Source organism: Anopheles ziemanni, chromosome 2 (genome assembly GCF_943734765.1).
Source record: "Anopheles ziemanni chromosome 2, idAnoZiCoDA_A2_x.2, whole genome shotgun sequence".
In the NCBI taxonomy this organism is placed as follows: Eukaryota; Metazoa; Arthropoda; class Insecta; order Diptera; family Culicidae; genus Anopheles; species Anopheles ziemanni.
Genome location: NC_080705.1, coordinates 47580397 through 47724575, shown reverse-complemented (window position 1 = coordinate 47724575; position 144179 = coordinate 47580397). Strand labels below are relative to the sequence as shown.

The window sequence follows — 144179 nt, the reverse complement described above, 5'->3', positions numbered from 1 at the left end:
TAAGTTTATTAGGTTATCCTATTTGCTTTGAAGCGTATATCTTGCTATAGACTAAATGTTACTGACTGACTGTAACTCTCCGACGTAGAGTTTTACTGAGACATTTTGCAGTCGCTTGACTTATTCAAGGCAGACCCGTTAACATCATGATAACTGTAGGTTGTTTTTTTTCGGAATGCAGAACGCTGGCTTGTTGGTGTTCACCATCGTCCACGGGTTTCGGGCATTTCCGGCGTCTAACGGCCTTTCGTCGAACTAAACGGTCTCCTTGTGGTACATCTGATCGCTTCTCAGTCTCTGGTGTTTTAATTTCCCGTTCGTTGTAGCATACTGTTTCGGTGGGCAGCATGTTCAAAATGTCATGCCATCGGATTTCCCGTTCCGGGTTATCACTTCCAGCACAGCCGGTCGGGACCAGATCGTTAGCAGGATCATCGGCGGGTCGGTAGCTGGGTGAGGCAAGTTCTGTTGGTTCACGAATGTGCAGACTGGACACTCGCCGTCTCGAGCGTTGAGGCTTCGCTCTGTGGTAGGTCGAGGAGAATTGTTGTGACGAACAGTGGCCACAAGAAGGCAACGGGGACGCGGTGTACAGAGGCGACGTTCTGGGTTCCCTCTGGCATCTCTGCCGTTTCAAAGGCGAAGAGTGATCGTTCACCAGAAAGTACCGAAAGGAAGGAAGCGTGCTATCGGTACCGATGCTCGGAGTCAAGGGTTCCATGTCTCTCATGTCGGATTTGCGTTTACCGCCCATTTGCGCCGGAGGTGAGCTGGTAGTTTTATCATATTCGTTGGAGGTCGGAGTTTTTGGATGAACGATATAGCCATTTTGTCTATTGCATGGTTGGTACGGACGGAGATTTTCTTTGTCAAAATCCCATAACCTGTCGGTCGGCGTTGGTGTATTGTGGCAAGCCTCGCGAGAGGCTCGGGTGACAACCCACTTCAACATTTTACTGGAAAACAAACCTAAAATATAAAGAAAAAACATCAGTTTTCATTATACAGCATTTTTTATTCACTATCCAAGTGGTTATATATCTTTCGTAGATTTTAAATCTTTTGTAAAAGGTTCAGACTTGGTTTGTTAAACAGACATAGTATGCAATTATTTTTGAAACATGCCGTAGCCTTTGCGTGGCTGCGACATGAAGATTAATTGTTCCCCTTAAATATTCATTCTACGATTAATAGCTGGGATAACAGAATATCCGCTTACATTTAATTGCATTTCGTTGAATTGAAGTGACTTACCATACGCCTGGCTGCGTATGTATGTTCAAAGGTTTTCGTTGCCGTCCGGAAGGTTCAATTATTTCCACGTACCGGCAGTCGGCGCAAGATGAAAATTCGTGCCCTTCCTCATGTGAAGGATGCGAAAAGTACGATTCTGCCGCAAAATTGATCCAATTTTTAGCCTCTTTGATTCGCTTCACATAGCAGGCCATAAAGAGGCTGCCTCGCGGGAAATTAGGGGTAACTGCCAACAAATCGATGCTCTTTCTTCCTTTCATTTCGAAAGATGATGCGCTCAAAAGAGAGACAGAAAGCAAGATAGGATGTGCGCTACCTGGGTGCAATGTAATGCAACTTTTAAAGATCTTTCCTTCGGCATGTTCTTTGATTGCTTTTGCCTCTTTACCCCTTTCAGCTACAACCGATGATCTATGACATATGCATGCATAATTGGATCTGGGAGAAGATCGTTCCGGATTAAAGTGCAAGATGATGTACCTTTACACACAGCCGACGAAACAGATCGTCGGATAATGAATTGGAAAATATAGGTTTCCAGTGTAAAATTGGTTGCTTCAGAAAGTGGGACATACAAAAAGAGGTATCGTCAACCCGAGTCTCAGATGCGGCTGGTAGGACCTTAAGCAAACCGTCAGCGTACAAAAATCATCATCGGTTACCCTTTGAACGCGAAATGGAAACGAATGAATGGTGAGTCGTTTTAAAACATTTCTTTTACATATTTTCTCGTAAATGCACTTTTGGTAAAATTTGGTAAAGTTTACAATATTAAGCGCTGTCGTAAGATATACAAGATAAATTGATAGGAAATTAGGTTCAGTTTCTCAGCGGTAAACAGTGACACGAGTCCTGAAGTAAAACCATTTAGTTCAAGCAATCCACAAAACGTAGCATAAGTGTGGCGCAGGGCGAAATTAGCGGAGGGATTGTTGTTAAACAGTGTACGACGTATTGCTGACACGTTGCTGCCCATTGCTATCTTTGTGATCTTTTCGCCACCCGGGTCCTTGCTGGTCCGGCTCGGGAGCTCGTTGCATCGCAGGGGTGGCGACCATAACCATGAGGGGAGTGCAATTTTGACTGTTGCAGTTAATTTGCATACAGGTGCCAAATGACATATTACGGACGTTCGGGTGCTCTAGGGCCCAAGCCTCTGTTGCTCCGGGAGCAGACCAGAACCGTATGGCACCGAAACATGCCAAAAGGACTAACGAAGGGGTGCCCCGTACCATATGGTGCACGAGATTTATCATCTGACCGGGCTGGAGCGCAACTCAGAAGTTGATGCAAACGGTTATTTCCTTCCATTTGTGCAAAAGTTTTTATTTCTCGCAATTCGCCTACGAGGACTGAAGGGTTGTAACGGTTAAATGATAATTTGCACTTTTTTCAAATGTATTAGCCATTTTTTTTCTTGTAGTGTTTACATTTGCGGAAATAGTCAGCCATCGGCTTTTCAGGAAAAACATTAAAATTCTAAAGTAGACATCAGAAAGTGCCTAATGTGTCTATAATCATTTTACAGAGAAGAAACAGATAAAAATAAGTAGATACCGTTCAAAGGTCACATAAACTTCCCCGGGAGAGAAAAGATTCGAAAAGATTAATGGAAAATACCTCATACTGTATTTTCTGCTGCAATTTAATAATTATTTGATCAGAACTTATCGTTATTGATAAGCGTTATCGTAGTGAGATATTCTTTTGCGTATCTGAAATGCCATCACAGAGTACAATAAATTTAGTTAAATTTGCCTTTAACTCCAAATAAATGTTTGTTTTGTTACAATGAATTTTACATCGTATATTTCAAAACATAAAATTGATAATTTGTGAGTTACGCATCCAGAATACGTACAACCACGGGTTAATTTATAATTACACACTAAATAAATATGAAAAACTTGCGCGTTTTGCCTAACATTTACAGTAGTTCATTCTGCTCCACATCATCCGGTGCATATTGCCCTGTGTGATGATGTTTTAATATTTGTCTCTATAACTACACTGCGAGGATTATTAATCCGATTATGTTCAGTGTTCGCTAAGTAACATATTTAGGTATTTACAGGTGTATGGCCAATGAACATTACATCCCATTCCATCGCCAAATATTCACCAAAAGCTTACGAATAATAACAAATTACTTGACCAGCTCAACTGAACTAAAGATGAATTTTCTTCTTTATTTTAGAACTATACAATAACAGCAGCTGGCTGGGACAGAATTCCAAGAACGGATGTCTCAGAATCCATCTAGTCCAACAATTTACGATGCAAAACGAAACTAAAAAGTTGCACACCTTTTCCTGGTTTCAAATTTGGTTTCTCCGGTGTTGCTTAATCTTTGCTGCCATTGTTTTCACCTTACGTTAGGTTAGGGTCTTGGATTCCTTTCCGAGGCGCTTGCCTGACCAAGACAAATTTAAAGCCAAAGGAAAAGAAGAAAGGAACAAAGATGGGGAGAAAGCCCATAAATTTTCGCCCATTTCTAACACATTTTGATCATGCTGCGATTTTACGATTTGTTGACTGGTGTGCCTGGGGCGCCACCTCTGGGCCACCGGGCCATCCGCAAGCATAAGAACCTGGCAAGGAACAATGCAATGCAGCACCAACAGGGTTCATGAGGACATAGATTGCGTGGCCGATTTTCGCAACATGGCTTGCTTCCCGCGGAAGGGACCTCCACTTTTCGTTTCTCCGTTTCCACTTTCTCCGGTTCGGTGGGTTGAGGAAACGAGCTTGTGAGAGATTAGATCGGCCATCCGTTCCGGGTTCTTCCGGGTTTCTTTCTCTACCAAGGGCGCGATCGTCCAATGTTTCTTGCTTGACGTTTTGTTCCTATCATCTTTCACTGCCCTCCTTTCGCAGCAGTAGTGGGACTAGTTGCAGAATTTTCAAAAAAATCTACCCCAAAAATTTCATTATTTGTATTTGTTGTCGTTTGGCCAATATTCTGGCCGCACCTCGAACGTTTCAGGCAACCGAAACCGTCGTACATGAGAAGGATATGTAGCAGGGAGATAGATTAACGGCAGAGAGGAGGTTTTCATTTTTGGAATCATTTTACCGTCAAAATTAATTTTCCATTGCAATACAATCGCATGTGTATCATGTAAAGAAAAACGCATACTGAAAACATTGAACTTAAAAACCTTACGAACCTTAGAAGGTGAACTGAAATTGATGGTGGTTACTTTTTTGGATTTATGAACCCTATTTTATATACGTTTTTCTAAAGCTTATACTCATTTCTAAGAAAAAAGAATTAGATACAGCTACTATAGACATTTTAGCTGTATATTTTTATTTTGCCCAAAAGTTTTATTTTTGATAGAGTATTTTTTTGCGAAAAATACCTTACCGCTTAATATTGATTCTTTCTCTGTCAATATTTGCCATGACTGCTGTCACTTATTTTTGCTTAGAGTCATGGAGGACTTCATGAACTTTTACAAACGATTTCTTCCCTGGGAAATGAAATCGAAGCTGCCATCCAATTACTCTATTTCAACTAAATATGAATAATCTAGCAAATTGCTGCAATGTTACTATATGGGTATAGTATCATTTGTACTATGTATTTATCTCAATTTTTTGTCAGCTCTTCATTATGTTTATGCATTATCATGGTCGATCGTTAAACTAGTTTGATCTATCTACCCGATATGAGTTGCTGGTTGAGTTTAATTGAAAGGGGAAAGGAAATATCAAGAGTGAAATTAAACACGCACCGTTAACAGAAAACAAGTTGAGGGTGGATGTTGGCAAAGTAGGAATAATTATTTTTATTGTATTTTTGTTGTCGGTGTGTATTGTTTGTTTCTACATGTTGGTCTCCACGTACACTACCCGCAACGGTCTTGATTTATAAACGAAGACACAATTAAGGAAAAAGCCGCACAGAAGGGTCTTGTTGTTTCGTGTCGTTTTAATTACAAACGGTTGATAAGATCATTGGTATCCCAATAAAAATGGTAGGTACAATCGTTTTGCTCCTTTAACCAGGCTGTGGAAGCATCTGTTTAACCTGACTGTTGGAAGTATCGTCGTACTAACGCTTAGGTTTTCAACAAAGGAAATTCTAGAAAAAATCCTTCATTCGTGAATCAAAAGGGTGGAAAGAATTGAATTGAACAATATTGTACTTTCAGTCCGCCTTTTATAGTTGACTGAACACACTGTTTGTTGTAGTTTTTTATTACGATTTTTATCAAAATTATCAATTTATAAACGGTTAAGAATATTCTTATATATTCTATTAAACATTGTAGATTAGACTTAGTTTTGTAAAACTAAAATGGTTATCTCTTTTTTCTTCTTATTAGCATAAAAGGATTTAAGTTAAATTAAATTCGATACTGTTGTATATAACGGTTAGCTACTAACGTAACCTGATTGTAGAACTGAAGAAAAAGTAACAAAATATTTCCTGCTAAATCACTGAATTGAACCTCAGAATGAGGTTCAAATTATGTCACGATGATTATTTCTATGCATGTTTGCTCCGATGTTCATGAAAACATCTGTAATAAAGGACATGTAAATCAATGACACGTACTAGAAATTTAATGTTGATGCCATCCATGATACTCTGTAATATTCTACTTTTAAATATTAGCTATTTCCGTTAGCTTTGCTCATTTGTAAGTATTTTTCCGGCTATCAATCCTCTTAATATAAGCCGTATCAGAACTAATGCGTCGGATTAGAAACATGTTGTTAAGGAGTCTTAAGTATGTTTGAATAACTCTGATCGGTGTCTGGCAGAAAATTTGCAGATGACGATCTTTAAAGTAAAATCCTTGCTATTATTTTATCTTTCTTGATAATCTCGCTTCTAAGCCTTCAACTTGCATCCTATTATTTCTGTACCAGCCATTTCCCCGGGAGGATAAAAAGCATAAGAGCTCCATAGTCGAATTTATGAAAAACGGGTGTTTGAGGTGGAACCGAGGGGATGCTGCTTACCGCTGAATGGGATAAGGATTAGTTGTCGATCTTGCAACTTATCGCGTTGAAGTTTTCCGGCAAATCGGACCAAGAACATGGCCTATGCAACAAACAAGTGGCCATAAAAGTTCCATTTCAAAAAAAGCTTTTCCTCTCCATTACCGATGGTATGGAATACACAGTCCTGGAACAAAAAAAAAGATTATCCTTTCTTATCAGTCTTTCGTCCATGCCTCGACGGTTAGCCTCATGATGGCCCTCATAATGAGTAGTTTATGTGGGTCGAGGGTGCGTGGTCAGCTTCGGGGCGTATCTTTTGGCAAAGGGATAAATGTTTAACCACAAAAAGACCGACCACACGTGCCGTACAACCACGTGGGGTTAACCCCGCAAGCAGAGCCGTCCATTGCAACTTGACCATTAGTTTCAGCTGGTGCCGTACAATTGTCGAGAGAGATTACGATCTTCAATGGACCGGGTCCAGTTTGACAAGTTTTTGAATCAATCGTTGGTTTTTTCTACGAGGCTTAAACACAACTTCCAGCTGGTTCCAGCTTGTTTTCATTAATTTTTTTAACTAAAGCGTTTGTTAATTGTAAACCCAAAGGGTTCGAGGGCTTATCTATAAAACCTTCTCCAAAACATATCTTTTAAATTACGGGAATTTTTATGGCTCATAAGGCAAAGGGTGCTTCGCTGTTGGTGTACATAAACGGTATACCATGGTAAAATGGTAATGTATACCAGATTCGTAGGAATGGATATTATGAAAAAGTATAAACAGAATCATTTAGAATGAATAACGTTGATAGGGAATGTTAAACAGTGAACCATTTGATTTAAATGGTTTAAAAATGTCATCTACAAATTTCCCCCGAGACTGTTTTGCCTAGTATGGTCGAGGTGAGTTTTGTTATGAACAGTTTGCTAATCCATAACTCGCATTAAATAGAACATATTACAACGTATTACTGCTACCATATCGCAACCTCCAATGTTTTTGACCTAATTGAGATTCTTCTTTAGTCAGGAAACTGGATTTCAGGGTTTCTTAAGAAGCGAGCAGTCACCGTAATACGTCGTATCAGGCATCTCCATTCTCCAAGTGTTCTTATACATTCTCGTACCTAGCGAAGAGCACGTGTAACTTATTCCACTACGTTCGGCACTTACCTTAGCGTCACACACTTTAGCTGTTGAACCGATCGCTCCCTTCGAGTTGCGCTGAAGTGCTCTCCAAAATCACCGAAAAGGACCGCTGAGAAGTTGCCGCCAAATTCGCATATGTACCGTTCAAGGCCACCGGGGAATATGAGCTGCAATCCACACGTCGCCGAATATCTACGCTACACGGCACACACATCGACGTACAGAAGGATCGGTCAAATGGGGAAATCCGGTAGATTTGCCCATGAACGAAGGCACGAGGAAGAGCACACGCACGGAAGGAGTCCTAGCGTACTGACATCCGATCATAAACTAAATCACGGCAGGCCCAATTCCCACAAGGAAGTGTTCAAGACGTTCAGCCCAAAACGCTCGTCTATCTTTGTCTTCCCCGGTTGCCGGTTTACTCGCTCCGTCTGAGCCGGGCGGTGAGCTTCTTTACAGATGAATGTGTTTTTCTTTGCGCGTTTCTTGGCACACCTTTTCCTCCGAACGGCGCAAAGGATAGAGGTCCGGTCCGATGATTTTTACCTGAATCGCTACCACCACTTACGCACGGCTGGAAAGGTTCAGTCAGACGGCTTTGGCGCACAGCGTACGTGTGCCATGGTCCGCCACCGGATTACTTCCCGAATGTGAGAAATGCGGCTCCAGGAAAGAACCGAGGCGAACCCCGGTGCCCAATCCGCCTTTACAAACATTCCCTCCAGCCGTTCTGGCGCGGGACGCTGTTCAAGCATCAGATGGTGTAGAGTGTGACATGGTAGCCGGAGAAGATTATGTACATGAAGGTGATGGAGCCACGACTAAGGGAGCAGGTCGTGTGTCGGATCGTCCGGGAAGGAAGCGACATTCAGCTGGCAAACAAGCACAGTTATTCACCCCGAAGTGTGTAGGCGAGACAGCGAGACCTATTTCTATGTTGGAATTTAAAGCCTCCGAAGCAATTGTAGGTCAAAGTACAATTTATTCTGTGTGCTTTTGATTACTAACACACATGGTTCGCCAAGATTTTCAATCAAATCCGCCTTTCCCAAAACCCTTTCTTGCATTTAGCGAAAACCACTTCTATTACGTAACGTGAATCGGCTTCAAGCAAACTCCTTATGTTTGATTACTTTCGATTTTGTATCCAACATGAGTCTGCTGTATTTCAATTTTCTTTTGGAATAATTTGAAACGAAGTAAATAAAGAACCCTCAACATTTGGTCAGCTAGTATTTACTCGATGCAGCTAGACCTGTTGGTGCTAGAAGAATTTGTTTCTACGGGCTATAAAATTCCGATCTACTGCATTTATTGTTATCAATAGACAAGGTTCGAATTACACGACCCTGATAAACTTTGTCCAACATACATGGCTACATATGTAGCACGACAGGTGAAGACGGAAGTAACCGACAGCACTTGCGGTGAAAACTGTTATGTGCCTCAGCTACTTCCAAGGGACTGCGCAAAGTGGATGGGTTGGCTCTCTAATGAATTTCTGCAGCTAGCCAAATGAGAGTCATGAGATGGAAACTACGAAGAACATCATCTGTAAGAAAATTCAGACCCTAGCATACGTATATAATATTGTAATGACTGTAAAAACGTTCTGAGCGACAGAAAAAGGTTCTGGTCTCGTAGGAAAAGTTTAAAGGAGAAGGTATTTTCGCGTGTACAACACCAGCCTAATATTTTTAGACGTTTTTTCACGACGTTTTTTTGTAAGTCTTGTTTTTAAAATATTCAGTACGTCATACATAGATTAATTGTTTTTGTTGCTTTAATAAAAATTAACATCATTCTCATTCCTTTAGAAATACTAACTGCACAATAAAAGCTCTTGCTCTCATAAACAAGTTAATTATTAATATTTAACGTTTCTTTGCAATTAATTTAGAATATGCATTAAAAACTTTAGCTTTTGATTCCACAATTTAGAATGTTTTCGACCTTTCTTTTGAATAGTTCGCAACTCTTTTGTGACTTAGGGCGCTGAAGAAAAGCTAATTTAATTGCTTTCTTCAAGTGTTATAATGCTGCTGTTAACGGGTAAGAACAAGAAACTGCAACACTTTGCCAAAGAATACAATAATTTTACATCTTTCGTTCATCGATACAGTTTTTTCCGTTTATATAGGCTATGCGTTTGTTATGACATGTTTCGGAGGAACAAAACTTGTAACAAGGGTAACATTTCTTCGTCTCACGGATTCGTACTCACAACGAAAAAAAAATCCTTGGCTACAACGTCGTCTACGGACAGGATGGAGTAAAACAGCAAAAAATCCTTGATTTGTAGCGTTGAATTGAAATGAAAAAAGTGACTGACGAATCTGACACTTTTTTATTGATGGGCTGGCAATCCATGGTGATCCCTTACGGTTATAGTCACACACTGTCAGAGAAAGCAGGGATGCGTTTTACGCATTTATACCGTAACTAAAAAACTAGTGCACAAATATGAAACGGGGTGTGAGTTTTTTGAAGCATGCTATAGTTTCACAAGATAGATGTAATTAGGCACGAACAGTTAACTTCAATCCTAAGGAAGAAGATGATCTAACACCATGAAGCACAGTTCTGAATATAGGAATACTTTCGTTTTCATTTACTTATCACTTGTTTACTTCTATGGAATTGAGGTCTTAAGTTACACAATTGTCAAATTTTTAACAAAAGGTTTGTTATCTTTACTTTGGACATGACTCGCCTATGCATATGGATTAAGCTAGGTGGTCCTATCTGGAACTTAACTGCTTTATTAGAAAGTAATTTCCTCAAATCTTACTAATCAATTTCGTTATATTTGTAATTATTATGGGGCTTTCAACCATTACTAACATTTCCTCAATTGCATATATTTAATTCTTAATGGATTCTTAAACGCTCGCTTCGTCCAGTATGCAATGTAACAGTTCGAGCTGGAACAACAGATCCAGTTGGATTTAACACGTAAATATGTCGTTCATGGAAGATTTTGGTTCGCACTAAGGACATTTCCTGCCTGAAATCCACTAAGAAAAATGTTCATAAGAAATGGAATTAGTTATTTTGTGTTTCATATGGAAAGATATCTTTGATAGAAATCTGCAGACATTTGTAAACTTTTTTACTTATTCTCAAGTTATACTAGTCGTGCTTTGAAGTTTGAAGCATTTGATGCATTTCAACATGACACGAAACATTACGTTTAAAATAGGTACATTACCAGCAGGAAGAACAGATTCAACAAGTCGAAAATCTTTGTAAGAAACAAACGCCTATTGAATGGGAATACTCTGCAATGCAGAGCCACATGGCGATAGTGAGTTGTTGCTTCTTATTTAAATGCGTGCGTTGATCCAGCATGACTTTTATTTTCCAGTCCAAGAGCAGACCTCTTTTCTAGCTGGATTTATTTCTACCGTTGCTCCGGATTAGATATACAGGAATTTTTTAGATCGTTCATGCGGTCGAGAGTCTCTGCAGGGGTTTGGTGGGGTTTATTTTTCTATAGTTGGTCGGTTTAATTTTTTCGATACCGCCAAGTCTAAACGAATCGTCCGGAGAGGCTAGCATCTCACATTGGACTGTTTCCATAGACAGAGCTAACACCGAAGTAAACCTAAGAGAAAATGGCAAACACGAGCTAGGAAACCCTCCAGATTCCCGCTAGGTCGAGTGTCGATGGATGATGAATGGGTGAAATGTATGTCCTTTTTTGTGTGACCACCCGGAGATTCTTCCCCGGAACCCAAAACTGGTTCCGAGTGGAAAGCGCATGTTGGTCGCACTTTCACCGTAAGACTCGTGCCGTTTAAGCTCGCGGTACGATAGTGGTATGCTGGCGGGCATCGGTACAGCATCGGTCGCCTATTGTTATGGGTTTAAGTGATGCGCGCTAGCGTCACCAGCTTGCAAACGGGGAGAGCTGAGATTCTGGTGTGACGCCGGTGAATGCCACCATGCTGCAGGTGAAGGATTGTACGGTTCACTTTCCCTTGTAAGCGCCTAACGCTGAACACGTGCCAGTTTCATGCGCTGCGCCCTACATTAGGAGTAGGAGATGCGGGTTCGCACATCCTCGGCAGTTGAGATGGGATATTTGCGGAAGCAAACACAACCACGAATTGTCCAAGAAAACTCGTTTCATCTGTTTGCATATGAGGAGTAGCTTCAAGCGCGATAAATTCATGCCAAATTCGAGGTACGGTTTTTTTAAATGTAAGCCCGAAGTGCCACTTTATCGCGTGTTGGAATTAATTTGCATAATTTAATTGATCGACCCTAGAATCTAATCTCCCGTATCAGCTTTTGCTGAGTTAAACTGTTTTTCAAAGGAATAGTATAGGTGGTACTCCAGCCTATGTTTTCTGCATTTATTAATCGTCTGCTCAATAAAGCAATTTGTTATGGTTGATCTATTCATTGTCAACACTTTACCCCCATTGTTTATTTCAATGTGGTGAAAAAACTGGCACGATGATATGATATGGAATATTGAAATTGATCTTTTTGGTCGATGGTATTTTCTTCTACTTCATTATGCCACTCTGTACTATAGCAAAGTTCGGGTGAGTCTGTTTTTGAATGTTTTCTCATTATTGCAAATAATGATTTTATGTATCAACAACGATTTTTAATAATGATTTTATTTATTTGAATACACAATACAAAACTTTACAACTACGAATAGTCGTATTTTTAATGTTTCTTTTGGCGGAAAAACACCCATTTCGAAAACACAATTGAATTTGATTGATAGGAAAAAAAAAATAGTTTGAATCAACCATTTTAGAACTTTAAGCAGCATTGCACAGGGATTTTAATGCTACATTTTATTGTAGAAAAAGGAAGCAAATCGGATTAAGTCTTGCTTTGATTCGTCCATTAGGCCCGAAAAAGGCTCCCTTCCAGTCCCTTGCATCCAGTAATGGCCAATCGGTGACCCGTGGAAGCGGTGAAGCAGAGCGCATCCTAATGCTTGGCTTAAATTTGAGCAAATTAATCAGAACATGATTTCCCTTCTTTTATGTTTGTCCTATACCTGTAAAAGTGCATGGGACCACGAAGTATTACCGGGCCTGTGGGTTGCCCAATGGTCGATGAATCCTTACAACACCGCAACAAAACGCGTCGGGCAGAAAACACGTCCGTTAAAAACCATACTTATCGAAAGCCAAGGTGTCCGATAGATAGATGATTGTAATAATTTCCAAAGAAAGGAGCAAACCGCAACCGCATAATGCGTGTCCTTTCAAGTCTTAAAGACTTTCTTCGGTATTGCATGCGATGCATGACGAAATTCTGGCAAGGGGTCATTCTCGCGAGCAGAGGAACAGTGGTGGTCGATTACTGACGACGGCGAGCAGTTTCAGTAATTGGCATATTTTTAAACTACTTCCTTCACGAGCGCGGTACCCATCCTTAAAGGAAATGGTCGCTTTACGGTTCTTTTGCAGCAAATTAGTGCGACGTGTCATTAAGAAATTATCTCAAGGTGTCGATTTCAACTTCCACGCCACGGTTTATGGTTGAATGAATGTGGTGTCTCGTTACCCGACCTCGCGCTGGAATAATTTTGCATCTTGCAATCGATTGTAATGGTCATTTTCGAAAGGAAGCTAGCCTTGACCGAAATGAAAAACGGAAAAAGTATTGTAGCGAAGAGTTGTCGTGCAAGTACGACCTGGTGAATGGCAACCAATGGCAGATGGAAGCGTTTAAACACACCGGATCGCATTCAAGAACGCTTGGCTCGTGTTTGTTTGTTTGCAGATGGACGAGGGTGACAAAAAAATTCCAACAGCTAAAACAACGAACCTTCAGTATGAATGCATGATGAAACAAAACGCTGAAACCGAGAATATGTACATTTATTATGAATTAGTTACAACTCAGTGGTTAAAGTGTGTCATATGTCACTCCACCGCGGCCACTTGGTGATGGTAGGCTGCTGAAAAAGCAGCAAAAGCCATCAATTTAACATGAGCAGCCTAATAACGATCGTTCGATGAACATCAACAGGATCGTGGATCGCGCTTGCTTCTGTTCCGGTCGTGCGAGGTCCTTTGGGCGTCACCAGCGTCAGCAGGCGGGGACGGCGGTTCGAATGGGGTGAAACACGAAACAAATAAAATAACCATCGCATTAACATAGTCCTCCGATCTTGCGCTTCGAACTGTATGGCGTTGGCGATGCACGTTTCGCCGTTGACATTCAACGAGATGCGCAGGATCGACATCCTGCCGATGTGGTCTAAACCAGCCAAAAGAAGAGAGAGAGAATAGTGAAAAAAGGCAGCGACATGTTATGATAATTGCAGAGCACGTGCTTCCATAAAATACCCCTTCTGTTTATTCGTGACGATATCGAGCAGTATTGGCTACAATTAATTTAACAACAACAGAAACACCCGCTGGCTGCTGGCGGGAAGGACGAATAAGTAAAGCGTAAGTTAATACATACAGAGGGACTGAGCATTAGAAAAAGGACTCAGCTAAAAGTTTTTTTTCAATACAGGCATAGTTGTTTTTCCGGCAAACCCATACCCATAGGTACGATTGTATAGGATGTCACTATAATGAATTTAGATGGAATTTCATTCGGCTCTCTGATGAAATGCAATCGACATATGACAAATATGCAACAGGACAGTGAGTTTAAAAATTAGTCAAACATTTAAAAAAATAATACTAGCCAACACTTTTCTGTTATGCACCAATTACCTCTATCTATAGCAACAGGAGGGCTCTATCTTTAGACTTGCACGGCTTAAACTTAAATCACTATTTACAAACAGATACCTGTCAGAAGTAGAATCTATTCTATAAAGAAAGGAATTCAAAACTTTCTTTGACAATCTAAATTTAGTAATGTGTCAGTGTATGCATAATTATAATTAATAAGAACCAAACAAGTATACTTTCCAAGAATAGTCCAACAACGCACGTCAACAAAAACTATTCATAATTTTCTATAGAATGCAATAGGTCTAGCTTCCATTACAAATAAGAATCGTTGATTAAAGGGGAAAAGGATTGAGGGATTTGACGAAACATAAATGAAAGGTAAAATTCGGAATAAATAGGAATTCTTCATCTACTGTGCTATAAAGTGCAAACACAATTGTGAACAATTAGAAGATACTCAAGAGTTGAAGTAAAACACAATCGTAGACACACATACAAAAACTTCGGCGCAATGTAAGCAAAAAATAGAAGTTTTACAAATAAGAACGCCTGAAGCTAGGATGAATTCTGGTAAAACCAGAGTTAAACAATATGAACAAAGCACAATAAGATTTCAATGTTAACACTGTTCGCCAACTATATGACGGTAATATACAATAAGGTTGTTAATCGAAATACGGCTGAAATCGAAATTCTTCAAACGCTTTAGCAAAATTTAGACTTAAGTATTCGTATAAAACTCGTGATAGTTTGTTATTATTTAAAAAACACGAAATACGCTCGCTGATATGTAGTTGAGATATGATAATGATGACTGTACTTTTTTGAGGGTTTTTTATGGATGTGTGTAGTTTTTACCATTCGACGTCAAAATACTGGTTAACAGAGAAATAAATGACTTATTTGCGTACCCTCGCAAACGCGTACGATCTCACCGTGTGGTCTACCGGTATCGTGAGGGATGTTAGCCGGCATCCGGTCAGTGCAGTTGCAGTTGGGCATGCGGCGCACGCCGAATAACAGTTGCGCGTCAATCGGCGGGTCGCAGCATGATTTGGACAAACAAACGGTAATTATCAAAATGCAAACATTAGTAACGTGTGTTGGGTTGCGGGACGTGAAGGTTTAATGTTACTGTTCTGCCGCCCGGTTTGTACATGAATTACTTGTTTGTTCTCCAAGCAACATTTCGAGGCGTCGGCCATTGTTCGTTTGCAGCTCGTGGAACAGACTGGACTAACGCAGCCACAGACATTCCAAATAATCCATTCACGCACCTTACCCCTTTGCCCGGTGATGGTGCAGTTTCCAGAGACCAAACACTGCAACGATATTCACAAGGTATGTGGAAGGGTTAGAATGCGAGCAAGGACGCGTGTGCGATGCATTCACATTGTAACCGAAAATAAGGATAAAAGGATTAGTGAAAGCCAGTTCAGTAAGGTAGGCTTAGGCGTTATGATACCTGTGGACATGTAACAACGAAAGACTCGCCTAATGAATACGATAGCGAAAGCGGACTGTTTAGAACAATGAAGTTCAAGCCCGTCAAAGGGTGGATCCTTGCATGATGGCGTTCCATTGGTGGTTCCGTTGTTTGGATGAACCTCTTCCGGTCGAATATATTGTCAGCAGACATGACTTGCAGTAACACGAATGGATTAATGCCGTAATGATGATGTTGCGACCGTTGTGTTTGCGCCCGGAAAAAGAATCCTGGACCTAAGTACCGCAAGTGTGACATGTTTATTGCACCTTTTGTTTACTTTTTCCTGCACATCATGCTGGATAAACTGTTGCACTGCTTTGTATTCCTATACCCTTATAGACTAGCCTCTGCTGGCAGATATCCTTAAAGTACGATTAAAACAACTTTACGGTAACGATTTCATTATAATAAAAATACCTTATACTTGATTTTCTTAAATAAATTCATGTTTCTATACATTACTAGTTTCTTGTGGCTTGATACATTTCCATTGTTTTCTTGGCCTTGTCATTAAAAATGTATCAATTTTTAATAGGCCAAGATGTTTTCTTGATAGACCAAGATGCTTAAGTAAACGGGATGAACATAATTTACAATATGTTACTTAATTATGGCCACCCTAATCTTGTTCGATAATGAAAAACTAATCTAACAAAGATTGAATATTTCATCTTCTCGCCTAACTGTGAATGTTGTTCGATAAAGGATATTTATGGTTTGAAAAAAATAAATTTCAAACGATTGATGGTCATTCCAGGCAACAGCAAAGTATGCTTCTATATTTTATTACCATCACGCATGATGATCATAAACCGATTCGAAAGAAACCCGCCTTGATGTGTGTCGCAACACAACCAGGGGTTAGAACATTTGCCTGATTTAATAATGGAGGCTGCTAACAAGCGCGTCAAAAATTGACACAAATTTGCATATGAATAAGCGTTTCCGTGATGACAAGCCCAATTGCATTGATTGCGCAATGGGCTTTTGGTACATTTTCGGAAAGAAGCTCAACTCTCAAGCTACGTAGGATACGAGCAAAATTACGACGCAGTGTATCTAATTTTTATTTGCTTTGAATAATCGAACATACGAAAAATCGGGAAATATCGATCGCTTGTTACGCATGTCAGATTTTCAGTTGAGCGGCATTTATATCGAACAGCGAATCTCGTAAACCGTTAGACAAGCTTGACTAATCCCCAGAGTCCTATCGAACCGTCGGAATGGACCAATTATACGGTCAGTTCAAAGTGACCGCTGAGATATCCCTACTCGATGCGTCTGCGAACGGTTACCTGTGAAGAATTCGCACACTCAAGGCTGATCTTAATCAAACGCTGTGGAGTACAGCTGCGTAATTTGGTCGAAAATGAGAGCAGTCGCCGAGAAAAGGTGGCATAAGGAAGAAAACATATCGAGGATGCAGATTTTTATCAGTCAAACTGCTTGAAATTTCTTTCATTGGCTTTGAGGTCAGGGCTAAAATCTATTTTCTGTTGAGTTTTCGAAACAAAATATGGTTCATAAATTAATGAGGTCAATTTAGTAAGCTAAATAAAAATTCGTTCCGTGAAGGAAACATTATGCAAATTTATTGCTTTCCGTTCATTTTTTATTTTCCTTCGGGTTTGACTGCTGGCCACCATAAAGAACCATAATGATATTAGATTAAACCATTTCGGGCAAATAGTTTGGTTTTGGTGACCATTAATAAAAGACCCACGTTGGGAGGGTTATTATCAGGAAAACAGGAGTAAAAAAAGTGAAACTCCCTGTGTAACCAATGACTGGTTAAAATATGGGCATATTTTTTAACAGTCATACTCAATACTTCACATTGAACCCAAAATGAAGTATATGCTGTCTAGAGTGCACCCTACGCATATTGGGAATATTTGAATTAGAAAGGGAGGAAAAACCATTCATTTGACAATAAATAGCCTAAATCTCTGGGAGGTCCCAATGGAATCAAATTGAATTAACAAAGGTGAGGTAGTAAAACGTGGATGTTTATGCTGTGAATCTTATACCATTTGATTTTAATTTATCAATTGTAGAAATGCTACAACTATAGCGAAAACTTTCATAAAACTTTAGATAAATAGCAACTCTTTCAAGTTGGTATGCAATCGTAAAAATTTAATCTTTTAAGGAATGTCGATACACACAAATCGCACAGTAAATAAAAAAAAGAACTAGGAAAACATCTTTTTTAGAGTAAACTAACAGTCGAAATTTATTAGGAAAATTTCACTTTTACTATTAAGCCTTTAAAGTAGTTCTTTTTTTAGCCACTGAGACCTTCATAGGAGACCCTTAAGATGAAAGTTAGGTTCTTCAAGCTTTCATCTCAAGGGTCTCCTATGAAGGTCTCAGTGGCTAAAAAGGGACTACAGAAATGAACTACTGGTGTTTGTCAGGTTAATGAAAATACAATATAGCGAAGGGATGAGGAAAAGGCAAAAAAGCACAAATCCAAAACGATGACGTTTGATGGAAGAACTGGAAAAAATATAACAGCTGCCCGGTTGCGATGGGTGCATCTTCCAAGAGCATCCGCTATCATTTGTTTGGTGATTGATCCATCCGTGCGGTGCGTCCTTTCGTTCGTTCCCCTGTCATGTCGTTTATCGATAGAATGTTGTCCGCCTTTGTCCGTAAGGCTTTTTCCGGACCCTTCTCAATGGATTTTAGTGATTCGGAGCTTGAATGTTGAACAGAATATGCTGATGCAACATAAATATGAAAGTACCAGCGAAGCGAATATGAAAGTAAAAGTCACACTACGGGTGAGATAAACAAGCGTTAAACAGTAATCCTCATGAGGATCAGTTTAAAGAATCTTGAACCAGCACATTTGGGTGTTTGTCATTTGCTTCCTATAACTTGCTTTGGTGGAACAGGATAAAGATGTTAGACACAAAATCATAACGCTCTCTACGAACAGTAGATTGAATTGTTATACCCGGTAAGTAGAAAGATTATCCTTTTTTTAAATGTTAAAACTAACCGAATCGAACGAAAATCTACGTTTCGTTTATCATTTTGTAACTAATTTTGAAAAAGGGCAAAATTACTTATTAAGCATTAAAAATTACATTATTTTAACAGACATGAATACTATTACGTTACAATTTTTTTTTTGTGACTCCGAGCAAAATCCTAATAAAAATCCGACTTAATGAAAACCCTCTGAATGACCAGTAGTGATTGATATTTATGACAGCAGCGTCAACGATTGTTAGTCAAAATGCAACACAACCGTTACATTTCAGCTGGATAGTGTTCCCAATTGGATCAATGCAAGGGTCCGAACAGTAATCCTAAAACGAGAGGTCAAGGAGATGGTCAAACGGAACCCCTGAAATGAGAATTTTGCATACCCAAAATTGATGAAGCCGCCGTGGGTTCGGGTTCAAAGTCAGCATGTTGCTCGATGGTTGGCTAATCTCCAAGCCTAACATATCCGTACGGAGGGATGTAATGGAAAGAAAGTTGTTAATGTACCAGTCTGACGATTGTACATAATTAAAATTAACTATTTTCGGGAAATGTAAGGCGTAGAGTACTTATTTCAAGCGTCACCAAACGCACATTATTATTGATTTGTGCGACGAAGTAGCGCAAAAATATCCGAAAACATTCAGTTCCATAGTTTATGGTACGATTTAATGACAAACTCAATACTCAGTGCGATTTATAAAAACAGTTCAATAAGCAAATGTTAATAATATGTTTTACTGCAGTTTTAGTATGGAGTGCCGTTCATGGTTATCAGGACTAAATACAGCAGAGGGAGCTATTTGCTATGTAATTTGATGGTGAATTAGGAAGAACAGTTGTGTATAGACCATTCCAAGCAGAAAACGACAGACAGGTTTTTTTCTCATGCAGATTGGTTATATGTTAAAGTAAATAACTTTATTTTGAAACATGCTCATAAATAAATAGATCAGAACGTGATCGGTCAAACGATCATTATATTTTATCGAAAATGTCTGTAAGAGATTTCAGTTGTTTCAACAAATAGATAAAGTAGTTACTACATTAGTAAGAGGATATTTAGCAAAAAGTTGTAGGGTATATATTTGTGAGGAAACAATTAGTCTTTCAAATTTACTTTAGAAACAGTGACTTTTCATGTACATTTGATGCCGCTCAGATTTTAGTTTTGAACGACGATAGAGGAAGATGATTCGACACGACCGGCAACGGCCCCGTTGCGAAATGATATTTTACTAGACAGAATCCGCCTAATGATTATGGCTTATTTATGTCCACTAGGTCTCCGGTCAAGCGAAGCAAGGCGATTACGTTAAATGTGCCGATTACGTACGGTGACAGAAGTAAGCTAAGACAAACATTTTCACAGTTTCAGTGTCCGACTCCAATTCATCCCGGGGACAAATTCAAAGATTTGAAAGCGCAAACCAGCTTGCGCGATTCGTTACGCGATTGATTGCACGTTGAAAAAGATGAAGAAATCGGGACGATGTGAGGCGTAACAGGCAGCACATCTTTTCGAAAGACCAGCATGCTATTCTCGACCAGCAGATGTGGGACTACGAGGTCCCTTTAGCTGGCGATTTTTCTATTATTTTGACACCTTACTCGCCGTTTATAACTTTCCAACGCGTGAGCTTTGCTCGTGTTTCAGAAAAATTGGGCGCGAAAGTGGCCCAATTTAAAAGATCGAAGATATCGATGACGATTACGTCGTTCGAGCGTTGTAAAATCTAGTTTTTTTTTCAAATACCCAAACGCAGTCGACAACAGATGCGGTTGCCTTTGCATTGTTATGCCATGCGCTGGATAGCTTTTTTTTCATGGCGTTTATTAATCCAAATATGACGAAGGTTTGTACAAAAAATGGGAAAGCAACCAAAAGGCGACATTTTTTATTTGTTTTCCTGATTGAATCGTTCGAGTTGATAACAATGAAAGGAGCTGCGCCGAAAATTTGTACGATCTGAAGAACGGTGATTACGTGCATCATGTGCCCACCGAAGGAGGCAGGTCACTTAAAAGCGACCAACGGGCTCTTGACCTTCATTTCATGCGAAGAGTCTCTTAAAACCCGCGTAGAATCGTGAAGAATCATCAAACACGAAAGAATAAGCGAAGGAGGATTTAAAATTTCCTACACGGAACGGAACGGTCGACGAAGGAGAAGGAGTGGACAGGATAATTCCACAGAAGTCTCTTTTGGCGCTACGATCAGATCAAAGAATCAAGTTCGTAAGAAATACCGAAGAAATGACTGTAAAAAGTGAAGATCAAAGAGAACAAAACAGAAAACCTGAACGTAGGTGGTTCGAAGGACGATTGCAGCCATGTGGGTGATAACTCTTAAGCAGCTGGTTTGGCTCGTGTCATTTTCGATGGATCCAGAAGCTGCAAAAGCTGAAGGTATAATATATATCATGTATATATTCTATCTATATATTATATATATATATATATATATTATATATTATCTATATATTATATATATATATATAATAATATATTATATATATATAATTTATTAATACATGTATAAGTTAAAAAACTATATACACCGTTTTCGAGCCCAGGTAAGCATCGTTCAACTGCTTCTGTATCACTGTTCAACCGTAAGTAAACATTTGACGTCCAAGTAAAATATTGTTGCCTATCTGTGCATGATCCAAACGTAAATGAATAAAGTTCAAACGCAACGAAACATTTGATGTATTCAAGCTGATACGTTTACATGATAAAGGTTTAACTTCGTTTTGCTGATTTCATTTGCAAAGACCACTAGATTAAGAATAAATATAATTCGGGCACATTAAAATTTTATAATAACATTATAATCTGCATTCGGCGAAAAAAATTTTTGATCTTCCCAAGAAGTCGTTTTACAGTTGTTGTAAGTTTTCGTGGAGTTCGGGATGGCATTTCATCAATATTTTCGTCTGCCATTTTCGTCAATAACTCACTTGAACGATTAAAAAAGCTCTTTGTGCTCCGCAGCTAATTATTTACCATAAGATTTCCCACTTAATGATTGTTTTCCAACGATTGTAAAAAGCGATAATAGGACAAAAAACGAATTCGGGCAATATAAACCTGCATTGACATCGGAGGCATCAAATGTTTCGTTGCGATTGAATTTTATTCATTACATATATTCTTATATACATATATATATACATCGATGTACCGAAACAAATTACATTTTCATTAAATTTAAATTAAAAACTATGTGTAGCATTTCCTCCTAGCCAACCGTAGCTGTAACCTTAATCTGGGTTAACAAGGCTGAATTTTTTTTTAACTTATTCGCTAAGAATTTCTAGAGTATAATAATTATTATTTTATTCAAATGTAAATGCATTGCCCGGAAATCCTTACTGTTTTCTTTTTTAAAAAATAGGTTGTTTCGATTATTGAAATTTGAAAATGTCTTCCATAATAGCAAAATCATACAATTAGTAAAAAATGCTATTACATGCTTTTTGCGCCAAATGGCCAATGAAAAGAACAGTCATGAAGGCATGCAATATAGAATTCTAAATTGATATATATTACTGTACCGTAGTTATTCACATGGTGTGCTCATTATTTATTTTTATATTTTCATGGTCATTTTATCGTGTTTCAAGACTTATAATGTTCAAAACAGAAATCCTCGAAACCGCATCCGTTAAGCCAAAACATTATATAGAAACTAACGAATCATGTTATACATATTTTTCTAGCATAACCTGTTACCCTCTAGTCCTTGATGACGCTCGATAAGATGACAATAAATTAATTCTGACTCCACTTAATTAATACCACTTTGAAAATGTTTCTATATCCCAATGTCCATGTGGTTCACCTATTACCATATGGTGAGGAATTGTTCTCTTATGTTCGCACGTAGAAAGAGAATGAGATAACCTTGGTACATGAGAATTGATGTTACTGATGAAAGTCTGATTGGACATTTAAGAGCTTTTACACATGCTTTTTCATTAGTACATTAGCGTTATTGAATAGTGTTTTGCTAGAGGCGGTCATTTTTGCTAGCTAGGTAAACAACAAATTAATACATATGTATAATTACGTTGTATAGTAAATACGGCCCAAAATACTTATGTTTGTTTTGTCGGTTGCTTGTTCGTTTGGATTGTTATTTGTCAAGCTGGGATTGTTTGAAGAGTTCGAATAGTGTTTGATCAAATGCCATTGCTAGAACAATTGGAATAGAAGCCGATAACCCTTCCTTAAATCCAGAAAAATATGTTGTCTCTCAACGCAGCTTGCAGGGCTCTTTCAAGGATTGTGTCACATTTCCGGACTCAAGGTGCAGCTTGCAACCGTTTGACAATTGACCGGGTGTGTACTCAACACCCGCTTTCAAATGAGGCAACGGTAAGCAGCACGTGCGCCCCGGTACCAATTTTATGCCGATTAACTCTGTTTGTACATTGCTTTTCCTCAACAGCGTCTATGGACGTCTCCGCTTTCACCTACGAACACCGGTTTACAAGGTATGGTGACAATATCCTTGGCACTCATCATCAATAGCCCATTCTTTTCCGGCTAGGCAGAATGCATGGAAACTCAGTAGGGGTTTTTTTTATTCATTGTGCAGCTACCGAAATAGGACGGAACTACACTAGCGAAGGCGAAAAAAACCGTATCGGTTTTGTTGCGATCGAGGGCTTCCTACACTATCGCAATGTGTGCTTAGCATATCTTCAATACCTGTGAGAACAATATATAAACAATTATTTTTTATGTTTTGAATTTTGTACATTTCAAAAAGATTTCATCTATAGATGGATATTTAACACGTCACAGCTATGCTTCACATAGCTAAAACTCCTTCAAAAAGTCCTGCCATAATATAACCTGAATATCTACCAAACTTCATCCGTTTTTAAACTAGGTTGGGGATTCAATATATCATCAATGTCTTTCAATTTGGATGGCGATCCTATTAGATTTTCTTACACGATAGTAAGTACAGCAATACAAAACCATTCAAATTAAAAGGTCTGTTGTAAATACAGGCAAACATTTCTGAAATCATAACGTTCGATATAGAGGTTCGAGTTTATCTGCGTTGCCTCTAGTCTCTTATACTTCTTTTATGTATCTTATAGAACCTAATGGAAGAAAATACGGTTGCAAAACCATTTCATGGACTTCCAAAAATCGTTCAACTAGCGGACACTGTGGGTTATACGGGATAAGTTATAGCATGTAGGTCACCGTTCGAAATTGAGGGTGATTATGGCAGCTGGCTCAGCCCCTAGTCACCCGCAGGCCACCAACGTCGTGGGAACAACTTTTCTTCCCACTCGTAGGATAAAAGGTTTTATTTCCTTATTGATGCGTTACATTGTGTACTTTATTTAGCAATGGATGGATGAATCAAACCACATTGAAAGACTGATCTGGTGGACTTTACAATACTGCAGAATTGTTACCATTAAGTATCTTTGTACAATAATTGGGGGTATTGAAGCTTTTGGTGGACGCGTTATAACGACGGAAAAAATCTTTATGCAGATCAATAAAGTTATACATTCACCTATAAGATTGATTTCCCATATAAAAAATATTATTTTGGTAATTATTCACTCTTAAGGGCACGGTAAACGAAGCGTCATCGCTATTGTAATCGTGAATTACGTGAGTCTCTTGTGTTTCATTGATTATTTGGACCAAGCGTTATCTGTGCTTCGTTTAGGTTGGCATCATTTGTGGTCGAAGCAAAATCTGGTAATAGTTACAGCATTTTTTCTAAGCTACGGCCATAATTCTGTTGTTCATTGTTAAAAATACAAAAACTACGCCCACAAATAACCACATAAGTTCACTAAATATTCAAGTAAAGCGCGATCGAATGATCTACTGGTTCGTTTATTTACGTTTTGAACAGATTACACATGCGATTATAGGGTATGAAAGTTAAAATTCTTTTTAACAGATTGAGCATCGCAATTACACCTTTTATTGTCAATGTGTTCATTGCAGGCAAATTAATTTTAAAACAAAATCATCATTTAAAAATGGTCGGAATCAAATCTTCAAGTTAGAGCAAATCAAGAAACAAATCAAGGAAATAAATAAATTACTGAACTTAAAAAAGAAAGCAAAATCGTTATTTGACTCCATTTTGAAACATTCAATGTGTACGAACCAATTTATCAATAGTCTTGTGCTTACATATGTAAAACATGTTTTTTTTTAATAATACTGCATTTAGTAAGCATGTTAAAACTTGAAACTCCGAAGGTATTTGCTTGTATGTGTATAAGTTGTTTTGAGCTTGATCGGTATAGAATTATTGCATGACCTCTCGCCATGCAAGCACAAACGCTTTACTTTCCTTTTTTAATTCCAGTATTAGTAATGGGTCCATTAACACCGCTGTAATGTGCGAAGTCGACCAGCTCATAGGATGCTGATTACGATCAACGTTTATAAACATGTGGTACTGTTTGTACACAGATAATCAGTTCACCGCCCCTTCTAACGCAATGCTGCACGTAATGATTGTGTCTAAGTTGGTCTGTATCTCTATCCTAATCTATTCAGTTTCACTTTGGCACTCTAGTGAAGAAGTTTTGTCTGCTCTTTTAAGAAACGATGAATATTTTGTTTCAACTGGTGCTATTAAGTTGCTTTGCATTATTATGCACTGCCGATTCCAAAAAATCTTTTAACATCACTCAACTAAGCTCGCGCGATCCCTCTCGGTATCATGCTTTGCGGCTTTTCAACAACGATCATCCGAATCGGCTGCGACCAGCTCTGAAGAGTTTGTTTTGTGAACACAAACCCCTCGCTTGCTCTAAATTAATGTTTTCTTTTTATTTCTACTTTTCATTAGAATGCCCATCATCCAACACGCTGTTTCCGGTAAGCTATTATCGAAGTATTTTGTTGAAATTGTTTAAACATTTGCCCGATGAACGTTTCCGTAGGTCAAAATTTTCTCCTCAGAAGAGCCTCTTTTCTGTTCAGCAGTTTTCATAAGTGCCGACGCGCTGTTGTCTACGGCACTCTGTCTGAAGCTCATGCAACCTACCGAGGATCATCCCTCCAGCCACATGTTTGCCATGGTGGAGGCGGAGCATGTCTTCTACTATGAAGGCGGCCGACGCTACGTCAGCAAGATTTTCTACCATCCTAAGCTGGAGGATGAACCGGCATACCACAATGTGGCCATCGTGAAGTTACGTAGCCCAATGTACGAGGACATGCCTTGGGTGTGAGGACTTTTGTTGGCGTTCGCAGTAATAACATATTTTTTCATTTTCTCAGCCGCGAAACAGTGTCTGCGGCCGGACCGAGCATTGTGGCCTGTCTTTGGTCGGAGCCGAAGCTGCGGAGCGAACGAGTTTTTCTTGGCGAGTGGTTCAAATACCAACCAGGTAAGTGTTAGATGCCCCGTGTGTTGAAACGTGTTGTTAAAACCTGGACTATCGTGACTTTTAGAGCAAAATGCGGCGTTTCGTTGGATCGATTTGCCAACCATTACCAGAAAAGAGTGCCGTGAGGAGCTGTCGAAAAGCAAGGCGCTTGTACCGGAGCTCGATCGGGGCGTTGTGGAATCGCAGCTGTGTGTGAAAGACAACAAGAATCGTACCATGATCGATTTCTGTGAAGCCCGCTCATCCGGTCCCTTGTTCATGACACTTGGCACTACGGTCTATGTGGTCGGCATGCCAACGGTCCACGTCGATGATTGCAATGTGCAGGTCGAGGTGTTCAATCGAGTGTCCTACTTTTTGGACTGGATCGAGGCTATCGTGTGGCCACGCTTGGATACGGTGTAGAATTTTGAAGAATTATGTTCAATCTGTGATTGTGGTGGATGTAATAATAAAGAAATTAATAAATCATTTATTTATTTGACACATCACATCCGAAAGAAATCAAATCCAATTAATATACGAACGAGATGTAAAGCTTCAACTATTTGTTGATTTTATGAATTTCAACTGCAATGAAAAGATATTACACATTGATATTACATACAATGAAAAGACATTTAAATAAGCGCACGTCTCAAATTTAATATTTAAGTTAGTCAAATAAATTAAAAACCATCTTCCCCAAACCAGGCATGAGCCTATATGGGATATAAGATAATATATCTTTAGCACCTAAAACTATGCCTAATTTACATAATTCAATATAGTTCGATTACAGATTCTCCATAATCTTTTGCCAAATCATATAAAAAATCAAAAAGAAAATCCCTAAAGGTCACCACTTCTGTCCACTCTTTTCCATACATCATTAAAAATTTAGGTTCGAAATGTGCCAAATCGTGGGGCAGGACACACTCCATTAACAATTATTCGCCAGTGCATAGGAGCACGGAACAAGGATATTTTTGTTTTCGTCTTTCGAGCAAGAATACAATGATGCAAATCAAATCTTTACAATATTCGTTAAATTATACATTCATATACTTAAGAAGACCGCCGTGATTGTTGTTTGTAATTTGAACAATTTTTATACCCCAAAATATGGTAACACAATTTTGTTGTACTTATATTTTTCATCTCGTTTTCATTATTAAGGTTTGAGTTGAGAATTGAAATTCTCATAGGATCTATGAAATACATTCACGAATTTGTATAATTGCATAAATTATCAGTTGTTACATTTGTTTTAATCCAGTCATTAGTGGTACTTAGAATCATGGAAGAATCAATTTTTAAGTTTGGTTTGACATTAGTCTCGACATCATGTGAATGAAGGAGCGACCCACAGGAAAGCCTTGGAACCAGGGTTGCAGGGAAACCTGGGGTGATATCGAATATAAGAACCTATCGAGAAAGAAATCTTATATCGAATATAAGAACCTATCATCCGCAACCCATAAACCCTGCCATCGAGATAGACAGAGCTGCAGTGGGATACGGAAGAACTTGTGAGGGGGAATTGACATATCGAAAAACAGATAAGAAAAGCCTCCCGTTTGGCCAACTCATCGGCTTTCTCGTTGCGACGATGGCACAATGAGATGGGATCCAAATCAACGATATTCTGAATACTTTGTCGAACATTGAACCCAGTAATTTCAAAATTTGTTTTATGAAATAATCCGAGCTCTTAGCAGCCATCACTGACCTGAGGGCCTCCACTGCGCTGAGGCTGTCTGTAAAAATGTGGCAATGATCAGCTGGGCTCGCGGTGATGATTAACAGAGCGCAAAATATTGCGGCCAACTCTGATATGTACACTGTACAGGCATCATGGAAGTAACAACTTCTTAAAATATACACTGGATCAGTATATTTTACAGGACTTACAGTAATTATTAATGTAATGATAAATTCTTTTATATACCAAAGAAAAGATAAGTTCATTTAGTGACGTCAAAGCACCAAAAACTATTTACGTTTCAGAATTCACGTCTATTTAATATTGTAAGCAGAGCTCAACACTGGCCCAAACTTAGTATCTGTGACACACGCTGGGTTAAAACGACAAATTTATAATTAGTGAAAAAAGTGATTTTTTATAATTTAATCACAGGTTTAATATTACTTTGAAAAGGGATCTAATTTCAGCTATTACGCAATCATCGTGTGGTGAAGAAGTTTTAGTTAGTGTAAAACCACAGAACCAACCAAGACGGCACGACATTTACTTCCGCTTGGGGTGCCTTCTTACGGAAATATCGCTTTCCACTGTAATTATGGATGAGAAACCAAAGGAGCGCTATAGAGAAAAGAGAAAGCATACCTGCTCAATTGTTTTTCGCGAGAAATTTTCTCCTGTGTCGTGGGGTGCGAGGAGCGATTTGTGGACGTTGTATTAAATATATGACGATGACAATAGCCGTTGTGTCATAGTGATGGCAAAACACCAAAGGGCTTATTATTCTGTCACTCACTTTTCAAATATCGGTCATGATTTAAAGCTCGTTTAACACCAAAAAATACACTCTCTTCGTGAACACTGTTCAGTAAGCGACACGGTTTGTGACGCTCAGTCAGCACAACATGCTGAGACAAATTTGAGCGATGAGTAGAATAGAAAAAGTTCCTTAGCGTTTCCCCTTTGAAAAGAAAAAAAAATTAATTTCTTTAATTTCTTACGAACAAAAATTTTTGTGTTTTGTGGGTCATGCGTGGAAACGTTTCTCACCTGGGGCTATTTGTTTTTGTTTTCTCTTTTGCATGCTGCGTATCTTGGGAGATGTTTATGAGTTATGGCTAGAGGCAATATATAAATTAATCTGGTGGTTTGAGGAAAAAGTAGAAACTATTCGCCTATTCGATGTTTATTCCAGGTACAATGTAAATTCTCTTTTAACCATATTTGCGCATTGTCTGCAGCCAACGGAGTGGATAAGCAGGAAATATTTGAAAGACAACCGGTCCCCGTCTGTCAAGGGTCCACGGTTAGTATTGGATTCTTACCGGCCTTCGAACCTGCAGCTAACGGTATACCAGTATGATATACGTTTAAAATAAATTAATACAACTAATAACAATAGGAAAAACATTATGCAAAATGATTAAAGGAAGTAAATTTTACTGTAAGATTACATCAAACAAGTACTGTACAAACGTTCTTATTACTGCAGTAAAACTAAACTTGGGTCGGGACCCATCAAAACTGTTGATTTAATATGTTTTTCATTCTTGGTTTTTAGAGTGAAAAACCGTTAATTCATGCTGTGAAAAATCGTTTATTGGAGTAGCTCATTTAATTCATACATGAGTTGGAAATAACTTTGAAATAAAAAAAAAAGTCGCCATCTATTACCATAAAATAAAATTACAGACTACAACAACTATACTGGCATTACAAAGAAAGCTTCCGGTTGCTGTCAAAATTAAACTCTTTATTCAATCGCTGACGCATGAATCGTTGTTCATATTAAATTGTGTATTTCAGTTATTTTGTTGGATAGACAATTGCGCGTAAAAAAGGTTATCAAAATGTACTCGTGAGCCTGGCGAAATCATTATATCATTATCACCCATCATAACCCAGCTTTTCATGGGTCTTCTGGAAAATGTGTGTCTACCTCCCTGCTGGGAGTCATCATTCATTAAACGGATCTTGTTCCTACATGAGATGCGTCGTTGAAGAACGTTGATGGGATGTCATCAAGTCGAGCAATACGAAAAAAAAAAAAAACATTTCATACCATGCCGGTAAGAACACCTAAGATGCTGGACACAGAACACAAGAGGCGAAGGTTAAAAAACCCAACCAGGCGTTCGTGACGGTCCCTTCTGTCTCATCCCAAGGCCGGTTGCCTCGTGGCCAAAGGGATGTGCCATGAAATATGGATCACAGCATCATACGTCATATAGCTATAGTTAGTCGCAAGACTGATTCGTGCCATCATACTTGTCATGAAAAAGCGCTAAAGTGTATGTACATTGTGCCCCGCTTTCCTAGCCGTTTTTCGTCTGCTACTCTGGCGACCGGAGGGTTGCAGTAATCTCCTCCTTTTCGCGTTTTCCTTGTACCACTGACCCAAACCTGTGTAAAAGTTTTCTCTTCCATGAAAATTGCACACAATAAAAAAAGATGATAACGAATGAAGACGAATCGATCTTTGAAGGAAACTGTAGCACATTGAAGGAAACTATAGCATAAACGGAAACTGTTGCAAGTTGCCTATGTTGTCCTTCGACGTGCTGTTTCGTTTCGACCCAGTCCGAGATACGCCACGCACCCTTTTTAAAGATGTTTCTAAGTTTTTTCATACCACCAGTATGTTGCGATTTTTTCTTCACACATTTATCCTTGCTACCTTTGGGCTCAGAGGAGATGTTCATCGTATGGTATTGCAAACCAGGCCCTTTCATCGACCAGAAGGTATCGACCATCGAGTAAAGGTAATAAATTGCCATTAATGAAGATAATAAAACTTTCGCTTTACAAGAAGATTTGGGTGTTTGGCAGCCACCGCGCCTTGCTGGGCCCTTCAAAATTGTGCTACATTGATTTGCGTATCGAGCACAGGAACCTTAAAGGATTGACATTCCCTTCGGAGTAATTTGCAAAAAAATTGGCTATAAAATGGTGATAATATCACATTACACCTCGTCAGTTGAGTCAGACATCATCGAGTTCTCATGCAATGCAGTCAAGCACGAGGTCATAATTTATTCCTCCTTTCCGATTAAAAGCAATAATAAATTTTACGGAAACTCACCATATGATGCAAATTTGATTTTTCTCATGAACACAATAGTGTAGGAACAGTTTGATTCTGCTGGTTTCATGAGGGTCGCAAGGATTTTCCACCAACGGAAAAATGAATGATCTCAGAGGCGATGGAAGATATTTTTTGATCTAACCTTAAAAAAACGGCTTGAAGTCATATGATCCTCATAAAACCCGATGTGCCGGGAGATGGGTCGGAACGAATCTTTAATTAAGCTAGTGGTCGAGCGTACGACACATTGCGGCATGGACATTAACATTGACCTTTTCCAGCAGGACTCTCAGCTTGTTGTGATGTACATGGTCAGTTGCGTAAAGAAACTCATTTCACATACATTTCCACACTTTTAGATTAGGATGGTTGTTATGGTCAGGTCTTTCCTTGGTCAGCATGTTGCCGAGTTCATAACGTCATAAATGTAGTTTCCACGTAGGAACGGGACGCTGGTCGTAGGCATCAACTTCGATTCACATGAATAAGCACGGCTAATCAGTGTTTTCTGGACATACGAGGGTTAGAGTTAATCCTAATTGAGCATAGAACACATATAAAATTGAAATGTTTCTCGTGCTGCCATCGAATGCCATACTTTGCTAAACATCGCAATTGAAAAGATATTATGATACGCCATTGATTACGGGTAAAGCTTTGCTTACAAAACGAGAATAAATTATTCTAAGTGGCGACTTTCGACTAAGACTTTCAGTGATTTTCGACTAAGATTTCAGATTTGACGGTGCGCGGGCTGAGTCGGGGTCCAGCTCGCAAGGAAATCGCATTCAAATTATTCACACTGTTAAGGTGGCTAGTCCAGTGGGCTTGAATATGAGGGTGAAACTAATTAAACAAGACATCACGTGATTTCACTGAACAGGACATATCGACGTTGGTTACCCGTATAAACAACCTGTATGCAAGCAGAACGTGGCTAAAGCTATAATTCAGAAAAAATGCTGATGTTCCGGATCAAACATCTATCGATTGACATATTGTTATGGATGTTATTAGCTTTATCAAGTCTAACATCAAGTCACGGGTGCTTCCATGGGGTAAAATAGCAATTGCAATAGGTATTTTGTTCATTAGCGTGCAAAAATGTAACGTTTTATTGACGACACATAGTTTTGTAATAAAAAGAGGTTTCATGATGGTATGCATAAAACTTATCATACTATAAACTGCAGGATAAGTTGATAGTTGTTCAAACATGCTGGTCATGGTTCAATCGTCTTATAACATTTAAGACGGTGCCTTTTATTATTCTTGTTAAAATGTAAATATACCTATTTTTTGTCATTTCAAAAAGTGGGATGTGATTTCAATAGAACCATATCAGTCAACAATCAAGGTATGCTTTGGATATAGTAAAGTAGTAAAGATGTTTAGCCGTAATAAGTTAGTTTATTCCTTCCCCCTCGTTCTTTTTCAAGGGAAAAAGATTCAACATGACGTTGGTGAACTTTATTTCAAAACGTGTAAAAAAATATAAAAGTTTAGTCCTGTCATGTCTGCTGGTAGGCGTTTCCGTAACGGCAAAGGGGAAGGAAATCAACTGGCATCGTTAGGAATCATTGAAGAGCGTTGACGGAAATGGCATGTCGAACTCTAACTGCATTTCGGTAAAATCAACCCAAACTCTTTACAGCGCAAAGGTTAGGTTCGAAGGAGGCATTTATTTGAAGCGCCACGTGATACACGCTTGAAATGCGTCAGGTTTTTGTACTTTCGTTTTGTAATCGGAAATAAACACTGCTATAAGCGTGTGGCAAGTATATTAGAGCTAGTTCGTACGTATCTTTCGTTGTGAAGTAACATGTCCAATTCTAAATGTGTGAAAACCTTTCAACCAAGCGTTAGGAAGTATTGAAACAAAAGAAATATGCCGGTAGGTATTCGTAAATATCTTTTTATTGGTCATTCGTAGAAACTGAAAAAGTACAGCTGTCGAACCGTTTGATCCGTGGATATCTGAAAAGTAAGCTTTGACACAAAAGACTGCATCAGGTCGGCTGGCAGAGTAAGAAATGTGACGCTACTGTCCGGTAGCTAATGAGGGCTACTGTCCGGTAGCTAAACTAAACTCATTCTGAAGTGGACAAAGCGGGATCAATTCCAACGGGTATGAGGGATATTATGCGCAGCAAAATTAACGGCAAAAGGAGATCATTTGAGATACCACAGTCTCCAATAGGGTACTGGATGGATATAATCACAAAGTAGTGTTGTGGTCAGGGCTATGGAGATTGGCAATACTCTTAATGCGGGTGCTCTTGTTTTCGAGAGATACAATGATTTCGATTATAGAAAGTGCTTCAGGTAGACGTAGAACAATAAAAGATAACCATTGTGCTTATTTTTTGTAAATAAAAGTGAAGTGACATCTTTTGCAACTAAATTTATGACCACAATATTTGTAAGTTTAATTCAAAGTAGTTTGGTGCTTATCGCTCCTGTATCGTAGGTAGATGGTCGGCTAGCACTGCTGCTATCTATATATGGTCTTCTGAACGCTGCACTTAAAATGCTGGTACGAGACAAATCGGATCTGATGGACATGTGCAAAAGGCGTTCATCGCTGTGCCGTAGCTATGCATAACAGAAACCGGTAAACGATTCTCAGGTTCCCAGGATCTTTGGCCAATGTTCTCCCTACTGGCAACTTTATGTATGCATGTAGTCTCAAATACCATCAAGAAGAGGCGTTTGCAAAAGAAACTATGTGGTATGCTTTCGCGCGGTTGTAAATAAATGTTACTATTGTTTGATGTTTGTGTCATGCGAAGGAAATTATGCAAACGATCTTCAGCTGCATCGTTGTAATATATAATGTTCTGGGGCAAGTGTCCTCTGCAGGCGGTAACACGACACACCGAAAATCTTGGTGGGGATGTTGTAGTATGCGTCAATGGACGAGTGAAGGCAGCTCAGTTCAAAGGTGTTGAATGAGTGGTGGTACAAATGCTCCGATCGTGCAGAGGAAGCCAATTTGTGTTCTATTAGCGTTGATTTTAATTTATAATATCGGCGGCGGTACGCAAAGAATTGATATTGAGTAGATGTTGTGTTAAGCGGATATTAATATACAATTTGTTTTTAGACATTATTTTGTTGAACGTTATTTACGTCTAGCTTGAAATGTATGGGCAAGTTCCTTGTTAGTAGATATATTCTTTTGGAAATATTTATTTCTTTAATGTGAATAATGATTCTGTTTGAGTCACAAATTGTCTTAGAAAATAAGGAAAATAAATAAACTGCAGCTCTTTTCAATTTGCTAACTTTAATTCATAATCTTTGCCATTTAAATAAAATGAAATAACATATATAAACGAAATAGTTGATGCCAAGTGCTAAAATTGCTGAAATGGTATGTGATGAAATGAGCAAAGAAAAAAAAACCCTGCAGCTTTCGTCTAGGACCCAGGTGTTCTTCAAAGTAAATTCAATATACAAGTTTGAGTAAAGCCTTCCAATTGAATTACTTTGATCCTAATGAATCCTGGGTTAAGCTTGTACCGGCCAGATTGTAAGAAAATCGTTTTATATTTACCTTTCGGTTCGTACACGCTTGCAGAAGAGATGAAGGAAACTACGACAGGTATAGCAAATCCCTAGAAAGAATAGAAAGATCCATCGTTTCCTCATAATTTGGTATCCTTTAAAAAGGATAGAGATAATCTTAAAGGATAAGGATATGCATGCTTCTTCGAGAAGATTTGTTTAAAAATATTCATGATATATCCGCACAACAACAACACTATTCAAAGGTGCGAAATGAGCTGTACAGTATATATCTTGCAGCAAATCCAAACAGGTGTGAACGGAAAATCATGAAGGTGTCGTAGGACATTAAGAATCTGATTGTAAAGCAAATAGAAAGTAAATACCTACCAGTGATGACAATTCATTCGCATTTAATCGTATATGACATATTCTGAATGTGGTCGTTGCATATATTTAGGAAAAAATAGGGTTGCTGTTTGCGTCTCGTTTAATTCTAGCAGCTTCATTTCAGAAGGCGAGGGTAATCAGTGCAAAATCACAATAGTGCGGTTTAGATTTAAATTATAGAATACAAAAATATTATTTCTTGTTGATTTGGTGCTCAATGTTGCTTATTTATATTTTGAATTTTATTTCATTTAACCAAAATTGTAGCATATTTTCTGTTAATACCTAAATGTAGGGGTTAAGTATCATTTTTTTCAGCATGGAATATCAGTTAAGTTTCTTTTGTGTTATTACGCTCTAGGTTACCTTGCGCTTTAGCCAACAGCACCGACGACTTGGGAACGTTGCTTGGAGAGATCGCCGTGGGGCTTGTTTCGCTGTCTGGAAAAGGTGGTATTTCAAGGATAACGATGCAGTTGCATGCTAAAGTCGGGTGGAAGAGAAGCTGTTTTTTGCCATTTTCTGTGTTACGTCTTCGGCCCCGCCATTTATTTCTTCACAAGTTTTTTGTAGTTTATGTTTCCACCTCTGTTTTCTCACTCTATATCGCTTACTTCTCTCTTTTTCTTTAATTTCTTTTTTGTAGTTCTTCATACATACCAAATTTCATCTGCTCTGCTTTGTTTCACGTTAGACTCAAACATGTTTTAAGGGAGCCAAATATTTGCAAGGGTTTGCAGAGGAGGAAGGGAACTTGGTATAAAAGAACGAACACAAAGCCAACATACAATAAGGCTCGCACTCAAACTAATTAAGATTTGCTTTTATTAATTTCGGGCTATTGTTAGATTGATATAATCTTGATAGCAAAAATTGAGAGCCTCCTTAGGATGAAGAAATTTATAGCAAACAAATCACCTGGTCGAAGGACCTGTAGCCATCTTTTTTACCTGTTGTAAAATTGGATTTTGCATAACTAGGTTTACCATTTATACAAAGAAATAGAGCTATAAACATATTAACGGACTAAATGCCCAAACAATATCTTGTGCAGAACAATAGAGTTAATGCTTGGATAGTCACATTAGAAATGAAGATTCTCAAACCGTCAGTCCTCGTCACGGATCCAGTCGAGTGATGCTCGTAATTGCTCTAATTGCTCTATTCCTAACGAGCCTTCCTCCAGTGGAGCTAGACTGCAGTGGATTGGTTCTAGATTTTGGGAGCGAGAGTGAACTTTCATTACGAAGGCGAAATGTTATGGGCGAAATTTCCTACCAACAGGCCCGAAACCCGTTCAGCCATAGCGTCCGTCGACCATGCTCAGGAGCTATTCTATTTAACGCATGTAGGACGACTGATTTAAATTTCATGTTTCGAACCTCCGAAACCGCGCAACTCTCGCCCGGTCACGATTGGCTGATTCCACGGTTTTGAAGCGATTAGGGTGCATTCCGAGAGGGTTTCCGGCAGAAGTCCAATTAATCACCCCACAACGAACGAGCGGCCACGTGAGTTTCAAATAAGAACCTTGCGTAACAAGTAACATCTTGCCACGGAATGGGAGGCGTGCGCAGTCGAGTCCTTCGTTGGACATTTGTTGACGATGCAGCTGTATCGGGGAATAAACCTGATGTTTGTCAAACAAATCAAAGCCCATATGTATTTGAAGAATGTTTACCAATTGATGCCATGTGTTTGGGATTCAAGGTTAACGCACTTTCAAGTGATCTTGGAACCTACGATAGCAGATCCTAGCACGAGCCTTTTATTATACATTATTTGAATTTGAACTTGAAGATGTTGATAATCAGTCTCACAACGAACCTCTAGCGATTTAGTCCGATCGAATTGAGCTTTCAATTTTCAAACTATTCATAAATATGAAAGTCTCGTAACCCCTTAACGGGCAGGCATGACCAACAAGGTCGCAACGCCAAGAAGAAGAAGAAGATCATCCTATCGATATCTTGGGCAGTTGGGGCTGACATATATTTTTCGACAAGCGGTGCGTATTGCCATACTCTCCCCTATATGGGTCCAACACACGAACTTCTCTTTCTTCCTTCGGTTTACTGACAGCAGGAAGTTTTGTACACTTTCGCCGTCCCCTCGCTTTCATAGCACTCACAATTGAATTGCTACTGTCGGGTGAGGCGTTTATCCGACGTGAGGCTAGCTCGTTCTTACTTTACCGTGATGCCCCATTCAAGGACCCTTGGACGATCACTTCCTGAAACGAAAGAAAAGTGCAACGGATGAGCAACCGGGGCATGTGGGTAATGGGAAATCGTTGGCGGTAGAAGCGGGACAGTGCGATCGCTCACACACACCAACAACGGTATGGACGCACGGTTTGCTGTGTCGGTTGAGCTGAACGTGTTGGTGCACACATCCACACGCACACACTACCAGCTAAACCAGGAACTGTGGGTCGGTTGAATATGAACTGTGTGCGGGTCGAGAGACCCTTGGGAACGTTCGGGAGGGAAAGGATACAGATAGTAGAATCGTGCGGCGAGCATGAGGTGCGACAGGAATTCGTGAAGGGCTGACGTTCGTAGGCAGTTCGGGCTGGCAGTTCATATTAGTCAGAACTGTCTGACAGCGCGGACGCGAGCGTGTTCCGAGGGCAAAGCGTGTTGATCCGTGTTTTTTCGTCCCCTTCCGGCGATTCCGACAGGATTATGGTGAGCGGTACGCGCCTTTGGGACTAAACGAAAGTGAAGGTGGTTCCAGCAATGTCTCAGGATGGAAGTTCCGATAAAATTGGTCGTACGCAATGCCACATATTGAATCGATACAGTGTCATAAGTGAAGAAACTTATCTTTCATGATAGCATATGAACGAGAGGACAGGCAAAACACGTGCAACAAACTACTCAACATACCGAAACTATTCTATCGATTTGAAGTTCCTAAAATAATCGCCCATTCTATGGAATAACAAATCACAAATTGTGCAATCGTGAAGTGATAAGCAGGAGTGCAGAAGACTATCAGCAGTAAAGGCTAGAGTGACCCATCCTCAAGAACATTCGCTGCACAAGGCAGTTTTCATGTCTGCAGTAGCGAACGAACAAAGAACAAATTACCGGTAAGTACCATACCAGAAACTATCTCACTTGTTTCCGGTAGACATGTCGGTTGCGTGCGTGCATGTGCTTTGATGCGAAAAACAGCCGAGCACCGATGTGTGCTTCTCCTCAAAAGAAGAGTTTTCTCACAGAAAGTGATTCGGAAAGTTACTCAGAATATCAGCCAAACATATCCACAGAAGCGTGACGAGCAATTTATGCACCCGCGATACTCCGCGAGTTCCGCTAGGAACTGTGAGAAGCAAGAGTTCATACAAGGTTGCTTGCGCATTGAGGAGGGCAACGTAAACCTCGCGCCTCGTGGAGCTAGGAGTTGGACTGTTCGACTAAGGCAAACAGCTGCTGTGGAATTGAAGCCGATCGGTCGGCATTCGTTCGTTCACTCTTCACCGGCTTTCGGTGACCTCGGCATCACTTAAATTATTTATAACGTGAAAAGTCCACCATTGCGTGTACCGGTTAATGAGAAATATATCGACGCGGAAAATGCTGGAACTGGGAAGCCGATCGCGTATACGGGTGGCCCAATCTGAAACGTATGCAACCACGTGGAACACCGTTGCGTGACGGTCGGACGCATGTTGTGTGCACCATTGACTGCACATTTACGAGATAGATGCAGATCTGCCAGTAATAACGACAACTTTGCAATTCAATAACTTTATAGTTTGAAATAGGTTAAGTCCAGAACTTCTTAAAATAACCGAAAAACTTATCAAACAAATTTGCATTCTATAGCTTTGTCCTTATCCTTTTCATGCCTCACTATGCAAGAACAATAGAATCGCGGTGGTGTACAGGCGCGGACACGTAGCATATTCTACAAAGGAGATTATACAAAACACGCCGAGAAAAGGTACGAGATACGAGGATATATAGGATCTACGCTAAAGTGCTCCGATCCCTCTTAAATCTGAGGGTTGATGAAATTCTCCAGCCATCAGACTAAGAACGAGGAGCTCTTCTTCCGTGTTGTTTCGACACGCGTTAGTTACATCCCATTCCATGGCAAAGGTCACAGGAGAGGTGCGTAAAGTGCATAAATCTAAGAGGACTGTGCAAGTCCTATGCTCTTCGCGACACGTAATGTTGGGCCCTATCGGACGTTATCCACAACACGGTGCTGGTCAAACGGCGTGTGTTCGGCCGTAGATGTTTGCTAACCATGATGTCTTTGGCATGGAATAAAGCGTTCACCGTTCCAGTCTGACTACCCTTTTTTGTGAAATGCATACTCATTTTGTTGCTCATCATTAATGCAATTGTTTTTTGTTCGCTCTCGAACAGTTGAATAGAACCATATTGAAGTATTTCCGCGAGCAGGACAGCTGCAGCGGGAAGGCCTTAATGGACGATAAATTCCCGGATTAAACTCGTTAGTGTAGGATTTAAGAACGTGCCGGGGAATAAGATCGGAATGATTTTTCGAAGGGAGTTATAGTTCTCCGGGGTTTGTTCCAACATCCATAGAGGGTTGAATATGAAAGTAAGTGAAATGAGAAGCCATCGGTTCAGTGTTTGCCATTGTGTTCGATTTTCAAATCCTTCGTAATCATTGCTTCAATTAAAATATTACCACACATTCGCATAGCAGCTACCGATGATTGATAGAGATGTAGATGTGCGAGGGTCACCGTCCGATGATCGTTGATAAGGGGTGCGCCTGCAAATGAGCAGAACCGCATTAGCATACGGTGGGATGGGGCACAATTGATTATGTTGGCGATCGATTGGTAATTTGAATGCAAATTTAAAATCGTTAGCTTCCCGCTGATGCCGTCCCGTTGAGCATGGTAGGGTTTGTTAGGTCCCGTGAGTGAGAGACCAAATCACAATTTTGTAAGGAGACATGCATTATTGCGGGATATTAGGTTAGGACAAGTTAAAAATATTTGTGTGGAGTATACGAAACTTTTTAAAATGTTATTGAATGAGAGATGCCGCACCAAAAACACGTGTTGCATTGTGGCAACGTAAGATCAGGCTAAATTCGATACGCTAAAACTGAAGCACAATAACCCACACCGTTGCAGGTCTGATTTGTTTATAACTTATTTTCAGTTGACCCTCGATCCATGTTTGGACCTACTTTCAAGCAAACTATCTTCCAGCCTTTCTTAATCATTGCTTTTGTGCTCTATATCGACCAGGAACAGGATTTGGCTGGTAAAACAGTTCAAAATTGGTCGAAGAAAGCTAAGCAAAAAATCACTGCGGGCTGGATTAGTTACGGCCAAGGGTTGCAGGACAATCACATTTATACTGGGATAGGACACGGTTGAACACTTTCTTCACAGTCCTCACCGTGTTCTGGGAAGTCGGAAAGTTCTTCCGCTATATGCAGCACAGTGCACAAGACATAGAATAGTGTAGAAAAGTAAATATCCTTTTTTGGGACGCCCTGATTTGACCATTATTGCTCCCGAAAGCATCGAAACCGGTTGGCGGGAAAAGTAGTCCACAGCTCCGAAAGCATCCTGTAGTACGAGCTCGGCGGAATCTTTGTACCAATCCCCAATGAACGCAGTGGGTTCAACGTTCGCCAGCACCCGGGAATGGGGTGCGCTGTTTGCAGCTACAACTCATCAATTCAAATAAAGACAATAGCAGAATAATTGGGACCATCAGAGGTACTACAGACCCCTTCGGAACCGATTCCTATCGCATTATCGTCCCTTCAGACGAAGTGATGGTGGTGGTGGTGGATGATGATCGCTTGGTTGCGGCTATTTGGGTCCAACCATCTGAACCCTCATGCATCCCTCATTTCAGATCAGTACTCTAGAAAAAGAAGAGGGTGAACAGACGAGGCACGTGGTGCAGGAGAGAAGGGGTACTGTGACCAGTTCGAGCAGCACCAGTTGTGTGTGTGCCATGATTCACTGATGACAAGCGAAAGTCACCATGGTGTCAAGAATGAGTCATTCAGTCCTTTTCATTCGGCATCATCCGAAATGCTTCGATCGGGTAAGGACGATTGATAACAACGCAGCCTCATGGAGCGCTTGGTGTCAGCATATGATGGGCACATTTGCAATTCAGTGTCGCTTGGTGCAAGCATCGTGTTTCAATTGTACTATGCTGGTTGCTTTTCCCGTCATGCATCGGGGGATGGATATGGTGAAAGGATGGGAAATGTCAACGAAATCGAGAAAGGGTCAATTTCTGCAACAACACAGTGCAAACATGGAAAGGGCGGTTCTACCATCTAGAACACATACGGTGACGGTGAAAAGCAGACCGAGGATGGGTGCGTTGGATTAGAATGCGCATCAAAGAGTTAATTCTTTAATCATTATGATTTTCGGCATAGTTCCGTCCCCGTGGCTGCAAATAGAGGGATGACAAAAAGTGAGGGTACGTCATAAATTGCATTGGTGCACTCCCTATGTTGATGCTGGCGTAGGGGTTCGAAACGCAATTGCACAATACGGTACTTTGGTACGATAAAAAGATTAGCCAGGCCACCGTTACCACATTGGCCATGAATAGTTTGAACGCTACTTGGTTCTTCGGTTTGTGTTAAGTTCAGATGTACCCTTTCAAAGCCGTAGTGACAGTAATTGTTGATAATTTGTGGGTGTTTTGTATGGGCACATTGGCAGATGTGAATCTTAGATTACTGAATCGACCTGCGACAGGATCGAGTAAGCTTTTGAAACAGCTCTGGTTTTTGTCCGGTACCAACAAAACGTTACTCTACGGTGCGATGTTAAATAAAACAGTTCTGGTAGAGCAATTACTTGAACATCACGCTTTTATGAAAACATGTTCCGGTAAACGTTAAACCTTCTGAAAAAACACATTTTGTGCTTCAGCGGATGGAAGTTTCGTAAGGGCTTCTACATGCACTTGAAGGTGACGATCCACCACATATGATGCTGGAGGAACGAGAAAGACCGTTTTTCTCCGTCGCAGTCTCTTTCGACAACAATCAGTTGCGACCTAGGTGAACCCCGGGCAGATGTCGATGCGAGATTAAATTAAATTAAATTTGAAATATTTAAATAAACACAACCCTCTCCTTTATCGGCCGGGGCCATCTTCTGGTAGGCAGGGCTAGTACTTTCGGGCTTGCTCGCGCGCCGCACTGAGAGAGAGATGATGTCCCAAATGGGGTAAATCCAAAGCCGGGCTCAAGATTAAGGTCGCGCTTGTGGATGCTGCTTCGGTTGCTGTACCGAGTGTGTTACCTGGATGGGTTCAACGCCTGCGTGCTGTTTTCTACTCTGTTTTTTGCAGGCAGGATCATTCAGGTGACCCATTTTCGGAAGGGGTAAACATACCCCGAGACGCGGAGTAATGGTACAGTTTGTCATAATATATCTGGTAAATGGGCAAATGTAGAAAATTTATGTTCCAGGCCACGTTTGATGTTAGTGGGTTTTTTTTGGATTTCAGAAGATCTATCTTAGCCTCTTATATCTTAAAGTTCCTTGCGGTGCCGCCGCTTCGTCTCCATCCCTCCATGAAGCGTTTTGTAACAAATGTAGTCCATAAGCCAGGTCCATCTTCGGTATTGAGCGGCTTAGGCAAATATCGGCCCAGGTACGCGATTTACTCGGAGTAAATCTTCTCATTATGCTTTCGTCTCAATGATGTTTTTAAGGAACGACTCTAATTTTATGATGGGCTGGAAAGGAGGAAGAAAAAACAATCATCACCAAAAACCATGATCGGTATTGAAGCGTTCGTGGCGCGGTGGCTGAGCGTGCATTTTTCAGGTGATTAAAGGAACCCCTTCTCAACTCCTTTTTTCAACCCTCTCGCGTACAATGTAATGAATTCAGGTCATCTTGCGAGGTCCTACCAGGGTTCCAGCGTTGGATGGACGGACGAACGGACGTTAGCCGGCCGGGACCAGGAAGTGGGAAAACATTCCCAAACAGTGCATGCACGCCTAAGAAAACATCGATGCCATCCTTTATGTAGGGAGAGACCCCTTGCTTCTCGTCGAGATGAAGCATTAAGATCGGAGTGTTAGGAAGGGCGGTTTCCTTTCACGAGGTGTCAGTGCCGCCGCTCGCTGCTGCCACTTCCCAACCCCGCCCGGTGGCATGGGCCAACTAAACAAACACTCGACCGGACCGCACCCAGCGATAGCTAGGACGCCGGGCGGCGTGGCGTCGCTCCCGTTGTTTGTTCTCGCGGGAGCGAAGAAAGCGGCCAATCCACTTGAAGTGGAAGGAAACGCGATCCGTGAGGGACCGTGCCGTGCTCGCGGGTCATCGGAGGATTCGCCCGCGGAACGCTTCCTTGCGGCCCAAGGTTAAGTGAAGTGATTAAGGGAAATGCGACCGCCGGTAATGGCGGTATTTGAAGAGGAACTGAAAAAAACACCACTTACCGACCATTATAACCGCGAAGAAAAGTGTGAACCGCGCGATCGCCCATTAAGCGGATTAATGCGGTGGTTACATTTCACGGTTTCCGCGAGCAGTGAAAGGTGCCTTTTTCCGCCAGATCGCGTGACCGATGACCTTTGGATCTCTTAGGTCCGCGGGTGCAGGGACAAGGTAAAGTGCCGCAGGGTCGGCTAGAGGCACTTGTCTTCATGTGAAGCAACAGATTGTTTGGACAGGCATCGCAAAGACAGTGGTCAGTTTGGTGAAACGGACTTTAAGGGAATCTTACGATTTTAAATGGGATCTTAGGAAGTCATGATCTTAGGACATGTTTTAAAGAAAACTTGACTGTTCTGTAAGCTAAAACAAAGTTATTGATGTTGGAGCTCTTAAGGACATGCAGCTGCTCCTAAGATCAATAGAGGACTGTATCGCCAGATGAGCTTGCGAACGTCTTTGAAGCAAAATTCAATAGCCTTACTGGTGTAAATATTCTTTGAATAATAAGAAGAAGGAGAAGAAGATTTAAGAGCTCCTAAAAAATATTCAGGATTGTATAATTTAACATTTTGTGGGCCTTATAAAATGTACTGAAATTATTTTAGCTTCGCAAATTTGAACAATTTTACTGTCATCCTAAATTGAAGCAACGGTTGTCGTTTGGTATTGTGACTAGTGATCAGTTTTTGAAATATACGAAACTCGTAGTCAAAGAAAACTGCCAAATCGCATGGGCAACGCATGGGTAAGGAGTAGAACGGGTTTGCTTTCCACGATGTTGCACATGGGCCGTAGTCACTCAACGGACCTAACGTACGATGACGCATCGAAGTTTTCTAAAAGTATACCAGTCGACTTGCGAAGTAGAAAAAATTAAAATTTAAACTCGTGGGAAACCCCTGGATGGCCAAACCGATCCAAACCCGGACAGACAGACTGTCAAGAGGGGTTGCGCATGGAAAGTGTCCCGAGAAGGGCTAAACTATGATCGCCCCTTTCGGAACGTAGCGAAGGACCTCGAGCGCTCGATAGAAATCTACGGGTAAGGGTTGGGTACCACCGAGATCGGGATCACCTTGTCCCGAGACACCGAATTGCCGGCCGGAGAAAGAAGGGAGAAAGCTGTCGGACAGTTGGGCTCCTTCAACGGCGGTGATAGCGGAAGTGAAGCGGTACAGATTGTGTGGCGCACAATCCATAAGCTACAGCAGAGGCCACCAAACGGATGCATCGCTTGGAGGGTGAATGGCGGTTTGGAGTTGTATCGGTTGTGCGTAAGAAGAAATGTAGTTCCATCGAGCATCTTACACGGCTCACCGTTTCGAACCGTTTTGATTGTAGCGCCCGGCCTAGTGTAGGGTTACACGTCAAACAAACGTCAACGAGAGAATGAGCTGTGGCGCCAAGCCTTCCGGCGGTGGGTTTTGTCAAAATTGACGATGATCATAATGTGCATTCGATAGATTCCGTTGCATATCCTGATACCATAAGAACGAATTCTACAGCCTTTAAGCAAAGGGTAGGGAAGCTATGCATCTGAATGTTATTTTTAATTAATTGAACATGATACGGATAAAGGCAGACTGTGCTGATGTGTCGTGCCTTCTGGCACATTATGCAATTCCCAGAAAACGATCGGTCCCACATCACTGAGCAGTTAAATGGGGGATTGATGGCTCGAAGCCAATATCATCTCAAATGTGTCAATGTTAGTTCACACCCAAAACGTTTGTATATTTTCGATGATGAAACCTTATGGCAATCCGATACTCGTAAACAATCACCACTGGTTGTAGAGGACGTGTTGTGAACCCCAGAAAGGAAAGAAGAACGAAACATCAGTAGTACTTCATGAATCACACAGTATTTGGTTTACCATTTATTTAACGGGAGCTCAAAATTTTTCACTTTTCTTTTTGACATGTTTATTTGCTGGTTTCATGGTCTAAAAAATATACAGCTATATAATTCAGTACATGAAATGACAAAATATGTTGACAACGTTTCAGAAAATAACCAACTAAAGTCTCCTTTGTTAGAGGTGTGCAAAGATCCGCCATTCCCTACCGGAAGCTATAAATATTGCAACTTTCTTTTGTAGGCCATTCGTCCACCATATTTGGAGACACCATTTTGGAGACAAACAGCAGGAATCGGTAGAACAATTGAGTACATTTGCCAGTGTACAGACATTGGATCAGGATGTGCGTTACTGTACCGGAAATGCGGAGAAAGTGGCAAATTTCTTTTGTATCCGACTCCGATTCACCTTGGTTCCGAAACGAAAAGAGAAACCCATACAACATCTGTGGGAGATGCTTTGTCAGGGTAACATAAATAAGGAGATGCTATATACCTAACATAACAGGCGCTGATTTAAGGACATTAGCTGCCATTAGAAATTTCGACACGCACAGGTTTTTTTTTTGTATTTCAATTGTTCTAACTGAAAGAAGGGTTTCATTTTTTCTCAGAATTTTTACATCCCTCAAAAGGGTAAAATGTGCATCCTCGAGAGCAAAAAGCGATGAAAAAACAATGGACTAAATTGTAATTTATAAACTAGTAGTATCAGCGCTCTCAGCACGGTAATTTTGTTTTGAGTGACAATTTTTTTCATCTAATTTTTTTAACAGATGATACGGTAAAAGAAGGACCCTGAAGAAATGGTAACATCCTTCGAATTACAGTTTCCTTGTGTATAAGTTATGTCTTGATTTTTTGTGAGCCAGACAGACACAGGGGTTTAACGCTGGCAGGAATGGAATGCAATCTCTGAATTAACCCAGAGTAAGGATCGCGGTTATGTCAAGGGTCTGCATTACAGAGATCGCGAGCGACTTTCTTGCAGCAGAAGAAACCGGAAGGTCTAGAAGAGATTTGAGAAATAAAAACTGTACATTGCATCGATACATTCTTTTTTGACGTTGTTTGGTAACGTCGTTGCATGTTACTTTTTTCATGCTGAGACCCAACAACAGACTCTAGGGGTGAGCTTTTTTCTTGCTATAAATCCCGGAAACCCTGCTGAGTGCCGGGATCTTCCTGACACGACAGGACACAACAAGGATGTATTTGCATTCGAAACTAATTATAATAAAATAAATTTTTCTCCAGCCCTTTTTAAGGAGGGACGCACTTTGATCACCTTTCTTTCGCGGCCGATCGAAGATGAACCGTCTGTTGGACAAAATTACGCTGCTCAGTATCTTCACAGTGAGGCTTAAAGCATATTTGACTGCAAATACTGAAGAGATTACAGTCAAGAGTGTCTTCAACGCTAGGATTGTTTCCTCCACAGAACTGTGCTCGTCCTACCATTTGAATTTTTTTTATCAAACACATTAAAACTTTTTTTTTCGTGAAAAAAAACAACCTTTAAAGACTTTTATCATATTCCCAAGTTATCTGCATGCAAGTGCATCGCGTAAGCATAAAATAATGTGTTCACACACACGTTTCCCTCTTACTGGCATGATAAATTGGTGGTGTTGTGATGCAGATAGACTTCGTTAAACAGAACTACCGGTACGGGAATATTAACACTGGTTAAATCTGTGGGAAATCTGGAACACAGCTCAACAAACATGCAGAACGAGCCGTTGCTGTATCGGTTTGGTCACTCTAGCATAGGTCTGGCTAATGCAAAATAAATGAGTTTCGTAAAGTCTTGGTCGGCTGGATGGCAAATCATAGTGAATCTATGATGAATGAATGCGTCTAGAGATTGCTAATTTTGTTTCATATCCTTTAGGCCCTTCTTCTTATATGATGTTCTAGGTCCCTAAAAGCTGCTGTAGCTGCTGTGTGGGGCCAATATCAAAACTGGTTAGTCTGGATTCATGGCATAGCCAGGCGGCAACGAAGACGACTGTTCAGGACGTCGTACTGGTTGCTGGCGTGTATTTGTGCGAAAACTCATCCCCAACACAATGGATGTCGGAACGGTTGACAGACACGAAAAGCCGGACCAACGGGTTTCTACGGATCAACCGGAATACCCGTTTCGGAGACGCAAAGAAATGCAAATTTATTTTCACAATGCACGCAAAAATAAAACAGAGAATACAAGATCCGTACGATACAACGTCTTGTACGTTTTTTTCCTATCAATGAAATCCAAATCACAATTCCCAGTAACCTAAGAAGCAATAGGACTATGTAAGGGAGCCACTTCCGATACCACAGATCCTGCCTTATACCAGACACGAAAAAACTGGATGTGAAGCCGAGCGAAAAATAATCCACGGCATTGTTCACCGGTGCGCCATAATTTCATTACCAATTTGTACATTTTGCGATTGCCTCGCGCTTCTCAAGGTCGCACAGTGTCTAATCCTCTGTACTACGACCACACGAAGAATACGGCTTGGTTTTTTTCCTTGAAGACACACATCACTACTACATCATCCTCATACCAAGCACTGCCAATCGTAACGTTGTCCCGATGCCAAATTAGAGCGCATTCATTGCGCGCACAAAGCGAAGCACGTCTTGCAGCGGGTCCTACATTGAGCGGGCCCTTCCTTAATGGAAGAAAGGCACAGGCGTGAAACGACAGGCGTCTGTAAATACGCGTATGTAATCTGTGGGAAAAAGGAGATCACTTCCTTGTTACAGTTTTTCCCGCACACTGCCGGCATTTCTTTTCCCTGTTTCTGCGTCCTTCTGTGCCCAGATGCGTGCTTTTGATCTTTAATGCCCACTTTTTGTTCAATCTTGCACATTTTATTCCATTCTTCCAACTTTCCCCTATTTCCCTTATGCTTGCTCCGCGCATCGAATGTGTTCAAATTTTTTGCGATATGATTTTTTTTTGGCACTTTGTGATAAATTCCAATATTTTGGTCATCCAAATTGTTAGAGAACTTCTACGTTGGTTAGTTTTTTGTCAGTCGAGGTAAATTGTGGCGTTTATGAAAATGCGAATTTTCGAAGCTATACCATCTGCTCCTGTGTTCCAAAATAAATGTTTTCAACTGATTGCAGGCAGCTGGTGGTGGTAGGTCGGCGGGTTTAGGAACCGTATCGTATGCAGATATGTCCTTGGACATTCAGTAAGAAAAATGGGTCGAAGTTATGCGACTTCTAATACTTCGCAAAGAACTGTAGCGATCTTGGCGATTGTGACCTTGACGAAGTGTGGTTAATTTCTTTCGCTGCGGAATCACCCGAAGCCTCGACATGATAAATATCTCTCAATTTATCTACTTCCATATCGTATTTTCCTGGCCTCATGTGCTGCTGCTGCTGCTCCCTTCTCAACCCTCGAGTTCAAGCGAAACAAAGTCCTATGGACGATGGATAAATAATTGCATTTCTTTCACTTTCTTGGGTTCGACACGCTCCGGGTAAGGTTCTGGATTAGATCGCCGAATGGACAGCGGTTGAAATGGTTGGAAGCCTTGTCACCAACCGCAGATGAAGCACACTATTGTTCAGCAAAGACAGCTGAAGGCACACCTTTACATTTGTCTAGAAACGTCAATGAAACAGTTTGCTACGGCAGTAGATGGTCGTTGGAGTAAAAAGTGAAGTGAAATCGTAAAATACCTTGGACAAAACAGTTTCATATAACGTAATCCATATACGTATGGTTTTATATGTATGCTAATACTAACTGTTAAAATATCAGATGGATTGGCAATCAGGCGTTCAGCAAAGGGATCATTTTTAATTGATTTTATAAAGTCTACAGGAAAGAACTACAGTATGATCCGGTTAAGAAGATGACTCCTTTGGAAAGGTTTTACAGTGGTAGGATTATGTTGAGGTAAAACGCAAGATAGGATGAACCATAACATCAGAGCTACAACAATCATGGAGCGATAACTCGCCCAAAAGAGCGAAGGGCTCCCGAATACGAATACGATCGATTTGATCCCTTCTATCTATACTCAACGCAGCGACCATAGGCTTCGGTGTGCACTTCTTTTAAGCTCACTCATCGCGCGGTTGCATGGATCTAGTTTTATTCATTTGGATTTTGCGCACAAATTTGCACAAAAAAATGGCGCACATCTGGTCCAAATACCCAAGGTGTTCGACTACTTGGCTTTCCGAAGGCGATTGCCTTGACGCAATCGGCATCCTGTAACGAAGGATGCCGTTGAGTTCTTGGGTTTTTTTCGATTGTGCCTCGAAGCAGCCATCCGGGTCCCAAAAAGGGATGAAATTGGATCAGAATCACTAGACAAACAAACGCAATTTACCCTCTATTATGCTTTCTTTTGCTTTTGTGTTTCACGTTTCGTTCGGATCTTATTTGCTGAAATTTTTCATTCTCCCTGCATTTGCTTTTTACTTTCATTTATGCCTGAGGTGTACCTTTAAGCGGGTCGGCGTTTCCGTCCAGCTGTGAAATTTGTCGGGTTTTACGTTAACAAAATAAATTAGAAAAAGTTTGTTTGCTTTTTGGAAAGCCTCACAAAAAACTAACAGTGGAACTTCTAAGCATGAGCTACGTTTTCAATTTAAAAAAAAAACATTTTAATATATTTTTGTAATATAATATAATCTGTTATAATTCTGTTGTTATCTATTGAATAATGCATCGCAAAATAAGCCTTAGCTCAAGCAACAGTAATTTATCTTCTAAGGCATGAAATAGTATTTTTGTTTGGTTGTTGTTTGGTTCTCGTCTGGACGAAATACACCTATCACTCTTTCTCTCTGTAAATTTTCATTTTCCTTCTGCCTGACTGTGTTTTTTGTTTAACATTCTTTTCATTTTAAGTTTTTTTCCTAGATCACCTTCGGTTTTACTGTTATCGCAGAATGTATGCTATTTCTTTTAAACACAAGCGTTTCATCGTCTATAACAGGGGTCGGCAAAGTCCGGCCCGCCAACTGATTTTATCCGGCCCGTAAGAAAATTTTAGTGGTTCATACAAAAACCCCAATTCATCTTTTATCGGATTTGTCAGGTTTGTTTTCTTGCCAAAAATTTGATTAAAATTGTTCAACATGGTGTTCCTGTTATAGCGGATGTTGGGATCCAAAATCAAAATTCAACAAAAACAAGTATGAAAGTGTTTTAAAAAGTATAATGCTACAATTTATAGAACTTTATAACACTTTTATATAACTTTACTATTTAGAAAGATGATACTCCATTAAACAGGTGACTACTTTGAAAATATTCAAACATCGTTTAAGGTATCCGGCCCGCGGTTTCAGTTTCCTTTGAATCATTTGGCCCTTTAGGGAAATGTATGCCGATCCCTGGTCTATAACGAGAGAATTCTTTAGAAGCACAAGCAAGGGAATTAAAGCAGATGAAAAAATTAAAGTAATATTCAAGGTTAATCAACATGCAGCTGAAAAAAAATTTAAACTCTTCTACCACGACCACCACCAGCACCAGAGTCACCATCACCAATGGGCAAGGTACTGAGTAGGGAAGGAAAGAATCATACATGGATACCCCCTGTTGCCAGCGGTTGAGTTTTAGCGCGCAATCGTGCCATTTGCGTACGGTCGGCTCATGTTTACGCAAGCTTACTACTCTTGCCCGTAGCCAGCATCTCATTTAGCATAAGAAAAGCCAAAAGGCGGACTCAAAGACCTGAGACTCGCGAGATTAATGCTGCTCCGCGAGGATGGAACCTTGTCGTCGGGAGTCCGGAGAGATGGGTTGTCGCTGTTGCCCTAGCTGAACCCTACTGAACGTGGCAATTCTAGCAGCGTGCCACCGAATCCACCGGATTGCCAAGGTGAACGTTGAGCCAAAACCTCGGTTTTATAGCCTGTGGCGCAAGCGAAGCCTACCATCACGGTTGCGCTTTGAACTGGTCTGCAAGGGAGTTCCGATCCTGAGGCTATTTACGGTTGGGTCACTGTTAATGCGAGTGGTATATGAGGCTGCTGCTGTTGCAATGTATTGTGTTTATTCAAATCACACACAAGCCATCATCACTACCCTCATACTGGGTGTTTCTATTGCTTCTCCAATGGAAACAACCGGAACAACAAGTTTATACGCACTGTGTGCGACAGAACCAGAGGATCCCTCTATGTTCGAAGAGATTTGCGCCACCATGTAAGGTGAAGACGACCAAAAGCTATTTCGCGTTTGGCGGCGCTACAGTCCCCGATTGCGCTCGTAATCGTTCAATCGGTCGGGGTTTTGGTTAGGATGCTAGCTGGTACGACCGGGTTAACCAAACGCCTGCGGCATTTTTTTCACCCAAGACACAAGCTTGCTTGTAATTCCCGTTGTTGTAATGTTGCATGGTGGAGTACGGCAGAATCTGGCGCCATTATTATATCAAGAGATAGTCATGTTTTTAATCAGATAAAAAGTACTCAATCCAAACACGGACCATTGTTATTCTATAACAGATTAGACACTTGAGCTGGTGCTCTGATAAGACCTTCCATCTAAAAGTCAACTAGATGTCTAGGCTTCAGTGACGCTAAGACAGTGAACCAGAGCGAAAGCATGAGTTTGTACGACACTTTGCGAAGCCGGGCAGAAGTTATCGATGATAACGTTCGATTGTCCGAATTAGTTGCCCGAACCGTTGCTAGCGGACCCCATGATCGTCCGATCCACCTGCTGGAAGTGGACACTGTTGTTTCGCGGTACGCAGAATGGCTTCGCCATCTGCCACGTGTGAAGCCGTACTATGCCATCAAGTGCAACGATACTGAGGCGGTGGTGGAGACGCTGACGGTACTTGGCGCTGGTTACGACTGTGCGTCTCAGCCCGAGTTAGAGCGGGTCCTCAGGTTGGGCGTTCCGACGGAACGGATCATCTACGCCCAACCATCGAAGAGTGTTGCTTCGCTGAAATTCGCACGTGATAAGCGAATTCGTACGGTGTTTGATAATGAATTTGAGCTTGATAAGATAGCCCAACACTTTCCGGATGCTGAGTAAGTGCGCCTTTTACCCTACAACCTATAACGCCTACCGTCCTATTACTTTTGGTTTTGATCGTTGCTTTGCCAGGCTACTGTTGCGGTATCGGTTCGATTCTGGCAACACAAAAATCAACTTGGGCAGTAAGTTCGGGTGCGAAGTAACGGTAGAGGCAAGGCAGCTGCTCGATCGAGCCCGCAAGATGGGTATGAATGTCGTTGGCTTCTGCTTCAACGTTGGCTCCATGAGCTACGACGCGGAGGTATTCTATAAGGCGCTTCAGGCTGGACGCGAGATCAGTGACTATGCCGCATCGATCGGTTTCCAGTTTCGCGTGCTGGACCTCGGCGGTGGTTTCGTCGGCGATAAGGACGACAGTATCGCCCGGTACGCTCAGTACATCAACCGAGGGCTAGATGAGTTCTTTCCGGAGGAGTGGTTGGAGGTGTTCGCCGAACCAGGGCGCTATCTGTGTGCCGCTGCGGTGACGAACGTGTGCGTCGTCCAGGGCAAGCGATACTTCCGAAATGCCTCAAACTGGAGCTCCATCGAGAGCGTCGGATACTATTTGAACGACGGCATGTACGGTACCTTCTACGGTGCCAAATACCGTGGTATGGTGCCGAAACCGATTGTGTGGAAACCGAGCGCTGCCTGCGGACCTGTGAGGCCGAGTAAGCTGTTCGGCCCGACGTGCGATGGAAACGACTACTTCATGGACGGAGTACTACTACCGGAGCTAGAACCAGGAGACACGTTAGTCTTCGAAACGGAGGGTGCGTACGCAAGTGTCCACTCTTGCCGATTCAATGGATTTCATCTGCCAAAAGTGGTCGCTTACATTCGACGCACTGCAGTCGAGCTATTAAAACAAGTAGGCGATGCCAAAATGGACAGCCGGTTCATTGACAAGCTACTCTTGGACTCGGAATTCCTAAAAAACATCGGCCAAAAGTGTGAACCGTTGTCATTTACGGATTAACAGTCTGAATAATGTAGGCAGGAGCAAAAGTAGAGTATTGTCAACGACAATTGAATGTAAAATGTCTACAAATGCTTCTATGGTGGTATAAAACGTGTTGAGCTGTATCCCTTTCGTCCTGTCCGCAGGATCCTCTGGGTAACGAAACTCACGCTGCTGTTTACCGATCGAGACCGCCTGATACCGTCATGAATTATAGTAATATGTTTTATTATTTAAATTTATACACCCCGGCACAGCCACGGGGAGGGTTCTGAACTACACAAAACACTTACCGAACGACGGGAAAGGACGTCAGAGTATGGGAGTAAAACACATAAAGAAAGAAAAAAACTAACGACCTAGCCCTCGCATCGCGAAAAGCGCGCCCTGCTCTGTTCCCGTAAATGTGGCCTTTTTTTTCTTCCGGCTGATCTTAATATTAATAGTAAGGGTTGCGGTAAGCCACGGCGGTAACCGATAGGTCACACTGCAGTTAGCAGCGAATCCGCCATCTGCGCATTCCTTCACGCCGTGTTCCATAGAAAATGGATCACCCGTAGTCCTTGCGGTTAGCCGGTGGGATTGCATACGATCTGCGATAAGATCTACACCCCTGACGCGATCCGTTTGTAGGGATCTCGCTAAGGGATAGCCTGTTCGTCATGACCCTTGTCCGTTTTCCGCTTGCACCAGGCCGGGCTGAAGACGAGCGCAGATGACATCGGTGAACTTTTTTTTTCAGTTTCAAACCTTGTTTGCTAAAGAACTAAACGAAGGTGGAATTTTAAATTCGACAATTACCTTGGAGTGAAGAAGACAATACATTCAAAGGAAAATTGATCTAAAGACGCCATAGCAAGTATTACACGCATATTAATGATTTAAAATTTACCAAAGGATCCTGCTGAATAATAACGATGAAACAACACCAGATGTTTGAGTGAGGAACTCTGTGAAATTCATTAAATATTCATTGCCCACAGTCACTAGACATCCGCATATCTGATGATTGAGGAAAGAAGCGATAGTGCATCTACCAATTGCGATCGGCTAATGACGCTCACGGTAGTTAAATGTCCTCTCACTCGTGAATTGTAAAATTAAAAACTCATTACAATCAAGCTAGCAAAGGATTGCTTATTGCGGCTCTCGTTGTGTGATTTGGGTTTGTAACTGCCATCTTTGTTGGACCACTTATGCAAAAGAGGTGATCGACGGGTTGCCGATTTTTCATTCTGTTGCACTTTACATCCTACCACTGTTCTTATTACGAGTATTTTCATGTTAAACAATATTCTGAAGCTAGCATTATTCTGCAGTATTGTTATGTTCCAAAATATTTGACGTGAGATGTAATGTAGGAGTATATTAATAGTTTTGGCGCGTTACCATGCGCGATTTTAGGAATGGCCTTGATATTAGGCTTAAAGAAATCGATTACAATTTTGCTAATGAACTATGCTCCTATGATGATTTTCTAACCATATAGTTTGCAAACTCCATATAGTAGGGGGCTTATGAGCTGCGCTTTCTCTTACGTAACCGAAAGATTATCCCAGACATTCATCCTATTCTAGGTTGTTCAAATGCGAGTGAACACACATATGGTAAGAAACTAAAACATTCTAACTGCGAAAACAGGGATCTATATAGTGTAACATAAACATACAATCTTACAAAAAAGTATCTCCAAGTTATACTTCTCAAATGCAACAGTTGGGCAGTAAATGATTGAAAGACATGCAGTGGGGATGGCCACCAAAAGCGCCATACGGACGTTATTTATCAGCGAAGGATAGATGTGACGTAAGTCGAAGGAACAAGTGTTGATGTTAAACAAGTACTTGGGGTGGATATTTTCTGTGAAGCAGATGATTTTTACGACCTGTCAATAAATAATCAATTACGGGCTCTTTTTCACGTCGTTCTGTGCGCTTGTTGGCTTTCGTTCAGACGTTAGAGTGGTCGCCTAGTTTAAGAAAAAATACAACCGAAACAAGGAATAGCAAATGCACGTGTCACGGTATAATCTGATTAAAGAAGTCTTGGAAAAATTGTCCGGTGGACGGACATTGGAAAAATGTTAAAAAGTCTACATAAAAGCAACCGATGACTTGACGAAGCACTTAACACATTCTTCCTTTACTGCATTGCTTACGGTCAATGTTCCGAAAGTAGAAGCCCACACGTAGGAAAACGGCAATAAAATGCTGAAAATAACGTCAAAACGAACAAATAAAAGAGGAAAAAAGGTCTGACGCTATCTTCTCAGGGCACATGCTATCATGGTCATGGTAGACCTTCGCTAACAACATGCGGGAAGTTTATAAGTTTTTTTCTTATAAGAGTTTTCCGTTGGTAATGAATAAGTTTATGTTTAGGATGGTGACGGATATTGACTTTATTGGGGGTATTAAATGCATATTGCTCAAATATCACATTCCGTACAGGAGATACATAGTATAGTATGCTATAGGTTTTGAAGCTTTAACATGCAAATTGTAGTTAGGAAACCCGAGGAATGGCAACAGTTTTTCTTTTCAAGAATAAACAGAACACGTTCTGTGCAAGGTCCACCTTTATGTTTATCCTATTCATCAAAGGAAGCTTTTTACCGTTCATTTTAAATTCGTGTGGAAAGAAGATTAAACAAGTTGCATTGCTGCGACGGCTAAGGAGAAAACACTTAACCCGCGATACAACGGCTAACCCTTCGCGACGGCAACTCATGCTGGTATCGTTTCGAATAAGAAACTGTGTGAAGAAAATGGTGGCATGCAGTGCATGGTGGCACATGCTGTCTGGATCGGCCATGTCGGAAGTCACCGTGGAGCTCAAGGTGAGCGGCGGAAATTGTGGCAGCAGGCATCATTCATTGCAGGCACCAGCTGGCATTCGATCGCTGGTGAGAGAAAACGACATTTGAAGCCGACGATTGAAGTATAATTGTGCGAAACGTGTTGCTTGGCAAATTTAATGAAGTTATTGGCTAACCGACACTTTCTTTCTCTTTTGAAGCACTTGTTGTACTTTTGCCTTTGGGAACTGTCCATAGGGAACATAGAAGAAATTAACGGATCGAATCGTGTGAAGCTTTATATAACGAAGCCTCGTTCTACCGAACAACGCGTTACAGTCCAGCGCCACTTGTGCGATCGTCAAATGTTCAGATAACCCAGAGAAGGATATCTTTTTTCTTATGCTCATTTTGGACAAAAGCCATTACTAGATCGTTGAACGCTGCTAAGCAACCAAGCCGCGCGTAATTAAGAAGGGACTGGATGGATGATTTTGTTAGCTAATACTCGAACAAGTGACATTTGTCTGTACATTTTAACATCCTGTTGTAGTTCGACCTTCGAAGATTTTCATGCCCGATTAGGATCTTTTGAGCTTTCTCTGTAACATTAAATTAACTTCCATCCTTTCTTGCTGCACTCACATCCGGTGACCATCATTTCAGATCAGAATGCTAAAGTGGACTGTTACCAAGCGCTCGGAAGCAAGCGGTGGAAATGTCCTGTCGCAGGGCCAGGTTCTCATGGAAAAGCGCCGTCATGCACGACGTTCTCTTGGGGCACTGAGTGAGCGTATTGAAGCAGCTGGAAGGAACGCAGTGTCTAATGATGGTGCCAGCAACGGATTGGCGACGCACCATCAAATCAAGCTACGTCGATCCCTCGGGACTGCCGTCCACGGGCTTGCTAATTATGATAAGGAAAATCGATGTATTACCTCTACGCCGCACCCGATGACCAGCAGCAGAACATTGGATTCACCGTACTCTGCGGCGTTGCGAGACGTGAGCAACATTACTCCCAACACAACACCCTGCCGACTGTCGACTGTATCCACTCCTCAGAGCCGCAAGCGGACATGGGCATCTTCTCCGGCTTCGGTGGGTCAAAAGAGAGCACCCAATCAAGAGATTACCGTCTTGCGTGAGCCGTACGCCACAACTTTGCCTACTTTTGATATCGAATATTCACCCTGCGGCGGTAAAAATGTTCCTTTTCTGGCGATTCGCGGTTTGGGAATGACAGAATTTGAAAATCCCGGTCGATACTTTCCCACGGACGGCGAAGAGCCGTCATCGAAGCGCTGCAAGACCAGCGAAAAACAATCGATGCCTGACGAAACTGCTCCCAAAAAAGCACCGGTAGGAGTCCCTGGCTTGACTCCTCTCTCGTCGCGGTTCGCTGATCTACGCTTCAACAAGGGTAGCTTCAAACGGCCACGGTCGGTAGCAAAGACGGTTAACAACAACCATTTGCCTCCTCCGGAGACCGGAGTGGATGCACCAGAGGAAACGAATGAACTATCATTGAATTCGTCGGAAATGGGAGACATTACGCTGGACAAGATGATCGACGCCATACTGGAGAGCGCCAAAAAAGACTCTCGCTGGGCCACACCACGCCCGAAACGGTCCTCAAGCATCAAGTCCAAGCAGTCGAAAGGATCGTCGCCAACGTACACACCGGCCGACGATCCGGCTACCGACCTGTACCTCTTGGAGCGGCATCTTCCAGTGCGAATAGCGCAACAAGCAGGTGAAACGACAATAATTCTTGCAGAAACCAGTCACGTCAACGAAAGAGAAGTCAAAACACCCGAACCAATACGCGAGCATCAAACCACCTCATCAACCAGCCGGGGGTTCCGTCAGTCGCTAAACAAACTTGTGCTGGCAAGTCCGCTGGAAGCGGCCTGTCATCTGCGGCGTCAAAAGGCCGTCAGAAGAAAGCATGGTAAGCAAGAATCCGGAGGCCTTGATGGTGGTGGTGTAGCATCAATGCAACGGAAAGACTTGCAGGCCAGCGATGCATCGAAAAGCCCAGAAACCCCAAACGTAGCCTTCAGTCACTCCAGAATCGATCAGCTGGCTTTGGTAAAAACGCCCGTCCATGAGGGAGCTTGCGTATTCGCACCAGAGGATGGTACTGTAGAGTTGCAGAAACAGCAGGAGCAGCAATTGGTATCGGCCACCGCAACACCCAGCATACGATCAACTGATCTACAGGGCTGCTCCACACCTACCGAGTCGATCGAGAAGACGCGTAAGTGTCTCAACTTTTCGCCAACGCTCAGCGAGGACTCGCTGGAAAAGCGAGGGTCGGTTGCCTCCTCAATAACCTCGCGCTGTTCTAGGGCTGGTTTCGCGCTGGGCACAGGACCGACCGTGCGGGGTACACTCGAACTAAGTATCGGTTTCGACCAGACAGGTCGCCTGCAAGTACACGGTGAGTGGTGTATGGTATGACATCGTTGTCGCCGTTTTAGTTTTGGATCATTTTCATTTCATTCGGTGGGCCAGGGTTGCAGCAGTATGTTTGGATAGGCGGGCGATTGAATAACATTTTACCTCTCACTTGCAGTCATCCGTTGCCGAGACCTTCAGAGAACGCAAACAGGCAGCACGGCAGGTTGCAATGCTATCAACGCGTATGTAAAAGTGGCGCTAACCACCATCGGCAACACCGGCAGCGTACTGGCGGGACACACGGAATTCGGTCCATTTCAACGCACAGCCGTCCATCGTAACTCCAACCGACCGATCTTTGACCATCGGTTTTTCTTCGATACTCAGCCGGATGACGAGCGCCGGATTCAGCTGGCCGTTTGGCACCGGGATAGAGAATGCAGGTACGTCATGGCACAAGTCATCACCACTATAGCCTTATGGCTGTAATTCTTTCAAATCCACTGTGGGCAAAGGTAGCCACCGTTGTGGTTGACTGCTAGTTACCGAATGAGAAGAGCTGCTTTGAAGAACTGCCGATACAACTGCGTAACGGCACGATAGGACGATTGAAAGTACGAGATACTCTCCCGGAAAACACATTCAAGGTGCTGATGCGCATGTGTTCACTTGCGGTAGTACTCCGGATGTTGGGACCAAGTTTTCGGGTCCGCACTCTTGTTGCTGTTGCCTACGCGAGAGGTTCGCGGTACTGCCGTGGCCGGGTTCTTGGTTTTGGTCAGCGCGTTCCGTGCCCTCATAGGATCGAAGTTCTCTTTTCACCAACCATCCTGCTCGTCGCGCATAGTTTCTGTTCCCTCCGTACACCCGAGTGAGTCCTTATATCAGCGCGAACCATAATGAAGGAAGCTACGAAAAGTCGCAGAAGTGAGGGATAGTTATTTTCACCGAAAATTGAACAATCAGAAGTTAAGAAACAGTTCAAAAGTCCAATGTGAGTTGCAAGTTAAGCACATAGGATAATGTGGCATCAGAAGTATGTGTATGTGTGTGTGTGTGTGTGTGTGTGTATGTGTATGTGTGAATGTGTGAGTATGCTTGATGTGTGCGTGTTTGCTTGAGGCTTATGACAATGAAGTTCTTATTCTTGATTTTTATTAAGAAATTTCTTGCTTGCACGAACGGTGAGGTGAGGATGCGGCTGATAAATGGACGTTAGGCCTTGGAAAGCACTTCCATGTGAATAAGGATCGCCTTTGGCTGTGATTTGCAAAGCATGCCGCAATGTTCGAGAACAAGTTTTTACGCAGCATCTGAGCAAATCCCAGGCAGACACTGCAGCAACAGTGTGAGAGCCAAAAGTGTTACGTGGGAAAGGCTCATTAAGTGTAGTCCGTTTTCCATTCCACTCATGGTCAATGTGATATTTCTTCCATCGTCGTCAACACACCATACCACTGATTTGATATGAGAAAGATAAGCAGCACTATAAAAGCATTGTGAATATATTGTTTTTCGTGCTCTCAGAGTGTATGTGAGTTCGTGCACGTGTTTTAATGTATAGTAGTGCGTATCCAGGGGTGTCAGGAAGGTGCTTCCTATCGACTCTTCATCAATACGTGCGTGCTTCGTGTGTCTTGTGTAGGTCGCCTACGCGCTTGCGCCCAACAGATCGTATAAAGGAAACGTGGCCCATTCTTTTTGTTTGAAACGAACTCTGTTTTATGTAACCACTTGAACGACAAAAATTAGGTATTTTATTTTATTAAGTTCTATTAAGTAAATCCTTTTCCTCTAACTATTATTTGTAGTGTGGATCAAATATTTCACTCAAGTATGCAAAATACGAAACCACCTGCATTTTCAAAAAAAAGTCAAGCAATGGTGCAAACTCATGCATCGAAAGAGACTCAAGACAGAAAAGAGAGAGGGAGGGAACAAGTTAGAGGCTAAATGTATCTTCAGTCGATCTTTTAAAGCAAGAATAAAGTCGACATATGTAAAAATAGGAAAGTTTTAAAGGAGAGTTTCGTTTTCCAACCAAGAAGAAAGAAAAAGAGAAAAAAGAAAAGAATTTAAACACCAATGCACATGTGTTTTCCATACAAGTGTGTCTGGCCAATTGTATGCACGTGATGATGGCACTGATGTGCAATCAGGTGCACACAAAAGCAAAGGAAATGTTTGTAAGTTTGAAAAAAATAATTTTGAATTACCACGCACGGTAATTAATAAAAAAAAACTTTTGATACATTGAAACACGCATAACCTTGGCAATCAAGCCTTGATTGAACTTTACATTCAATAACTAAAAATAGAAAACCATAATATTTTAGTAAAGAAAAACCTATGTTCCTTTCGCGCAAAGATTTTATATAAAACACAATTACATAGCATTCGGCGAGATCGAATTACCGAGATCGAAAGTTTGCGTGTTGTGTTTTACCCATAACACGCTTAAAAAATTCGGGACACAAAATAGCATACCAGTCCCTTGAGATTATATCGATGATTTACTATTATCGACCGGTGTTTATGCCCACCAACACAGTCTTTAGAAAGTTTTACGAGCGATGCCAAACCAGTGCGGTTATAATGGTCGGCCCATCTGAACCGATGCCAAACGAAACACAAACTTGTCGCCAACACCTCATTATAAGAACAACTTATTGTAATTTCATTTGCTCTTGGCCTCAAATGGCGATAGGCCTAGTGTCGTCAGTTGCTTGTTGGCACCTTGTTGTCGATGCTTTTCAATCGGCATATCTGCGTATCAGCGTATTGCATTAAACAGAAGTGGTTTTAAATTTTGGTTTTCTCGTAAATTGGATAGGTGCGATGACAGGTTTCTTTTCGTGTTAGGCTTCTTGGTGGTGCTTGAATTGCCTTTAGAGATTGATATTCGCTAAAGAAACACGTAAGCTTCAGCCGCACGTGTAGGTTGTGGGTGTCATTGATTTTTTCTATTATTGATTCGGTGTCTGACCGACTTTTTTGTTATTTTTCTTCCACTAGTCTTCTTCACGAGTATGTTTGCACGCGATTGGATCCATCATTAGGATTATTTTTTATTCACATTGTTAGGGTATTTTTTATCAGAAACCCGCTTTCCGGATCTAGTACATTGCGTAAGGAGTTCATTTGAAAAGTTTCCTCGTCTTAGCATCTTCTTCCATTGTGTGTCCTAGATTTTCGAAGCTTAAAAGAAGATATTTGAATCCGAGCTTTAATTGCTTCGTTGGGTTACGTAGTGTTTGTATACTTTATTTCATTAATTGAGTGAGTGCACTGTTCCTAGGCTTGTATACAAGTGTAGTGAGTGAGTGGTATTAAGAGAAGGTGGTATTAAGTCAGTGGATGTTCGCAAAGGTATGTCTTTTGTCTTGCAAACTGTAGCCGGTCTGCTACGTGGATCGTCGACGAACGATATCGGAAAGGATCAGTCTGCAGCCGGTGCATGCTGTTGTCATCCGAGTGGTAGCAAGGGGCGACATACGCATCATCGATGCCACCGACAGTACATGTCAGGTGTTCACAACGACGATGGTTACCGGATGTGTCAGAAACTGCTCTTGCAAGCTGCTATTGCTACCGCCAGCTCGGGAGCTACAGTCGACGAAGTCGATGGTAGACCGGAGAATGTTGGTACAATCGATGAAGAGAGTTCCGCGAGCAGATCTTGACATAGTGTGACATTCGCTGATTCGCTCATCCCGCTGCAGATCGATCAACCCAATGAGGGTTCGGTATTTCGGGGAGCCGATGCAAACACTAAATGTAACAACACCTTCTCAAGAGACAATGTCGACAAGTGAGTGATTTAATCGATGTTGTGATTGCTCTCTGTTCGTGCTAAGGAACCTTTCTGTGGATATGTGTGTACTCATAATTTTCCATCGTATCATATGTACAATTTATCACTTATATCCAAAACAACAACACAATCATGTGATACTTTCTGAGATGTTCTTAATCCTATAGAAATATGTTTTCTCCTGCGTGTTCATATCTATCTCCAGTTCACCGACTTTTACGCTGCAGTTTCAAGTTATCCTAGTTCGCAGTCATTCCTTACTGAACGTGGATAATAACAATTTCCTTTGTATGTACACAAATTTACTCTCGTAATCTATGTTCACTATTGTTGTGTATGAATAACCATTACTGCAAAGTATAACTTTAGTTCAATGTTCAGAGTTTGGTGTGATTTGTTGTGATAAATTGCGTGGTGATCATAATTCTGTTACGGTGATAATACGTAAACTCGTATCATTGTTTACATTACCAAACTTTTTTCGTGCAATTATTTTTTCCCAGTGGAAAATTGAATGTATTGTTTTGGAAGGAATCATCTTAAAGCTTTTCAGTGAAAACATTTAAATACATTCATTCTGACAGCATATCTTTTCTCGAATTGACCGTTTGGTGTATGTAAATTTAGCGTGGAATAGTACGTGGATTCTAAAATTAATAAATTTTCTCAAAAACATATTGTTTGCTTATTTAGTTAATGAACCGAGTGAGAAACGATAGTGACATACTGTTTTAATTTTTTTATTTGCAGACGAAGCGAGTTTTTAGGATGTATATCATTTCCCGTTCAGAATGTGACTAAGCAGGTAAGTGCTAGAGCAGCATTGTTGATTGCCGAAGGTCATGATCTAGATAGCTACTGATGTTGTTTTTCGCTATCTGCATTAGCAGGATATCAATGGAGCATACCACCTGCAGCCGCAATCTTGTTTGACGAATCCTATCGCACCGCTTCCAGACACCATGTGTGAGAACTCTCAATCCTGCGTGGATGAAATAGTGTGCACGGTAGACACTACCAGCAGTGCGATGTCCTTGACTACAGGAGTTGCTGTGGGCACAGTACCGGACCATACCAACGGCACCGGTGAACCTCTTAGCCTCAGTAAGAAGGCGCTCCATCAACGTGACGCAGACGAGAATCTATTTCTGCGCTTCCTAGAGCTCGATCCGTCCCCCGAGGTAGCGCCATCGGGCGGTTGCGGAAATCTTCCGGTACCGGCCACTCCACGTCGCAATTCTGTCTGCTCGAGCACCAAACCGGCTAGTGCTTCATTGGGACGCACGCCTTTTACGATTACGAAGCGACTAGCACGGTCCGGTGACAGAGGGTTTGGCTTTTCTATCGTTTGGACTCATCCACCACGCGTGGAAAAGGTGGAGTCGGGTTTATCGGCTGAGAAGGCTGGCATCCTACCCGGGGACTATGTGGTGTTTGTCGAAAAGCACAACATCGTCACCATGCCTGAGCAGGACGTGCTGAATCTGATCAGATCGCAGGGTAACACGTTGTTGCTGGAAATTTTTCGGCGGCCTCAACAAACAGGCGGCCAGCACTCGCGTAGCAACTGTCTTCGTAATTCCATCACGGGGCCAGCGAACGCATCCACTATTGGGAGCAACAACGCCATTAACTATCCGTCGCTAAATGCTTGTGCTGCCATCATGCCATCACTTTTGGACGAACAGGAACCCTCCCTGAAGACTGCCGTTCCGTACGGAGTGGCTCGGTCGTCGACGGCTTGCTCCAATTTTTCCATCGAAACCGCCAAACGGAAGCTTCACTTACCGCAAGTTACATTTAGCAAAGAGGTAGGTAAGGGTGTTCTTGTTTGACAAGGGAAATCAGGAATAGAGAGCCAAGCTCGCCATAAGCACACACTTCAGTCTCTGCATATTGAGGTGGAAACATCTGTGTAACAGAAACAAACGATGCGGGAATAGCCACAATACATTGCGATATCGTAGATAGGAATATTTTCGAAATGTAGATTTAATCGTATATTTTGTTCGAGTTGCTCAACCGTTCTGAAGGGGATCGGAGACAGTTGGTTGCATAACATATAAACGGAAATGTACATTAAAACATGTGTTCATTAGAGGCGTCGGAGCACGCATCGAACATTGCAGGAAAGTTACGCTTCATTAGTTAGTAACATTTCGATCAATTACCCAATATTTGACTAGCGCTTGTCCCGTGGTGTCTACGATGAATTCTTCAATATAGCACATTTTCTCTTGGTATGTCTAGTATTGAAGGTAATTGTTATCGGTGTTAATTTTATTAGTGTAACCTCTACGACGGAAGATATACATTCATTTAACCATACCTGCATTGTTAATAATGCTTTTTTGTGCAACGGATGTAAAGCTGTACTTTATGCTTAACATTATGCTACCATCGGTACTAGACGGACTGATATCAGTGGAACTTTGCAATAAATTTTATTTCGATTATGTATGAGTTGGTTTGGGTAGCATACCATTTGCCATTAAAGGCATTTTTTTTAAGATAGGTTCAATGTAAATTTTATGTTCCATATTCCATTGATGATTCGAATTTTAATGATAACCACTTCGTACCATCATGATACTGGCAAGCTTTATTTCTAATAAAATCAAAATTAATATTAAAATTTAGTTTAAAACACGTTGTAATGTTACGAATCGGGTTTTTCGAAAAAAAAAGCATTCCACAATGTTGTGTATTGTTTAATCCCGACTAAAATAGGATTTCGTTTAGATAATCAAATCTCAGAACCGATGGTAGCAATAATCGGAAAGCAGTGGCACAAACCAAATGTTGTGACTTAAGGAATATCGTTTATACTGTTCATTTCTTGTGTTAATTTTTACTTTTTAGTTTTGTAATGTTGTGTTCAATTATTCGTTTTGATAAAGAGTATTGACAAATATTTCCTGTGCATCCTCTTGATTCGGCATAACAGAAAATGAATGTAATGTTCAAATAGTTTGAACATAAAACAACTCTAATTTTCACAAAAAAACCTTACAATAAGTTCATACTGATAGAAAATAACATGTTTCAAGCAATTAGGGTTTGTTTTTTATGTTTTCTTGTACGGCTAGACTGTTTTGTTTTGCTGAAACGCGTATTTATTTTTGTGTTTATTAATAAGCGGAATAATATTGTACTGTTTCATTAATTTGATTTTGTAAATAAAAATTGTTACAAATTATTTCATTGCTTTGGTTGTTTGATTTCATCCACTCATTATTCATTCTTTATTTATGTTTATACTATTTTTGTAGTAAGTTTCGGTTCTTTTTCTTTTGCTTTCGTTAAAATATCAGCGATATGCTTGATGTATATAGTGATATTCTTGATGTCATAATGTCATTCTATTTTTGAGAAGTGTGTGAATAGTGATAGAAGGATAATATATTTCTAAACAGCAATTAAACTGTGGTTCTTTGAGAAGCACGTCGTTCATTAACTACTCATATTGAAATTGAAGGAGTTTTGGTCGAACGTAGATGAAACAAAAACTATACTGGTTCGAAGTCTAGTTTGAATTTATACATAAATTAATGGCAGAAATCATACACTTCCTTTGTTGGAACCGTTGTTGGAACGCTCTAGGTCTTCCTCTGCTCAGAAAGGAGTATCAAAACACTCGCGAAGGAGTTTTGCCACCAACACCCAATCACATAAATAACAAAAACAGGCTTTGAATGACAAATCCATTTAACTTGGTTAACTTTAATACATCGCTGACATTTGGCATGGATTTCTTAATTGATGCGTTCAAAGTAATATATTCGTTTTGCACAGCTGTACATCACACACGTCAACCGTGTCGGTGACCTCCAACGAGAACACCAGCACCAATGCCGGCCTGAATACCACCTCCTAGCGGGCCCTGCACGCGCAATCCAGCACCTAAACCTACTCCACCACCCATGAGGCGATGAGCACCTCCTATACCAGCTCCAATTCCAGCCTGAATACTACCACCTAGTGGTCCTTGTACGCGAATACCAGCTCCAATGCCCGCACCGCGTCCAATTCCAGCTCCCAGCCCTGCTTGAAAACCACCACCAAGAGGTCCTCGGAAACCAACCCCTAGTCCGATACCACCTCCGAACCTGTGGTGCTCACCAGAGTGGTGTCCGTTTCTTGCTCTGCATCCACCGCCCCGGTTATTACCGATATTTGTGACAGGAGCGGAAGTTGGAGGCTGGACTACAATCACTGGAGCATTGGTTGGTGCAGCAGTTGTGGTCGTCGAAGCCGATATTTGCTGCATAACTTGCTGCATTATTTGCAACATACTTTGGTTGGAAGCGGTTATCAGAATGAATTGTCCGTTGATATTGATGATGATTGAATACGTGGTCGTAGTACCAGATGCAACCGTTGTTGTTACAGGAGAAGCAGTTGTAGTCTTCGTCGTTGCGGCAGCAGAGGAGGGAATGGTCGAAGTTGTTGGCGCGACAGTTGTCGTCGTTGTTGGCACTGCAGTAGTCGTAGTTGTGGTCGATGTCGTCGTTGTTGCAGCAACGGTTGTAGTAGAAGTACCACTGAGGGTTTGAATAATCGCTGCAATTGTAGCAGTATCGGCGGCATTTACAGTAACAATTGCTGTGGGGTGGTAAACATCCATTATGCCATACATCCGTTCAAGATATGTATCAACCTGTGCCTATACTCACATCCACCAATGTTGAATGAAACAGTTGATAACGATGCAGGAGCAGCGGTTGTTGTCGTTGTCATGGCAACGGTAGTTGTAGTTACAGCTAAAGCACTATTAATGGCATTAATCGTCGCTTGATCTGCAGCTGAGACGGTTATTATACCTAAAAAGAATGCAAAGATAGCCCTCAAACTGTCTTTCTTGGTCGTTGAATTGTTTGTAAAATGATTATTTTGTATTTACTCACTTCCATTGATGTTAAACGTCACCGTGCCTGTGGGTGCAGAAGTAACGGTCGTTGGAGCCGCAGTTGTCGGCGCTACAGTGATTGTTGTAGGAGCAACAGCGGTTGTTAGAGCAAGAGTTGTTGTTGTAGGAGCAACGGTAGTTGTTGTTGGTGCTACTGTAGTAGTTGTTGGAGCAACGGTAGTCGTTGTTGGTGCTATTGTGGTCGTTGTAGGAGCAACGGTAGTGGTTGTAGGAGCAACTGTTGTTGTAGGAGCAACGGTAGTGGTTGTAGGAGCAACTGTGGTCGTTGTAGGAGCAACGGTGGTTGTTGTAGGAGCAACAGTGGTCGTTCCGGAACCTCCGGCAAGGATGCCTGTTCCGAGCAATCCAGTGGTAGCTCCAATACCTGTACCAAGAACTCCAGTAGAAGTTGCTGTTCCTAGCACACCTGTTCCGAGCAAGCCAGTGGTAGCTCCAATACCTGTACCAAGAACTCCAGTAGAAGTTGCAGTTCCTAGCACACCTGTTCCGAGCAAGCCAGTGGTAGCTCCAATACCTGTACCAAGGACTCCAGTAGAAGTTGCAGTTCCTAGCACACCTGTTCCGAGCAAGCCAGTGGTAGCTCCAATGCCTGTACCAAGGACTCCAGTAGAAGTTGCTGTTCCTAGCACACCTGTTCCGAGCAAGCCAGTGGTAGCTCCAATACCTGTACCAAGAACTCCAGTAGAAGTTGCTGTTCCTAGCACACCTGTTCCGAGCAAGCCAGTGGTAGCTCCAATACCTGTACCAAGGACTCCAGTAGAAGTTGCAGTTCCTAGCACACCTGTTCCGAGCAAGCCAGTGGTAGCTCCAATGCCTGTACCAAGGACTCCAGTAGAAGTTGCAGTTCCTAGCACACCTGTTCCGAGCAAGCCAGTGGTAGCTCCAATACCTGTACCAAGGACTCCAGTAGAAGTTGCAGTTCCTAGCACACCTGTTCCGAGCAAGCCAGTGGTAGCTCCAATGCCTGTACCAAGGACTCCAGTAGAAGTTGCAGTTCCTAGCACACCTGTTCCGAGCAAGCCACCAGAACCTCCAATACCAGTGCCGAGGAGACCACCTCCTCCCAACTGGGGATTGGCTTGCAGGGGCACCAGAACCCCCAGCAATGTAATAATGAAAGTTAGTCGCATGTTTCCTAAGTCCGAGTGTACGATCCGAACAACGGTAGGTTTCGGAGGTTACGTGCTTCGGGTATAAGGAAACGAAGAATGGTTGTAGTGAGTGTCAGCAGTAAATTTTGCGTTCTTTATATATGAAAACTTCGGCTTACAAATTTGATGGGGAATGGAAGTGACGAACAATATATTCTTTATTAGCCGTATGTTGATAACGAGAGGGGTTCAACATTTTAGATACAGCTGCGGTTGTCAGCAATGAAGTATTTGTTTGTTCCAAAAACTTGAATGAGTGGTGTTAGAAGTTGAAGAAAGGTTTTAAAGAAGGAGCAAGATAGCATGGCGCCTTGAAATTTTCATCTGAGTTGCTATGACGTAGGTATGGTTTGATGACTCAAATATGTGTATTGCTAAGGTGTTCTAATGCACTCTCACTGATCAAAAAGTATTTCAATAGTATATTGCAAAATCAATATAAAAAAATATAAAGGCTTAAGGCAGTGGCGTCGCGTAAGAAAATGAGATGGTTGTGCACCTTCAAAAAAAGTAATACCTACTTAGGTAAACCATATAACGTGGTTTACTAGAACCAGAACGACACGACACACGACGTCGAATTTGGTCAGGATGTTAAGTGTTGTGAATAGTTTAGAGGAATAGAGGAACCGTGAATGGTCTATTTAGTTCTGCAATGTTTAATTGCTACTAAATTAATCTACCTGAAAAACGAATTTAACAGCTCATCTACGATGTCCTGCTCAACGTCGATGCATAAATTGACTGGTAATTTCACGCTAAATAGAACAATTGCATGAAAAATCTTTCGAATGAAAGTGTGTGCACCAGCAATATTACCCAGTCCTGCGTGCCTGCTTAAACCTTTTTGAATTAGCTTTAAATTGTTGGCTATATTTGCGTGTTTGTTTCCTCGATTTTATTTCATAGTTTTATTTTCTTCCAAATTTACTTCACGAACGTCAATATCTACTCGATAAATATATCCGCGGTTAGTCAATGTCTGTGAATCAAATTCTTATTTGGCAAGTCAAACTCACCTCGGGTCCGGCCTGGGTACAATCTAATGTGCACAGGAAAGCCACCTATACATTGACAATTTCACATGGACGCATTCAACACATGTACAAGAGAACTAATGTGTACATATTTGATCGATTGGCTAGTGCACTGGCAGAAGTGCCCACCCGTTAGCAAAACTGATCGACTTTCCAAACAAGCAAGCGAAACTGAATTTTGACGCTTGGTAATAAGAAAACTAGCGCTTCTTCACTGTTCGTAATGAGAATGGTATTATAAAACTGTGGTTAAGAGAATTGTTCTTATTTGATTAAAGATGCTCGTTTGTTACAGCGGTGCGTAGATGTAAAGCGTTAAGTAGATTTTGAACGCAACTGTTGCGGGTGAAAATTATAATACCATAACTAAACAAATAATTTTGTGATTCATTTTAAAAATTCATTTTAATGGAACTTAGTAATAATTCGTATAAGCTAATTTTCTATTGCTTAGGAGAAACATCTTAACACATTGTTCTTGTTGTGTAAACGTGTTGTTAAACGTCTCGGACACATTGTTCAAAATCCAAAGCTCAATTTTCACGTAGCATGAAATGGCTTTGATCTTTAAACTAATACAAGACTTGGTGCTGGATAATTAATAATATTTTTTAATAATAATAATTTTATAATTTCGTCAATGACTTGTAGTAATTAAAAAACTAGTTTAGACATTGTTATATATTTATTTTTTTACATTACAATTTATCCTTAGTCAATTGTTCAACCTTTTCCCGACGATCATCGCCGAAAGTTTCTCTACCAGCTGATTAGCCGTGAGCAACACTTTGTTAACGCCATAAATTTTGGTATTGAGCGATTTGTCAATCCACTACGTGAACGAAAAGACTTAATCTCACCGAATGACCACAAGATCCTTTTTCAAAACATCGACGAGGTAAGATATCATCGGAGCGGTTTAAGTGGGATCCAGTTAGTAAGTTGTTTTCTTGTCTTAGCTGTCACGAATATCAGAAGATATTCTGGAGCAAATCATACAGGATGATACCGAACCTCACATCCACTTCGCTTCCCGTGTCTATCTGTCCAAGAGTACAGCCCTATGCGTGGCCTACAGGAAGTATTGTAATGGGCTCAAGAAGGCCGATTGTGTACTGGTATGCAGAAACTAAATTTGCTTCTAATCTCAATAGTCTGGAATTTGTAGATGAATAACGGATATCGTATGTATTACAATCAACAGGTCAACAAGTCAAGAAATTCAAACTGTGATTTTATGAAATTTATAACGGAGCCACCGGTACCACGGAAACGTCCAGATCTCACCACATTCATTCATCGTCCGCTTCAGCATTTTAGGGAAATTTTAAAACTAGTGCAAATGATTGCGTCCCATTGTCGTGTAGATAGTGAAGAACATAATAATTTCAACAGTATCATTAGTGAGTTGCAGGTGAGTACTTCACACTCTGGAATTGCTAAAATGGTCTTGACGTGTTCTCTGAATGTAATCGTAACAGATCGCGTATCGTGAAATTACTGTTGGCGGTGGGCTTATGGAACCGATAGGTGAAGGTCGTCCGCTGTTAACATTACAGGACCTAGAGGCACGGATGGTGTTTACCAAGTGTAAACCATTTCAACTGGCATCTCACGGACGGCAATGGATTTTCGGTGAGTATAAGTTTCAAATGAACCCCCATACATATGTATCAATCACATCAAGTATGAGATGTCTTATCTGTCTTGCGACAAAAATGATATAACCTTGGGCATTTTACCTGTTCTCATAATTTCTGGCGTATTAGATGTTCTCTTTCATTCCTAACCAACCTGCAAGACGCAATATTTCAAATGAATGACCTGAAAATCTTTAATTTGTGTTGTAATGGAAATAAGCTTTTGTTTCGTCGTATCCTATTATTTATTCCCAGGTGGTGATCTATCACGAGTTGAAGGACGCTCAATTAAACCATACTGGACACTGCTGTTTAGTGACATTTTGCTCTTTGCCAAAGTCAGTCGTGATCGTGTGCTGTTTATCACTGAAGAGCCTATAGCTCTATCTACAATTACCGATTCATGTTTCAATATACGTAAAAAGAGTGAGTGTTTGTGTATATTTGGATTTATATTTTCAAATTCATTCATGTTAGATGTTACCTTCGCTCTTGGTACACTTTCGTACTTTTCCAAGGCTGCTTAACTGCATCCTTTATGATATTGTTTCAAAATTATAAGTGGTTTTGCCGTTTCGTTTATTGTATCGTTTACACTCTCAGTTTATTAGCCTATTCTTAATTTTGTACTATAATAAAATACATGTCTTAAAATTTTAAGGCACCCCTGTATAGTTTTTAGGGAAAAAAATTTTAACGGGAGATGCAAATTGTCGTTAATTATACCTCTTCTGAAACTATTTGTATTAAATGGCTTCCCAGCATTAAATGTTCTGGTGCGAAGCTGTAATGCTTTATGTTCAACACTTTAAATACTTCCTTCTGAACCAGGTACTGAGTTTCGTATCACAACCGATCCGAACGGAAGGCAAATCGAAAGCCCAACGGTGCATTGCGCTCCGGACTTAACCCGTACACCGAAGAAAAGTTCAAAGAAACGCTACATCGTGCTCCGTGCGCCATCAACGGAACTGAAAGCAGTTTGGCAAAATTTACTCACCAGACAAATGTAAGCTCTGATTTACAGTACATTAGACAACGCTTCTGAGCGGATTGATGAGTTAAATGCGTTACGATGAACATGTGTTTTGATTTATCTGGGTTTTGCTTGTCTCATCTACTACAGCTTCTTGGTGAATGCCACCCTTGGTTCTACGCCACTGAGCAGCCCGCTGGATTCACCGGATATTCTTCAATCGCTTGTACCGATCAGCGATATTGGAGCTACGGCAACCACCATGGCGTCTGTGAAGGTGCCTTCGCTAGATAGCATTCATCTGAAAAATCAACAGGTGTGTTCCCTAGGTTCTTTAGCACAAGCACCGTCTTGTCATAGCGTTAGCAGTGCAAGCTTCCACAATGCATCCGCGACTGTACTTAGTGGCAAAGGTTTTAACGGCAACGTTGGAAAAAAGCTTTCGACACTGAGCGGACGCAGCACAATAGAAAGTCGCAGCTATCGTTCTGTGGCAACAATTCAAGGATCGATATCCGAACTTCCTGAATTGATCTTGTTGCATCAGAGTACAAATAATTGGGCAATGGCAGATTTAGCAACGGAACGTTTGCACAACGGTCCTCTGACTAAAACGGACGAGTTTGCAAATGATGAGATCAATCAGAACTACATCAAAACTTCGGGTGTAAACACGGAGTGTGAAAATGTCTCGTGCGATGATTTACCAAGCAGCACTGTGTCCAGTGGTGGCGTTTCTAATATCCAGCGTGGGACGGTCACACTCTCATCGAGGGATCGCATTTTGCAAAGTTTTTCGAGAGGTTCGCGAGACAATATGCGATCGATTGTTGAGTTCAGCCTCAGTTCCGTTGGCCGATCGTTTATCGACAATGCTGACGATTCGGATCCTGATAGGCAATCCACCTCAGTGGTAGAAGAGTACGTACCCACACCGGAGACGCCACCACCTAATGTGTCGCCTTCATCATCGAACAAAGTGTCCGATACATTCTCGAACGATTTTAAAGAAACTACCACACCACCCAGCACAGCAGTTTCCCCGATTGCCGATGATGCTCGTGGCCAAATCAATAACGCTGATTGTAGTAAATACTTGTTGGCTAGCGGCTATGGAGGCTCTTGGGATTTGCTTGAGCTCGATCTTGACTTTCATCAGGTTAATTATGATCCGTCATTCGGAAATGATGTGACCGAGACCGAATTTCTCGGTGACGACGATGATCCATTTGGTATGCTACCGACGCAACCTACACCGCCAAATTTGCTGGATTTGTAGTCTAAAGTCAATCAATCAGAACTTATTTTTACTGAATATAGCAACTATTTCCAACGATCAAAAGAAAAATCTGATTGCATAAAACTGGACGAGCATCGCTGGTGGATAGATAGCCCTAGAGTGCCAAAAGCATGAAAGTATTTCTCAACAGTTGATGACTGGCTGACAGGTTATTAGCACTGCTTTGTACATACATAAGTGTGTGGTTGACTGCTGATTGAGTAGATACAACAGGTTGAAACTTCTTTTAATAGGATGTCTGAAAAATATACACACATTGAATACATTTCCCAGAATCCAACCCTCCACAACAAACAGCTTTACCATTCGAAGTCCGACTATTGAGTGCAATGTTTTGTCTTAGACTTGGATTATAATCGATTGGTTGTATGTGGCAAAGAAAAAAGTCGAAAAACATCAACCAAAGGAAACATAAATGTGTTACAGGGATAACAACTTCACCAGATCATGCAGCGATCATATTTATTTTGTAAATATGCTATATGGATATATGATGGTTTCTTGATATATTTTACTATTTGTTTGTCGCCAAGGAGATTATTGCATTTGTAACGCCATGTGGATAATAAGTGGCACAAAAGCTCCTGAACTATACGGAAGCGTTTCGAATAATAAATCAAAGTTTCTCCTGGTGGTTAAGTTTGATGCAGTATAACATATTTAAGACTGTGGAGATGAAATAAAAAAGATAAAAAATCATCTAAATCAGGCGGTGAGTAATACCGGGGTAAATGTCAGAAATAAAGTTCAATAAAGAATTGTGAATCTAATCAACAATTGCTTTTAATTTACTGTTCAAGGTTAAAAGTTTCATTGTTTCTGTTTTGCATAAACTAATCACGCTTTGCTTTTTTAAACCATTTCTTTGTGAAGAAATAAAAGAACTAGATGGCGTGGTGAATGGATAAGATTAAACATTTGTTTTGATAATGGAAGACAAGGCATAAACATTGCCCAAGAAGTATAAAGTATGAAATACTGATTGTCCAGCCTTAAGTAGTTTCAATACCATTAACACGTTCCGTACCGCGTCACCCAATTATGGGTGACAGCAGTTTTAGTTCTAAAAAGTTTTTGACCCATGAATAAATGAAAATGCAGCATAAAAATTATTGTAATATTTTATATAAATATTTTGGGAAACTAAGTTTTTGCTTGGCCTTCAAAAACCGTCGGTTTAATAAATGTCATGAACAAATTTTATTTTAGAAAATTATACTAAAAAGTGTGCTAAAACGCTTGGTACGCAACGTGTTAAATTATCTTAAATGAATAATAATTTTAACTAAGACTGCGTTTGTACTAATTGTCATGGGGTATACACCGGGTGCATAAGTTTGCTTTTAGTTAGCAAAAACTGTTAAGGGTCACATTTGTTGGAAGTGTTAAAAAATTAGTAACAAAAAATTGCGCTACATGATAAGAGTTACGTTACTATAGGTGGACTGTGTCATAATGAGGTAATGCGTCGAGTCTGTTTTTTCGCTTATGAAAACTTTCCCGTAGAATGCAAGCGTTTGTTGATTCGAAATAATTCTATAGCTTATCTAATTTTAAAGCCATCATCTAGTAATCTAAACGCGGAATCAACTAGTACTGCAGCTATATTTGGAGGAAAAAATCTGGATCAATTGAGAATAAACCATTCACTAATTTCTCAATGTTTGCATTCCGAGGTATTAGAACAAATAATTATCAAAACATAGTATCAATGGTAGATAGTAAATGTAAATGGAAAGATTTACCTAGATTGTCAAGTATCTATGCACTAATTTATTAATTCTTCCAAAGTTTTACTCATTTCAAACCATCATGATGTTATCAATTATGAATGATGTTATCAATCGTGAATAGAATTATTAATATTCCGATTTGTGTAAAGATGTTTCGTTTGAATTTGTTTTAAATTAAGTGAAGAATAAAAATAATTAATTTAATAAGATTGAGACATATACGGACTTAAAGTAACACTTTGCTCTTTTAGTTATATTTGAGTTGCTGCTCATCACTCGAGAGAACCGTGCATATTTAATGAAAAAAAGGTTAACAAAAGCAATGCAACGCATTGTCTAAGAGCGTCAAATTGGATGCCAAAAATATGAATTATAACTAGTTTCTATAACATCAAAACATTGAACATGAAGTTGCTATGAATGTTTTAGGTTTATCTTTTTACTAGGAGCGTTACTGAAAACCTCACTCCAATGTAATCCGCTAAGACTCGAGTGTCATAGAAACCGTTTTTAAACAAAAGATTAATTTACGATTTGAATGGAGATGTGATTGTACATTAGATGTTAATCCCATAAAAGTAACTATTTAAAAAGAAGCAAAGATGATGAATGAGAGTAAGTGAAATTTATCGTTCTAGATAAACACAACAATGACAATTCATAAGATAATTCATTGTATTCAAACGAATATTATTCGTATTAATATTCTAATCAGATTTGGCACGTTAAATTTAAACCATAAATATATATGTAGCTTTCTGTACATGATTAATGTTCGGGGACATCTCAGTGATGCCAAGATATAAAAATAAAAAATAATGCTGCACGCTACAACAAGAACAAAACGATGAAATTAACAAACAAGCGACAAAAACAACCAGAAAATTTAGGCAATGACAATGACGCCCAGAAAACGGATCATTCATGTTACACAGTATTATATTAACAAGTAACTACAGTCCCGCCAAACAAAATATTCAATGTTTTGAGAATTTAAAAGGGATATTATCTGCCGCAGTAACTAAGAAGCACAAACAAACTAGAATGAAAATACCCATTTCCTTGCGGAAGTAAAAGGGAAGTCAGTAAGGTACACGCGATGTCCGTTATACCCATAATACAAACCTCATACGATTTTCAGCCAATTTTCAACTGTTTAATAGTTGAAAAATGGATTAAGTTGAAATATAATCCAATTCTTAACACGAACGAGGAAAATAAAAATTATTTTACGTGAAAAATTAAACGCTTGTTAGTTTTATTCGTTACATCTATGTACCGGCCAATTTGCTCGAATCGTGTTGCATTAGCCGTACATCGCAACGGAACAAAAAACCCAAATTCTAACTATCTAAAGCCAACCAGGCATTGTTCGGGATACGGAGTCTTTTGGTATATATTTGTAAAAAAGTTTTGCTGATGTGTATTTATTACACATTTTATGAAACCATTCAAATATAGGCATGAAATTTAAAAGGATATTAAAAAAGTCACACAAGTATAATACAGCCAATTATGAAACGTAAAGAAGTAGTGAAGGTAGCACGACAAGCGTTCAATTTTTCTTGCGAGATTTATTTTCCTTTGTTTGTTATTCTTTACCCAATAATTGTCATAAAACTAAAGAAATGTGAGATATCAGTCAATATTGTGGGTTACTACATTTTATTTTAAATCCAAACACGTTTGAGAGCATGCAGTTGCCGTAATAGCACAATAATGAAGAAATAAGGGCTATAGTATTGATGTACAGTTATGAATGTAACTTTCGCGGCAAAGTATTTTGAGTATAGAGCAATGTCGTATGAAGTAGTGCACAACGTTTTTTTATTACACAAAGATACATCTATTTGATCTATTTTTTTCTAAATTTTTCTCCTCACCGCACTCATATTATGTTCATTTTCATCAATATTCTCTTTTCTCTTTCCCTCTCTTTCTCTCTTTTCTCAATAATTATAATTTTTGTCCGATTACTTTGTCTGTTATCACTATTTCGGACAAAATTGGCTGCGATCGAATCACGTACTTCCTGTTGTTACCGTCAACAGTCAAGACTGACCAGGGTTCCAAAACAAGTCGAGGAGCTTATCGATGAAAAATGTAGAAAACTGAATAAGACGGGCGTACCACAGGGCAGTGCTCTTCATTTGGCGGAATGGATGAAGGGACAGTTGGACAAGCAGGTGATCGAATCCGATCCAATAGACTCCGATCCCGAGCAGTTGGTTGAAGAGTGGTCTGTAGAGCAAGTGGCAAACCGATCGAAAGAACTTAATCTGGTTGATGTTGGCGGAAGTCTTTGCACACCGTCGCTGAATGGTAATGGCCACAGTACTGGAAATAGCATTGCAAAATCCGCAACCGATGGACAACATCCACCGGACGACAGCTCTGCGTTTGAAGAGGATGACGATAATAAGAGCGTATCTAAAAGCACAACATCTGACAGTCAGGTAAGTTCTATAGATTGTATTCCTGTGAAGTGAGTTTCAGGGCGATGAATGAATGTTTCTATTGTTTTTTTTCGGAAACGGGATAAGACGTAAACAAAACAGCTTAGTCCGATGTATACAGTTTAGTACAAACATGTACACTGGGTCTCCAATGTCACGCGTAGCTCATGGTCGTGTGAAGTACCGAGCGAACGTCACAACTTGTCTTGACGCCAAAACACATGTTTTATATCCGGGTTGCAACTCGCGTTGATGTGTTCTCAACGTAACGCATAGGCAACGACAAGACACGACTACATTATAATTTGCATATGACATATTTGTGTGAAGCCATGTATTGTCTACGTCCAACGTTTGAACCATTTGTGCTTATTTTTATTGATTTTTTGTTTTGAATGCGTTGGTTGCTTCAACAGAAGTATAGCTGTAGTATACTAGCAATAAAAAATAAAAACTTTCTAAAAAGAAAAAGGTATTCGTTTTAAATTGTATGTGATGAGAGGGTACTCGTAATCGTTGTAGAACCAAGTTCAAACCTCAACCATAATATGTAAATTTTATAACCTAATAATTAACTTATTTCTATAGATATTTAGTATGAAGTGAAAATTGACATGAAAATTACTAATTTGCCTGTTAATATTAAAAAATAAGAATGGTGGAAGAGTTTTCTGACCAATCAAGCAGAATACATAAAAAGGGATATTTCTCAAAGCAACCATTGTTTTCAAGAATATCAGCTTTGTATCATATTGGAAAATATTGTGAAAGTGCAGAAATTGGCTTTAAAATAAGCTTTTGGTTTCTGTAGTCCACTGGTGCAATGACTAGTAGATTTTTTATTTTTCCAATTTAGCCAGCACAATGAAACCATTAATTCATTTCATTCATTTTACCGCCTTACTATAGTATTTATCTTGGGTATCTTGTTGCCTTTTTGTGTTTTTTTTTTTAATGCAGATAACGGTGCGGTCGAGTCCATTGAGTAACAAAATAGACACGATTTCAATGTGCCGGCAATGTCACAAGAATTGCAAAAGCCGTTTGAACTCATCAAGCAGCAACTCCTTGACGGTGCAGCACAGCCAGAGTGCTCCACTTAACCGATGTTGCGTCTCCAGTTCAACGACGGGCAGTAGCCTTAACAAAAGCCCAAATTCCGTGTCAAGCATGTCTTCCTCTAGTACGCTAACAACGCTAGGTAGATCCGTGGGGCAGGACAATGAACCCGCCGAGCATGCCGTAACGGACACGCATGATCGACGACGTGGCCCACAAATAGCGACTAATGGAAGTTACCGGACTAAGTGTCAAACGCCTTGCCATTGCAAATGCACACCCAAGGATTTTGAAAAAAGTACGCTTAGTCCGGACGAGTTGTTACACGAGCGTGTGAAAATATTGGATAACATCAACGAGATTAATGCGAACACTACTACAATGCAACCATTAAACAGTACTAACAAAATTAACGGCACTTTGGCGAACCACAACCCGTCACCGAATCAACGGCAAGATAATGTAACTGAGCGAGCAGAAATCTTCACAAATAATAACAACAACGGGGATACTGCAGCGTGGTCGCTAATGGGGTTGATTGGGCTTGCTCAGATGAACCCGGTAGCATCACTTGTACAGATAGATCCGTTTGAAGCTCTTCCGACCATCGCCGTAGTACCACCAACTCCAGACCCTGCAGGCCAAGCATCGTCTCATCAGACAATGGAACTTACGATGCCGTGGTCAACACAAACACGTCGGCTACATCTAAACCCGGTCGGGCAGGTGGCCGATGGAGCTGTTAGCGATGAGTATTCGCCCGATAACTCTCCCGACGATGAGATCATTGATCCCCCGTATCGTGCCCTCAATACTGGCCTAAAGCGTTACGGTACCATATCCAGTCTAGAAAGGGTTCCTTCGGAGGACACAGACGACAACAAGACCTACAATTCTTCGGAGGAAGATTCAGAAAGCGGTTTGTTCTTTTTGCTGCCAAGCTAAGTGTACATGAAACGCAAACATTTGGCTAACGCTAAAATGCTGTTTATTTTGACGAATTCATGCGCCAAATCATTTAGGCTTGTCATTATCACGTTAGAAAATGTAGTATTATCGAGCGGAGGTTGAAATTGATTGTTACCGTATTTTCGCGTGTGTATAACTTATATTCACGATTAATGCTTCTGTATAGAAAAAATTAAAAAAAAAATTTAAAAGCTCCCTTGGGGTCCGGTAGTCGGAATAAATTGTTATGGAAATGGCGAAGGTAATAGTTACATAATTTTTTTTTCAATCTTAAAACACATCTTTAGACAGTAGAATTATCGCAACAACTAGTTTTAGTGCAACGGTTCAAAATTTGGCATAGGTTTGATTTTACAAAGGTGAAATTATGCTCCCGAAAATACGGTCAATTTATCATGGTTTGTTTTCAATGTGCTTTACGTTATGGTGCAATAAAAAACAGACAGTTTGAATCGACGTGATTTCGACTAGTTTTGCGTTTCATGTACATTCTGCTCTAGAATAAGCTAAATCCACCAGTTGTGTAATTTTCCTCATCTATTTTATCTAGATATCAAAATTATCACCAAGGAAGTATACGACAATAATACACAAACTTTTCTAAACTGGACTACCAGAGCCGGCAATTTTATCGAAGAGTCACGAGCATTTATAGATCGTTACCTTGGACGACGAGATAACAGCGCGGATGATACCGAGGATAAAAACGAGAATGAATTGAACCGCGACAAACGTCCCAGCGACCACGCAGGAAGCAGTGGCGGTGACGAAGAGGAAGCAATAGAAGGGGAAACGTCGGCCACATCTGGCGAAGAAGTTTGGGGAACACCTACCAGTGGCGGTGAAAATGACGACATGCAGATCTTCGGTAGCATCGAGCAAACACACTCGGTAATGATAGCGTTCCACAATTGTTAGGTTTTGCGGAATATTAGAGATGCATCTACATGCAACTGTTTGGAGGATGTTTGTAAATTTGGATCCCTCGATGTTCTTAGTAAATCCATCCATCTAATGGCATTAGTTTGATCTACTAAAACCCTGTCGCTTTCGTCTCTGACAACAGTCTCCTACTAAATCATCCTCGTCGTATACCGGTGATGACGATACGGAATTGATGATGGATGAACTACTTATGGCTCCGCCGATGACAGCTAGCGCTGTTCGTGGACTACTACCAAGGTACGAAAACGATTTATTAATCTTCTTGAGGGTGGTTTTCATCTTACTTGCGAGTGAATTGGATTGTTTTGTATATTAATAGTTCCATTCAGTGGTCATTTGAAATAGAACCATTTGGTGTGCAGTGAAGAAGATAGGTTAAAATTTTGTCAATTTAATCTATTATTATCATACGATGTGATGATGTACGTTTGACTTGCTTCAGATGAGCGGTAGATTTTAGACATTAGAAACACGTGCTATGAAAAGCACAATTACTTAAATCCAAAGGTAACATCTACCAACCGCAAAACGCGAAGACTTAGCGCTAGATAGTGTCAGATAGCAGAGTTTGTTAACTGTGGAATTGATTAGCAAAGCTTACTTTTCTTACCTCTGTTCGGGCTATCTTTAAAAATTCTTACACGTTGGTAAAGACGTAAACTAGAACCACTATTCGAAGAAGAAAGCGAAAGCTATGAATCGGATGATGACAGCAAACCACTCAACGGGCGAGAAAAACAGGTGAGATATGATGAATGCGGTTTTTAGATGTTTCATATAATTTATGTTTTTGTGCACGTTTTTTGAATTCTTTCAAACATTTGTTGGTCATGATTAAGTTTTATTCAATATTTTGAGGTTTTGAGTAATTATTTTGGATATCAGATTATATTAGATATTAAAAAAAATGTAGGTATTTAATTCCGCGTACAGCTTGATTCTACAATTAACAACCTTTTCATTTTACAAAACCATTACCCAAAAATTTCGATTTTAATTATTTAGATGTTGCACGGTACGGTCCAAAATGATATTTCTGCTTTTAAAGATTTTAAATTTTCACATAGATAGTATAGTATAATCAAACACGATATCTTATACAATACAACCGTTGCCACTACGTACCGACATCCGTCCCATGATCTTGGGCTATTAAGCATCTGATTTGTTGTTGGAGCAAACTCGCTCAGCTTTTACGGTGATTGTTTTGTCTTGTTCGTTCCTAGAAAACGTTGCGAATAAGACGATGCAATCGAAGATTTTTTTTAAGGAAAGGCAAACATCGATTTTTTTTAAAAGCATACGAAAAAGACGAAAATTTACCTTTGTTTATGGTATCGCACAGGGCCCCCGTTCACTTTTCTGCTTAGGACCCCCTTAACTGTAAAACTGTTACTGTTTCTACGCCCTGAAGCCAAAACCTCAGATCTTCTAGCTTTAATGTGTAGAATATTATGATTTAAGGCTATGTAGAATATTTTAGCAGTGTGGCGCGTGCATGGTAATGATAACAATTTTTTATATAACATAGTTTTCATCTTGGTGTGTATGTGTGTATTTTTGGTTACTAATCTCAATGGAATAATGTCATACTGCCCATCAATTTGTATGTCTGTTTGCTCGTTCGTTCGGTTGCGTAGATAACTTATAATTAGCGGGTAATTTACTTTCGATAAATTGGCAGGGGCAAGCTTCGGAAAAAAATCCTCTGGTTTATGCGGATTTAAAAGATTCCACCGGATCCGAATCGGTAAGTACGACGCCGTCGTCGACAACCCGGGTAGAAGTGACCGAGACGATCAAGACTACCACTCCCGACGAAAGTTATGGGAGTGTTGCTGACAGATGTTATGCATCTGTGCAGCTCCCGAGCACCGGGACGCGTTGTGCAAACGATACCGAACATTCCGCCGACAGGGCCAATGCTCCGATCGGGCTATGTCCGAGGCTCGAGATGCGCTTAGCGCTGAATCACGACATCCTCGGAGACGAAGACTTGCTCACATACAGTCCTGGGCCGGATCTGACCGCGATTCTCGGGCACGACCTCTTCACATACCATCGAATGAGCGGGAAGGACATTATCTTGAATCGTATCGTGACGCGTGTGAACAGCTACACCAACCTTCAGACGGCCCCGAACATTGCCATGACAACCAACACCGAGCGACCCACGTCAATGGCATCCAGCCAAACCCTGAAAAACGGAATGAGCTCATCATATCAGCAAAACAATTCAAAGATGGATACTCCTATACCGAATCGCAGAACCGCTACCGTCCCAGCTACTTGGAACAATTTTGGGTCTGTGGATCGAGGTACGTGTATTCTTTACATCAATCGTGTTCACACTAGGCAAGGGCAAATTGAATCAGAACTGCATGATTCACTCTGATCTATCTACTGAGCAAACGAGTACACCCCAGTCAAATGAACCAAAATGATTCTTCCGCACGCCTGTGGTCCCGACTAAGCATGTGTTGGAAAAAATCCCACACGGCAGCTGTGAAGATGCTTCTTCGTGGTGGTGAGCCCCGGCGCTCAAGGGCCGATTTTCTAGCCGGCGCTACCGCTCGGCTGTCGCGGACCCCCATTGATGAACATGTGTACAACAATACTCTACCCGCAGGTGGTATGGTGTTAGTTCGTTCTATCGATCACCATGCCGGTTAGCCCTGCTCAATCGCACCGTGCCGGCCATAGCCGTACGCCAGCGGTACGATATTGATTCATTGTACAGTTGATCACGAATGTGTACGACAATACTCCACCCACCGGCGGTGTAGTATTGGTTCGTTCGATCGAAACAAACCTTGCTCAATCGCACGCCAGAACTATGTAAGTACTATGTCTACTATTTAAGTGTGCGACAAATCTCCACACTACTCGTACATAAACGCTAGCGAAAAGCATAGGTTACAGAAGATAGCGATAATTGTATGGACTACTTTAATTATGAATGAATTTATTTAACGAATGGTAGGGCCATCAGCACAAAACCGTTAATGGCTATCAATGGGTGCCATAAGAAGCAAATATTTATTGTTTAACGTTATAATACATATGAAAAAATCGCTCCTGGGACGTGCGGAAGAATCACCGCACGCATTCAGTTCATCGCACTAAGCTAACTGGACTGCACCTGATTTTTCAAAAGAATCATTTTTTTTCATCTCTGGTTCACACACGAACCAGAATTATTTAGAAGATTGGAAACAGGTTGCAATTTTATGTTTTTGTACTTGAATTGAAGACACAATCCCTTTTTGAAATTAGTTTGGCTCTGTATGGCAAATTGAAGCACAACATTTAAAAAATGAAAGTGTTACTCATATAACACGATAACCTTTTCTCAATTCATAAATGAATAAATAAATTTAAGAGTTTGAATTTGCATCACCGTACCGCCGTCCGTGCCATGATCATAGGCCCATTTGTTGTTTGAGCAAAATCTCTCATCTTTTACGCCGATTGTTTCGTCTTGTTCGTTCCTAGGAAACGTTCCAAATAAGACGAGGCAATCGGCGTAAAAGATGAGTAAGTTTGCTCAAACAACGAATGACCTACACAATAGCCGAAGATCATGGCACGGATGTCGGTACGGAACTGCAACGGGAGTAAGCTGTTCATAAACACTAATATCAACACAATCTGTACTATCATGTGTTTTATCAAATAGAAGAAAAGACTCTGTCGGACCTGGAACGTTTGGCGAGGCGGGAGAAAGTTTACTGTATGACACAATTCAGTCAAAACAGTTCTCATCTGAAACATACAGCTAGTTTTACCAACAAAACAAAACATAAAAGCAAATTGTAAGTATCTAGTAAGCAACAACGGCATTTGGATCGGAAATTGTTTTACCGTTTGTTTTGATTCTTCCATAGAATTAACTTTCTTTCGAGGCGTAACTCAGAGAATCAATTGGTAACACTTTTCACAAGCAAAGACACCATTGATGATGGTTCCACATCGCAACCGGATTCCAGTCGCTTGAATTCCCCACGGAAAGAAACTGTAAGAATTATTTGACTGCATAATATGACAGATCATATATAACGTTTTCATTATATGTCACTAATGTGACCAATTCTCCCACAGGTCAAATCGTTAGATCGCAGATTCTGGAAACAATTGAGCAAACGGCGAAGATCTAGCTTACACGAGGTAGAACTTAATGTCTAGGTGGGTTATTCCTTAAGGGTAGTAAAATGTGAAGCATAAACTTTTCACAAAATTACTTTAAAAAATACACTGCGTCATTCCTATATAAGTTCACAGAGCCAACGAGTTGGATAAGAGTTTTTTTGTATATGAATAATTTACCGAAACATGACGTCTCTTGAGCTACTTATATAAACTTTTTGTTATAGAGAAATTTGCTTTGAGAAGAGGAAAATATGTAATACATTCCAATGAATACATTACAATGAAGTTTTCTAATTTAAGATACAGAACAAAAACATAGTTAATATTGGCACAGAACAGTTGTAAATAACAATCTACGTAGTCAACACAGAACCATGTACGGCATTATCATTATAACATATTTATTTTTTATAGAAACACGATCTGAACTAACATTTGTATGAAATGAGATAAGATTCACTCTTGTATAGTTGTTTTAAATGTGAAATGTGTTCACTTATTATGCTGCTATAAGCTCGTAAAGAAAATTCATTATAAGTATTTAAACGATGATTAGGAAGCAAAACACGTTGATCTGTTTTGAAGTCAATTCAGATAGCAGATATTGCATAATCCATAGATTGCAAATATTGGTGCAAGTCCCGTCCTATCTTTTGGTAATATATATTTTCTAAATATGTATAAAAACTAAAATAAAACAGGTAATCTTGAATCGCCCAATAACCAATTTGTGGTTTAGTATACATTTCATCTCTCAATTTTATTAAGAAAACGGACGACTTAGTTAATTTTCCTAGGGATATTAATTAAATGACACAAAACATAAATGAAACAATATACAAAACTACATGTTTTTTGGTACCAAAGTCATTTAGATAAGAGCATTGTCATCTTTTGCAAAGATTTTTTAAGCAATCAAATTCCGAAGTTTAAAGTACTTTCCTATTTTCATAATATCGCAATGCATAACGCAGCTATCGCATAAATACAATTATTCATCAATGATAACAAAATAACAACGGTAAACTAAAACGCCAAAAAAGAAGCTTTACTAAATAACTTTTGAAATAGAAGTCGACTAAGAGTAGGATGAAGGAACAATAAAATGGTTATTAAATTAAAAGTTACAAACGACAAACAAGTTAGCAACATTCGATCTGCCGTACCTTTTGAGATTATGAAATAAAATTACATGATGCAATTTCGTCGTAAGAGCTACACAGAAAATTTAACTAGGAAAGTTAAAGAATAAAAATCTCACCCGTAATTCTCATAATACGAATATAAGAACGATTAGCAAAATAAGTGTACAAAGGACGTTTTAGAATTTTATCTTGCTCGTCACTACACATTTTACCCATTAACGCAGCGATGTGATAAAGAGTCATGGGCCGCGCATTACAAAAAATAATTTTGAATTACAATTAGCAAATGAAAACAGTATGTTTTGAAATTCTGTAGGTGAATATGCGTATGTTTTGTTTAAAAACATACATTGTGCATTGTTTTGTTGTTGCTGTAAAAGCTGCGTTTTACAACAAAAGAGACTTGAAAACATCTTGAAGAACTTAATTATGTTTTAGGTTAACCAGAAATTTAGGGCCAGAATCATATGTTTCCAATATATTGGAATGTTAATAAATTTGTTTATTTTCCTTAAAACTATTTGGAGTAGCCAGTTCATTTTAGACACATGTTTTGTGTAAACCGGCTTTTTTATTTGTTTATTTGTTTATTTTTTATTTTTCTAAACACATTTTCTAGGCACTTCAATCACTGGTAGTAGAATTAGGTACAAAATACTGTACTGGTAACCGTAATCATTTGAACTTTATCTGGCGAATAAAATGTGTAAATTTTTAATAAGATACTAAAAATATACAACGGGCTTGTGTGTTATTAATGCAAGAAACATGTTATTCCATACTTGTACATTTTTTTAAATAGCATACTCGAATCCAATCTCATTTTTTTGTATATTCACAACGACATTTAGGTTCGTGAAACGAGAATTTTTAATACTTCAACGCAGTTTCCTTTTAATAAAATTGTTTCGCGGGCATTGTGATTAACCCTGCGTATTTCTTCTTATCGATACGAAAATTGAAAAATTCTTCACTAACGACGTTCGAGAATTAGTATTTATTTAGCAATTTTTCCCATTCAAACAAACCTTAGTTTTACTGCAACTGTCATATACTTTTTCCGTGGTATAACTATATCACGCTGTCGAGAGATTGACAATGAATCTTTTATATTAAAAATCAGAATTTGAAAAAGTTATAAAAAAGCCAAGAAATGCTGGTTTACTATTTTTGGGTTATACCAAGATCAATGGAAAAGAGGTCGCACCATACCATGTAACGATCCAAAAACCGCCCACTAGACAAAAACTTGCATGCTAACTCCTAAATAATTTTGTGTCACCTCGATTTGACCCATACAATATTGAGGAGTTTTGAGGAGTTTGAGCCACGGTCTTATGAGCGTGTGTGATTGAGAACGTACAGCTCATATCTATGCATGTGTTGGTGCGAACCATGGAATGAATGTATGTAGTAGTGATAAATGGTTTCTTTCGCTTGATTTCGCAAAATAAAAATGTCAGGCTCAAATTGGAAAAATTATGAAATATTTATTCAACACTCAAAAAATGTTTTAAACACTTTTTACAAATACTCACGTATAATACTCTAGGAAGTAGAAGAATTCATGGGAACTTCTTATCGTTTCGGGTGTATGAAACTTCCGGACACAATAAGCCATCGCAAACAAGCACTCGTCTATCCGGCGGGTCGATTTGGTTGTAATCGTCTAAAACTGGAATGAGATTTCATTACGCTGCAACTGGTACGAAATGAATATCGGCATGCTTGTGCTTACTCTTTTTAACAAGGCCAGGATTGGCGACACCGATTGCGTCGGAACTTCCGACTCCGACTTTGCTGCCTCGCATGTAGTTTCCTCGCTCGCTTTGTCGGCTTCCTGAGATGCTGCTTTCCTTACTTTTTACAGTTGAGTGTCTCCATCGAACTGAAGATAACAATGTTCTGGAATCACTAAAAGAAATTACAGATCCGCAGAAGCTAAAACAATTACCACGATTAGCTTTGCTTTCGCGTGTGTTCAACTCACTTCTTGTTGTGATACTGATCCGGCTTCTCGAACTTGTCATTTGCTCACTGGCTTTCTTTCCACGCACGGTTCCACTAACACAGACAAATTTTTGAATCGCTGTGTCCAAACACGGGAAGTTACGTTTATACCACCCGGGTTGGATCCAACAGAACGTTGATTTATACAGATGAGCGGGACGATGACGAGCTACACGCTAAAAAGAGATGGCATACTCGACATCTTGTGTGCCGAAGTATGGGTCAAGAGGGATCGGGGGTGGGAAAACTTGTATGGTAACGGCTAAATTGACTAGTGGGCTCGTCTATGTTTTTGACAGATATTCCTGGTTGGGAACGCTCGCGCTGTCTTAATAGCTCCGGCGATCGTATTAGACCGCGTCCATACGGCATTGTAGCGTAGCGATTTTGACACTCCGTCGTAGTGTAAATGTTGGTCGAGAGGCCTTAGTCACGGCCATAAAAAAATAGTTGAGACTACGACGGAGTGTCAAATTCGCTACGCTACGATGCCGTGTGGACGCGGTCTTATTATTTTAGACGATGTCACTAAAAGCCTTGGCCTTGGCGCTAAACGGTGGTAAAAGGTGTAAATATAACCTTCTATATGTAAACACCTTGTATGAAACCCACAACAAACCGGCCTCCAATCTGACAAGCCGATAATGAAGTTTAACCCAGTGTTCAAAATCATGGTGCTTTCTCGTTCTGTCTGATTGTCAATTGTTAACAACGAAACAAGATAGCATGACGATTTTGCACGCTGGGATGGATCGCATATTCGAGTGTACAGTAGGTCCTCGCAGTACGCTATACTCGATATATGCGAATTCTCAAAACGCGATTTTTTTTACAAATGACAGCTCATAGCGTTTATCGTTGTTGCTTGAGTTCCGATTAGTCAATTTTTCTTTGTTTTTGTAGAATGAAGTTTTTAATACGCAGTTTTAAACAGCCGTTTAAAGGCCACAACTCCAAAGGCCTGAATTACACACGGATTGAATCAATAAACGTCGGTTCTTGTATCATTAAGCTGTATAATCGTGAAGCGATTAATATGGCATTAAATAATTAAAGTAGCCGAAAGAAGCGCGCTATAAAAATAACAGAAAGGTTAGAATTAGTAAAGATGTACGAACAAGGAAAGTGTTATGCAGGAATAGCCCGGCAAATAAAACGACCACAATCAACAGTGCGGTCCATTATCCAAGGTGAAGATAATCTGTCGAATTCTGCGAACGGAGTATGGCCATTCGGAAACGATGAGATAATAGGAGGTGTGGCGCACACCAGCACCATCTAGGTGTCAACAGGTATATCGTGGGAACCAGTACGCCGAGGAACGGAACCACGGAGTCGAACAAGTCCGGAACTCGCGATCGTCCTTATAAGGCTGGTGTCAGTGCTTTACGGCACGATCTTTTGACAGGCGAAAATGTATGGGATTTGACAGCTGCAAGGTTCTCACGATTTCTCCGCACGACAAAATCAAAATCATTTGATTTTATCGGATGGACGCATCCGATTTTATCTGTCAACAAAGTTGGACTTTATAAACTCGGAGTTGTGCCTTTCATCTAAGAAAAATAATAAAATTCATTTAATCGTCTTCGAATTTAAAAAATTACAGAAAAATTGGCGGACCTGTCGTCCGACAAAACATCGTGCGGTAAAGCAATGACACCAGCCTAACTCGCGGTCCACACTACAGCGCGACGTTCCGTCACAAAACGCAACGTCGCCTGACAGGCGGCCGAACTCCATACAAAAAAAATGTCGCTCAATTCGCGCTAGTGTAGAAACAGCGAAAAACGCGACGTCGCGCTAGCTCTTGTCAAATGTCAATTCGAAACGAAAACAAACCGACAGCTGGACAAAACGTAAACAAACCGAAACACAAACGCGAACAAAACGAGCAATATTCTTCACGAAACTTCGGATTTTTCATTGAACTACTTATTATTAGGCTTCACAAATGTAATTCAGTTTTCAAACTCCGTTTTGATTGATATGTTTACCAAAGTTTTTTCGGGTGCCGAAACGTAAACAAACTGCTCTTCAACAAGTAGGAGATGATGTGGAAATATATACTTCCTACGGCGGGCCAAAATATCGTCGTTGTTTGTTTAAGTTTGTTTTCTCAGTGAATTTCAAATGTGGAAGCGGCAAACTCACTCAGGGTGCATAAAATACGTAGCTAAACAAATATCATGCATTACTACCACATAATTCAATAAAAATTTTTAGCCAAGTTTGTGCCCCAATGTGATACATATTTCCACATACTCTCCTACCTCTGTCGCGCTTGACTTGCGCGATTGTTCTGCCGAAACTGGGCTACTTTTGAAACGGAACGTTGTGCTGCAGTGTGGACCCCGAGTAAGGCCGGTCGAGCAAGACATCTCTCTTCTTCGTTCCCAGCTAATCTCTTACAGTATTTTCAGTCATACAATTGCTAGTTCCAACCGGTTAATTGAACCATCCAAACGCTGCGGTGATTCATACACCTGCTCAATTGCGGCAGTTAGTTTTCTCAGTGAATTTTAAATGTAGAAGTGCCAAACTCACTTAGGGTGCATAAAATACGTAGCTAAACAAATATCTTCCTTTCCTTTCCTTAACATAGCCAATGCCTGGTTGTCAAATTGTTCGCACGAACAAGTTCGCAACGTTTGCGGGCAGCTTAATTTATACACCTTGCGTGTTATCCACCAAAATCGGCTAACTTTTTCTGCTCGAAAAAGGTTCGCGAACTCTGCTCGATTCACCAACACATTCAAAAAAAGATTCGCCGATCGTCAAAATTCGAGCAGGGTTATGGCCGGCGTACCTATTACCGTGTGTTTACACGCGGGCTTACGCCCCAATGAGATACATATTACCATATACTCCCATACCTCTGTCGCGCTTGGCTTGCGCGATTGTTCTGCCGAAACTGGGCTACTTTTGAATCGGGACGTCGCACTGTACTCGGGGTCCACACTGCAGCGCGACGTCCCGACGAAGAGTGAGTTTCGGTCTTCTTCGCTTCTTCTTAATTCGTCAGTTATTAAACGTCAGAACGGGCTTTGCTAGTGCTGTCAAGAGTTTCCTACCAGTTTCATACGAGTTTCCCAGCTGTTGCGGGAACTGAGTTCGTCAGTTCGTCGGAGGAGAGTTCGCTATGTGGAGATGAACAGTCAAAAAGGTTCGCGGCAAAGGTTCGTGCTATCCACCAAAATCGGCGAACCTTTTCGGTTCAGGTTCGCGAACTCTGCTCGATTCACTAACACATTCAAAAAAAGGTTTGCCGGGCGTCCAAATTCGAGCAGGGTTCGTCTCGTGTGACCGTACCTATTGGGTGCTTCACAGTTCCTTTGCTCGTTGGGAAATCAAATCTGGTTCAAATCCCCTTGGGAATCAAATCCGAGGTTGTCAAATGGGATTCAATCTTTTAGAATCCGTTTAGGGATCGAATCCCGATTCTACCTAAATACAGCTGTCTGCCTGGAAAGCTACGAAAACGCCAAATAAATGCTTGTTTTGAGAAGTTTGGACCTGTGGTAGTTGATAATATACTCAGAAATGAGCGAACCGAAGAAAAGGAGTAAAAAATCTGTACGTAACAAAAGCTGTTGCGTAAAACGTGTTAAAAATAAAATCTTTCTTCCAATTTCAGAAAGAAGAAATTGCTAAAGAGTTTGACTTGCCAGAAAGGAAAAGCAAGATCGCTACAATTCTTAAGCAAGATGGTCAAGCGTATTGTCTCTGCCGATCTTCTGATTCATCTCGTTTCATGATGTAAGTACACTTGACGGACACGGAAAGCAGCTACTTTTAGCAATTTTGTAATAAAACTGTTTGGATTACCCGTTTCGTAGTTGTTGTGACGCCTGCGAAGAATGGTATCATGGAGATTGCATAAATGTGTCCGAGAAAGAAGCGAAGCACATAAAGCACTACTATTGTCAACGATGCAAAGAAGAGGATCCATCATTGCAAACAGTATTCAGGCTAGTACCAGCACCTGGGCCACCCCCAAATCCGGAAGAGAAAAAGCCACCGAAAAAGAGAAAAGACAAACCACCGGGAGGTTCTTCCGAGAAGCGTTGTGGTCAGTGCGACGGTTGCCAGGCTGAGAACTGTGGCAGCTGCGATGGTTGTTTGGGACAGACAAAAAATGGACGCAAGCAGCGATGTGAAATGCGCGTTTGTAGTAATTCCACGAGTCGCAAAAAAGATCGTGCGGCACTTAAGGCAGTAGCTAGGAACAAAAAACGAAGGCGTTCACTGTCGCCCGAATTAATCAACCCGGCTCTCGAAGGCGACCGCCAGTGCTACGGTCCTGGTTGTATTATGACCGCACGGCCTCAATCAAAGTACTGCTCGAACGAGTGTGGAATGAAGCTAGCTACTAGCCGCATTTACCAAGTGTTGCCTCAACGAATTCAAGAGTGGTCTTTAAGCCCTGCTATTGGCGAAGAACAGAACAAGAAAGCTCTGGAATCGATTCGGACAAAACAAACAATTGTGCGAGCTACTCTGGCAGAACTCGATAAACGGCATGCTGAGTTGGATCTGCTTGTTGAACGTGCAAAGCGCTGCACACTAGACCCAAACGCATTAGATAACAGCGACATGGAGGATGAAATGTCCATGTACTGTATCACGTGCGGTCATGAGATTCACTCCAAAACGGCCATCCGACACATGGAAAAATGTTTCAACAAGTACGAAAGTCAAGCTAGCTTCGGCAGTATCTTCAAGACGCGCATCGACGGAAATTCTATGTTTTGCGACTTTTATAATCCTGCCAGCAAAACATATTGTAAACGTCTTCGCGTTCTGTGTCCCGAGCATTGCAAAGACCCCAAGGTTAGTGACACGGACGTCTGTGGATGCCCATTGGTGAGGAACGTATTTCAACTGACTGGTGAATTTTGCCGGTAAGTGTTAAAGTAAACTGTTTGCTAATTGCGCTAAAAGAGCGCTATGGAATCCACTGTGTGATTCCATATTTTCACGAGCTACTAAAAGGAAAACTTGTCTCTGTTTTTCAGTGCACCGAAAAAGTTCTGCTTCAAGCACTATGTTTGGGAAAAAATACGTCGAGCTGAAATCGACCTCGAGCGTGTGAGGCAATGGTTGAAGATGGATGAACTGGTGGAGCAGGAACGTCAGATCCGACAAGCCATGGCCTCACGTGCGGGTGTACTGGGTCTCATGTTGCACTCAACGTACAACCACGAGATAATGGAAAAATTGTGTGCCGGCAAATATTAGTCGCATTCCGATTCATCAATAAACGTTTGAAATTCTAGAAAGAAAGCGTAGCAACTGAATCTTTTTATTTTCATAGTTTAATTTGTACATCAAAACAACGAAATTAAAATATTAATTCAACATACTGTTAAACCACATTGAATATGGGATCATCTATCGGGTCCAACGCTGTATCACTGTGGTTATGTATTAGTTTGAATAATCCCGTCCCAATGGATGCCGGCATTCCTAGGATTATGCGCTCCGAAACGCCATCGACGGAATCTGTTTGGCCGTAATATGCTGCATCAAACAGGTGATCTGCTGTTTTTTCAAACTGTTGAAGGAAACAGACCGCATTAGAACATTTTTCACTGAAGAATGAAAACATTGAGGTTGCTTGTGCCAATTACCGAAGCCAGGTTGAATACGGATTCTCTCATTTTTGCTAAACCATGACGTGTAATACCGAGCACCTCGCCTCTGGAAGTCATCTGGCTGGCCAGAAGCATAATGTGACGGTGGTCTACACTCATGCCATGACCTTCCATTACTTCAGTGATTTCAGTCATAATTGTCGAACGTGCTGCTTCAATGCCAAGTGTTTGATAAACCTCCAGGATGTTGTTGCTCTTTGTCTTGCTACCGATCACACCGTACGTTGCCATAACGTCGCGCAAACCGCAACCTTCTACGCATAGGCGATATTTTGGAGTTCCTCGAGAATCATCTACCGCGATGACAGCACGCGATACTTGCGGCAACCCCGCAACGACCACGTTCGGCATGGCCGTTATTAGCCGCTGCAATTCTGCATTCAGACTGTGGCTGTGTTTACTGCTGTCCGGACGAATAGTTATTAGCGATGGACCATGAATTTCCACGTTATCTTGCTTCAACTTAAGTTTCGATGTACAAATGCTGTAAAAAAGAAACATGCAGGTGAGTAGAAATCCTTGGAACGGTTTCCTTGAAATAGATAGTTAACGGACCATCACTGCCTTTTACTTACGAGTAACGTATAGTTTCTGCATTGACTTCCAGACCCAGCACACGTATTCGGTCAAGGTCAAGTTTGATCAGCAGGAAACAATCGTCGGATTTATACACCTCTTCTATGTAGGATGAAATCTCTCCCAGTGTTGTCTTCTCGATTCGAGCCTTGACCTTGCGGGCAAACTCCATATTAGTGTTGTTTTCAATTTCTGCCGTTATAATCGGAGTAGATATAGCTTTGGTGGCATTGATAATTTCAACGATACGGGGCACTCCTTGTGTGATATTCATCGACGCGACACCCGCGAAATGGAACGTCTTCAGGGTCATTTGTGTACCCGGTTCGCCGATGCTCTGAGCTGCCAAGGCACCAACCGCCGTGCCAGGTTCGGTGATAGCTTTGTTGTATTTATTGCGCACCTGGAGCAGGAATTGCTCCAGGTGTCCCGCAGTGGTGCGTTCAATTTCCATTCCAACCTTAGGGCCCTTACGGTAGCGCCGTTGAATAGCAGCTAACCGCTCACCAAATAGTCCTAGATATTCCCTACGATTCGGTGAATAGGTAGCATGCAGATTAGTATAGCTATATAATTTTTTTAGACAAAATTATTATTATAACTAGCTGATTAACCCGATTTCATCCGGGTAGAAATAATTTCCAATCAAAAGAGTATTTTCATTAAAGAACTCGATTTTTACAAACTTAAATTTTGCTGAAAATACTATTTTTTAGTATTACTTTTAGTCGACGAAACCATGTAAATATACATTTTGCATACCTAACTGAGTTTCCAGTTTAGTGCAAGAATTTAAAATTAATCAATTGAAGCTAGTATGAGAAAAATTGTGCTTAAACCTTAGTTGGACCAGGACAACAGATAATTGACGTCCTGCAGTTAAAAGAAAGAAAAGCCAATGCATGAAGTAAAGTAAATTATGAGAGTTGCAGAGTTTATGTGCTATGTTTTTAGCTCGATTTAAGGTTTCATTAATTTCTTTTGCTGGTCGTTTGGAAATAAGGTTTTGTGAAAGTTTGCGGGAGAGGTAACGAAGGGTGATCACATCTACAAAATTAAGTTAAACAACAAAATTGACTACCCTTAAATCTAGTTTGGTGCACACCAGACCAAAAGATTTTTGCGTAGTATAGTTGTATGTATGTCAACAGACTTAAAGCTTTTTGAATCAAACCAACATTATGATTAGTTGAAGAAAAGGAAAAGAAAGAAAAAACAAAAGGGATTGCATATTGGAACTGAGGCCATCCGTCGTAAGATAGCATCATTATTTTTTACATAATTTTTATTGTTCTGGTTACAGAAAGATATAAGCAGGAAGGAGGCATGAAAATGTCGGACATTTCACACTTGAAAAATTGTATTTCTTATAATTATGTTTGGTGTAAATTGATTAGATCGGTAAAAGAGTAAATGAGGCCCCGGGCTAGATTCTCCTCTTCCTGCTGGTTCACATTAAGCGCCTGAAGCTATGCAAAGCGCGACACATGCATTCGTTTCGAATTTTTGAACGCTAACGGTTCGCTTAAAAGAACATAACGGTTTAAACTAATCACCCAGTGGAGGTTGAATGCGGATTAATATACTTTTACATGTTAAGTTACTAGTAAGTAAACTATACCACACATGGTGGACAGCATGAAACAATGAGTTAAGCCGAAGAAATGATTTGGAAACGGCGGCGCGCCCGCAGCGAGCGAAGCGAGCGGACTGCGCTAGGTCTACCGAAAAAGAGAGTTTGTTATAGTTTTGAGAAATAAGGGGGGCCCGTGGGCCCCCCTCATACCGCACCCCTAGGTTGATTGCGTAGCCGAAATTAACGGTACACACTACGGTTCAAATACTCGTAGGTTGAATTTAACGAATTAATGTATCACCAATTGCATACATTCAGTTTAAACGTCGACAAGAGGTGTAGCCACGATCGAAAACATGGCGGCCGGGGCCTCATTTACTCTTTTACCATTAGATCAATTGAAAATATTTGTTACGTAGAAGAAGATAGAAGAAGTCTAAGATGAGATTGAGCGCTCAAACTGCGATCATTCGATTTTGTGACCCCAAATACTACGAAAATGCTGAGCTAGGGGGTAAAATGGTAGCCCCTGTTACCCCATCCTCTAGAGCGATGAAATTTTATTCCACGATGGCTACATATTTAAGTAGTATGTGTACCAAATTTTTGTAAACTACATTTCATAATTGGAGGAAGGGGATGAGAAGAAGGATATTCGAAAGAACAATTAATTAGCAATATTCCAGCCAAGTTTGGTACAGATAGACGTAGTAGATTTTGCGTTGCATGCATGTGATAGGAATTAACGTTTTTCGTTTTGAGTAATAGAAAGTAATTTTCGTTTTGAGTAATTAGAAAGAGGGGTTCTCGTATTCCCCCTACCTTAAAAATGGTGAAAATGCGATATGGGTATCAATTTCGCAGTATTTATGGTCTCTAAATTGAATGGCCTCACTCTTAATGTTCAATCTCATTCCAGACTCCCTCTATACTCCTCATATTCAGTAAAACAACAGCAATGCTCAAAACGAAAAGCGTTATTTCGCCCTATCATGTATTCAACAGCATTACGTAAACTCTAACGGACCGATTTGTGCCAAACTTTACTGGATATTAGCTAATTTTTCAAGGATGAATTATTTGGACTTCGTTTGTTGATATCCTCATACCTCCCTACCCATCCCGGACAACAACCATCTAAAAATAAGAAAAACCAATTATAGCTCTACGATTATTGAACAGATTTTTACAAAAATTGGTACACATACTGCTTACATAGAGACATAGCATGGATTAAAATTTCATCCTCCTAAGGCAAGGGGAAACGGGGGCTCCCATACTACCCCCTACCCTAAAAATAGTAAAAATGCAATATGGGTATCAATTTCGCAGTATTTGTGGTCTCTAAATCGAATGGCCTCATTCTTAATGTTCAATTTAACCTAAGACTCCTACTATCGTCCTCCTCTCCAGTAAAACAATAGGAATTCTCAGAACAAAAAGCGTCAATTCTGATCACATGTGTTCAACACAAAATCTACACACAATTTTATGATTTCGAATGCCCTCTTTCCCTTTCCCCAACCGAACATTTTTCCCTATCCCTGAACACTCAACAATTATGGGATGGGTTTTTACAAAATTTGGTACACATACTACTTGAATATATAGCTATCATCTAATAAAAGTTCATCCATGTACAGGAAAGGATCTTACCCCTGTATCTCAACAATGGTTAAAAAGCAATATGGGTATAATTTTCGTAGTTTTTGGGGTCACTAAATCGAATGGTCTCAATTTGAGTGTTCAATCTCATCTCAGACTTCTTTTATCGTCTCCTGCAAATATTCTCAATCCCACAAAATCGAATCAATTTACACCCAACATACTAATAAGAAAGCCAATTTTCAAGTGTGAAACGTCCAACATTCTTAACATTGTTAAACTCAAGATACTGAATGAAAACACTCTTTCGTTTGGAATTGTCTTTCTACCCGGATGAAATCGGGTTAATCAGCTAGTATATATATATATTTATATACAGACAACGGTGACTTTTATATATTACATTCTTCCAAAATCAACGCGGTTATGGTAAAAAATTTGCATGATGAAAAAAACGAAAATGGGTCTGAGGATAGTGGAGAAGACCGCGCTTTGTTCACCAAACCAAATAAAAGACAACAGTTTAGTGTTAAAAAAGTGGTTAAAATAACCGCCGAAAAGCATCTAGGCAAGATTTCAAAGCAATGTAGTCTAGTGTTACGAGGACCAATTGAACCTATTATTTTACTTTGATAATGTAAAGCGCAAAGAGGCTTAAGGTATGGATCAATACTTACAAGCACTCCTTCCGGAAGTCCTCTCGGCAACCAGCAAATTCCGGTTTGCTTAATATTGCTTCTCCGATGCTTCTCACCAATTCGCCACGCAATGGTTCTTCATTCCGGCAGGGCAGCATGTTACGCACATGCATAAACTGTCGTTCGATGTCAACGGGTTTATTTTTAACCTCCATAAAGACTGGATCCAAACCGTCGCCACCGTACGTAAATTCTACAACCTCCCCGATGGCATTCCGTACCGTGCCATCATACTGCACGACCAGGTCTTCCAGACACTTTACCAAACGCCGCTGCAGATAGCCTGTTTCGGCCGTCTTGACTGCCGTATCGACCAACCCTTCGCGGCCCGCCATGGTGTGGAAAAAAAATTCCGTCGGGGTTAGGCCAGAATAGAAGCTATTTTGGACGAATCCACGCGCTGCAGGAATTTTAGCTGTTTTAAATGACAAATATGAGTGTTTAGCATAAATGCACCTCTACCACACATGTATTTATAAATCATATACTAGTACTTACAGAACTTTTCAAAGTGTGGTAAGGCACGATCCTCGAACCCGTTCGGGACTCGCTTACCATTGATTGCTTGTTGACCGACGCATGCGATCATCTGTGAAATGTTAATGTTCGATCCCTTCGATCCAGATTGGGCCATGATGAGGGCGCTGTTGGTCGGATGCAGCTCACGGAAGCAGGCTTTTGCAGCCAGCTCACGAATACTGGACAGTTCCTTTAGCATAACCGCCTCGAGCGTTTGCTCCGCAGTGCAACCCGGTTGGCATTGCAGGGTACCCTTCTTCATCTCGGCTATGTACTCGTCGCACTTGCGGTACCCATTTTCCAGCAGTTTTTGCTTCTCTTCGAGCAACTTGCGGCTTGGCGTGACATCACCGATCCCGAATGAAAATCCATGATTCATCATAAAGTACGAAGCCATCCGGGCCAAGCGCCACATGGACCGTATGGCATACTCTTCACCAAAATCTCGCAAGATGGTATAAAATATGCAGTATTTTGTACCCGAGCCAAGTGTACCCTTGTCCATAGCACCACACAGCAGCTCAGAATTTCTGATGATTACCCACGAATCCTTCACGCACATGTCTTTGTCCTTCGTATAGTTTCGACCTTTCGTGGACAGATTGGCATTCACACAGGAGCGAGCGTTGGGCTTCAGTATGAGACTGAAGATCTGTTTGCCGGTCCACAGTTTGCGTGGTTTCACAATCGCCGGACGCGGCAAGTCAATCACCATATTTGCGTCCGGGCCGGATAGCATGCACGCCGCCAGTTGCATCACTTGTTCCCGCGTGAGAAATTGGTCTTTCTGCGTCAACAGGTAGCCACCGGTGATGAAATCCTGCGTGGCTGCAATCAACAGTTCCCCGTTGCGAGGTGTTACGAGGTTCGATTTGTTACCCATCAACACGAGTGCCTCGGCACGTGCTTCTTCGGTCTGCGGCAGATGTAGATTCATCTCGTCCCCGTCAAAATCGGCATTGTACGGCGTGCAGGCACATTCGTTGAATCGAAACGTGCGTTGAGGTTGAACCTTTGCTACATGACACATGATGCTCAGCTTGTGCAAGCTAGGCTGTCGGTTGAAAAGCACCACGTCACCGTCCATGAGGTGTCGTTCAACGATGTCGCCACACTTTAAATCTTGCGCGACCTTATCCCGGTTGCCATATGCCAGATACTTTTTAAATGCGCTTCCTTTTTGCTGCACATAATTTGCACCAGGATGTTTTTCCGTACCATTGCGAATCAGTTGACGCATACGCTAGGGAGATAGATTGGAGAAATATTTTGATGAACAATAATTTCTAAAACTTAACCGATATGAAATATGTTCGAAATGTGGTAAGATTAAATTAAAAATAAAAAACCCAAAAAAAAATTATTCGATAGTAGTGCCACCCCTTCTAAACATCCTACCAACATTGATGAATTGAATGTTATAGTAGGCTGTTGCTGTGAGCAAGAGAGTGCAAAGCAACTCTGTACAAAAGGATATGTATTTAAGGCCTCTAGTGTCCAAGAATTTTAGAACCTTCAAAACAAGGTGAATCTAGAACAAATTTTTGTATTTGGATTTGGAACTGAAAACGGCACACACTACGGATGGCAGCAGAGTGGGATTGCAAATAGTAAACGCTCTGCCTATCGTAGAAAGAATAAAAAACGCGACAATTGATCCATCTGGGCATCGGAAGGGCAGGTAATTGACGAAGAGGTCAGTTTACGAACGTTGGCTACTATTTGTTGTACTAAGTCTGGATCAGACTGCCAAAAATGCCGAGAAAGCGTGGGAGGGTATGCGAAGCGCATGTCAAGATGGCACATTAGGCATAACATATCATTCTCTGTACACAGGAGGCCAAATACAAATAATTTATATGAATAAGGATAATAATACTTTACTGTTAACTTACATTAATGTTGGCCGAATTAACCTTCTCGGGGAATGTCAAAATTTTTGCCACTCTATCAGGTACTCCAACCTGATGAATCATTAAATTCGGATCGGGAGATATGACTGTGCGTGCGGAAAAATCCACCCGTTTACCCGACAGATTTCCACGGAAACGGCCTTGTTTGCCTTTTAATCGTTGCACTATGCCACGGGTGGGTTTTTTGGGCTGTAGAAGAGCAACAAGAAAAGTTAAAACAATGTAGAACATCTATGCCAAGACACAGCTACTACCATCAGTGATAGGGGTATGCCAGATAATTCGCTATTGAAGTACAGTGCACAGTGTAGTTGCAGATAGTCCCAGTCCTCCTGGATAAGTTCAATTTTCCCACCGGTCATTGTGTGTTTTGCAATCACGTCGCTAATGAGTAATATTTCACTTTGTTTCATGGTCAGATCATCTTCCGTCGTGCCTGCCTTAACTTCGGAAACTACAGAAGGTCTAATGCACACGGGTGGGACGAACACGCGAGTGACAATCAGATCGGCAGGATTGGATTCGGCTGATGTCATTCCTAGCAATGGTACATCAGATTTTGGTATATTTTTGAACAGATCCAGCACTTCAACTGGATTTAACTCCTTGGAAAGTGATGTAGGCCCGACAGTTTGCAACAGTTCTCGATTGGACTCAAGGGCGGCCTGCATTTCGTGAAGAGCTTTCACCACCATCGGATCCGATGCTTTCTTTCCTCGAAACGGTTCGTGTACTATTTTCATTAAGCCAGGACCTTTCTTGACCGGTCCATTAACACTATTGCAGCAAGGACATTTAGTATTTTTTTTCGCCTTTTTCAACACCTGGCTATGAATTGACTTTTTCGCCAAATAGGAAAGGTTAGGATTCATCAACCGGACACTAAAGTTCTTCTTTTCCTCCTCTTTAAGCATAACATGGGAGCAAACTTTACAGATTGACTGAAGTATCGTAATTGTTGCACGGAAATGTCCGACATGAAATACAGGGAGCGCCAGGTCGATGTAGCCAAAGTGCCCGACACAGTCGTTAAGCCCTTTCTTGCAGGTCTCACAGGTTGCATCTTTTTGACTAACTCCCATGCGCCGGTCCAAAACTCCGTATGCAACTGGTGTACGTTCGGCATTTTGGTTGTACAAATTTTTGGCAACTACGTGGAGATGAGCCTCTTGCTGAATCTGCTGTGCACTATCGATGTTGAAAGACACATGGGAGCTGGAATGAGAAAGTCGGTGTTAGATGAAGCGAACGATCGGCAACTGGTGCATTTATGAAACGCATACATTTTCTTGATAACGTCTGCTTCACGAAATTGTTCTTTAGGCATTTTGGTGCGTGGAACACAACGTTGGTTACTTATAAAAAATTAAATGCGAGTTTTTGAGAAATATAACTCGTCGAATACAACATTTAGCACATGCCTCGATGTAGCATCAAAGAATGAAAACAAATATCGCATAAAAATGATATAATTATAGAGGTGTTTATTCTTCTAATTTTTGACAGTTCGATTTCAAAAAAGTTTCAAAAAGTTTAATGATAAAGATTACACGGTTGACAGAAATTGACATTGTTGCTGGTACTATGTAGTTCCAGCAAGAGTCCCAGCAATCTGCCATGGAAAAACTTGCTGGTACTACATGACAGCTGCAAAAAATTTGAATTTTTGTCAACCGGGTAAAATATTTTATCCTACCACTTTTTATATAACTTGAGAACATCAAAATCTTCCATCATCATGCGAAGAAAGTTAATTATAGTTTCATTTGCTTGCTCTGCTACAGTATTGTCCAGCAAACGGTTGCCATCTTCTTGCCTACGCACAATACGCCTATTCGGTTGCCTGTTGCGTTGTTGCAAGTTTTGGGTACTCAACTCGATGACCCGCGATAGGGTAGTTACCCAAGGAGAACCCTGCTGCACTTGCCTACCAAAGGTATCCATGCCTACCGAAAAGAACCTTGCCGAGTGTATTTTTGGTAGGCATGGACACCTCATAACCTACCAATAATTTGTTTTGGGAGGCACCGCAGTGGAAAGAGGTACTGGCTGTCAAACCTTTGTTTGTTTACTGTTTACTGTTTACTGTGCAAGTCTGGCCAACTAGCAAGCATTCGACCGTGTACCAGCGTATTCGTTGTTTAATTATTTGTTTGAGTTTTGTTATAGCCGTTATTGTGTGTGAAATGGACCGTCTTGCAAGAATGAAACGCAGTGGCACGTTTTACCGGCAATTAAATAGTATTCGTAGAGTATGGAAAGTAGAGTCCACTAATGAAGGTGGGTTAGTTGTGAATTTGTAAACAATACCATTATTTTGCCAAACTACAACGTGAATTACCTTCCTTGAAACAGATTTGATCAGCCAGCCATCGGAAAATGTTCCAGATGGATCTGCAATTACCTGCTCGCCAAGTCCGGACTTCGCGGCGATCATCGGTTGTTACCGGTTGTAACATAGTATCGGTGGCCAGGGTTCGATAGCAGCGCTTGGATTGACCGACTCGGGGTGGTTAACCGGGGCCGTGTTAACTCGCATCAGACAGTAAGTACGTGTGTAAGAACCCACAGCAGAGAGTTCTTACTGATGATGATTTGTCCGTGCTTTTCACACATTTCAGGGTCTCGACAAGGAGGAAGAAGCGGCTTGAAATAATCATCAATGCGTTCTACGTGTTTTCACTGGCCATGACGGAGTGGTGCTGCACATCGTACATCGAAGGAGCCTGCTACGATCCGTGGTCGCTGTTTGCCAGCACGAACCAGAGGAGGCGTCGGACGATATCTGAACATTTCCCCTGATTGCCTACCGAACCGGACGATATATATAGTATTATATATAATATTATAGATGTATCAAAATAATAAAACAATCAAAAATATTTTACTGTATGAAAATAATTATTATGGGAAAGAAAAGATATCCTGAACCCAGCTCATATAATCTACTACGAATGGGTATACGTTTTTTACGCGTATAGCCAGAAATAGGTGTTATAAACACGTTGCACAGTCACGTTGTCAAAACAGTTCTCTTTTGCGGTGTCCCGCAAGTATCAAGAGAATTGTTTTACCCTTCTTTTCAGAAGTGTTTTACATCCAAAATTGCATAGGAAATCTGCTGCAAAAGAAGGTGTAAAACACTTCTGAAAAGAAGAGCGATCAGGTCTCAAGAGAATTCTTTTACATCAAAATGACGCCAAAATTTCTCGTTGGGTAGTCACACTTCACTTATCAACAGATTATCCATCTTTTACTTTTTGTGTGAATTGAAATAAGATCTTGTTTGCTTTGAAGGAAGATTTTTGAGTTAACTGAAATATCAAAAACAAAAACAGCAGAGAATGACGCGTGCATAGACTGTCAGGAACTTTGCGCTTGAATTGACTGGCGACAGAATTGGTATCGCAAAACGCGGCTACATGAACCGCAAAGATTTTGACGTAAACTTATACGGTTTTTGAGTTTGCGGTTGGAGTTTGCGGCTCGTGTAGCAGGCTGGTCACGGTTTTTGGCTCGTTACCAAGGTGTATTAATATGGACGCTAATCTAATTTATACACTTTGGCTCGTTACATGCCCGGTTGACAGAAATTCAAATTTTCTGCTGCTCCAGCAGAAGTCCCAAGAGTCCCAGCAACCTCCCAGCAAGTCAAAATTTGACGGTTGCAGCAACCAAGCATTGGTTTGCTTGGTGGTGTGGGTGAGACTAGCTCGCGTGTAGATGTGTGTGTGTGTGTGTGTATGGTATATTCTACGAATGTGATATTTTCTTCTACCCGCAGAATGCTCCGGTGAAATCAAAACATTTGTTTTTGGAGAATTAAGTCATCGGATGTTTATTATTCGGATATTTGCGATCACACTGTTTTCAGACTTACCAGTGTTGTGTTCCGGCCTCTGCAGTGGACTTGCCGTCCCAGAAAGATCCAATTCTTAATAGCATATGCGATCCAGCTCATGCACCATTCGACGCATTCTTTAGCTTTACTTTTCATTCCTAAAAGTAAAAAAAAGATAGAATGTTACTGATTTAAAGTACTTAGATTTCCATCATTTTCATACGTTTATTAGTTTGTTCTTACCTCAGCAGTATTAATGGCACGATCATAACACTTGATGCTCAATGCACTTGCGCCTGCACTCTGAGATTGCTATGACCAGAATGCGCAAATACCAGAATGCGCTGTGGTTGCTCCAACAAGAAACACACATATCTCAAATACTATTCGTACGTAAGTACGTGCATATACGCGTATAACGACACAGTAAGCATTTGGCGATAGTTTGGTGTTGCATGGTTGCAAAGGATAGAATATACATAGGACGCATTCGCACCTTTTCTCTCCCTAAGAAAACGACCAACGCACACATTCTCATTTCTAATCATAGAGCTAAGGGGGGGAGAAGTACATATTTTTGGATGCGGGGACCCAAAATCAGGGTGAACTGACATTTGTCGTCAACCGGGTGGTATGCTGCGACCTCTTTTCCATTGACTGCTTCGAACATAGAAGCAGATTTCAAAAACGCCGATACGCCCAAGGTGTATAAATTAGAAGGTGAAGTCGTCCAGTGTAAAATGACATTTAATGACTTGACACAACACTTTTTTGGTACAGTCTGTTCTCGAGTTAGGCAGCGCTCTGTGAACAGTCCAACAAACCAGACAAACACGACACTGTCGGAAAGGTGCTCTGCGAATTGTCGTGAAGAACTGTCATTCATCCAAGCAGCAAGGTAGCAGAATACACAAGGTATAACAGTTTCACCGTGGGATACAGCCCTGCACGACAAAATCAAACTGTTTTGTTCTGTGTCGTGTTTGTCTGACATGTTCGATGCAGGTTGACAGAGCACCTCCATACGATTGCATGGATTTGATCGTTTTTTTTTTGTCGTGTTTGTCGTGTTTGTCTTGTTCGATAGCTCACAGAGCGCTGCCTTACGCGGATTCGGAGATTGGGTTTATTACAAGGTGTATAAATTAGAAGGTGAAGTCGTCCAGTGCAAAATGACATTTCATGACTTGACATAACACTTCTGGGGTATTCATGTGGGTTTTGAGGGGGGGTTTCGGAGAAGGATTCCCGGTTGACAGAAATTGACATTGTTGCTGGTACTATGCAAGGTGTATAAATTAGAAGGTGAAGTCGTCCAGTGTAAAATGACATTTCAGGACTTGACATAACACTTCTGGGGTATTCATACCGGGCCGCTACACGAACCGAAAACTCCAACCGAGAACTCAAAAACCGTATAAGTTTACGTCAAAATCTTCTCGGTTCGTGTAGCCGCGTTTTGTGGTACCAATTCTGTGAGCCACGCTACACGAGCCGCAAACTCAAAACTTTGCGGCGCAACGAGGTTTTTGTTTTTGATTTTTCAGTTTACTCAAAAATCTTCCTTCAAAGCAAACAAGATCTTATTTCAATTCACACAAAAAGTAAAAGATGGATAATCTGTTGAAGTGTGGCTAACTACCCTATCGCGGGTCATCGAGTTGAGTACCCAAAACTTGCAACAACGCAACAGGGATATTGTGCGGAGGCAAGAAGATGGCAACCGTTTGCTGGACAATACTGTAGCAGAGCAAGCAAATGAAACTATAATTAACTTTCTTCGCATGAAGAAGGAAGATTTTGATGTTCTCAAGTTACATAAAAAGTGGTAGAATAAAATATTTTAATCTTTATCATTAAACTTTTTGAAACTTTTAGATTTTGGAATCAGTTGGTGGGCCGGACTTTGCGAACCCCTGATCTATAGTGAATTTATAATTGATATTCTAGCTATAAAATAACAAAATATTAACTAACCGTAACTACAAAAGAAACACGTAAATTTATCACCATATGTTCGTTTATTTTGTTTTTGAGATTTGTTATGTTTACATTTATTTCTTTTTCGTCTTCTTCTTCTGACGCATTTGAGTTTTCGGTTAGCTGCCAAAAACTTCTCGGGTGCAGTTTTCAGCTCACGGAGCTGAAAAGTTTTTGACGTAAACTTCTCGGTTGTTCCCCTCTTCTCGCCGAGAAGTTTTTGAGTTTTCGGGTCGTGTAGCGGGGCTCATACAAGGTGTATAAATTAGAAGGTGAAGTCGTCCAGTGTAAAATGACATTTCATGACTTGACATAACACTTCTGGGGTATTCATATGGGTTTTGAGGGGGGGTATCGGAAAAGGATTGGGCTTTTGACATAACTCTTCTCAAATATGGCACCCCTTCCAAAGCGACATAAAGTCACCTTCTATATTTATACACCTTGGTATTCATATGGTTTTTGAGGGGGGGTATCGGAAAAGGATTGGGCTTTTGACATAACTCTTCTCAAATATGGCACCCCTTCCAAAGCGACATAAATTCACCTTCTATATTTATACACCTTGGGTACTATGTAGTTCCAGCAAGAGTCCCAGCAATCTGCCATGGAAAAACTTGCTGGTACTACATGACAGCTGCAAAAAATTTGAATTTTTGTCAACCGGGTTGGGCTTTGGACATAACCGCGTGACCACATTAGGCGTACCATACCAAAAACTTGGTACGGTCGAGTGACAGCGTACCAGAGCCGATGGTGCGCTAGAAAGAGAGAAAAAACGGTTTTTACCACCTGGGCCGCACCAGTTTTTTGGTATGGTACGCCTAATGTAGTCACGCGGTAACACTTCTCAAATATGGCACAAATGCCAAAGCGACATGAAGTCACCTTCTATATTTATACACCTTGGTAAAAGTCTCTTCTTCTTCTTCTTCTTCTTCTTGGCGTAACGACGTCTTGGTCATGCCTACCCGTTAAGGGCTTACGAGACTTGTTTCCCTGTTGTACACGTACGTGGATAGTCAGTCCTCTCGTACAGGGGAGGGTCCGGTCTCGGTTGGGATTGGAACCCACGCCGTCGAGGTGGTGAGCCCTGGCGCTCATGGGCCGATTTTCTAACCGGCGCTACCGCTCGGCTGTCGCGGACCTCCCCGTAAAAGTCTCAAGAGATCTAATTTCCATAATATCGGCAGTAATTTACGATTAAATGTAAGGTTTGTGAATAAATAGGTCAAATAAATTATTTTTCTAATAAATTATTAAAACAAACAAACAAACAACAATCATGGGAGGGATTATTCCTATCATATTTAATTTGTGCTAAATACTCTAGGCAGTCTACTCATACAAATTTGTTGAACATAAAAAACGTAGAAACAATAATTTTTTGACCTTCCAAAATTTCTATTACATATTTGAGGCATTTGAATTATTTGCTCAGATAAATAATCTCTTTTACATACATTTTTCGGATTGAATAAAATAGCATGACAAAATGGGGCTACCTGTTTTGGTAGGGAAAATGATGTGTTTGCAAAATAAAATCAATATCGCAGCATTACGTCACCAGCATCCAAAAGCCGCCTTCCAGATTAAAAAAGATTGAGATATTTTTCAGTTATAGTACAGCCAATGTGTACGTTTGATTTTTGTCCTGCAATAAATTAATTTACATATATTTCATGATGAGAACGAATTACATGTATGTCACATTACTTACTTTACTCAAAACTATTAATGAATTCAGCAGTTAAACGCAGTTTACAAAATCAAAAATATGTAATTACAGTATCATACAAATTTGCTCACACAATCCCTTGCCAGACTGTACAATCGTGACTCCTTAAACTATACTCGTGTATCTAAGCACAAGAGAGTGACGCCCTTTTCCTTCTAAGAACACGAATAAGTTAACAGTTAACAATATCAACCGTATGTTTCACCTACAAAACAACCTGGGTTATGCTTGTTTGTAACAAAGTTCCTGCTCGGTTGTTAGCGCAGCTACACTATTTCGAGCGACACACGGTAATAAAAGCTATAGTTTCTCACAGCTATCACCGTTCGAGAAATACAATGCAGCTAGTAAATTTACGAATAATTCCTTTTGACTCCGTGTCAGATTTTAAAATAAGCTGTTGCTGTCAATGGGAATTTTACTCTCGCGGCATATGATTTTTGCCCTATTAATATGATTTCAATCGTTGCAATTAGCGCCATTGAGGACATTAGTAAAATTTATTTATGTTTTTCTGGGTATTTTTGCATCTCAACGAATTGAATTTTAAGCCACCGACACAAGAGCATGGGCTGGCATGCTGAAGAATAAAGATGCTATTGCCGGAATGCTGCTCGGTCCACCATTCTTCATTTCCGCCTCCTGAAGTCTGTATTCCAATTTCCAGTCGAAAGCAAAAACGAGAAAGATATAAAAGAAAACTTGAAAAATAATGCAATACAGTTTAAATATTACCTAAAAATATAGTTATGGTCTATTACTTTCCTTATTCAAATAAATCGTGTTTAATCAAAAGAAAACTAGTATTTTAAGGAAAATATAGTATAGAAGGATTATAACAATATAGTACAAGAGTTCGTAAATCCACATTTTTGACCAGATCTTCTCCCAGCTATTAGTCACAACCTGCTGCTCCTTCTAGTGGCGGATTCCATGGGAAACTTATGACAATGACAAGTCATTATGACTTAATTAAAAGAATAGAAGAGTTGGTTTCAACTCAAATAACATCGATCGGAAAAGGGAAAACATCTTAACAATATACCGGATAGCATTACAGCATGTTTCAACTCTTTTTAAGTCCTCGTTTACTTGTGTGCGTGTTAATTATTTTATGTGTAGCGATTACTTATATAATCTTTACCGTTAAATGTTTCTTTGAAGCATTTATTAAATAGTGGAAGAGACTCAAATAACCATGGGAGAAGTTCCTGCAAACAACGCTTTAAAGATTCACACTTTCATACACAAAATAATTGTTTGTGATTACAATACGGCAAGGACCGTAATACCATAATAAATACAATTAAATTGTTTGTGATGAATGGGGTGAATTAAATACTTATGATTAGATAGATACCTATCCATTGAAGAAGATCTAGCTGAACCAGGAATCGAAGTCTTTGGATAATTGTCGATATCAATATACTATTACTATTGTGTGTCAAACGAGTTGAACGAAAAATAAAGAAAATTTGAACTCATTGTGTTATCATTACAAAACAGTACATGTTGTTTTTGGTCATTATGGGAATATCGGCTCTGTAATGAACAACGTGAAGTTGCTCCTATTATTAAACAACTATGTTAAAGAAAATAAAAACAATTCCAAAATCACCCAAATCTTAACATTGTAAAAGAATAAAACATTTATGCCTGAGAATTTAATTAAGGAGAATATCTTAACAATATATAAAACAATCATGGTTTTGTTCCTGAACAATTTCTGTTATTTCTTAGTTACTACAAAGAGGCGAAAGAAGCCACACGGCCCAAAGCCTCTATAAACTATACTTACTACTACTACTTAGTTACTACAACTTTCAACTTTTAAATAGATCTTTTTTATATTCTTTTCAACAAAAGCAACTGATGCAGTTGGAATAAGATGGTAAAAATCCGGAACGATTGAGTCGTAAAATTCTCTCCTGCACACCATTGCCATCGGCTTATACATTATAAAAAAGATCAACAATTACGAGAAAGCGAGTAAATCAGTCACAAATACGCTACCTGTTAAATGTTCTGGAGATATCTGAGACGATATAAGGCCACCGCCCGATGTTGACGTTGTTGTTACCGTCCCCGTCGATACCGATGACATTACACACTTTGCTTGTGCTGGAGTCAAGATTCCTCTGTGGCTTCCTACTAAAAAATGTCTTCCAGCACCATTCATCCTACACGTATTGGCATCGTAAATTAATGATAATGGTCAGTTGATTATATTTTAAGGCATTTTATGATTATATTTTGACTGATTAGTTATGTATTTTCTTGTAAATCAGTATTCTGGGTGCTCCAGTTGGGCCATTCATTAATTACCTATTGTATTTTTTTTAAATATTTTCTATAAAATTATCAAAAAACGGTAACTGGTCAGTTGAGCAATATGGTTATATATGTTAATTTAAGGGAAACAAATTTATTTATCCATTTTTCAAAGGGAAATTTATTTATCAATTTTTTATTATAAGAACATCCAATATAGCTTATAGGAAAAGAAAAGCTTAAACAAAAAGTTCTTCAAAATGAAAAAAATAATTTAACAGTTGAATACATAGCATCTCATTCATATGAGTTCTTCATATTTTTAAATTAACATGCTTTATGATAATAATATAGTCAAACTTACCCCATTCCGATTTTGGGCGGCATTGATTTGTGTATATCGTCTTCGGACATTTTACGCTTTTGCCCAAGTCGTATATTGTGAGTGTGCGCTTGTGATTGAGGGGGATGGTTTAAAGATTGCTGTTGGGGAGGCTGCGGCTGTTGGGGAGGTCGCTGTTGTAGCTGATCAACATTCGGCTGAAATGTGAAACGATGCAATTAAAGGGTGTTCAAGTGTAATAGATTCACGTGCAATGTAACGCACTCAGGCCTTACTGTAGCAGTATAAAATAAGTGGCAAAATAAAAACTAGGAATAATTGCTGCTACGGGGGCTGCTGAAATCCTACTGTTAAATTATTATTTCACATCTTATTTTGAAAGTTTTTTTATTTGTTAGTTCTTCGTTGTTGAGGGATTGGATAATTATTATTATGTTACACGACATCCCCTAGTGGGAACAGGGCCTCTCACCGAAGAGAGTGTTTCTATGATTGTAGATCGGTGGTCAGACGTTCATAATACCAGAGGGTGCCAGACTCGAGACTCGATCCCACAAACCTGTGGCGTGGTGTTTCCTCGGACTGCCTCAACGCCATGGGCAACCCCCGATATATAATTGGTTTGGATAATAGCAAATTAAAAAAAATGGATCTGTTTATAAATGTGAATGGATTTATTTATCTGTCACGTACCGGACTTAACCGATATTGAATATTCTGCTTTGTAGCAGTCGCGGTAGCAATAATCCAAAAATAAAAAGGCACCTCAACGAATCTTAGTACTTACTTTAGATGAATCTTGTTGTGAATATTGAACAGCTGCAAACGATTGTGGTGGTGGAGGAGGCTGGGGAGGCACCGGAGCATTGATGATAATCTGATGCTGTGGTTGTGCCGGGTGTGGAGGTCCTGGCTGATTTTCCAGTATCTGCGGTGGAGGAGCTTGTGGTGGAGGTTGCGTTTGAGCATTAGGCAAGCTTGTGATGATCTGCTGCGTTGGTGGCGGTACGGTATGGAATTGCACTTGCACTCCTGCAACAAGAGCGAATATTTAGTAGGAAGCCTGGACAACTTTTGAGCATAGCGAAGTTCATAAAGATAAATTTGAGCTGGTCAAAACCATCTAATAGGTGCATACAGATTTTTCTTTTACAGGAATAATTTCGTAATCAGCCCGTAATTTAGCCGCTTGTACAGTATTTTTAATTTGCTTTTTTTATTGTTCAAATCAAAATTGATTGAACATGAAAAGTCTGAAAAGGAACCTTGTCATGTTTTATGTTTTTCTGCAAAAATGTTTATTTTCAAGTCTTCGTCACAGGACCTGTATTTCGTCAACTATACACGGCGTCCAACCCAAACAACAATTATTGCATAATATTAAGTTGAATTTTCCGAGAGTTTTTTAAATTGACATTCGTATATATCTATTACAGCATATTTTTAGGAATCGCCGTTTCAAGCGACACGCAAGACTTCTATCGCTATTTTCTCTCATATTCGAAGTATCGCTTGTTTATATTAGAAAGTATTTATGACCCTAAAACTAATTCACTGTATTGAAGTGTGGTGAATTGGAATGCTGGTTTTTCTAGATAAAAAACAAATTCGTCAACTTTAACCCGTTATCAGCTATGGTTCAAACAATCAATCATAAATGGTTTTTAAACATTATATCATTCTTTTCTACAACATTTCTATGTTTGTCTTCTCGACGTCCTGTAAAAAACCATTAAATAATTTACAGAGTTGACCTTAACGTTTTTGGATAGAAACCAAGCTACCAGCGTGCCGTGAAGGGTTTACTCATCTCATTCCTGGACTATTTAATCTTTCATTAATTTTTTTTAAATTTTAGTTTTACGGTACTTGCCGTATTGTATAGATCTTTCATTAAATATGAACAATGAATGACAAGAACCAAAAAACCATTTTTACTAGTGTTGTGCTTAATAAATCTTTTGGCGAGATTCATTCACATGAATCTTTCACCTAAGATTCATTCAGATGGATCCATGAATCTTTGCGGATTCGAATCTTCAAAGCTTTATGAATCTTTCGAAACCTTAATGAATCTTACATGGATCTGTCATGAATCTCCCCGATTCTTTCATAGGCGTGGACAAAGGCGACCAAAAAAAAAAAGGGAGCAGCCACCCATTTTTGGCTGGTGACTTTTCACCACTTAGTATGTCTTAGGGATTCATGAATCTCTCGACGAAAGATTTATGAATCCCTTATAAGGCAGAGATTCATTTAGATTCATGAATCTGAATCAGATTTACACAACTCTAATTTTTACATCTTGTGTAAATACATCAGAATATTTAAAAAATATGTAGAAAGCGTATGAACTTTGACGTGAGCACTGCAATTCGTCGAAAAAAGAGCATCAGAATAAATTGGACACCTTGTATGTATGCATGATAATGTAACAGATCCCTGCTCAAGTACCGCATATGTGATAAGCGTACTCTTCCTTCCTTCCTTTTCCGATTAGATATAAAAATAACCCCTTACCTGGAGGCGGTTGTATTTGCGGATTAAATGCACTAGTAGTAATTATTTGTTGCTGCTGCTGCGCTGGCGATCGATATTCAGTGGCGCTGATGATCGTCGGTTGGCTGATGATGTGTATCTCATTCGGATTGCGCATTGGTTGCGTGGTAATTTGAATGCTCGGTACGGAACTAACAGGGACTTGCTGTATTTGTGGTGCAGCAGCTGATGCGGTTACGACGGGCCACGGTTGTGGTGCACTAACGACAAAGTGCGATCCGCTAACTTGCATCTGCTGCGGTGGTCCGGGGGCAAACGATTGTATAGAGACAGGTATTTGGCTAAAGATTTGCTGTGGGATACCACCATGACTGATCGAAGGGTTCGGCTGCGAAGTGATTATTGTATTACCGACTATATGCTGCACGGTCGGTGGAGGCACTGACATGATTGGTGGTGGCGGTTGACTAATCGGTATACCGGGCATCGACGAAACGGGAATCACAGTTGTTTTGGCGAGCTGATTAGTGGCTGGAATTTGCTGCAACAGGGTTCCAGCCGAGGGTCCTTCGTCTAATTTGACCGACTCCGATTTAATCTGCATTTCTCCGGGACCACTGACCACCTTTTTATCGTCTGCTCCGTTCGACACCATTCCTGATGCTTGCGCTAGCGTCGCCTGTTGCCCCATTGGCGTCAGCTCGGGGGGCGGATGGTGCGTTAGAATCGGTTGCTGAGTTTGAAAAATGATTTGATTCTGTGGCTGTGGGGCCGTTTGATGCATGATGTTTGGTGGTGGCACCATAAACGCCGTACTGCCCTGTACAGTAATAATTTGTTGCGTTTGCGGTGGCCTTTGAAAGTGATCAAATTGGGGCGGAGGTAACGTTGTTTGTACGATACCCTGAACCGGCTGAGGTTGCGGTTGTATGAGATGCTGAATCGTGACCTGCCCATTAGGATGCGGTCCACTACTAGTTTGGATAGAAGGATTTTGTTGTATATACTGCACTTGAAAGGGAGGTGCAGGATTTACGATGATTTGCTGTGGGGCTTCTGCCGGTGTTTGCTGAATTTGGATAGCCGGAGGTGGTTGGGACAGATGTGCCGGCGTTGGCGAGTTTTTGATCTGTACTATGGGTGGCCGTATCTGCGTTCCTGGTGGAGGATTACTCACATTCGCCAGCTGCGGTGGTGGTGCTGTTTGAATTTGTGAGATTACAACATTATTTGGTTGTTGGTGTATCTGTACAGGCACGTGGGATTGAATGATCGTCGGAGGCTGCTGTATTATTTGCGGAGGTGGAGGCTGACTTGGTGGTAAAGATGGCGGATGTTGCACAAAACTTTGCGGCGGAAGAACCGTCGGTGGCGGCTGGTGTATGATCCCATTTGGTTGGGTTACGTGCTGGGTCCGCATGAGCGGGGGCATCTGAGTTACCTGCGACGTTTGAACTATATTGGGCTGGGGCATTATCTGAAAATTTGCCTTCGGAACATTGTTCTCTTGGAAGAACGATAATTCATCTTGTAAAGTTTCAATTAAGTTTTTTGCCAGTTGCTTAGCGCCTTGTAAACCATCCAATCTGCAAGAATGCGGAATGTTACTATGCGTACTAGGTGGAAATATCTACCGGAGCACACTTACGATGAGTGTTCGATGAAAAGATGCAACGGTTCTGGTGCTTCTTGCATGGTTTGCGGATCAAGATGCATTGACCCACGACCCCGTAGAGTAACCATAGCACCAGTTTCAGTGCGGATGTAATTCAAATTAGTACCACCGTCCCCAAGCACCCGGGATCGAACATTGAACGCTGGTGGAGCATGCTCCAGACCAATAATAAGCTTTGCTACACACATTGTTGCCCCACTAGCGGTGCTTATTATCGTTGGTGGAGGGCTACTAACAATCTTAGATATCTGTCGTTGATGCTGCTGCTGTTGTTGTTGTTGCTGCTGATGATGTTGCTGATGCTGATGATGCTGTTGGTGTTGTTGGTGTTGCTGGTAATCGACACTAGGGTCAAAATGAGGACGTATCATCTCGATATCTACGGTAAAACAGTAAATAACAGAAACTGAACAAACGGTATAACAAAACTGTACACTGTCTTATGAGAAATACTGTGAGTTGCTCGGAAAAATATTAATAGTCGTATTAATTTGAATAGGGGATATTTACACTCCACACGCTTTGAAGAACATCTTGATTTCCTTAAAGAAAAATGGTTTGCTATCGAACAGTCACAATTGAATGAAATAGTTCTATATAAGGTGTAGAAAAGCTTACATCATAAAGAGTAGATAGAATAATTCCGGATTACAAATTACGTGAATGTAAACTAGCAGCTAGAATTATAGAAAATGCTGTAGTTGACACGTTACTTGGTTTCTATTATAGACTACATTTGACTGTCTGAATTACCTTAACTTTCCAAGCTTTATTTCACTTAACGCAGATGCGTTTTGTCACTGTCTCGATCCCTGATTCGGTAGAAGACAAAAATTGGACACTTTTGTTTTCATTGCCTTGTGAGCCACAAACTATCGCATGTTGCGATGGTAACTTTTTGATACGTACGCTCTTGAGGAACGAGCAGGAAAAAAATGGTCTCCTTAACTGCGGGATTTAATTTTTCTAATAACAACTTTCTCTAAGCCAAAGTAATCCGCAATAATATTAGAGCGTGCCTCGCAGAAGTAGCTGCTTCTACTCCTTTTTGCTATCTTGACAATTTGTCTAGCCTGGTGTGGTCTAGTGTTGGTAGAATTCGGAAGATTCGAAGACTCGATGCCTTGTCGGATTCTATGTTATGGGAACCCATCACAACCAGCAAAATCTGTCAATTTTTGGTGACGGTCCGCAATCGGGTCTAACGGAAGCACGAAAGACCGTCAATACAAGCCGATGGGTGCACGCACACATGTAAACACCTGCTTCACGCACATATAGGCAGCAGAGGCAGCCATTTTTTTATTTTACTATTATTCAATTTATGTCAATAATAAATTCATAATTTCAATGCACATATTCGTTTATTTCAATAAATATACATTGAATTACAAATTACAACATTACTATTCGTTACGGTAACAATATGTTTAACACGTTGCGTACCGCGTCACCCAAATATGGGTGACGGCTATGTTTCCTGGGGGCCCGCGTCACCCAAATATGGGTGACGCGTTTGCTTTAGCGGAACCGCATCAAGTGTGGAAGTAGCTAATGTGCACGTTAGGTAAAAATTGCAATTTTACATGGGTTAATAAAATAGTTTTCAACAAAGCAGATAAAAATTATGTTTTATAAAGAGATTTCATATATTTCATGTGATTTTTTTTTTACAACAATCCCGTGTGGTTTTCATTGAAACAAGTTCTACACATTTGTGGAGCATTCGGACATTTCGCACAGAAAGTATTAGTTTTTGTAATATTTTTTTTTACTTGGTCAGTAGTTGCAGGCAAAAACATGTTCGAACATGTTTTCTTCATTTCTGGAAGGTGTTTTTCAAAGTAAAAAAACAGTCGGAATAAAAATAGTACTTCGATACCTTTCGGCTAGAAAGAACGAGATGACAATAACTCTATCTCTTTCTCTCCAACGAACCAAAGGATGGATCGGTCCCACACACAGTACGAACGATTGCATTCGCAATCGTACGAACGATTGCAAAGCAGAATTTGCGTTTTTTGGGCCCGCAGGAAACTATACCGTTTTGCGCTTGGTACGCAACGTGTTAAACTTAACACCTTGTTGACGGGAGACGAAGATCTTCGTCTGTTTTTGACTCAACGTTGAGGACGGAAAGACGGACATGTACGTTGCACCCATACCATTGCATAGTCGAGCATTCGGGTATTTCGTTCGTTTCGTCGTATCCGTTTCGAACGGTCGTTCGTTACCGGAGCGGTTGGCCCCGGTGACAGCAGCTAGTTTTGGGAAAAAAACGCCCGTCAACAAAGTGTTAAGATGTCCGTCCTGTCTCCGTGTGAAATCCGGGAGATGCCTTTTCCATCGACTGTACTGCTCTGCGTCCGGATCAGCTCAACGTCAGAATGCCGGGATTCGGGGTATGACTTCTTAGCTGCATCTGTTGAGAGGCCTCTTGCTCTGCACAGCGCCAGAATGCTGGGATATGTGATACGGACGATGCATTCTCTATCGGCTGCAGCGGTTGAGAGTCATCCGGGACAGCACAGCGCCAAAGAACAGCTGCCGGCAGCTGCCTTCCAAAACACAAACAGCAAACGCGGCTGTTACCGGGCCGCTACACGAACCGAAAACTCCAACCGAGAACTCAAAAACCGTATAAGTTTACGTCAAAATCTTCTCGGTTCGTGTAGCCGCGTTTTGTGGTACCAATTCTGTGAGCCACGCTACACGAGCCGCAAACTCAAAACTTTGCGGCGCAACGAGGTTTTTGTTTTTGATTTTTCAGTTAACTCAAAAATCTTCCTTCAAAGCAAACAAGATCTTATTTCAATTCACACAAAAAGTAAAAGATGGATAATCTGTTGAAGTGTGGCTAACTACCCTATCGCGGGTCATCGAGTTGAGTACCCAAAACTTGCAACAACGCAACAGGCGTATTGTGCGGAGGCAAGAAGATGGCAACCGTTTGCTGGACAATACTGTAGCAGAGCAAGCAAATGAAACTATAATTAACTTTCTTCGCATGAAGAAGGAAGATTTTGATGTTCTCAAGTTACATAAAAAGTGGTAGAATAAAATATTTTAATCTTTATCATTAAACTTTTTGAAACTTTTAGATTTTGGAATCAGTTGGTGGGCCGGACTTTGCGAACCCCTGATCTATAGTGAATTTATAATTGATATTCTAGCTATAAAATAACAAAATACACGTAAATTTATCACCATATGTTCGTTTATTTTGTTTTTGAGATTTGTTATGTTTACATTTATTTCTTTTTCGTCTTCTTCTTCTGACGCATTTGAGTTTTCGGTTAGCTGCCAAAAACTTCTCGGGTGCAGTTTTCAGCTCACGGAGCTGAAAAGTTTTTGACGTAAACTTCTCGGTTGTTCCCCTCTTCTCGCCGAGAAGTTTTTGAGTTTTCGGGTCGTGTAGCGGGGCTCTAAGAGCCCCGGGGGGCTCCGGGGGGCTCTAAGAGCCCCGCTACACGACCCGAAAACTCAAAAACTTCTCGGCGAGAAGAGGGGAACAACCGAGAAGTTTACGTCAAAAACTTTTCAGCTCCGTGAGCTGAAAACTGCACCCGAGAAGTTTTTGGCAGCTAACCGAAAACTCAAATGCGTCAGAAGAAGAAGACGAAAAAGAAATAAATGTAAACATAACAAATCTCAAAAACAAAATAAACGAACATATGGTGATAAATTTACGTGTATTTTGTTATTTTATAGCTAGAATATCAATTATAAATTCACTATAGATCAGGGGTTCGCAAAGTCCGGCCCACCAACTGATTCCAAAATCTAAAAGTTTCAAAAAGTTTAATGATAAAGATTAAAATATTTTATTCTACCACTTTTTATGTAACTTGAGAACATCAAAATCTTCCTTCTTCATGCGAAGAAAGTTAATTATAGTTTCATTTGCTTGCTCTGCTACAGTATTGTCCAGCAAACGGTTGCCATCTTCTTGCCTCCGCACAATACGCCTGTTGCGTTGTTGCAAGTTTTGGGTACTCAACTCGATGACCCGCGATAGGGTAGTTAGCCACACTTCAACAGATTATCCATCTTTTACTTTTTGTGTGAATTGAAATAAGATCTTGTTTGCTTTGAAGGAAGATTTTTGAGTTAACTGAAAAATCAAAAACAAAAACCTCGTTGCGCCGCAAAGTTTTGAGTTTGCGGCTCGTGTAGCGTGGCTCACAGAATTGGTACCACAAAACGCGGCTACACGAACCGAGAAGATTTTGACGTAAACTTATACGGTTTTTGAGTTCTCGGTTGGAGTTTTCGGTTCGTGTAGCGGCCCGGTTATATCATTATTACACACATTCAAACATTGACAGTCCGCTTGGGGCGGGGATTTTCCTTCTACTCGCCCTCGCCTATGTTTTTGACAGATATTCCTGGTTGGGATATTATGGATTCGAATCAGTTTTGATTCGTTTGGACACGATTTGATACGATTATGAATCATATTCTTTTTCAATTTTATGTGACTCGATTCAGAGCCGAGCTATACAGGGTTTGACAGGCCAACATACAACTGGGGCAACATTCCTTCTAAATCGCACCTTCTTTCAAAACAATAACAAAATTGAAGTTCTAACGTCAACTGGGTTAACCTGTGGTCACAGCTTTCCGCAACCGCATGCGGTTGCGTTTTTGATCTGTCAAACGAGCACAGCTTTTTGCCAAAAATAATACTTTAATGTTTGAATATACCACTTATATGAGCCTACAATCTCATTAAAGTCTACTAGGAACAATATTTACTGTTGACATATAAAAACGCAAGAGTCTGCGGCAAGAATCAAACTCGTTTGATTTTTCAGTACAGAAACCGCAAGGTCTTGCGTCTGCGGTGACAGCCCATGACAGCTCCTATCTCTCCCATGGGAAAAAACGCAACCGCATGCGGTTGCGCAAAGCTGTGACCAGGGGTTTATCGATCAGCATCACGCTGTAACTTGACACGGAGGGCGTAACCGATCAGTGTCAAAAAGGAACTTGTCAATGAAATGAGCGTTCTAGACACGGCAGAGTTTAGAGGTGAAAGAGGCCACCCGGCTCAAAGCCTCTCAAAACCATATTTACTACTACTACTAGACACGGCAGACAATCATCACGCTTCTGATGTTTCATATTGTTGTACTTTTTTCATTGGAGTTTACCGCTGTAAATATTTTAAATATCGCGCGCTTTTTTGTACGTCTGGTTTCACATACCTGGTGAATTACAAAGTGTAGCAAAAGTGTCTTGTGAAGATTCAAGTGAGAAATTACATTGTGTATTGAACAATGGAGGGTGAGAACGAATTCAACGAGTTCCTTGAGATAGAGATGTTGGATAGCGAAGAAGAAAACGAAGGTTTGCATTTGTATGAAAGCCTGATTCTCCATGGAATTCGATTATCCGGTGTCAGCCCAGTTCCGAACAACCCGGACAAATGTTTAAAGTATGTATGTAATGTAGTATGTATGTAATGTAATTCACCAGGTATGTGAAACTTAACGTACAAAAAAGCGCGCGAATTTTAAAATATATACAGCGGTAAACTCCAATGAAAAAAGTACAACAATATGAAACATCAGAAGCGTGATGATTTTCTGCCGTGTCTAGAACGCTCATTTCATTGACAAGTTCCTTTTTGACACTGATCGGTTACGCCCTCCGTGTCAAGTTACAGCGTGATGCTGATCGATAACCCAGTTGACGTTAGAACTTCAATTTTGTTATTGTTTTGAAAGAAGGTGCGATTTAGAAGGAACGTTGCCCCAGTTGTATGTTGGTCTGTCAAACCCTGTAAGTTTTTATACACGCTTTCCAGACTGCACCGTCGCGTAACGCGACGTCGCCTGACAGGCGCAGAACTCCATGCAAAAAAAACCTAGCGCGATCCGCACGACATCGCGCAAGGTTTTTTTTATATGGAGTTCAGCTCCTATCAGGCGACGTCGCGCTGTAGTGTGGACCCCGAGTTACTCGGGAAAGAATGATATAATGTTTAAAAACCATTTATGATTGATTGTTTGAACCATAGCTGATAACGGGTTAAAGTTGACGAATTTGTTTTTTATCTAGAAAAACCAGCATTCCAATTCACCATACTTCAATACAGTGAATTAGTTTTAGTGGTCATAAATACTTTCTAATATAAACAAGCGATACTTCGAATATGAGAGAAAATAGCGATAGAAGTCTTGCGTGTCGCTTGAAACGGCGATTCCTAAAAATATGCTGTAATAGATATATACGAATGTCAATTTAAAAAACTCTCGGAAAATTCAACTTAATATTATGAAATAATTGTTGTTTGGGTTGGACGCCGTGTATAGTTGACGAAATACAGGTCCTGTGACGAAGACTTGAAAATAAACATTTTTGCAGAAAAACATAAAACATGACGAGGTTCCTTTTCAGACTTTTCATGTTCAATCAATTTTGATTTGGACAATAAAAAAAGCAAATTAAAAATACTGTACAAGCGGCTAAATTACGGGCTGATTACGAAATTATTCCTGTAAAAGAAAAATCTAGCGCGATCCGCGCGACATCGCACAAGGTTTTTTTTATATGGAGTTCTGCTCCTATCAGGCGACGTCGCGCTGTAGTGTGGACCCCGAGTTACTCGGGGAAATTCACGGATTCACGATGTCGCGTGAATCGCGCTAGGTTTTTTTTGCATGGAGTTCTGCGCCTGTCAGGCGACGTCGCGTTACGTGACGGTGCCTCGGGGTCCACACTACAGCGCGACGTCGCCTGACAGGAGCTGAACTCCATATAAAAAAAACATAGCGCGACATCGCACCCCTAGGTTGATTGGGTAGCCGAAATTAACGGTACACACTACGATTCAAATACTCGTAGGTTGAATTTAACGAATTAATGTATCACCAATTGCATACATTCAGTTTAAACGTCCACAAGAGGTGTACCCACGATCGAAAACATGGCGGCCGGGGCCTCATTTACTCTTTTACCGACCTGAGCAATGAACCGCACTAGACCATACCAAAAACCTCAATCCTCAAGCTTAACACATCCGTTCTTTATTCACGTTCTCCAACTCAGCTCTTTCCACTTGATACCTGTTCCGCTCTCATCACCTAATACCTAGGTATAATACCTAATACCTAGTAACTACTATACCACATCCTCTCCCTGCCGAATATGACTACAGTTGGTCCTCGCAGTACGCGATACTCGATATACGCGAATTCGCAATACGCGATTTTTTAAAACTGACAGCTCATAGCGTTGCTCGAGTTTTGATTAGTCAATTTTACTTTGTTTTGGTAGAATGAAGTTTTTAATATGCACTTTTTAACAGAGATAATATTATGCAACATAAGAAATGGACCACTTATTAGTTATTTGGATAAAAGATATGTTAAATAAGCGGTTCCCTCTCAGTGTCAACTCTTCAATATGGGGTATAAACGATATGGCAGAGGAAATCCGCAATACGCTATTGCGTTCAGTCCCAAACATTCGCGTACTGCGGGGACCAACTGTACTGAGTTTTAATTCTCAACGAACCGTTTCGGTTTCTTTATCTGTCTAGGCACTCGCGCCTCTTTTAATCCGGTCGATTCTCTGGATCTTACTCCTTCTTCTCCTTTCCTTTTAAAGAATTTTTTAATTTGTTTAATATTCCCATCAAAAATTTTTCCTGTACCCATTTCCTTCACTGTAATTCTACATGCACCTGTAATTTCCATTACCTCATGTAAGAATTCTTTATAGACAGCTTCCTCGCTCCTCGTCATCTACCTGTATAATATTTACTTTCGGGTTCGGTAGCCAGTACCTTAATGCTCTTCCAAACATTAGCTCCGCTGGCGGAATTTTTGTTCCATGATGTGGCCATGAGTTATAGCCCGCCACATATTCCGCCAGTGCCTCTCTCCAACTTTTATTCTCTAAACGCGATATTATCGCAACTTTATTTATGCCTTGCATTCCACGTTCGACTAATCCATTTTCTGTAGGGTTTAAGGACGTGCTATGGATTAGTTTAATTTCCAAAACATTTATAAGCCAATCCTTGAACTCTAACGCGTTGAATGGGGGGCCATTGTCTGCTTTTAATTTCCTTGGCACTTAGTACGTTAGGAATATCTAGTTAAGCGCCTTTTTTATTCCATGCGAATCTGCCAGCTCTACTGGGACAGCCACCAGAAACCGGGAATAATTATCGGTCAACACTAAAGTTTTACCATCCTCTGTTGTTGTTGAAATGTCCATAGATACATAGTCTCACGGATTCTGTGGCAATTCCGTTATCTCTATTGGTACTAGTGTGCTTCCTGACCTTACTAGCTGGCATTACGGGCAACTCTTTACAAATTCTGGAAGAACCATCTTTTCCTGTTTCATGAGTATCCCGTTCTCCACATACAGTTCTTTTTGAAACGCCTGATACCTTTTTATCTGCTTCGGCCATCCATTCTCCTTTGGTAACCAATCTATAACTGTTTTTAGAGTGGCATCTTTTTGATTTTCTGTTCTAACTTGATCTGAAGTTAGCGCCAACAACTGGTCATTGATTCCATCCAAACATGCACTAACACAACAAAGTTCATGCGGTTCTTCACCAGACTCAAACTGTGGATCCCCTGTCGATCTATAAAGCCTCGATGCAGCATCTGCTATGCTATAAACAGGATCTTTCCATTGTTGTTGGGGATATCTGACCAAATTCTCTCCAACGAAGGCATAGGATACGGATCGCGTGTGATAGCCTTGTTTGCCTCTCTATATTCAATCACTGTCCTAAAATCTTTGTTTCCTTTTGGCACAAGTACCGTTGGTGAAACGAAAGATATTTCCGCGTCCATGCTGTCAACATCCCACTAGTCAATTTAGCCGTTACCATACAAGTTTTCCCACCCCCGATCCCTCTTGGCCCATACTTCGGTCTTTGCACACAAGATGTCGAGTATGCCATCTCTTTTTAGCGTGTAGCTCGTCATCGTCTGTCCCGCTCATCTGTATAAATCAACGTTCTGTTGGATCCAACCCGGGTGGTATAAACGTAACTTCCCGTGTTTGGACACAGCGATTCAAAAATTTGTCTGTGTTAGTGGAACCGTGCGTGGAAAGAAAGCCAGTGAGCAAATGACAAGTTCGAGAAGCCGGATCAGTATCACAACAAGAAGTGAGTTGAACACACGCGAAAGCAAAGCTAATCGTGGTAATTGTTTTAGTTTCTGCGGATCTGTAATTTCTTTTAGTGATTCCAGAACATTGTTATCTTCAGTTCGATGAAGACACTCAACTGTAAAAAGTAAGGAAAGCAGCATCTCAGGAAGCCGACAAAGCGAGCGAGGAAACTACATGCGAGGCAGCAAAGTCGGAGTCGGAAGTTCCGACGCAATCGGTGTCGCCAATCCTGAACCTTGTTAAAAAGGGTAAGCACAAGCATGCCATTGTTCATTTGGTACCAGTTGCAGCGTAATGAAATCTCACTCCCGTTTCAGACGATTACAATCAAATCGAACCGCAGGATGTGTCCAGAAGTTTCATACACTATCATACATAAATTCCATCGTTCGCACCAACACATGCACAGATCTGGGCTGTACGTTCTCACTTACACACGCTCATAAGCCCGTGGCTCAAACTCCTGACTTTTTCTAACTTCTCCTTATTTTTGTATGGCCGAAATCGAGGTGACACAGAAATTAGGAGTTTGCATGCAAGTTTTTGCCTAGTGGGTTTTGTCACACCTTTGACACTTCTGAACAACTTCATTATTCCATTTCTTGGAACTGCCACCTCGTCCCCACGATAAGTTGTTCCTCTGTTTTTTTTGTGTGTTTTTTGTTAATCCAAGTATATTTACTCTTTCTCAAATCAAGCTGTTTGCTATAGCAATCAATGCAATGTCAATCAATACGCTTAGATATTTTTGTTCATGCTTCATATTTGTGGAAAATACTAAACCTCGTTGCAAGTTAGTGACTTCAAACCGAGAGCCAAGCGCATCAGGACCGATCATGAAAACGCTAATTCAGTTATTCTGTTGCGCGGGTTTGTTGGTTTGGATAGTTTTTCCTATTCCAGCAGCAGGTTACTGGTTGCATAGCACACTTGCATGCAACTTGAGATTGCGTGCAACATGAGATTGTACAACTTGTAAGCGCACTTTCCTAAATTTTATAATTTATAGAAGATAGATTTAGCTATTTAGAGATATTTGAACCATGGATGCCATAAGGGGTGAAGCTGGAAGACGATGGGTGAAGGGTAGCTAGCTGTTGTGTGCAAGCAGCAGTTTGCAGGGTAGGGTGGGTAAAACAGTTTTGTACCGCGAGGTCGGCACAATTTTGAGCATATCTCGGGAACCCTAAGGCAGCGCACTGTCAGCTATCGAACAAGACAAACACGACAAAAACTCACAAACAAACCCATGCAATCATATGGAGGTGCTCTGTCAACCTGCATAGAACATGCCAGACAAACATGACATAGAACAAAACAGTTTGATTTTGTCGTGCATGTCTGTGTCACACTGCAAACTCTATATACCATGTTTATTCTGCTACCTTGCTGCTTGGATGAGTTACAGTTCTTCACGACATTAGCAGAGTGCGAGGCCTTTCGTTCAGTGTCGTGTTTGTCTGATTTGTTTGGCTGTTCACAGAGCGCTGCCTAACTTGTATCGCTGCCAAATTACATCAAAATGTAGAGGATAGTGCAAAGAACAATCCTTCATTTTCACTTTTTCCAAACATTTGTTCCTTACGAAGTAAATGGCCTTTGTTTCAGTTTTAGCCTGCTGTGTACTGACTTCATGGGTGCAGTGTATGTGATCATGCTGTTTCCCGACTTACCAGTGTAGAGATCCGGCCTCTGCAGTGAACTTGCGGTTGCAGAACGATCCTAATTTTCTTGGCGTCTACTATCCAGCCCATGCATCGTTGGCATGTTCCAGTCTATTCCAAAAATTTCACAAAATTTGAATGTTGCCACCTAGATTTCCATCATTTTCATATGTTTGTTAAATTTGTCTTACTTCAATAGTATAGATCAATTGATCTTAAGATCAATGGAAAAGAGGTCGCAGCATACCATGTAACGAACCAAAAACCGCGGAAATTTTTAAATTAAAATTTTGTTTACCTCTCACGAACAACTAAGAAAGTGTGGTAAAACTGCAAATGTGGTATATTTCATCAATAAAGCGAGTAATTGAGGCGTTCGGAATACGTTCCGGAGGAAGGCTATGCATGAGGCAGATCAACACACTTCTTTTCGCCAATCATGGCGACCAAAAGGATTCATATCCGGTAAAATCCCAAATGAAGCCCCCCAGCCAAAATCGCTGTCGTGTCTACACCATTTGTGATGTACCTAAAAAGTATGCAACGGGTGAAACAAATGCCGTTGTGTGAACCGTTTGAATTGAATTCTCGTTAAATTAAAGAACATGGTTATACTAGAAAGGATGTACAGCATGAACTCCGTCATGCATTACTTGCATAAGTTTATGAAATTTCGGCTACGCAACCAACCTAGGGGTGCGGTATGAGGGGGGCCCACGGGCCCTCCTTATTTCACAAATTTATAACAAACTCCCTTTTTCGGTAGACCTAGCGCAGTCCGCTCGCTGCGCTCTCTGCGGGCACGCCGCCGTTTCAAACTCATTTCTTCCCGCCAACTCATTGAGTTATGCTGTCCATCTTGCCCAGTTTAACCAATTAGTTCAAATCGTTATAGCTTCTAACGGAAATTCAACGGTTCAAATATTCAAACTGAATTTATGTGCCACCTATTGCATAACTTTCAGGCGCAAACTTGGAAAAAATGACAACGACGCGACGACAAGGGAGCCTCATTTGGAATTTTACCCAAAATTTCAACCAACTGTCGACACTTTGTCGTCCGGAGACCCCATACGGGGTCCAAAAACCGTATCGGTTTTCATCCGATCACATAATTTTGGTGTGCTGTCCACGCTGTTAAATGACACCCACCACATTATACTAGATGTAAACAAACATTAAATGGAATGTAGTAAACTTCGCAGAGCGTTTTGCTGTAGGTACGTATATTCTAAAATAGAAAAAAAGTGCATAAACAGGGCGGCCAGATGCGAAGAAACTGGTGTCAACCTGTTCTTCGAAGCCAGAAACTGGTGAAACTGGATACGTCATAGTTTTAATGTGATATTTTCTTCTAACCGCATGATGCTGCGATGAAATCAAAACATTTGCTTTTTAAGGATTAAGTCATCTGATGTTTATTACTGTTCATCTCCACATAGCGAACTCTCCTCCGTCGAACTGTCGAACTCAGTTCCCGCAACAGCTGGGAAACTCGTAGGAAACTGGTAGGAAACTCTTGACAGCACTAGCAAAGCCCCTCGTTCTGACGTTTAATAACGATGATATTTGTGATCGGCTGTTTCTTCTGTTCACCTCAGGCATCATTCGATACATTCTTTAGATTCACGTTTCAATCCTAAAAGTAAAAAAGATTGTACTGATTTCCATTACCTAGATTTCCATCATTTTCATAAGTTTATTAGTTTGTTCTTACCTCAACAGTATTAATGGCACGATCATAACACTTGCTGCTCAATGCACTTGCACCTGCCCTCTGAGATTGCTATGACCAGAATGCGCAAATACATGATGCTGTGGTTGCTCCAACAAGAAACAAACTCACATATCTCAAATAAGCTTTGTACGTAAGCACGTACGTGTACGCGGATAACGACACAGTAAACATATTGGGGATAGTTTGGCGTTGGATGGTTGCAAAGGATAGAATATGCATGGGAAGCATTAGCACCTTTTCTCTCCCTGAGAAAACGACTAACATTCTTATTTCTAATCATTGAGCTAAGAGGGGGAGACGTACAGATTTTTCGGATGCGGGCATAGAGCATACTTTTCTATGAATTTATATTTTACTTTTTCAAAAATTAAAATTTGGAAAAGATTCAAATTCGGCTCAATCCGACCTTGTTTGCTTTACACCAAGCTAGCGAAATGATAAAGCGGGTCATCAAAAAACCGAAAACGAACAGATCTTCAACAACTTTACGAAAAAGTAATCGTGTAAAACATCTTCGTAAAAAAGCAAAGTAAAATCAAATTTTACTTTTTATTGCAGCTTTGGGTTTTAGTTGAAGGCCTTGTTTTTGAGGTTGAGGTCAAAATTACCGCTCTTAAAGATGGCTTAATTTATTTACTTTCTGAATTTACTTGATTTCTGTCAAAACAAGTTTACATATTTTGGTTTTTTAACAATAAAAAAGGAAAACCGAACTAGCTTAATGATGGGGAGGTGCATTAAAATACCTCTAGAAGTCTTTTTTGACTTACTAGAAAGTAGCCATTTACGGCTTCGAAAAATCTTTAAAAATAAAGAATAATACTGTTGCATTTGTTAAAGGACGGTAAGACCGGTAAAAAGCATTCGAGCAATATTCCAAATTAATTGTATGTAGTGTTAATATAAAAGTGCCTCTCATTTGAAATTTCATCTAAAGCTCTATTTGGAACTAATTCCAGTATTTCTAATACCAAGAATCCAAGGAATACTCAGTAGCTCAATGGGATCCCATCGGAAGCTTTTTCAAGCGTCGACCCGAATTTAACTACGGAGAGCGAGATGTTAACACATCGGATTCAGTTTAGTGTGAGCTGTAATGAGTGACGGAAGTGTCTCCAGGACAGCGTAGTGTTCTCGTTAGTATGGTTTGAGAACATTTTAATTTGCCCTTTCCATATTCAATCGATTCTGTAAAATTATGTTAACAGTGCATTTTAAAGGAGTGTGTATTGTGTATAACTCGTTTTCTAGCGAAAGCATTCTATTTAAACCCAAATTTTATTGAAAAATTTCTCGGTTTTCATAAAAAGTACCTTCGGATCCTCCCCCTGTTGTCCTTGCATAGCTGGAAAGGGCTGGGGCATTTGTCCTTTCTTCATCCTTATGCGGTGTTCGGTGCTGCGGAGTTATTCGGAGCTTTTTCATTCATTCGTGCTTTCCAGTTCGTGCCGTCGGTGTGCTGATATTAGTGATGTGTCTAAGTGCGTATGTACGCAAACGAAGAAAGGAAGAATTTGAAAGTATTTTCCTCTGTGTCACGATTTTTGGCATAAGAGTACCTTAATACGCCAAATTAGAGACAGGGCAGAAAAGATACGGTAAAAAACAATGAAAAATCGTTTTCAAATGAGTAAAAGTAAATGAGCAAAAGTAAGAGTACACGTTAATGACTTAAAAGGACGAGTGTTATACATTTTGTTTGTGAATGTTTGTGAGCGAAGGTGCCTATATCTGCGCCGTGTGCTACTCATACATGAATATAGCAAATTAAGGAAAGTCATTTAGGGAGGGTTCTACGGATTCGAATTCGAGAGACGAGATGTTGGAGAAAGTGGAAAATTCTTCTCTCAGACGAATGGTATCAGCAATATCGATGCGTAATGCAGTACACAAATGTCATTAGTAGGGGATAGGTTAGGTATATTTTCTTCGGTCGGTTCAAATATAACTGCGGGAGACAGCATGCGTTTGTCTTTGGAAAAATGGAAGCAAATAAACATCTAAAATCTCTGATCCTCACAGTGTTCTAGTGGAGAAACATAAGATAGAGTTTTTGAAGCATGAATAACACGTATTATCGATCGACGGTAGTTAATCTTCAGGAAGAAAAGAAAAGAAATAAGTTCAATGTGGCTACGAATAGTTTTCCAATTCATTGAACGTGAGTTTACGTTTCTTAGTGTTTATTATTTAAATTGATTTAAATCTGAAATATTCGGAGCAAATTAATATAGCCTTGATGACGAAACATTAAACAGCAGACTATTTTTGGGACCTTTTTAGCTAAAATCATGTTCAAACGGATGTAAAATAATTTGCTTCTTTATATTTGTTAATGCTTGAGTTGCGTGTGATTTGGTACTGTTCGGCGATTTTTGTGCTTTTTAAATGGCAGTGTATGTTGATTGCAAAGAATTCTTGGAATGATTGCTAATTTCATTCATTTTCAGGCAGCTCTCCATTCAATAAAAATAAAGAAAACAGTGTTCATAATCGAGGAAGTGAGAATGTGTTAAGTGGTTGTGTTTGTGAGTGTGCATGTATTGTCTGTGTACATGTGATGCTTAGCACAGTGGTGAAACAGTGTTCTGCTGGGTACGAGTTGTTCAGTAGTGGCACTAAGAAGTCTTAGTATTTTTTACTGCTGCTTGAAATAACAATCGTCGTGGAGAAATAACGTCCATATTGCTCGTGAAATTGTTCCAAAGTTGTAAGTCAGTAACCATTAGTAACACCAACATCGGGTGTAATTGCCATCATCGGGTGTAGTGAATCATTATTGCACTTATAACAGCAAAAGTAGCAACTGCATCATCATTACCCGTCATCGCCATCATCACCAGCCGAAGCAACAACAGCAGCAGTAGCAGCAGCAGCAGCAGCAGCAGCAGCAACAGCAACAGTAGCAGTAGGAAAGGCAGTAGCATCAACAGCAGCCCAGAGCCCTTCGACACACGATAGTTTTGGAGAAGCAGTAGGGCCCGCAGTGCAAAAGGAAAAGTTTTGCATACGATTTTGCTTTACGCCAAGGAGAATTTTATTTCTAACCCGAATATACTCAACGGTAATATTACAGTTATCTAACGATTTGTTTTTATTAATTGATTATGTTCCAATTCCACACAATACAAACGATATGCATTTTTTTGCATTGCAAGGAGCGTTGTGTCACCAACAAACAAACGAAGCGAATAAGGATTTTCCCAATTTAAATCTTATTTCTTGTATCAGACCTTGCATAAGGCCGATTGAAGTTTTGAATTTTTCGACGGTTGATCTATAAAGTATTTTCAAATGCATTTTCAAGAAAAAATTTAACGTTCTTCAGTACTTGGTTACATTTGAACATTTTAACATAAACGAATTTCGTTCTTGATGTTCATTGAATTCTTATTCACCTGATCAGTAAACTTGTCATTTGTTGCAAGCGTATTAATATTTATTATTTTTTCCTATCGTTTCAATTACTTCGCCGACGAACTTTGGATAAGATCATTTACAATATTCGAGCAGGATTTGAGTGTCAACATTTATGCAAGCAAGTCTATTGTTCTGAAAGCAAATAACGTCCTATGTATGGGTTTAAAATTAGACTTTTGTTTTTTCTACTCGAGCAGTATTGATTTTCTCTGTCTGAGAGAGGTATTTTACTAGTTTGGGGTACAGCTTCTAAGCTGCCATAGGTTCCATGTATTGGGCTTGCTGCCGATTGCTTTGAAGTACGTCGGCCCCAATCACGATTACGGAAGCTTTGTGCGATTTTTCACTTGTTCACCAGTATTTGTGTTCCAGCAAGGTATAGCACGGTCAACGTTTTTGGTAGTGGTTGAACCCATTATGTTTGTATGAGTAGCTGCGTGGAAAACATGAGAAAACATTGTCATACAGCATGTTCTTGTATGGAAGCTTTCATCCGGTCCTTGTAAGACCGAGCAAATTGCATTGGTAAAAGTGAACCCCAGGCTCTATTGCACAGTGATCACGGCATGTGCTCTTATTGTAATAGGATGAAGCTTTTTGAGGTAGTAATAGAGCGGTTTTACAGACAAACTGTTTTCTCTACTCTTGTCGCCTGCTATTTGGGCTCCATGTGGCTGAATGTGTTCGTGTGCTTAAGAGGTCACCCAAAGATCGCTGTCATGCACACATGCAGGACTACCGCGCGCTTGTGAGTCATACAACGTCCTTTTTTGTATCTACCTACACACAACTCTTTTCTCTCTGTTGTCCGCACGCAGTCATTGCTGCAGCATGGATTTCCTAGCTGTTCCGTTTTGCTGGACAGTTTATTGATGATTTTTCATAGTGAAACCGGTCTCGATTCGCAAAAAGACCATTACTACTATGAAGCAAACTGCTGCCATTAAGATTAGCAGCATGGTTTTTTTTTTAAATACTCCCATAGTACATACCCTTTTGCTGCGGTAGCGCGAGGCATGAATTGTACCCTGCAGCCTGCATCCATCGACGTAAGTGGTAATCATGAAAAAAGATTGGTCAGCCTCAATGAGATATCATGCGGCAATAACATCAACATCATTGGGACCAACGTATCGGTAAAGACAGCCGGAGAAATGCCTTTAGTCACGCGACCTCTAGCCTAAGGGCAAACCTATTTCATGTTGGCATCCAAGGGTAGTGGCAACGTATAGTTGAGCAGTACATGGAAGCTTTGTACGACATACGCGTGGTCTGTTTGAGCCCATCGCGTGTACGTCCTGCAAAACGAGCAGCTACATAGAACTGCACGTGAAGAAGAAGGCGAACATAGGGAAAAGAATACAAGAAAAAAAACACACACCGTGGAACACATGAGAATTTGATATTGATTTTAGTTGGCGCCTCTCTGGGCGGGCAAGGCACTGCAACAGAGAAGTGATACGATTCCAATGCATAAGTTTGTCAAGTGTTCCGAACTGTCAAAAAGCGAGAAACAATACGAGAGAAAAATGAACGAAATAGGAATAGAGAGTTTTGCGGAAACGTGGAAGGAAAATTTACGAGAGAACGAGTTTTCAGTGCCTAGAGTGGATTGGATACTATTTTTCACCATATGGATGTTGTGCTTAACACGTTGCGTACCAAGCGTTTTAGCACAATTTTTAGTACAATTTTTCTAATTACAATTTGTTTATAATATTTGTTAAACCGATTGTTTTCGAAGGCCAAGCAAAAACTTAGCTTCCTAAAATATTTATATAAAATATAACAATAATTTTTATGTTGCATTTTCATTTATTTATAGGTCAAAAACTTTGTTGTACTAAAACTGCCGTCACCCATATTTGGGTGACGCGGTACGCAACGTGTTAAACAGCAAAGAGAGCGAGACATTCGCAGCTCTTCGGAGCAGGCCAGAGTAATCGAGAGAATTCCTTGCGTTGTATTCGTCTTCGTCCGGTTGCATTCGGAAAGCGTTAGTAAAACATAGATGTAAATAGCGGACATGGAGGCAGCAGGAGTACATGGGAAACTATCGTTTTAGCCTTTTTACCGATTGAAAGTGGCTAAGCAGCGACAAGCCAATGCCGCAAACTTATAATTTAGCATGTCGCTAGCGAGCACGAACCTGATGATGGGTGACAGTTAACCAAGGATATTGGAGCGTCAGTAGGTTTCCCTGTCCCGCTTGGCGTCACTCCGCCGATAACTTTTGGTGCATTCGAAAGGTATTGAAAGCTGCCATTTTGCAAAGGCAAAAACGTATCATGCGTTTGATTTATTTCAACTTATCTACTCCAAATCAAGAAAGCTACAAATCCACAAGTAACAAAATTGCATTCAAATAGAGAATAAAGATTATAGAGTCCCAATTTTACAAACTAAAAGACGTGGCTTGTAGATCGCATTCCAGGCGTGCTCGCACTAATGGTGGTTTTATGGATGTTGATAATAAATTGTAACTTTTATTAATTTAAAAAAATATAATAATGCATTAAAAACTTGTCACAAGGCTTTAGGCGAACGTTTTAAGAATCTTGGTTGTGCACGTATGTACGTTAGTTCTGCTTTTGCAAGGGCAAAAGTACAGACGACACCTTCATGTTTCATAATCGTTTGAAGAATCTATTTTGCTTTCTCAACTATTAATTTGCTACAATCGATGCTGGTTATCAGATTTATTCCGGTTATTCCGATCATTAAACCGGTTCATAAATGATATCTGGTATAGATCATCCAACTCTGTGTGCGTTTCCTGCTGTACAACTTTTGCACGAGTTTGGAGTGACGTTTCTGGAAGCATTCGAGTATGGATTGTATAAGCATTCGGCTGAATAATGACGACTTAGGTACTGCCTCGCATTAATAATTAGCGAAAGGAGTAAATGAACAGTTTCATTTAAAAAAATGTCTCCAGGATAGCTTGCGAAGGCCCAGAAATCTGTATTCAAAAGCCGTACTGGAGTAAGTCCTCGCCGAAGAAGAAGAAGAAGAAGATGTTCTGATTTGTTGTTAAAATAACTTTAGTATAGTGTGAAGCAACAATTTTGTTAAGCATCTTCGAACAATTAAAACCCAGAGGCGCCTAGTTCGCCATGGAGGCGCCTAGTGTTCCATGTAGCAATATTTATGCATCTTTTTCTTATCGACTAGTGTTGAACTTGCTGATCGTGTCTCTCAACATCGATGCTAGATCCTTAAAAATCGAAAAATGATCTGGAAAATCGCGGACGGAAAAAGAAGTGAACGAATCGGCTAAGCGATGTGATCAATGGATTTGACTTTACACTGTTCAAGATAAAATGATATATAGATGCTTTTAGAAAAGTTATAGTAGAAAAATGTGTAACAATTCATGAAAAATCCATTGAAATTGTTTGCCTTATAATAATGTCAATTCCATTTGTTGAGAGTAAAGCGAATGTTATGGCCAGTTTAAGGGATTGGAACTGTTTTGCTGCTTATTAATTTTAGTTTAATTGTTCATACAACATTAAGCAGAATGAATGATGCAGCTAGTGTACCGCATACGTTCTTCGAGTTCTTTACACCCGAAGTTCACAACGACAAAGGACAGGCGAGGGCATTTAAAGCAGTCAAACTATCGTTGGTGGTAATGATTTTGAGGATGGCAAATACCCGCAGTACAATGATCCTCTTGTCAGCACTAATCTCACTTCGAACAGGCAAGCGTAGACATGCAAACATAGATGGACTCCTTGGCACTTCATGCTAGTTATAACGGACGCAGCTTGTACCTCTATGGTAACTTTGGTCCACACAGAAGGAGCTGATGGGCAGCGATCATACGAGCTGATGAGCTGTTTGCTAACGTATCGTAATAGCTGCAATAAAACATTAGGCAGGTGTACGTGAGTCGATTTTTGATATGGATGGCGGTCTAGAGGGTTTATACCATATTCAAAGAGTTATGGTTTTAAATTATTCGACCAACAAGATTTCAACTAATGAAAATACAATAAATGTTCTGTAAGAGTTGGCTTATTTAGAAATGGAGCAGTTTGTTTGAATGATACTGGAGCCCCCCGTGGACAAAAATGGACAATTTTTACACCGTTTGGTGACTAAAGTATATACTTTAGTTGGTCAAATTTCCACGCCATTTAGTTATTCCTGCTCCAAGATACTCGACATGCAAGAGGGGAAGCGAAAACTAATTGTGCACTACTATGTGCAGAATCCTTCAGTGTCATCTCGGGAGCTGGCAAAACGGTTAAGTTTGCTAAATCGACCATTGCGTGAGTGATTAAAAAGTACAAAAAAAAACACAGATAAGTGCCCGTAAGGTGCAAACTAAGCGGTGGAGTGGAACCGTGAATCGTTTAATTGCGATTGAGAGTCATTCGGAAAATCAAAGCTAACCCAAACATCTCGGACTATCATTTGGCCAAAAATGTTAACGCCGACCGCTCTTCTGAACGGCGAATCCGATTTCAAGAAGACTTTAAGTGTTTTCGAGTCAGTAAACATCCAAATTGAAACTTAAAACAAAAAAAAAAAATGGTCAAAAACCCGGCTCGGAAGCTGTACGATCATGTGCTAACCAATCCGCATGGTTGCATTTTGATGGACCATGGAATCTACATTAAAGTCGATTTTAAACAAATTCCGAGCATTAAATTTCATAAGGCTTATGCTCGTGGCAACGTCCTCAAGAGGTTCAAACTTTATTTTGCCGATAAATTCGCTAAAAAAATGATTTGGCAAGGATTTTGCACATGTGGCAAAAAGACTACCGCGTTTGTGACGAATAAGAACATAAATTCGAACTTGTATTAGAAGGGCTTTTGAAACAAATTTTGCTATTTGTTAGGTCTCATGATGGTCCAATCATGTTTTGGCCTGATCTTGCCAGCTGCTATTATAGCAAGGACGTGCTACAATGGTACAGCGATAATAGTGTGAAATTCATATAAAAACCCTTAATCCACCAAATTGCTTCCAGTTTCGCCCAATTGAGCGATATTGGGCAGTAATGAAACAAAAGTTAAAGAAGAAGGGAGCAGTAATTAAGGATTAAAACAAATGAAGAATTGGTGGAATTTACTGACCAGAACAGTGACTGAAGCAGCTGTGCGCCGGTTGATAGGCGGTATCAACAAAAACGTTCGAGAATTTCTACGTAAAACCAGAGCGTAATTTTTTTAAATATTTGTTTTAAATACATTAAATCAAAACCTACGATTCATTCAAACAAATTTTTTCAATTGAATTAATGGTGTAAAAGATACACGCAATACAAGGTGCCCCATTTCTAAATGAACCAAGCCTTAGTTAACAATTGTTTCGATTTGATCAGTTTCGATGCAAATTTGTTATTCTTTGAGGAAATCACTATTGTTTCTTAATCTTTATTTGTATAGAATGGCCACAGTGTTATGCCATTGTTAAACTCAAGTATTTACCGTACGCGTGATAAGGTTGCGTTATTTTGCAATAACAAGATTTGAAATATAATCAAACATTTTAGGATGTAGGTTTTTCATTTATTTTAAAGAGACGTGTAAGTCAATGTTGTTAAGCATGTAAACCATCATTTGATTTGCCATTTGTGGCCATTATAGTCTCTATGCGCTTTCGGAACGCACTGCAGGTCCTAAAAATGTAAGTTAGATCTAATTCTCTCCAAAAACTGGTCAATGTTTTCAGGAGACTTGTCATACTTGGGTGGCGTTTAGAGTAAGCCTTGACCTTCATAAAGCGCCATATTGAGTAGCCCGGCATCCAGCATGGTGGCCACATATCTTTCAACCAGAACTTAAGATGTTCCTGCCTATAGTTTTGGGTGCGTTTCGAGGTCAAGTAGATACCTTCGAGGATAGTTATCCAACCTTATCCCTGTCCAAGACCTTTCTCACGGTCCACTGGTGCTACTTGGTCATGGCGCAAGTGCTAAACTAAGTAAAACAAGATTTTTCATTCACAACCTGTTTAGGTACGAGTTAAGGATTATGTGGATGGAAAGGGAACCATATTAGTAAGATGGTGCAAACATTATCATGCATACGGTACTTGTAAGCGTTTGCTTAAAATGATATAATTTTTATAAACTCTCTGAATTTGTAAAGTAAGGATATCGTACAGTTGATAATCGCCATGCTTTTCATATGGTCGTTTAGTGGTGACGTTCATCAAAGTGAATACCGTTTTCTTTGGTGAATAAGCGCATTGCCACGTAAATACTTTGCCACGTTTTATACAAATTGTATTGCCACATTTTGTTAGACTTATTGTATTTTCTTAAACATTGGAAGAAACATAGCTTCCTTTTCTTTGCCAATTTTGGCCCGTTTCATTTTATTGTATTATCGCGAAGTATCGTACTGCAAAAGTGCGTCTACAGCATGCAAAAACTTTTAATTTGCTTGCTGAATAAATTTTAGTATTTTATAGAAGGTGTGCGGAACGAATGTCACGCACTGTTTGGAAGTGATTCCCCTGGTAATAGACATCAACGAATTTCGTTTTCTTCTTCTTTGCCAAGCGGGATCTTGCCTATCTATGATGGGGCAAGTTGTACTTTCTGTACACGTTAATAGTCCTGTTTCGATTTCGAACTTATGCTTGCAGGAAGTGCTCCAAAACTTATACGAAGTGTTCGCAACGGATTATGCGCAAGCTCGGACCCCAAAGGAGTTTAAACTAAGCTGTTAATGTTATTGGTTCAACTGAAATGATAAATAGTTACGAATTTGTTTTAATGATGATGCAGATTGCATCATCATTAGATAATGCATTTGTTTTAGTAATATAAACGCAGCGAAAGATGGTGATGTATGTGTTAGTTTTAATAATCGCTTCAATCATACAGTTTAGGGGTCGGCATACATTTCTTAATAGGGCTGGATGGAATGAAACCGAAACCGCGGGAGATTGGCCCGCAGGCCGGACTTTGCCAAAATCTGCTATAGTTCATTCGTTTTCCATCCTTTGATACAAACAAACTTTACTTTTGTTTATTGCTTTAACGATTATTGTATAAACGTATATTTGTTTTTTAATACTAAGTGTTGTAGCAAATGTAACGTCTTGTTAACAAAACCACTTAATCATACGTAATATTTTTACAATTTATATATATCCAGGCGGTCCGCGACAGCCGAGCGGTAGTGCCGGTTAGAAAATCGACCCATGTGCGCCGGGGCTCACCACCTCGACGGCGTGGGTTCGAATCCCAACCGAGACCGGACCCTCCCCTGTACGAGAGGACTGATTATCCACGTACACATAGGGTAAAAAAAAGTCTCATAAACCCTAAACGGGGCAGGCATGACCAACAAGGTCGTTACGCCAAGAAGAAGAAGAAGAAGAAGATGTTTCCAGAAAATTCTTTTCATTTCTTCACGGCAATGAAAACCTTATTACTTGCTGAACTCAACTTGTAAACACACACATTGACCATAGCCTTATAGCTTGTTTAGGATGATTCTTTCATTGTAGTGGTGCTACGTGTTTATGTTTATGACATTTCCTTCGACGATACGCATGCGTATTACGACACTTTCATTTCCATTCGAGGGTGTTTTCATATGATTTTCAACAATGGTAAAACAGATTTTTCCAGAGTAACAACAGAGTAAGTAACAGAGTAATAGACCTATACACGTATGTGAAAAGTTTAGGCTTTCCTAACGGGACGTGTGGTTACGTCTTTACATATATATGTCAATGTTAAGTATAGTCACAGCTGATTATCATAAACATATATTTGTTTGGTTCAGTAGCCAAACTCAATAGGGGTACTGCCGTGAACCATCTTTTTCACACAAGTGAATTGCTATATTGTACTATAACAATACTTTATTGCGAAAGTCAGTAAGAAATACGTAAATCAAAATAAAGCACTTTTAGGCCCAATGCTATCGTCCTTTAAAACAAATGCATAGATATTAATGTCAAAGATGCATTTTTCAGAACTTGATAACTTTTACGAAACATAGTTGTTTAGCGGCTGTGTTTTAGAGCTGGGTAACTACATGTTTAATTATTTTATGGATGTTATGTTCTAACCAGACTTTCTTCAAAGTTTTAAACAATGTGACAACAAAATTTTACTTCAAAAAACAAAGTTTAGTATAATGTCTTGCATTTCAAATGGGAAATTAACTAAATTTAAAACTCTAATTTGACACTCTATTCAGGTATTAAAAAAGTTTAAAAATAATCAGACTATTAGTTAGGCTCAGGGACTGACATGTCCACAAGCGGCTATGACAGTAGAATATAGGAGCCAACGCACAAGAGTTGGCAGAATGCTTTTCTTCAGTAATTAGGTAGTGTTCATGATTATACTGTGACTTTCATGACCGGCCTGTACTTTAGAAAAAAAAAAGTGTAATTGCAGATGACAACTTGCGTATTCCCTGAAAGATAGAAGTTTGTGTTCTGAAGGGTAATAACATAGCAGGGTCATTGTAGGAAGATTAATAGTAAAGCCGGGATATTTTCAGTAAACGAATGCGCATGTTTGACCTGACGTCATGCTACAGAGATTGAAAATATTGCGGAATGCGTCGCCTTGGAAACAAATGACCGTACCATACATTAAGTCGGTTTACTAGTTACTTGTCTGCAACTGTTAGGTTAAATAAAAATCTTTTGATAATTTTTTAAGTTTTAAGAAGAATCCAATCTGTTTCAATCTTGTGTTGAGTAAAATTCGTATAATATATTAGAATTATAATCTACTGGCAGAGATGAAGAAAGACCAGAAAAAAGATGATGAGTAAAATTGTGTAGCCACTTTGTTAATCATAATGTGACTGTAAGGATTGAGCTGAGTTAGTGAAAATGAAAATCGTACGAGCTATGGCCTACTAGAACTGAAATAATTCAACGCAAAGAAAAGTAGATTGAAGTGAGATCGATTAAGGGAGCGCTCTGTGAACAGCCCAACAAACCAGACAAACACGACACTGTTCGAAGGGTGCTCTGCGAATTGTGAAGAACTGCCACAGGTTGACAGAGCACCTCCACATGATTCCACTGACAGAGCGCTGCCTAAATTAGACAGTCTTGTGATTGATCTTGACCAGAGTGGCTGGAGACAGGATGAAGAAAACGAAGCTAAGCAAGGAAATAGAATAGCCGAATTTGGAAGTTAAAATATATACAGTCGGCCGCAAAATTGAGCATACATCTAAGGGAGAATTGGTTTTTCTATCATAACTCAAAGAAACATTGATAACATGCTGTCTTTTAAATTTACTTTTGTAGCTTGTTTATTGAACACAATAATAGTACAAATTGCATTGTTACTACTTGTTCCTGTTTCTTATAAAACAATATTTTGTAAAAACAGGCAGGTTTTAGCGACGCAAAATTGAGCATACACCGCCGTCTTTACTGAGCATAATGGCCTTATCACACTGGTCACCAATGGTGGCATGGAAAAAGCACTGGATTGTCAAACGACCATCGAAAACGAATGACATTGGAGTTGCTGGGGGTCCGTTGGTGAATGAGCTTACCTGTATCACCGAGCTGTCATTGTGTGGAGTTTGGTGTATCTGGCATGTTAAGCTTGATTTGAAAGTGATTCATGTTTTTTAATTTTATTAATAATTAATTATAAGCATGATAAGATTATAAAATTTCGATATTTTGATCTTAAACTGCCGAAAACCGCAAGAACCGAAAGTGAATTATATAAACTCCCACTCCCAGGTGGCCTGCCTTATCACACTACCAAGAGGCACCATTATGTCAAACTGGATGCCAAAACCAAATTTTGACAGTTCGGTGGCTTTGCAAAGCCACCATTGGTGAACAGTGTGATAAGGCTATAATATGCATTCTTGAACTTTAGGATATATCAAACTGACAATTGAAGCAAACCAAATGAAGTATGTTGTGACGTCCAAAGAGTTTAGATAAAATCGTTTCGTTTGTTCGTCGATTAGTTTTCAGTCGATCTATTCGAGTCATAATATAAGCAGATGATGTGGTAGCTTACTTGGTACGTCGTGCGGTACTGGTACTTTCTTCTTCTTCTTGGCGTAACGACATCTTGGTCATGCCTGCCCGTTAAGGGCTTACGAGACTTGTTTTCCCTGTTGTACGTGGATAGTCAGTCCTCTCGTACAGGGGAGGGTCCGGTCTCGGTTGGGATTCGAACCCACTGGTACTTTATTAAGTGCTTTATTCACTTAAAACACTTTCCTAGATCAATGGACCACAATCCCATGACACATTCAGGGTGCCGATTAATGCGCCAGTTGAAAAACAACGATTGACCAACACCTAAGTACAAAATAGGACTGAAATCCGCGATGCAGGGTAGGGGTGGCTGGTGTAATACGCACCCTTTAAAATTTCTCTGGAAAAACGTGTTTTGGACGCGTAAAAAGTAGTCACCCTGTAAGCTCAAACTAAAATATGGTCACTCTGTGAGTTTGACAGCTCTGCATCAACAGAAACGCGAAATAAACGCAGAACAAAATCATTCTCAGCTCAGACAAATTGTTATAATTTGACGTACCATTCCGCTAAGGAATATTAAGTGCAAACACCGATAGTTACCCACGAGGAATACGACATTTGATGAATTGAGAATCAGTGCTTGTGTGCAGTGTTCATGAAAATTTCGGTAAGTATGCAGGTTTACTTATGTTTTAGTTGAAAATGTGTTCAACTATGAATGGGGGCAATATGCTCCAGCGTTTTTCTGAAGAGTGAATTGTATTTTTATTTGACGGTGCATGTTGCCTCTTTGTTGAGATGCGTATTGCCCCTTTGTTATGGTGCGTATTGTCCCTTTGTTGAGGGGCGTATTGTCCCTTTGTTGTGGGGCGTATTGTCCCTTTGTTGTGGTGCGTATTGCCCCTTTGTTGTGGTGCGTATTACCCCTAGCAAAGGTGCGTTTTGCCTCAATACAGATCGATCAAAAATTGAACTTTTTTAAAACTGAAAAAATACGTTTTTCTTAGCAAAAAAGCAAACATTCCTGAACTGGTAACTAGTTTGAACATTACCGAATCCAATTCAGTGATAAAATGAACAATCAAGAGCCAAGTTGTTAAATATTTACATTTTTCCTTGAGGGGTGCGTATTACCCCATCCACCCCTACATGAAATAGTATGCATTCGTTAGTGGCCAAAAAATAGTGGAGTCGTTTACGAAATGGTTGCAAGGCAGCAAAGGTCCCAAAGATAGTCATACAAAATAATAACTAAATGCGTTTTTTCATTTTGTTCCCAATTTGGTCCTTAGATTATGTAATACATAAATCGCTCAATTTTGCGTAGATGAAAAAGGCCCTTTTTCCATTTTATATTTTACCATAAAAAATATAGACTTAGGTTAGGTAAAAAAAAGTGTATATTAGTGTTGTCTGATAAATTTATGTAACGACGTGGAATTGTCCGATCAAGCGCGAAGGTAGCTTGACCGTGTGCGTCAGTCGTCTCCAACGCGAACACCTTTTACTGTGCACTTGACTCCTTCGGCTTTAGTATCAACGTGTTCGGTCCGGGCCGTGACTATGCCGACACCGGAGAAAACGACGTGTGATGCTAAAACCTGGACTTGACGATAACCGAGAATTCGGTCCGCGACGTGACTATGCCACCAACGGAGAGAGATTCCAACGAATTATCGTTAAGTCTTTCGGATAGGTTTAGGAAGCTGGCTTTCGGTACGATCGGTCCGCGCCGTGACTACGCCGACAACGGAGAAATCGCGACCGAGGATGGGATAGAACTTCGGATCTTCCGAGAGTTTGGTCCGTGCCGTGACTATGACGCTCTCGAATTTTCCTGAGTCCTTTGGACTGGGATAGGAAGGTTGATTCGGTACGATCGGTCCGCGCCGTGACTACGCCGACAACGGAGAAATCACAACCGGGTTGGAATTAGACTTGCGGATTTTCCGAGAGTTTGGTCCGTGCCGTGACTATGCCGACGCCGGAGGAGACGCTCTCGAAATTTCCTAAGCCCTTGGGGTAAGGAGGGAATTGAACTTGTGGATTTCCTGAGAGTTTGGTCCGTGCCGTGACTATGCCGACGCTGGAGGGGACGCTCTCAAAATTTCCTAAGTCCTTAGGGTAAGGTTGCTGAAAAGGTAAAAAATTATTAGACTGAACTTCCTTTCCTCGCAAGTGTCGAGGTTGAGATGATGAGAACATCCACGAGTCTCGTACCGAGACGGTCAAGGTGACCGCCTCGGATGGATTCCCATGAAAGTCTGATTTTATTCCAAATTTCTCGGTCTTATATACCTAAAAGGTTTCGATGAACTGAAGAGCGCGAGCGAGATAAAAGATCTCGCTCCAGAATCCAGATTTGTTTGCAGTTGCGTTAGATTAACGTAAATTCCTGTTCCAACTTGTTCATTCATGTTCGTTCGAACATATTCCCGGGTTTCTGTTGAAATGTTGTTGTTTTGGTTTAGATGCGTATGCTTTGGTCTGACTCACTGACTTTCGCATGATTTGGTCACGCACTTGGACCATTATGTTGATCGAGTAAACAACTGAAGATTGTTTATCAATGCGTTCTTGCTTCGCATGATTGTTCGTTCTTCCTATAATGTTGTATCATTGGAATTCGGTTATCTGGATTTTGTACTTGTTAAAACATTGTTAGATCGCGCCCGCTCGCGATTCTTTCTACAATGTTTTATCGTTGGATTTTGGTTATGTGGAATTTGTTTCGCGTACGCATACGTGGCGTCTCGGCTTTGTGGCCTTAAGCGATCTTGCTTTCCCTGTCTTTTGCTCCCACGCTTGAGCATGCCATGTTTTGATTTAATTATTAATGTTTGCCGCGCCATACGTTTAGCGCTGTCGTTGCACGCATGCTTACACATCTCGTTCTCGATGAATCGTATCCGGGAAGTCATGTGTATTTTGGTCCACGATTGTACTTGATACCGAAAGTAACAATCGTCTCCTTTACCGTAATCTACATGCGAGTTTGCATTGGTGCAACGACAGCGATAATCGCTGTTTTTATGCTTCTGCGTTTATCCTAAACTTTACTCGTGGTTGTTCTGTGTTAGACCAACAACCTTTTCTGGCCAATCCAAGCATTTTATGGCCATCTTTGTTGTATTTGTTCCTTCCTTTACTTTCATTTTCTTGTCTGAGTGTAAATTTTATATTTTGACATGCCAATTTCAGAACCGATTTTCTAACGAACCAATATTGCGTATGATCAATATTGCGGCTGACTGTATATAGAGAAATGATGGAGATCACGACAGTGTCTTGAACATCATTTTAGTTTCTGAATCTATGAATTTTTAACTTGAATTACTATGTACTAATATCACTGGTGTGTATTTATGCCCTTCAAATTGCATAGCGTCTACCATTGAAGTTTAGTGTTACATAAAAATTATTGGCGATAGTCCTTTTTTTCTATTTAACATATCTTGAAGAATGCGATGAAGGTTCTTGTCTGTTATACAAAATTTGCACTTATAAACATTATACAGCCACTACATTTATGATAATGATGTGTTATACAAAATCAACCATTTTTGGCGACTGCAATGAATAGTTATGAATTGTGTCAGTTTATTATCATTAATAATTTTACAGTATTTCAAACTACTATCATCTTCTTTTCTTCTCGAATCTTCAAACGATTAAATCTTTTGATTTTTTATTTTTCAATGAATTACAAGATTTCTCATTTTACCCTAAGTGCTATATTTGGGGTCCGGGGATTGACGAGGATACGGTACGAGAGGATTGACTATCCACGTACAACAGGGAAACAAGTCAAGTTTCCCTTAACGGGCAGACATGACCAAGAGCTCGTTACGCCAAGAAGAAGAAGCTATATGGTATTTTTATCATCATTGATCCTTTCAAGAAACTCTTTCTGTTGACACGAGGAGCCATTTTATGGTGAAATACATCGTTTTAATAAAAACG

At 40.5% G+C, this 144179-nt stretch overlaps 8 protein-coding genes across 8 annotated transcripts; 4 read left to right on the top strand and 4 right to left on the bottom strand.

Moving 5' to 3' along the window:
- Positions 1–124: 124 nt before the first annotated feature.
- On the bottom strand, positions 125–730 carry LOC131293693 (uncharacterized). The gene has a single exon (XM_058321768.1). It carries the CDS (start codon positions 728–730, stop codon positions 125–127), a length of 606 nt encoding a protein of 201 aa, XP_058177751.1.
- A 24413-nt stretch (positions 731–25143) lies between these two features.
- LOC131293692 (serine protease Hayan-like) lies at positions 25144–26336 on the top strand. The gene is made up of 5 exons (XM_058321767.1): positions 25144–25315; positions 25388–25416; positions 25482–25747; positions 25822–25931; positions 25996–26336. The coding sequence occupies exons 1-5, from the start codon at positions 25144–25146 to the stop codon at positions 26334–26336; spliced, it is 918 nt and encodes a 305-aa protein (XP_058177750.1).
- A 25138-nt stretch (positions 26337–51474) lies between these two features.
- Positions 51475–52891, top strand: LOC131293691 (ornithine decarboxylase 1-like). The gene is made up of 2 exons (XM_058321766.1): positions 51475–51923; positions 52000–52891. The coding sequence occupies exons 1-2, from the start codon at positions 51487–51489 to the stop codon at positions 52889–52891; spliced, it is 1329 nt and encodes a 442-aa protein (XP_058177749.1). The 5' UTR covers positions 51475–51486.
- Positions 52892–56342: 3451 nt separating this feature from the next.
- On the top strand, positions 56343–84271 carry LOC131293690 (uncharacterized). The gene is made up of 20 exons (XM_058321765.1): positions 56343–58116; positions 58252–58519; positions 62641–62695; positions 62781–63701; positions 69724–69906; positions 69968–70126; positions 70213–70422; positions 70490–70643; positions 70904–71074; positions 71480–71657; positions 71775–71940; positions 76709–77113; positions 78074–79091; positions 79692–80032; positions 80208–80323; positions 80740–80827; positions 81771–82404; positions 83766–83901; positions 83974–84103; positions 84188–84271. Exons 1-20 carry the CDS (start codon positions 56343–56345, stop codon positions 84269–84271), a joined length of 7191 nt encoding a protein of 2396 aa, XP_058177748.1.
- LOC131282940 (mucin-2-like) lies at positions 65702–67950 on the bottom strand. The gene is made up of 4 exons (XM_058312488.1): positions 67827–67950; positions 66798–67784; positions 66567–66713; positions 65702–66495 (listed from the first exon to the last, which is right to left on the bottom strand). Exons 1-4 carry the CDS (start codon positions 67948–67950, stop codon positions 65702–65704), a joined length of 2052 nt encoding a protein of 683 aa, XP_058168471.1.
- Positions 84272–90933: 6662 nt separating the features above from the next.
- Positions 90934–92659, top strand: LOC131281853 (CXXC-type zinc finger protein 1-like). Its single transcript, XM_058311210.1, has 4 exons — positions 90934–90966; positions 91028–91149; positions 91230–92294; positions 92409–92659. Exons 1-4 carry the CDS (start codon positions 90934–90936, stop codon positions 92629–92631), a joined length of 1443 nt encoding a protein of 480 aa, XP_058167193.1. The 3' UTR covers positions 92632–92659.
- A 17-nt stretch (positions 92660–92676) lies between these two features.
- LOC131281852 (DNA-directed RNA polymerase III subunit RPC1) lies at positions 92677–101352 on the bottom strand. Its single transcript, XM_058311209.1, has 8 exons — positions 101218–101352; positions 100189–101149; positions 99917–100123; positions 98001–99264; positions 97482–97917; positions 93623–94150; positions 93024–93531; positions 92677–92947 (listed from the first exon to the last, which is right to left on the bottom strand). Exons 1-8 carry the CDS (start codon positions 101259–101261, stop codon positions 92759–92761), a joined length of 4137 nt encoding a protein of 1378 aa, XP_058167192.1. The 5' UTR covers positions 101262–101352; the 3' UTR covers positions 92677–92758.
- Positions 101353–108006: 6654 nt separating this feature from the next.
- Positions 108007–115579, bottom strand: LOC131293689 (uncharacterized). Its single transcript, XM_058321763.1, has 7 exons — positions 115534–115579; positions 114255–114660; positions 112628–114192; positions 110895–111139; positions 110129–110304; positions 109507–109700; positions 108007–108142 (listed from the first exon to the last, which is right to left on the bottom strand). Exons 1-7 carry the CDS (start codon positions 115577–115579, stop codon positions 108123–108125), a joined length of 2652 nt encoding a protein of 883 aa, XP_058177746.1. The 3' UTR covers positions 108007–108122.
- Positions 115580–144179: the final 28600 nt, after the last annotated feature.

Bases quoted from the DNA above. Each gene is read 5' to 3' on its own strand.
- LOC131293690 (XM_058321765.1), top strand. From the start codon at position 56,343: ATGCTAAAGTGGACTGTTACCAAGCGCTCGGAAGCAAGCGGTGGAAAT. The intron at 71,941-76,708 runs GTGTGTTCCCTA...TACCGTCAACAG, and splicing joins TTCATCTGAAAAATCAACAG to TCAAGACTGACCAGGGTTCC. The intron at 80,828-81,770 runs GTGAGATATGAT...ATAAATTGGCAG, and splicing joins TCAACGGGCGAGAAAAACAG to GGGCAAGCTTCGGAAAAAAA.
- LOC131293693 (XM_058321768.1), bottom strand. From the start codon at position 730: ATGAGAGACATGGAACCCTTGACTCCGAGCATCGGTACCGATAGCACG.
- LOC131281852 (XM_058311209.1), bottom strand. From the start codon at position 101,261: ATGCCTAAAGAACAATTTCGTGAAGCAGACGTTATCAAGAAAAT. The intron at 100,124-100,188 runs GTAGTAGCTGTG...GCTCTTCTACAG, and splicing joins GCATACCCCTATCACTGATG to CCCAAAAAACCCACCCGTGG. The intron at 92,948-93,023 runs GTAATTGGCACA...TTCCTTCAACAG, and splicing joins CCGTATTCAACCTGGCTTCG to TTTGAAAAAACAGCAGATCA.
- LOC131282940 (XM_058312488.1), bottom strand. From the start codon at position 67,950: ATGCGACTAACTTTCATTATTACATTGCTGGGGGTTCTGGTGCCCCTG. The intron at 66,714-66,797 runs GTGAGTAAATAC...CATTCTTTTTAG, and splicing joins GACGTTTAACATCAATGGAA to GTATAATAACCGTCTCAGCT. The intron at 66,496-66,566 runs GTGAGTATAGGC...ACCACCCCACAG, and splicing joins TTCATTCAACATTGGTGGAT to CAATTGTTACTGTAAATGCC.
- LOC131293692 (XM_058321767.1), top strand. From the start codon at position 25,144: ATGAATATTTTGTTTCAACTGGTGCTATTAAGTTGCTTTGCATTATTA. The intron at 25,417-25,481 runs GTAAGCTATTAT...ACGTTTCCGTAG, and splicing joins CATCCAACACGCTGTTTCCG to GTCAAAATTTTCTCCTCAGA. The intron at 25,932-25,995 runs GTAAGTGTTAGA...CGTGACTTTTAG, and splicing joins GTGGTTCAAATACCAACCAG to AGCAAAATGCGGCGTTTCGT.
- LOC131293691 (XM_058321766.1), top strand. From the start codon at position 51,487: ATGAGTTTGTACGACACTTTGCGAAGCCGGGCAGAAGTTATCGATGAT. The intron at 51,924-51,999 runs GTAAGTGCGCCT...TTGCTTTGCCAG, and splicing joins CAACACTTTCCGGATGCTGA to GCTACTGTTGCGGTATCGGT.
- LOC131281853 (XM_058311210.1), top strand. From the start codon at position 90,934: ATGAGCGAACCGAAGAAAAGGAGTAAAAAATCT. The intron at 90,967-91,027 runs GTACGTAACAAA...TTCCAATTTCAG, and splicing joins AGAAAAGGAGTAAAAAATCT to AAAGAAGAAATTGCTAAAGA. The intron at 91,150-91,229 runs GTAAGTACACTT...CCCGTTTCGTAG, and splicing joins GATTCATCTCGTTTCATGAT to TTGTTGTGACGCCTGCGAAG.
- LOC131293689 (XM_058321763.1), bottom strand. From the start codon at position 115,579: ATGGCTGCCTCTGCTGCCTATATGTGCGTGAAGCAGGTGTTTACAT. The intron at 114,193-114,254 runs GTAAGTGTGCTC...GCATTCTTGCAG, and splicing joins CTTTTCATCGAACACTCATC to ATTGGATGGTTTACAAGGCG. The intron at 109,701-110,128 runs GTAAGTTTGACT...CTGACCATTATC, and splicing joins CCGCCCAAAATCGGAATGGG to ATTAATTTACGATGCCAATA.